The sequence below is a fragment of the Tympanuchus pallidicinctus genome, unplaced genomic scaffold, assembly GCF_026119805.1.
Source record: "Tympanuchus pallidicinctus isolate F22 unplaced genomic scaffold, pur_lepc_1.0 scaffold1, whole genome shotgun sequence".
In the NCBI taxonomy this organism is placed as follows: Eukaryota; Metazoa; Chordata; class Aves; order Galliformes; family Phasianidae; genus Tympanuchus; species Tympanuchus pallidicinctus.
In genome coordinates this window covers 69,250,272-69,381,330 of record NW_026294618.1, presented here as the reverse complement: position 1 = coordinate 69,381,330, position 131,059 = coordinate 69,250,272, and the positions used below count along the sequence as shown (strand labels likewise).

Below are 131,059 nucleotides of genomic sequence, written 5' to 3'. Positions count from 1 at the left end.
CCTAAGTCTCTTTAGCCAGGCACATTTTTAAACGGATTCTCTTACAAAGTAACATCTACAGCGAGATATGCTTGACTCCTCTAATACTGATTGACGTATTTGTCTCTACACACCTGCTTTTAGCGACAGAGAAAAGATTTTTATTCTCTATGAGAAGTTATATTCAAACAGTAGAACAATCCTCCATTTGCAACATAAATAAAAAGGACTTTGTGAATGACTGGCCAGCGATAAGTGGCACGGGGACAAGAAGTCCCATTGTGCGATCGCAGAAGGCACTGAAGACAAGACAAACCTATTTACATATGAAAACTCAGACCTTAAGCAAATCCTGCAGAAGAGGACATGAGGCAAGATAAACGAAATACGTAAAACAGATGGGAGAATTTCTTCCCCCACCGCCCCAGAGATTACCACAAGTTTCCACCACACTATTTATCGTGAAAGCATCAGTCAAAAAGAGTAAGAGCAAGATACTAGCAAAGATTCTCTTTGATATTAAGCAGAAGAAAGGAAGAATATCGGGACTCAGAATGTAGGTGTCCTGCATTCAGAAGACGAAAAGGTAACAAATAATAACAGGGTTTTGATATTCTTGTACTATGAGAAGTGAAATGTCCTTCCTAACAGTCTATTATTTTTTTCTGCTAATTCTGATAAAAAGGCCTTCGCCAGTACCAAACAAGTGTTTAAATCTTTAGGTTATTTACTCTTTGTGGAATGTAAAAGACAAAAATAGTTTTATTCCAGGACATGAATAGCCCATGGTACATTGTTAGTAACACGGGTTATACACGTGGTCCTATCTAAATTTTTTGCTTTTCTTATTCAAAACTTTGCCTCAATTCTTATAAGTTCATCTCTGTATGCAGTGCTTGAACTTTCCAGTCTCTTACACAGGCAGAACAATCTTGTAAGCAGTGGGGCTTTCAGTACAAATAGTGCTACAGATTGTTGTTAAATTCCAGATTCAGTTGAACTGAAGACACGACAAAGGGTTGAGTTCAGAGGAAAAAAAAAGAAATAACAAAACTGCTTGTACCTACAGGTGCTTTTGTAAGTGAAGTGATGACCTTACCATGTTGCCCTTTTGCAAATGATTTAAAAGGTTCTGCTGGTTGAGGAGTCAGAACAGTTTAAGCTATAGCTGGTAGGATGCAGACAGGCAACTTCATTGTTTGTGACAGTGGTTGGTATCCTGAGCCAAAAAGAGCTCTAAAACTATTACTCATGTGTCTAGCCAGATAATCACAGGGAAGTTTCTGACCCATGGAAGAAATGCTTGAGATTTCTAAAAGAGAATATTTAGCACTGTGAGAAGGATTGAACTACTTCTGCTACCACAAATGTAAGGCAGCAGTTTGGCACACGTTTGAACTCTACACACTGATAATTCCCAACAGCAACCAATGTAGTCTGCTCCAGTCACACGTTTTAACTTCTGATAATCCACAGTCTGTAAGAGATTTCTCTTCTGATTTACATTGAGGAATTCTCAAAAATTGCATTATCTTCAAGACATTATTTTAATAATGTTGCAGCATTAATGTGTTTAAAACCCTGGCAAAAAATCACTGGAAGTAGTCACGAGCCTGTGTATTTCAAGAGGAAATAGTTTTGTCTCTTTAAATTACATACCAATGTTATCTGAAAAATGTAAATTCTGTTGCTGAAAGCACATTCCTCTGAAATCAGATGCGGGCTTGATTACCCAATGCTGTTTGTTTCCACATCCATCTAATGAATTTTCCTGAATAGAAAGCATGAAAGGAAGAAATAAATAAATAAATAAATAGCAGCAACACATTTGTGCAGTAGATGTTCATCCCCCTCCAAAATTACCCTTTCATTTAAAAACAAATGGCCAAATTCACTGCTGGCCCTCTGAAGAGACAACTTTCTACAGTAATATTGGCTCTTTCTTATGAAGCTTAATTGCCTTGCAAGCAGCAGGCGCCAGTCCAGCACAAATCAAGACTCACCTACAGTTTAATCAATTACATCTGCCCTTGAGCAAATCTACATTGTGAGCTATGTCTGCTCTTCCAGACAATCTGATTTTGGGATAGCTTCTCACTGTGTACAAACCATGTATACAGATTTCACAGATTATTTTAACCTTAGAATACCAAAGAAGGCAGCCCTTTGCAACAGACCCTCCGTGCTTGCAGAGCTGATTATGGAATTAGAATAGCCAGAAAGCCAGTCAGAACAGCTTGGTAGAGAGCCTTACCACTTAGCAGATGGAGCCTTAAAACTTCAGAAAATGTTAAAATCAATATCAGAATACTTTTGAAATAAGACAGAGCTCTAGTTTATATTAATATTAATTATTAATTTTTTAAGAAAAAGTTATTTCCTTACATCATGCAGTGTTATTAAATTTAATAGATTCAGATAAACCAGCAAATATACATCTGAGGAGTTGTTTTCTTAGAAAGTGCATTTAGTAAATGGAAAGGAATACGAACCTGAAACTAATGTGGAGATGTATTCTTTACAGGCAGGCCTCAATAAAACAGGAGTAAGTTCTTTCCAAATGGCTCAAAGGCACAAAGCTGTAGACTGGGGAAGAAAACAGCCCTGATGATGGGACTCCTTCTGGCAGGTACACCTGTTAATCCACCCATTTCACATTTCTGACTAGAAATCAGCTGAATGACAGAATGAGGAAATTTGTTTCCCTTGCTGACAGAACAATCAGAACAATCTAATTCCATAAATAAAACTAATGGTTTTAGCTAGACAGCAATGGAAATAAAATGCTTTATTTTCAGGTAAGAAAAACTATGCATCTGTAATAAATAACTTCAACATTAGAAATCCATGACAAGGAGTGTACGCCCAGATTTTAAAACCTGTTGGAAAATGACAAGAAAAATTCCCCAAGTGAGCAGCAAAGCTAGTGAAACCAACTTGTGTCTGAGCATCTCCTTCCAGACCTCACTTACTTGTCCTCCAAAAGCACTGACATTCCTCACCATAACACTCACACTTCCAACATCCCATTTAGTCCAAAAAACAATATCCAAAGCCTCCCCTAAGCCTTTTCTCCCATGCAACATACCCAGTTCTCACACTTGCCAACATATACGCTGCAGTCTCCCACCTTCCCACACCACCCACATGTATTTAGTCTTGGCAGACAGAACTAGGAAAGATGCAGCAGGCACCCAGGCTGCTGTAGAGCTCCAGGCAACCACCCAGTTTGTGCTTTCTGGCTGCTGATGACCATACAGAAAGGAAAACATGAATTTCACCTGTGATTCTGGCAGCCAAAGCAGCACTAAGTCTTTCTTCTACCAGTGGCTATTTTTCACAAGGTTTGCAAAAACAGACAAACTTTGCGACTTCTATCACATCAAATTTAGTTAGTAGCAAAAAGACTGACAGCAGGTGCTTGGACAGTCATTATGTTAGCTGTGTTTCTTGAGGAACTAGATTAAACGCAAGGCAAAGTCTCAGCTTAGTAAATAAACACTACTTGATGAACTTATTCACACAGATTCTGGGGTTTTTGCTACTCTGTTGGATTTAAAACTGCAAACAATCATTTTAAGGAAATACAAACTTTTTTTTTTAAATTAACTTATTTTAAAAACCTGTGGAAAATAATCTGGTTACCTATATTAGAAACTAAATTATTATTTGAAATTCTGATCATTATCATTCCCCCAGTCTTTCAATGTCACGTGACCAAATCTTGCTTTAAAACTTTATCTTTTGAAAGCAAACTGAAAGATGACTCCATGCCATCTGCAAACAGAGAGTACAACTCTGTTTCACCTTTACTTAAAAACTTTCTGTGAAGCAATATTAATCATTTGTAAATGATAATCAAATGATTATCTATGGCAAATTTCATCACATTACCTTTGAAAATACTTGCACTGCCTGTTTGAATACTTCTCCTATGTCAGCATAGGTTGCTGGAGATTGCATGCAGCAGCAGTTCTGATTTCAGGAAAAGGCCCCTGATTCCAGCTCCATCCTGCTAAAATCTATAGAACTGGCAGAGAATTCCCCAGGAACTGAAGTTGGACCTCAATGCCATCTCTTATAGCTGTCAAATACATCAGCCATCCTTTTTATTTTATGACACTTGAGTTCTTGAGTAGAGCACTATCTCATGATTCTTCTCTGTTTGCAGACTCTGAACATTGCAAAACTAGACTGTGATTTAATTCTGACCATACGACTGCAGTTGTCATAGCAATAAAATGAAGGTACATTGTCAAAAAGCCTTCAAACAGCTGACACAGACCTGGTAATTCCGTTTCTAATCCTTTTACCCCACATGTAGACACTCTAGAAGAAGACTGGTGAAGATCTCGCAACAGTTAATCACCTTCTCAACCACTTTACTAAGTTTTCTATTGCTGAGCTGCAGGATGTTTTTCCTGTTTTCTTGCCAGCCTTCTCCAAACTAGCATGGGCTAAGCTGACTGTGTGGCCTAGGAGTTGCATGCTATCACTTGGTAATATACCCTGTGTCTGAATAGGATGAAAAAGTCTTTTATCACATTTTTGGAAGTATCTGTGAAGCTTTCCTTTGGCTGAGGGCTCCCATCTACCACACAGCTCCTGTCTGCTTTCCGTAGTAATGACATGGTTTAGTGGGGAAATATTGGCAATAGATGAACGGTTCGACTAGATGATCCTGGAGGTCTTTTCCAACCTTTTCCAATCTTTCCAACCAATTCTCTGATTATCACCAGGTATGCCTGCATCCAGCACAGCTAGGACTGGTGGGAGAGCATGCATTTGCCATGTCATGGTGAGATACACAGCTGTGACAAAGGAGGGAGACTGAAGATGCAAGAGGTACGTTCTTAGTCATCTTTAGAGTTCACTGTACATTGCAGATTCAGTGACTGTGTAGCTGACTAAACATTAACACTCATTCACTTTACTTTAAGGGAGATGCTGTGAAAGTGAGTCAGTCAAGGATCCTGTAATATGTACTTACTGACACGTAATTCATTTTCATTGTTTTAACTAGCTGCCCTCCCCATTTTATGACTGCAGTAGTATGCTAACCTTGGACTCTTTTCTGGAGAAAACTGCTGAAAAGCCTCTAGTCTTTACAGAAAACAAAGTGAAATCAGTTGTGTTGTTTCCAGTTTTATTCATTCTTGCTAGCACACAGAGAAATTATAGTAAAATAGGCAATCCAGGAGGCTCCTGGAATGTACTGAGGACAACTTTCTGAGCCCAGTAATAGACAACTCCTCCAGGGGAGACCAATGCAATGCTGGACTTGTTGCTCACCAGCATGAGTGAACTGATTGATGACAGCAGGATTGGAAGCTGCCTGCACTGTAGTGACCATGCAGTGGTGGAATTCACGCTCTTGAGGGATACTGGACAGGCAGACAAAGAACAAAATCAGAAAGCTTATTTTTAGGAAAGCCAACTCCCAGCTCTTCAGGGAGTCAGTCAACAAAACCCCCTGGGAATCTGTCTTCAAGGACAAGGGAGCAGAGCAGAGCCAGCAGATCTTTAAGGAAGCTGTCCTTAAGGCACAAGAACTCTATATCCCTAGATGCAAGAAATTGGGAAAAAAGGCAAGAGACCAGCATGGCTGAACCAGGACCTGCTGGCCAAACTGGAGAGTAAGAAGAAAATGTATACGTGTAAACTGGGGCTATGGAAGAAAAGTGGGAAAAAGCATTGTTATGTGGCTTGGACTGAAAGCAGCAGGCTTGTGTAGTAACACAGCTTGTTTGATCATGCATATAACCAAACTCTGACTTGAAGCTGCATGTAACAATTACTCAAAGTCAACTTACTCAGTATTTAAGCTATACTTTCCCACCAGGTATCTCTGTTTTGAAAGAATCTCCCTACCTCATGTTGTTAGAATGTGGTGAAGAGACAACTCAGTAACTGAAACAACAGACATGGAACTATGCTTCTGGAACAACTGTTTATTGACTTAAATTTATTATTTTTTTAAAAAACTTCTCACTAGCCAGCCAGCCATCACTGGGTTTAAATCTGACTTAGGAATAAGGACCACAACTTCCCTCCTATGCAAGGTGGTCTTGAAAGGGACACAGTTCTAAAAACCTTAGCAAGTCCTAATAGTCCATCCTTCTTCCAGTACAAACAGCATTGTGGAGTAATTCCTTGAGACATTTACGTTTCTCTTGGTACATGCCACATTTCCTAGCTCACAAACATGCTGCATTAAAAAGCACAAATGATTTCCATTGCTAACTTTAAGCTTCATTTAAGAGAAAACTTTACGAATTTTGCTTAAGTCTGTTCTCACCATTGGGGCTGCATAAGCATCTATAAAACAACATTTGATTCCTGCAGAGGCAGGATTTTCTATGCTTAATTCAAAGAAATCTTCTGGGGTGCTGGATGTATTGAAATGACAAATTAACACACACAAACACGAAGAAGCTCTGCTAAACACCGTGCTTTTTATTTTTCAAGAAAAAGCAAGAAAATAGCAGTATTTCAACAGACTAGAAAAAGCCTCATATAAATACCAAAAGCACAGCAAATTATATTCAAAGCTGATACATTCCTAGGTCAAAGCATCAAGTTGCATGCACACGTATGCGTGTACATATACACAACGCATACATGCACATAACAGTTTAAATACAGATGTAGCCATTTGGATTATTTGCATCTGACTTATTTATTTTAGTTTTGTGTGAGAGAAGTAATTAGACCAGAATTAACAAAAAGAATTCCAGCAATTTTCACAGACTAGTTAAAGAGCTTAAACACATACACAATTACAGCACAGTCTTTACTCTTGTGGCCATTAAGTTCCACTGAAATAAACCAGTTTTAGAGAGAATGCACAAAAACTCCACCCTGAAGGTCTCCTTGCTTTTATCACTGCAACATCCTAGCATTTGCTAAAAAACTAAGAGAATAGCTACTCCAGAAATTGATTTTGAATTCATTCTGTAAACTGTATGCATGCCAGACGTAAACCATGCAAAAACCCCTTGAGCTTTAAGCCCTTATTATTAGCTTGTGTCATGAGTCAGGCACTGTGATTTACAGCATTTTTAAAATGAAAGTTAAATGAAAATCATGTTTTGAGCTGGTTTTTACTTAAAACAGAAATGAGGGAAGAGCAAGATAGTTGGCAACTCATGTATTCCACACTAATTAAGTGTTACAGGTACATGCTATGAAATTTTAAAAAGAAAATTGAGTGCTTTAAGTTCTGAAAACAAAAATAAGTTATACTTCAAAGAGCAAGTCAGTATAAAAAGTTTTAACGTATGCAAAGTATGTGCTCAAAATATTTATTTTGTGTTTTTAAAAAGAGCTGTAATCTACCTTACAGAAACAAAGTTCACCCAATACAAAATATTGCAATTTGTCCCATTTTGTCATATGAGAGGTCTCCTTCATATGATCCAGAACACTTGCACAAGAGTTCACGTTATTCCAAGCCACACAGTGGCAGACAGACTACGTTTGATTCTCTGCTTTTACTCCACAGTACAGTAAAAGCTAAGCAAACCATTTCAGAACAGAGTTTAGCAGGTCAAAGAACTGTTTTGCAAGAAATCCAGACAACTGTATAAAAGTTAATGCCAAATGGCAGTACCAAGAAAGTGAATTAGATCAACAGAAAAAAACTGCTGATAGCATTCAGTATCACATGTACAGCTTGTAAGCTGGGTGTAAGGAAGTCAAAATTAGCTTAAGAAAAAAAAATTAAACTGTGTAAACAATCCACCCAGTACAAAACTGGATGCAGCTGATAAGAGCAGAACTAGCTTAGTAGAGCTGAGGATGTGCGTGCATCCAGATGCCTCTTCAAACTGCATTTATCAATACTGTTTCAAAACAAAATCACCTATAGCTATTTACGCCACAGCGGAGGCTTCCCCCACCCCAAGGAGTTACTACAGATCAGGAAGTCATTACTGTCTTCTATGATTAAAATTCCAGTTATAAGCTATCAGTGTTTGTAAGCTGAAAACACCCACCTTGCAAATTACATTGAAAACCCTTGTCAAACATGTTTGAGGACTCTCTAGAAGTTACAGTACAGCACTTTCGTCAAGTGGTATTTGCATGAGTAACTTGTGCTGACAGCATGTTAGAGTAAGTGAATTGAATGCAAGTTAGGATAGCTGGGTGCTCCTCCTCAAGAAGAGATCCATCTGCAGAGATTCCAGTCATTCTTAGTGACTTAGTGTACGCAGCGGGAGTAGGACCAAAGAATTAAACCAGCCTTCTTATTTCTAGAAATATTCCTCCTCTTCATCAAAAAAGCCATTTTCCAGAGCATACGTGCAGTCTGCGTTAGAGTCAGCTTGGCAGGCACCTTTATATTCTTGAATGGATTCATACAGGGAGTACAGCTGACACAGAAGTGACATATCTAGCTGCCGAAGGCCAACCTGATGGGGAAGGAGTGGAAGAGAAATCAAAATAATAATATTACAAGTGTGATTTTATTTGCAACATAATGCTTTCACAGGCAACAATGTAGAAGGCATACTTTTCTGATATCACTGCATGTCTTTCACAGATCTCGTCTTGATTAGAACTGCCCAAATAAAAAAAAAGTGCAAGTGCAGCTCTGACTGGTTTTTCGCTTCATGGCTGAGTATCTCTGCTCAGTTTTCTGTTCTATATTGACATACACAGGCAGCTGGCTTCTCTGCCTTTACACAGCTAACCACATCTGACACAATACCACATGCCACCTGAAGGCAGCAAAACTAAAGCTGAATGAGATAAGGGCGTGCATTACAGTCTGCAAACCTTCAAACATTTTTACATGCTACTCAAGATTCCTTTTGGTAGTCCTGGAGTTTTACATGCATTGGCCTGATTTGTCGTCAAGACCTTAGTATTTCGGGACCTCTAAACTCCTAAGATATTAGGTCCAAGTCTAGTTAAAGACTTGGAACAACACTGAAGTTACCCTGTAGCCTACATCTTTATTTCAGGCACAAAAATGGGTAACTTACATTGAACACTAAATGAAGCTGGTCATTTAGCTTGAAGTGGTTTCCCTCTGTGGTAACAAAATGAAGAATTTCTTTGACGTTGCCACCTATCCAGGTGAGATCACATTAAATCTGAGTTTTCTCTTACAGTAAATTAAAGCTTCTGCCCAATGTAACCTTTTTAAGTACCTATTATGCCTGATTTTTAGTGTTAAGCTGACTGGCTATACCTAGCAAGCTTCAGTCTTTCAGCAGGTTCTGCTGTAATTCACATTTGAAAATGGGGGGGAGGGAAGGTTGTATTTTACACAGAATGAGAACTCCTACCTCAAAAACTTTTCCTTACATATTGAAACTCTAAGAACTGGTGCATTCAGCACACAAGCAAACCACAAGAAGTTAGACGAAGATCTTTCTTTGGCATTCCTGAGGTCCCTCCTGGCCTGCCCTACCCTAAGAGCTCCTTTATCTAAAGATGGGAGGAGGAAAAACAAGCATCACAGGGCACATCACTCCACCATAGAAAAACAAGATACAGTGTCTTTCAGAGCCAAGCTCTATTACCTAGTCAGGTCAAGAAGCAGAGACATGATCATGCCTCCTACAGACCAGGATATCAATACTTCTGCCTCTTAGGCAGAGACAGGATGAAGTATGAAACGTTATACTGAGTTCCCAGCAGATTACAGATGTGCCTTTCAGTACCCTCAGAGCTTCTGCTGCTCTTCTTCCTCAACTTATTTTCTATTTACTGAAGACAACTGCTTTCTCTTTGCTGCAGAGTGAACACTCCGCAGCAAACCAAGCAAGCAGAATTCACTGAAGAGTGCCTGCTAGCCTTCAAGTATTCTGTGACAGGAGATCAGCAATTGGACCAAAAGGGCTGCACAGAGGCAAACAAAAGTAAGTATATGCACCATATCCAGACCCATTCTACTTAAGTCATACTTGAGGTAATTTCATCAGACACATTAAGCTAATGAATGTTTACCTGCCCAAGAATAAAGTCTGAAGATCAGCCTTTATGGCTGGCAGCTAATGAAGTTTGGCTTGTTCCATCTAAACAAACTGCTCATCTCAAGTAAGAAAGAATTCTGTGAAGCTAGACTTAATACTGTTACATGTAAACATGAGAAAGATTAGGGAATCTTGCATCAGCACTAACTGTCTGAAAGACAAGACTGGTGAAGAATTATTCAGAGTGATTAGGAGAACAGGGAATGAACTGAGCAGGAAAATTCGGTATGGAGACAGAAGAGATTCCAGATGAGAGATCTTTGTCTTCAAAGGAGCGCACAAAAATTTGCAACAGCTTTCCTGTCTCTGCTCAGTGCAGCACTTTAGTGCATTGAGTGACAGTCTGTTCTGCACTTAGCTGTAATCTCCAAGCTAGACACTGATCAGCAGAATCAGTTTAGCAAGTCCTAGCACCAACTAGTTATATGTAATATGTCTGTAGCTGTCACCAGTGTCAATCAAACAAGAACAGCAGATCTATTGAGAAAACTACAGCCTCTAGCTCTTCACAACCTTCAAGTATGATTCTGACTGTATCAAAAGCCTGAATAAACATCCAAGCTTGCTAGCAGAAGCATAATGTTCTTAATCCCAACTCATCTACATTTGACTCTAGAGATTCCTCTCATAGCACCTACGAGGCTTACATACTGTGCACCCCCAAGCTATCAACATTTCTCTTCAAGATCAAAGTTCTGAGATGAATTTTTCCGTGATGCCCTTCCTCAGCTAGCATCTAAGTTCACCACTCTCCTCATCAAAAAGCCAGTGCAGAACATCTTGCAGGGAAAGATGCTTCCTCATTCACTACTGAAACTCTGAAGTGAGCTCACTGCTCAGCTGTAATGTTATCTTTGATTGGTGAAAGGAAGAATGTTCAAAACAGATAACAATGCGCTATTATCCCCATGATGAAAGGCAGCTATCAGTATGTGAGGGTACAGTCAGTTTGCACAGGCTACAGAGGAGCACACCTGGAACTCAGGGGACTGTTGCTTCAAAGTCTTTGGTATGCTTGTGATAAAACACTTCTGAAGGAAAAAAAAAAAATAATCAAATCAGCATCAAGGATAACAGATTATCAAAGGGGAATTCCAGTGCCAAATGACTTTAACAAGCATCTCATTTGATTTCCCATTAGGAAAAGTAAATAAGATTTTTATAGGATCTAGCTTTGCTTTTCCAGAAAAGATAAAGACAACAAAGTTCATATCCTCGGGTCCCTTTACACTACCATAAAAGAAAATCCCTGCAGTGGATGGGCACTTGTGCTTCCCATCCTTTGGGGCAAAATGAGGATATAAGGCCATTTTGAGTATTGGAATTATTTGCTGAAGTAGTTGTGACAGACTAAGCGTTCACCACACTGTGCATTCCTCTTAAAGCCGCAGAAGGGTCTTTCAACAGTTTTTTTTAGTTCCAATACCTTCCCACCATGGTAGAAGAAGCCTTAGGACGGGCAGGTTTGCAGCAACATTGTTTCAGAACACGAAGCGTGTAACGCTGAAGTGGTTCATTAGTCATTGGGAGCGCATCTGGCATCAGCAGAACACCAACACCCACACGGGTGCTGAACGCAAAGGTGTGCCAGACCGCCCCGAGGAGCTGTGCTAATAACGCTGCGGTACAGAACCAAAACAAGGTCTTGAGGAAAGTTGCACCCAAGCGTCCTTCACCCGAGCTAAATGAATCAGTGCTCATTTTTCTTTTAGAGGACAGCGTTCCGAGATGGGTGGCACGTTCAGACGGCTGTCACCGAACAAGGCGTTCATTGAGCAGCTCCGCATTCTGAGAGCGTGGAAAATAACCACTGCGCCCTTCAGCTCCCCGTGGTATTTTTACCGAAGGGCCCACGGCATTTCTCCGAACGACCGCCCCGAGCCCAGGCTGCAGCCGCCGAGTTCCTTGGGGCCGCCCCAGCCCGCGGCCCGCGCCCACCTCCCCGCGGGCCCTATAGCCGCCATACAAAGGCCGCTGGCTTCGCCCTCCGCTCGGCGGCTCCGCACCTCCCGGTGCGCCCTTCCGCCCTGCCGCTGAGCGGCGGCACCCCCCGCCGCGCCGAGTCCCGCCCGCCACGTCCGCCGTCCCCGCCCGCCTCGCCCCGGGGGCTACGCGCCGCCGTCCGCGCGGCCGGCCTCCCCGCGTCCCATCGCCGCTCACCATCTCCTTGCGGAGCAGAGCCAGCGCCGCGTCCAGGTTGGGAGGCTTGGGGGGCCGCGGCGACCCCCGGCCGCCGCCGCTCAGCTCGTCCTGGATGCGGGACTTCTGCGCGTAGAGCCGCTCCAGGTCCCGCCAGCGCCCGCCCTGGCCGCCGCCGCCGGAGGAGGAGGAGTTGAGCAGCCCGCTCAAGCTCTTGGGCAGCGGCGGCAGCCCCGAGCCGCCGCCGGGCCCCAGCAGCCCCGGCCCGCTCATGCTGCGGCGGCGGCGAGCGTCGGAAAGAGCCGCGTCGGCCGCGCTGCGGGAGGCGCCGCCCGGAGCCCGCCCCGCCTACGGGCCGCGGAGGGGAGCGGGGCGCCGCGCGGGGCTGCGGAGGGGCCGCGGGGCGGGGCGGGGGCGGGCGGAGCGCAGGTGCTCGCGCCGGGCCCCGGGCTTTGTCTGCGGCGGGGCCGGGCCTTGCCCGGGAGGGATGGCCCTGCGCCGCCCGCCTGCCGCTTGCCTGCCCGCCGCCCGCCCTCGCACGCAGCGGTCGTGTGCCAGTTGCGAGCGCGGGCTGTGCGCCCTTTGTTTCCCATTATTATCTTTGCCGTTGCGTAAGTGGGTGTTTCGGAGCAGATGGCTAGAGGTGGGGTCCTATCGCCGCAACCTCGGTTGGTTTGTGCAGGTTTCTGTTGGAGAAGTAACGAGATACGGTGGTTTTTAACATTAGAGTTAGGGCTTCGCGTCGTTTCTGGCTTTGTTTACAGCCTTCGCGTGGCTTTTTCGTGATTTCAGTCTCATCAGACTCGCTGGCAATTATCTTAAACCAGCTTACATCTGAGGAACCTTTCCCCACTCTTTATTTGTATCTACTCACTACTACAGGGATTGGTACGTAAGATGATATGCTCTGCATCTCAATGCTTTGTAAATTAGAGTCAAGAAGATTTTTTTTTTTTCCATTTCTAGAGATCTGACTTCTGCTGAGATTAAATGTGAGAAATTAAGTAGTGTTATTAGCTTTTATAACACTAAATGCATTTCAAACCATTCCTTCTGTAGATTTAAAATATCAAGAAAACCCTTGTCTTTCAGGGCCAAGAGTGTCTGACAGCAAAAAATACTGATTCAGTTTGCCCCCCGCTATCTTTTTGCTTATTATAAGCAAACAGTGTTCATTTGTTTGCTTTTCTTCCTAGCTCTCCTCCCATTCTTTTTTTTTTTTTTTTTTTTTCCCAAATGACAGCTGCTTGGGAAAGCTTATGGGCATGCTTATTTCACCCAGACTAGTGTATCATCATTGTTTTTTCAGCTTGCCTGACCCCATTGAATTATTAGTGCATCTTTTCTCACCTGTCATCCAAAATCCAGGAAGAAAACTCCCTAACCCCAATGCGGTGTTAGAAAGCTGCATTCCTTTCTTCCTCTTGATACACACCAGCCAACTTGACAGGTTCTGCATTTAAGCAGTTCAGGTATACATTGGCATATATATTCACTCTTTTCCAAGAGCTCATTAATATGTGCTAATATCTTTCCGGGAATGAGTAGGGGCTTATGGTGGTCTTAGACCACTTACTTTCTCCTCATTTTTCCACCATCAGCTTCATCATGGTGACTTTTAGCTGACCTTTAGCTGTTTTTAGGGTATTAGGTTTGAATGTTGGTGATAATGGCAGCTGGACTCTTTTGCAGTTATGTTTTTTTGCTGTTTTGTGTAACAAACTTTCTTGTGTTGTATGTCTTTCCCAGACTTTGTTGTTTCCCAGGGCTGAGCTACAGAAATGTGTTACTCAGCTGTCATTTGTTACAGACACTTCCTTAAAAAATGAGAACATCTTACGAATACATGTAGTTTACCTCATAAAGAATTAGGAAGTGCTACAGTAGGGGTGCCATTTCCTTATGCAAATTCATTACTGTGTATTTTATATTACATATACTTATGTGATTTTTTTCCCTTTCCTCATTCATTACAGTACACAACAACTAAGTATCATTCACGCCTCATTTACTAATGCTCCTCTTTCCAAATGTGATGATCTGTATTCATTACTGAGTATATTGAACTGAAAAATGAAAACAGTCTTTTCTGTGTTGCTATTCCCTGTAATAACTACAAATGTTAGTGAATTCTTTATGATTCCCCTGTGATAGAAGATGGTATCCTCCATACTGTAGATAGGGAGCCAAGACTCAGAGAGCAAAAGGTAGGTCATGGTAAAAAATGTCTACTCAATTCTAAGTGTCTACTTAGGGGTAATTTTCCTTAAAACAGAAAGCTTTCTGCAACAGTTTAATGTGTAGAAACCTCCCATCAGTACCTCTAGTTGAATGTTCAGCCAGCCAACAGAGCTGGCAGAAGGGCATGAGCCTCGACTTCAAGCTGCCCTGTGCAGAGCAGCACCTTTTCTCAAAGGCAACTTGGTTAGTGATTTGAAGTAAGACACCAGACTTTGCAGTGGTGTGGCTAACATCACATTTTGTCCACTCTGCTGCAGGGATATCTAAAACTTGCCAGACAAGATGAACTGGAGCTCATCTGTCACTGCCATCGGCGTTTTCTAGAACTATTTGTGTTTGCAAGATGTTTCTCGTTAGGTCAACTCACAGACATGGCTGCTTGCAAATAACAGGTCAGGATCCTAATATCACAATTAGGTGTATGGAAGACAAATTAACAATTAGTGGCACATGGTACACTCTTCCATTTCCTCTTGAAGTCAGAATGTCTGAAAGTATTCTATTTTTCATGAGGCATCTGGTTTTCATCACTAATGTGGAGGAAGAGAGATCATGCTGTTCTGTGATGCTCCAAGAATGCTGTAAAATGTGGCTTTCTGGGTAAGGGGAATTCAGAAGATTCTGGCATAACTGGTGCACAATACATGACTCCAAATCCAACCAATTTTCAGCCAATGATCATTCAACTCTTAGGCACCATCAGACCAGATCAAAAAGGGTTTTTAAATAAAATTGTCAGGAGTCCCAAGAAGAATCAGAGAAGCTAAATGAAGTGACTGGTACGTAGAAATGTGTGTATGAATAACAACTTCTCCAATGAAGGCATATTCCAGTCAGCAGTAATGTTCATGTAGATAAGTTTTTCCTTTTTGTTCATGTATCATAGAATCATGTAATCATTTGAGTTTGAAGAGAACTTTAAAAGTCTCCTAGTTCAAATGCTCTGCAGAGAACAGGGACATCTGCAGCTAGGTCAGGTTGCTCAGAGCCCTGCCCAGCCTGTCCTTGAATGTTTCCAGGTATAGGGCATCCACCACCTCTCTGGGCAACTTGTTCCAGTGCCTCACTAAATGGCAGCTAATCTATCCTGAGCTCTGTTCCCTCTCTCCTTTTCACAATGAAGATTATACAGATTTCTTAAATAATTTATGCACTGTAGAAAGCAGTGATAAGCAGTACTGAAATCTGAAGAGCATGGTGGCAAACAACCAGTTGCATTTCTGCAATCACTACGAGTAATTCCTCTGTCTCAAGGATTTTTTTTTACATTGTAATCCATTACCAAATGCTATGGGATTGTGTTGTGGAAAGAAAAATAATCAAATTCCATTCTTTTATAGCAGAAATTCTGGTTTAGGATTATGTAAGGATCATGCTCAGGATAAAGAAAGACTTGATCTGATAGTGATATTGATGGGAATTAAGATAACCACCATTTTATTTTCATGGTAGTGTTGAAGTTTGTCTTGTTCATGTTTCTGCTTAACCTTGGCTCATACTATCAATCTTCTCCACAGTACATCACTCTGTGCTCTGCAACATTGGTTTTAAAATCTCCTCGCTCTGTCCCCTCACTTTATTAAATTAGATGTAACAGCGTCAGTCTTTTCTTCTTACCTCTCCAGTCTCATGAATTCTTTCCAACTGCATTAATTCTAGCAGAAAAGATTTGTCTCTTAGGCTACACCAGCTTCATACTGTTTCCACATCCTCATCCTCAGAATTTCTGATGCAGTTAGCAAAGAGAGTATTTCATATGGATGTTTAAAGCAAATCCAAAATGAAATGAGAAACAATGGTGTGTTGTAGGAATTAATTACTGCAGTGCTATTTGAAAATTCATGGCAGTGAAAGATCACAACAGAGTTTTATGGGATAGTTATGTCATAATCTGGCCTCGTGTCCACGGCTCTCAATGGTGCTGAACATCTTCCCTTAGTCTCCTTCTGTGTCAAAAATATAAAAGAAACTAAGGATTTCAAAGTGCATTTTTATTCTCCCCCACCTACTTTCTTTGAGCTCAGTGTAGTTCTGATAAGCTTTGGGCTAAATCATTTGCCTCTTCAAAATGATGGCTTGAGGGGGCCCTTATTGCTACTCTGCTGTGCATTCAGTCTGTTAGCCCCGCTACAAAAGATTGCTTTCTCCAAGCATACAGACACAACTTACAGTAACAGCTTTCCGGAATCTGATTACCAAAAGTAGATAGCCAAGGGATCAGAGCTACAGGCTTTAAAGGTATTTGTCCTATTATCCCAGTGACACTGAGCAGACTCTTTCCTTCAAGTGAGATCTGCTTTGGGGTCAAACCTGGTGGATGCTGTTTAAGCTGTGCCAAGGTCATCTGAGGTAAAAGCAGCGGATGGCCTAAATACTAGGGCAAAATTGCAGGGCAGAAATGAAGTGCTGCTGATGTGCAGAAGTAGCAAGAATGATTGGGGTTTACAGATTGCAGAATACTGCAGATTCCCATTGTCTTATCTGCATTTTTGAGTGGGGAGTAGTAACCAATGTTTTTTTTTTCAAAAGAATTCAAAATGTTCAGGTATAAGCAAACATGGAGTTAACTATCATGTTCAACTAATGTTAATAAAGAGATCATATCTCTTGCTTATTTGTTCTTCATTCTTCGAAACACAAAAATCTGGTAGACAGCACATTTCCATAAGAGAGATGCAGATTGCACTGTTCAGAAGATAATTTTTTCTCTTTAGCTGTGAATGGGTATTACACTTGCTCATAAAGAGGTGTGATTTTATAGTGAGATGTAACTGTGCTCCTGAAAAATGACCTTCCTCTTCCACAGATGCAGTTAGACAGATTTGTGCTGAATAACAAAACGCATAACTGAAACCACAATAAAAAAATGTAATCATCTCCTCCAGTTAAGGTAGGCCTAATCCTGCTGTCACGTGGCACATCAGGCCTGCACTAGGCTACAGCCGCCGGCTGTGTGCAGGCCTCAGAAGGGAGAGTGAGGAGCTGATGGCAGCTCATCCTCCCGGCAGCTCAGGCTGCATGGAGCTGGCGAGGCTGAAGCACACAGCCCAGAACAAAACCCTGCTGCTGAGTGGTGGACGGGCTGAAGTCTGCATGTATCCTCAAGTGTCCTTCTGTGCACCCGGGGCATTGTAACTATTACTGAAATTGAGCCACCTCCGAGGCAGGATGAGGGCAATAACTTAGCAGTGCACAGCATTCTTTGTAAGTAGTTTAAAGGAGAAAAGTACTCTTTGTAATTGAAAGTTCATTTAGGTAGATAGAATGTAATTATCTGGCACAGTTAGAGGAGCAAGGCTATTGTGAGTCTCTGATGAAAAATGTCATCTGGTTATTTAATGGCCAACAAGCGATTAGAATTTTTGTTTCATACTTCATACAGGAACAGCACATTCAGCAGCCTGGTGACCCCTCAATTCAATGCAGGGCACTGAGCAATTACTGACTCAGAGGCAGATGTTCCTCTGGCTGAGCTGTGATCATTGCTTTTTGCAGCACTCCGCTATGTGGCAACAAGGCTGAGCCTTATTTAGTATAGGAAATTGGCTTTTATAATGTTATAGGTAAAGGTATAACTCTAAAATACAACCAGGATTTTAAACTGAAGTATATTCCATACAGCAAACATAAAGCTTGGAAATAGCTTCCTGGCTTAAGTACCTGTGATACCAGATTTTTACCTGAGGCAAACCTGTCAGAGAAATGCCATCAAAGCAGTTCACATTTCAAAACCAATTCACCTCTCTTTTTCCCCCCCTTTTGCTATTCAAAGTGTGCCTCTCAGGCCCTTCCAACGGACTGGCTGCTTCTCTGACTCTATCCAACAACTTCATCTGAATGCACCAGGAAGGAGCTCTCGTGCTCCACAGCACAACCCTTCTTGGTTTATTGAGTGCAGGCAGGTGTCACTGTCCCAGACATGTTCCTGTCTACAAACATCCACAGTGCTGAGGCTTCCAGGGGCTTAGATAATTTCACCCTTGTGAACTCTTCTGGCTTCCTTTGCTTCTCAGAGTTGTCCTTCCTTGTCAGAAACACTGGGGAAGAACAGTAGTGGCAACAGGCAGAGTTGGTGAGATGTTTTGGAGTGCAGTCATTCTTGCTGATACCTCAGGCAGCTGTGCTGTTGTTGGAGACAACCCAATGTGCAGCAGGATCAAACCACATGATAATTCAATAATTTCCTTCTTACGTTACAACAAGGTGCTATCTGAACATCTCACAGAGCCTTAAAAAATAAAATAAAAAAATAAAATAAAAAAACATCCACTGTATATGTTAAGGTTGCAAAAGGAAACAAAAAACTAGAACATAACAAAAGATAAAAACCTCTCCAGAAGGAAATGTGATAACAAACATATACAAAGGAGGGAAGCTGTGGAAACCAGACGTCTGTGCTGGAAATGCAATCAGATCAAGCCAATCACTGCAGCACTGATTAGTCACTGGCAGGAGCAAACAGGTGTACAAACAAGTTAGAAGGCAGGAGCATAGATTTTTGAAGTATTTTGGCAAGACTGGCAAAATACGAATAATTCTGTCAGGGCAGATATGGACTTAAAGAGTCTTTGTCTTTCTTTGCTAAATTGGCCAAGGAAGACTGAAGCCTACAGATATTGCATGAATAGGAATCATCAAAAACACGATTGCTATCAATGACAGCTCCTGCCATAAAAACAAGTTTCTGATGAGGAGACATTGAGCAGGTTCATGGCTTCATAGATTTCATGTTTATTTATTTCTGCATCAGTAGCTAGTAACTTTGTACTGATGTATTATTGTTTTAGAGAGAAATTCATTTTAAAATTTCATTTTAGGGCTCAACAATGAAGCATGGTTTTTATATCACAAAAGAGCACTAATGAGGCAGACGTGCTGAAAATCTTTTACAGCTCTTGAGTTCACAGGTCTGAGAGGCAAAAGGAGAAATGTGCCTTCCCACCGACCTTTCTTTCTCAGTTTCTTTCTATCCTGTGACAGAATACAAACAACATAATTTTACAAGGCCACAAAATCACTACAATGTGAGAAATACGGTGTGGAATGCAGGGCATACATGCTTTGATTTCACCATTTCATTTTTATGTGGTCACTTTTTGGAGTACAATTGATTTTTAATTACGAGTTTCCAGAACTTTTTGGAATACCAGTGACCTGAAATAACTTTAATATACCTCATAATTTTTGCCAATTTTCAACTGTAAGCAAAAAATAGGAAGATCTAGCTCTTTTATGTTTCAAAAGTTATGAAAGTGTTCAGAATAGAATTAGCATTATTCTGTCAGTGCTGTGAGAGCAGCTATGTGCATCCTGAGGCACTTGCTCCTTTGATGAAGTTGTTTATATTTACAATCTCTGTTCTTGCTGAATCATTCTTTGCTGTCATACTGCTTTGAGACAGCAAGGGAGATCAGATGATAATTTTATATAACTTTGGTGAACTGTTACAGATCAGAAGAAAAACACGTAATAACTTCTAAATACCATGATTTTTTAATAATTTCATAACTTAAATTTCTAAAGGAATTAGCTGAATTGGTTGCAGAACAGCCCTCCATCACATTTGAAAAGTTGTGGCTGCCAGGCAAAGTCTTTGGTGACTAGAAAATTGAAACATTACTCTCATATTCAAGAAAGAAAGAAAGACCCAGGGAACTACAGGCCAGTGAGCCTCACCTCTGTGCCTGGAAAGATCATGGAGCAGATCCTCCTGGAAGAGATGTTAAGGCAAATGAGGGATGAGCATATGATTTGAGACAGCCAGCACAGCTTTACCAAGAGAATGTTGTACCTCGCCAATCTGGTGGCCACCTATGATAGAGTGATGTGAGCGACTGATGGGCAACTGATGTCATCGACCTGCATTTGAGTGGGGCCTTTGTCATGGTCTCACATTATATCATTTTCTTTAAATTGGGGAGGCACAGATTTAAAGGGTGTGCTATTAGTTGGATAAAAAATTGATTGGATTTTCGCAGCTGGAGAATGTCAATGGCTCTATGTCCAAGTGAAGGCCAGTCATGAGTGGTGTTCCCCATGGGTCCATCATGGAACCTGTGCTCTTTCAATATCTTTATCGCTGGCAGTAGGATTGAGTGTACCCTCAGCAAGTTAGCTGCTGACACCAAGCTGAGTTATAAGTAGCACTCTCAGCAGTGAGAGGGATCTGGACACACTCTAACTTCCATGCTAGGAAGGTTGAAACTAAATGATCTTTGAAGTTCCCTCCAACCTAAGCCATTCTATGATTAAATGATTAAATACATTTCTGTCTGTTCTAGACTTGTTTCTGAAAATGAACCACTTGTGAATCTCATTCATTTGATGAAACATCAGCATAACCATAGTTAGTTAAAACTGAAAGAAGTGTGCAATTTAAAATAATTTCCAAGACTTTGCTACTATTTTTGGAGACTTCTGGCATTCCTAAGGCAAGCCACACAGAGTCTGATCCAAACCTTGTTAAAGCCAGTGACAACTTCTCCGCTGACTTCAGTTATAGAGGGAGCAAAGAGATGGTGGCAGAGCTGGAATAATCTCCCCATAGAGGCCCTACGCATGTTCTGCTCATTATGCATTTTTTCCCCAACCTCAAAGTTAAGCTTATGCAGGCTTTTAATGAAGGCAGTGTCCTGATTCTGCCCTCTGCATGTGGGTGCATTTCACTGTGGGGCAGGCAGAAGGGTTGTTTAGTGTTGTGTGGAAAGGGAGTGGACAGGTGATTTGGGACAGGGCTGAGGATGCCCAGCGGAAATGCTGATTGCACAAGGCATAGCTCATTCTCTAACTGGTGCTGTTTAATAGCTGGGCAACCTCTGAACAATCCTCTCAGAAGGATTATGCAGCTGAGGCATTCCAAAGTATTGAAATACTGTAACTGAAAGCAGGGGAAATATCAGCCTGCTATACCTGCTCTCTTTCAGTCTGTTTGGACAAATGTTCTCAGTTTTTCAAAACCAGACTTATAAATACACTACAGAGGCTGAGTGTAGCTGTTGCAGATACACTATTGTTATTTTTCTTAGAGTCATAGTAACTTGAGCTGTGAACATGCTGTATATCAAGTAGCATGTGGTCTTCTGGAAAAGAACAGGTAGAAAATGTCAAATAGACCACAGTACCAGCAATAGCATCTGAATTACAGATGTTTACAGTGCATAAACACAGCATAGAGACGAACTGGTACACATGGAGGATTTTTTAACCCAGCAGTGAATGCCATTGTATTGCTAAGGGAGGCAGGGCCTCTTTAGCATCTCATCCTGAATTCTACATATTCCTGAGCCATATCTCAGACCATTCTTGGGAAAAATGAGCTTTTGAGGATCAGCACAAACCTGCAACATATCAGTGTGAGATATGTGCATGCAGCCTTGATGTGTTTGGGATTCCTTCTTCATCTCTGGAATAAACAAAGGCAGATGGAGCTGAACAGAGTTGGTCACACTGAGCACTGTGTGACCATTCCCTCAACCATTAATCCCTGATCTTAAAAAGTAACTGAATGTCTACAGTGTCTGAATGTTATGTTTCAGATGTAATTCAATCAGTTTGCTATGTTGCCCTCTTACCTTGACCTAACAGAGCTGAGAGCTGAATAACAGGTCACATGAATAGAGAACAAGAAGAGAAGGGATTTTGTTGAACTAAATGTTGGTGGAGATGTTTTATCACATTCCACATGTATCCACTGAAACGTTTGTTGTTGTTTAGCTGAGGGCAGACACTTGCAAACGGCAAGTGTTCCTACTCATAGTATCAGTGATATGAGATGAGCTGAAGGATTGCAGTGACCATGCCCTAGGCTGCCGTTATAGATAGCATCACTGCTACTCTGCCAGACTCCCAACTGTGCACATAATCTGTCTTGAGCACAGTCCTGACTGGTTTTCAAGCTATTACTCCTTGCTGATACAACTGAGTGCACCTCAACCTTTCTCAGTTTTAATCTTCTTCAGCTTTTCTTCTTTTTTCTTGTTTTTTTTTTTTTTCTTTTTAATTGACATACTGCAATATCTTTAACACTGCAGACTGGTTTGAAACAATCCCTCCTTTTCCTCAAAACTTCTCCCAGAAGCATTAAGTGTGCTGCCATATCCATTTGACCATCAGCGCTGTGGGAATATATAGCAGGTTGCATAATGCAGTTCTCTAAATCAACTTGAGCAGATGGAAAGGCAAATAGCTTGAGCCAGCAAAGTGCAACTCCCCTTGGGCACTTCTCAGATGGCAGTGGAAGTGCAGACCAGCAGTGTCCTGCTGTCTTAATTTTGTCCTCTCAGGTGACAGAGCCAGCCAAGCCTGAAGAAAGCTTTATCCCTCTCTGGCTTTTCCTCTCTTCCCAGTCTACAGCACTGCACAACTACATTCTTTTAAATATTACTTGTATGCTATTTTTTTCCCAGTCACCATGCATTGCTTCATTTTGACTGGTATTTAGGTGAAAAAAAAAAAAAAAGGATAAATAAATAACAAGCCACTCAATTAAACACACAAGTGAAATGTAAACAAGAACAACGTAGGTTCAAAGATGACTAAAAATAGTGCTATTAGTACATCTTTTCATACTTCATGCTCATGAAGTAGGGAGCTCAGAGCTGTAAGAGAAGATTAGACCTTGTTTTTTCCTGTTGTTCATTTATCAAGAAGCTAGCACCACAACTGATTAATTGGTCAGAACCGAAACATAAATATCAGAGGAAGGAAGCAGTACCAATCCAGGCTAAGCACATCACTGAACAAAACTCTATTGAAGTCATACTGGAATAAATTTCTGTTCAGCTGTCATCATGTTTCTGGAGGAGAAGCAAATGGTTATATAAAAACAGTAGAAAAATCTAATTAGAACAATGTGGTAATGGGCCTGTGGAGAAAACAAGCTGCATGTAAATACCATTGAAACTGAGTCCATTGACTGAACAGGAGTTTTCACCTGCCAAATAAATTGCATATATGAATGTCAGCAGTGGTATCATGTGCCTTTGTAGACTGGGTGAGCTAGTCAGAGAAGAAGGGTGTAGGTGCTGTGCATTCACACTGCCTCACACTACAAGGCAGGAGATGTTGAGGCTGTTTCACATCCTTTGCTCAGACAGAGCCATGAATGACACCTAAGAACCTGTCTGAGGACTGTAATATGACAGACCATTCTCTTGTCCCAGCTTTAGTAAGACAGAAGCCGTATCTGACCACTTTGTCTTCTCAAGCTTCACCCAAGGATTGAACTCATTTCCATCCCACTTTTCTCATATAATTTATTTATGCGAGTGGCTGGGAAATTGCTAACTACTTCAAGATTTTAGGATTTACAGAAAGACTACAGCCTTGTCTGCAATGATATTCCCTTATGAATGTCCTCTGCAACTTAAACTACGCTAGACCTACTTTGAGATGACTGCAATATGGGTCAAAACACTAAGAAAACTGCAGAGGGTTGAGGATGTGAGACTTTATAGTCTAAGGACAAGCACTGAGAGAGCCCAGAGTGTCAAGGTGCCGAGACAGACTTCAGTCTTTCTAAGCTTCCTTGGTTCTGATTGCCTACATATGCAACAGCTGGGTTAACTTTGAATTTCTGTACTCTAATTCCTCCCTGCCTTCTGTTTTTGCTGTGAGGTTTCCAAAGTTTTATACTACCCTGTTCTGCCTTGTCTTTGCATCTTCACCCAGTGCTGTGTATTTCCATGGCACTCCTGAAACTCCTTTAAATGAGTCATTCTGGATCATTTTGCTGTATTTGCTTGTCTTGCAAAGGTTGAATATATTTATCCCTGTCTTTGTGAAGCCTCGGTGTAATGTGAAGCACCAGGGGAGCCATTCTGGCTTTTATTTTCTCTGTGGGAGTCCATGCTCAGTTTATCATCTTTGCAGGATGCCATGTGAACATCAGAGTTCATAACAGACACGGGAGGCTTTAAGGGGCTATCGCTATCGGTGCAGGTAGAACCTATGCATATTTCATCAGTTTGGCAGGGGTTTCTGCAAGTCTTGTGATCTTTGCAGGGTTCCTTATGGGAAATGCAATGAGGAGAGTATCAGGAGGGGTTGGAAAATGAAAAACATAAGGACAGCTTTGTGCTGATTTTGTTGGTGGTGGAAAAGAGAGAAAGGCATTGAAAAAGAAGTAGTGAAGAAGAGATAAGAAGAACCTCTTCTGAGGGTAAGGATTCTACAAAGAAGAAGGAGCTGTGCTCAAAGAACACTGGGGCTTTGGCTGGAGCAACAAAATGGGGAAGAACAAGGAAACGTCAAGTGCTTGTTGAGGGAATATTGCCCCAGTAGCAGGGTGAGGTGTGTGGCAACTGATAATGAGAGAGAGGTAAGAAAGAAAGATGTGCCAAATGAAAATGAAAACTTTGCTGGTGCTGAGAAAATAGGATGCTCAAAACAATTATTAAATAAGGTCAGCAAGACAGAAAGAAGCCAAAAGAAGGGGAAGAAAAAAAAAAAAGAAAAATAAGAACAGTTATGCTGAAACACTCAGAGGAGAGAATGCACTCTGATTCCCCTATTTCTTCCCAAATTTCAGTAAAAATACATAGTGAAGAGCTTTTATTTTTTTCACTCACATCTCTTTGTATCTTTGCACATACATTTCCCATAGTTACCCAAGTCTACATAACTTCCTTGGCACCATCCTGGAGTGTTCCCTCAGAGGCTATGGCAGGATGCAGCTGCCAGAGCCCTGTGATGGCTCACACTGTGAGCAGTCTGTGCCGGGCACAGACTGACAGACATCTCTGGCACTATGATACTAACATGAAAAGTTCCATGAAGCATTCTAATCAAAGGTAAGGCTGACACATGCTCCAGCTGCAGATTTGCCAATTTGCTTTGAAACTGTGAGAAGAAGAAGGTTTTCAACACTTTACTGTGCTGCTAAGCAGGCGGGCAAACAGGAGTGACAGGGAGCTGTGGGAGCTGCATCTATACTTCTGGCTGGACCTCTGGCTTATGAGACCAAAAGAATCACCTCTGTCACTGACAGCTGGCTGGGGCCTGCAAACCATGTGCCTGGAGGTAATAGGCTGTGGCTATACAGTGGACTCGGTGAAGACATCTTCTGTGTCATGCTTTGGTCAGGCCAATGCAACAGACAGGCCTTGAGAGACAAGTCACAGTTCTGTTTTGTTCACTGGGTGTTTGTCAGGAGGAACATGGAACGATTGGATAGACAGGCTTTATTAGATTGTTTTTTCTGGGAAATGCTGTGTCTTCTGTCTGTGAAAAGGAATACATTTGGAGATGTTATTATACTATCTATGTGTAGTAGGTCTGAAGATTCTTGTAGACGATGCACCTTATCTGTCCATAAAATGAGTGAGTAGGTACATGTTGGTACTGCACAAACCCAGCATCTGTGTCAAGAGCTCAGCTCTCCATTGACAAGCAAAGCACAGCTGATATTTGCACAGGTCTTTGCAGAAGCTCCTCACACAATATTACATAGATTGGAGAAAGCAGTCTCTGGAGAAACAGATTCCTCAGGGATTACTTTGTGACAAGACTTCAGTACATGTCAGGGAGCAATGTGAAGTGTCTGTAGCCAACATTCAGAAAACATGAGCAGCTCTGTTGCCCAAGGCACTGCAGTCACAAGCGGGCAGCCCGCCTCTGTGCAGCTGGGTGGGAGGGGGGAGAGAGAGTCGAAGGCAAACCCTGACATTTGGAAATTAGTCAGCTGCTCCCTGTCACTCCTGCTTGCCCGCCTGCTTGGCAGCACAGTAAAGTGGTGAAAACCTTCTCACAGTTTCGAAGCAAATTGGCAGATCTGCAGCTGGAGCATGTGTCAGCCTTACCTTCTACCAGAATGCTTCATGGAACTTTTCATGTTAGTATCATAAAAAATAACAGCCTGTCTTATCATTTAGCCCCACTTTTCCCTGTCTTGCTCCCTCCCCCAAGGAGCCTCCAGCACCTTTGCTGATGGGGAGGCAGATTCAATCACACATCTCACCAACCACACACGTGGACATCCTGGGGCTTTTACTTACCTCCACTGGCACAGTCCCACCCCAGAATTCTCTTAGGCACCCAAATGATTTTAAGGACAAACCAATTCCCACCCTACAATTAATGTCATATCCCTATATAGTCCAAACAAGAACTCAGGACTTGGTCTTCTCCAAGTTGTTGCCTATCTCCATCAAATGCTACATTTGCAAAAATACTCAGATAATCCATTCCTTCTCTATCCCTGTCCCACTCCATTCTTTTCCCAGTATCACAAGTAGCTCAGGATCTCATCTTCAACTCAGGTCCCTTTCCCACAAAGGGCACAAATCCTCAAGCAGGAGGAAGCTGCTGCTGAGAGATGAAGAAATGCTGAGAAGCCCTATTCACATGAGGTGGACAAGGCTCTTCATGGCTCTCCGTATGCTTTCAGTTGTGTTTCTTGTCAGTCTTGCAGCTCTCAGGAGTAAGTGAGAAAATGCTTTTTTCATCTTATTTAGTTCAGGCAACCAGATAGTCAGGCCATGCAGATAAAAGTCTGATGTCACCACAGTCAAACTGCACAAAGCCAGAGACTGACTGTGAGAGAGACATCAGACAGCTTTGTGCTATGGCTAATGCTGGAAAATAGGCTTTTGCCATTGTTGTATTCTAAGTGTTGGGCTTTGACAAATGCATCTTTCAACTTTCCATTTCTTCTTTCTTCAACAGAGCTCTCTCTCAATAAGTCAAATAAATTCTCTTTGGGAGCTGCGTTTCTGTATTGAGATAATTGGAACTTAAATTATTCCTATAAACTGTTAGACAGTGCATTATCAATCCTGTCTGTCAGAAAGATTACTTCTACTGTAAAAGGAAGACTATTGTCTCAGGAGAGGTTTGCAAGAGAAGCAACAGATAGAGAGAGATATAATGCTTTATATTAGAGCAAATGACACACTTGAAGAAAGGCCTTTACATCAAGAGCTGTCCATTTTCTCCAATTCCACAAGTTCTTCTAATAAAAAACACTGCTTCTCCCTGCTAACCTTACGTTGCCTACAGCATCTGTGCTTTGATCAGGGTCTGATGCTTGCTTCACTCATCTCCCAGGACATTTTCTTGTTTTAATCACCACTGGCCACCTCTTTTGTTATCAAAGGAGTTCCTTTTGCTAGCTTTTGATATGGAGAATGCATTACTCTGTAATCAAAGTGATGTTAACTCATCCCTGAGCATCTGGAAAGAAACCTTGAGCAGCAGTTATTGGCTAAATGTAAAATACATATTTATTAACAGCTGTGCAGCCTGAGCTCTGTGTGTGTGTATAGCTTATACAGATAGCCTGTATGCATATGGTTCATAACATTTTATTTTTATTGCTGGAATATGAAGGCAGCTTCTTTTCTACATTCCAGATTCAAGGCATAATATCTTTACTTTTTAAATACAGATGTAAAATTCTGAATTTTAAATGTAGGAGAAAGTTTGATTTTGAAGTTTGAATTTCTTATTCTATTCAACTGAATGGTATTGCAACATCTTGAAAGCATACTTTAATACTTCCAGAGATGTTGTGAATATTGTTGTAGGTATTAGTAGTGGACTGACAAATAGCACAGTCAAGGTAAATGAAAGAAGCAAGTAGAAGAAAAAGATCATCCTGGTCTCTGTTGGTCACCTTAACAGCCTTTTCCAGGATTCCTGTGACCCAATTCCTGCCCACCTTCTCTGGATTGTGGTGAGGCTACAAAATCAAGTTGAAAAATGCTCAGAACTGACAAATAGGTATTTCTTATGTAAACATACTCACATAAAGAAGGTACACACGATATAAAACAAAACAAATTACTACCAAATTGAGACCTGCATAGTCTCAGATAATGGCTTCAGTGACGATGCTACCACAAGGGCTGCTCAAAAAGTAATACCTTCTCTTTCATGATGTCAGCCCATGACATCAGAGGTGGATGTTGGTGATAACTCACTAGAAGTTGAATCTTTCCAGCAATATTCTGTTACATGTTGTTGCTGTGTGACCGATGGCAGCAGAGGGGCATTCTGACACAAGGGAGTCTGACATGGCAGTGCAGATGAAGCACAGGTGTGTCACTGAATTCCTCCATGTGGAAAAAATGGCACCCAGTAACATTGATCAATGCTTGCTGAATGTTTATGGAAACCAAACAGCAGATGTGAGCACAGTGAGGCGCTGGATGGTGCGTTGCAGCAGTGGCGGCAGTGGGTCACCTCCACTGGTACATATATCTATGAGCACAGAATTCAGGCTCTTGTTCATTGCTGGTGAAAATGCACAGCTTATTGTGGTGACTATGCTGAAAAATAGTGTTTTGTAGCTGAGAATTTTCTCTATCCAACGGTGTTATTGTGCCCTTTGTATCTATTACTGCTCCTGGGCTCATGCCCAGGCACACAGCAGGGCCAAGTAGACCTGCACCCTCACATACTCCTGGGCATGAGACCTGAGGGGTGCTGCAGACACAGTACATGGACTATTTCAGTGTGTTTAAGGCATGGCCCTTCTTTGCTCAGCCTTGAGGGATGAGAGCCATTTAAGCTCAAACCTGCTACCCCGAATAAACATACATATATGCATATGTACATATGCATATACATACATACATACTGCTACCCCATGTATACACAGAAATGGCTATGAGCAAGGCCAGAAACAGTACCAACTGGTGTTTTGAGAAAAGAATAACACACCCTACTCCTCTAATACTCATAGCATCTCTCCAGCTCCCAGCTGGGGCTGTCGCTGTCACCTCAGCAGGCAGTCCGAGGGGGAGCACTGGGGCGACCCTGAGTCTGATGGCTGGTGTGGGGTTGACCTCGTCCTCTGGGCTCCCTCTGCTGTCGGTGAGAGGCATGGGCCGAAGGTATATTATACATTATACATGTATTTACATATTATACTATATACATTTATAAATGTACCTATAGAAACGTACAAATATCTGCAGGGCAACCAAGGTACCTATGTGAGTACTGACACCCTTACCACAAGCTACAGCTGGTGAAATGCATCCCACCCTCCACAAAGACCTCCAACTTGCTAGTCTGTGCTGTGTGCACATCACAAATGGGAAGAAAAAACAAACAACCAAACAAAAAAACCAAACTAAATCAAAATGAAACATAACAACATTCAAATAGGAAGAATTCCAATTATTACAAGCAAATGTAAATCACTGTACTGCCCTCATACAAAACATTTCCTGTGCTGCTAAATGAGCCGCTGCAAACATTTTCATATTCCACTGAATTATGTTACTCAGCAACTACTGTGGTGGTTCAGCAGTGAGCAGGGCAAATTGCATTTTCCTAGCATAAAAATAATGAAAGAAAATGGAAAGAAGGAGAAGGAGGAAGGAAATGATGAAACTGGTGCCAGAACAGGAAGGAAATGAGGAGCAAATGGGAGCTCAGTGTTCTGAAAAGGTTAAGCTGCAGGCAGAACACCTGGAAAGGGATCAGGGGTCACCATCCTATGAGGAGATCAAGTGGTGAAGCAAAGCAGAATAATTATAAAGAAGGAGCTTGAGAGGGACAGGTTCGAACAGCACATTGTACTGCCAAGGCAGAGATGTGTTGGGCTGGTGACAAAGGGTTGTGGGGCAATCCCAATCTTCTGACCAACTGGGTGATTATAGAAAGATGCCAACACGTTGAAAAGACATGACTTCTGCTTGCATTTAAGGCTAGTTGGGGAAATAGCTCAAGAGAAAACTAAAAAAACCCAAGCACCTATGACTGGCAGCTCTGCCAGTCAGTCTCCCTTCCACAGCCAGATGACAGAGTGCCTGCACACAGTGGAGCTGATTTTTGCAGGAGCTGATGCTGCACAGATATGTGCTCATCTGCATGAAGGGAGTCTTGCACTTATAGGATACTCAGATATAGCTGCCTGCTAAACTGGGACTTCTTTTAGCTCTAGCACCTGCCTTAACTATTTTTACTTTCTCCTCATATTCTCTTTAGGATTTTTTTTTCTGTTTTGTTATGCTCTTATTTTGTATTTTTCCCTCAGTATCCATTACTGCTGCTGTTAAAACAAAGCAGACCAGGTTCATCTTTGGGCTGCTGGCTGCAGCCTTTTGTATCTTCTTCCTTTAGAAATGAATTGCTAAAAATGAAATCATTTGGTAAAAGGATAAGTGAAAGAATGGGCTGGGGTTCTTATTTTCTTAGGGTAACATGAAAACACATATGTTTTATTTTGTTTAAATTAAGGCTCTAATCATATACCCACTGCCAAAGCTGTTATGTTTCTTAAAGTGGCCTCTTTATTTCCTGCACATTTCTCTTTGTGTGTGGAGCTTTTTCTTTCTGTTAAATTGTATATCCATAGAGAATTTTGGGGCACTCAGCCAGTCAATCCAATTTGGAGCTGGATAGTGGCTGTTGTGGGCTAAGTCTCTTATCTGTCCCCTTCAGCTGTTACATTTCTCTGCTATTCACAGAAACACAAAATTAAAAGTGGGATCAACTCAGAGGCAAGAGCCCAGCAAGACACGTGGGAGGAACAAGTTAAGGGGGGAGATCCTGACTAATCTCTCTGCAACTGGACTAATGTGCTGGCATTTGTTTTTAAATATGCATGCCATAGATTCAGTACTTCACAAATATCAGCATTTCATTTATCTTTGTGGGTAACACAGCAAGTATGTGAAGAAAACTGAAATCAGGTTGGAAACAATTTTATTTATTTATTTATAAGGTTGGAAACAATTTTATTTATTTATTTGTTTGTTTCTTTATTTTTTGGAAGAAGGATTTATGGGATTCTTTGTTACCACATCCTGTGGGCTGAGAGAATCGTTGAACTAGAGGAATGAATAGGGTCCTGAAAACAGCTTAGCCGTTCTTATAGGGCTAAAGAAGAAGCAGAAAGAGGAACTGGTTGGAACATATGCTTGATTTTGAGCATGCTCCATGTGATGTGCTCACTATGGTGAAAATGCAGATCATGCTATTGAAATCAGCTGTTACAATAGCATAAAATCAATGTAAATAAGAATTTAAATATGAGGGACCAGACCTTCTGGTGTGCTTCAGAGCTATCTTTTCATCTTCTGACTCTGGACTGAAGAAGGCCCTGCTTTTCTTCTAGCCTAGTGCTTCCCAATAACATGAATGACAACAGCTTCTACATCCATCTGTGGCCAGATTGCAGGAAATGCAAAGGGATCACTCATACTGAAAAGGGAAGCAGCATCTCTGCTTATTTAATAATGCTAAAAGACACTATCATAGATGAAAGGAAAACATAGCAAAGGGGAAGAAAGAACAAAGGTAGGAATAAGCTGCTTTTCAAATCAGAAAATATAATGCCAAATGAAGCAATAAAACCTGACACAGCGCAATTGATCTGGTTGGCCTCCACCTCTTCCCTCCTGCAGAGTACCTCAGCCAGCTGCTAAGGGAAAGGGATGTGCCAATCTCAAGCAGATGAGGCACTGGACTGTTGAAGAAAAGGTATGCAGGGTTCATAGTTTACAGACCCTATCTCCCCACCTGACTGATACTGAAATCTCAGACAGACAAGCTACTCTGTTCCTTGTACCATGCTCAGTGCTGCTGCAGGGACTGAACTGCTTTCCCCTTCCTGTCCCTGGAGAGGCACCAGCACTTTCATTCAGGAATGCTGGAAAGCAGCCTTTTTGGGGTGGGTTAGTTCTTGTGAGAACAGGTGGTGTGGTTGTGGCACAAAGGCACCTCCCTTCACAGCTGTGGTATGGATTTACACCAAATTACAATGCCCATGTGGCAACTGTGGGTAAGATGTGAGTCCTAGTTGAGCCTGGTTCTGTGCTCATGCAAGGTCTTCTCTATCTTGAGTCTATGGTATGTAATTATTTATGAATTCTTATTTGTTTATCAGAAAACAGGCTAGGAGAGAAGAGGAAGCCTAAGGTAACTCTTGCTTCTGCAGCCTGCTCTGAATGTACTCAACCTAGGCCTCACTTGTGATTATCTCCTACAAATCCTCCTAGTAATCCTGCTTTCTTGACTCTTGCACTTTCTTTCTCTGTGCATCTTCTAAGCCTAGAGGTCCCTTCCACCCTGTGATTTTCAGTGCTTCTGAATGATGCTGCAGAGTGTACAGGAGGCTTTGGTCAAACCCACTAGAACTTCACAGAAGTCTTGTCCTGATAACTATAGCCAACAAATTGCACAGGTCTCCAGGCCTTTCTCCGATTTCAGGAGGCCTTGTGGTAGGTTCTGATCTCTAAAACAAATAGAAATAGAATAGAAATAGAATAGAATACAAAAACAAAGTCTATCTGCTAGGGTATTTATAGATCCTTTAATGGTTCAGGGAAATTTCCTCAGTATCTGTTATCTTTTGCTGAACAATGATAACATTTTCTGTCTTCTCTCATGTTTAGCAGAGCTGGAGAAAAGCTACTTAGACTTGTCTTCTTGATAAAAGACCTTTCTCAGGTAGTCACAAAGCAATCAGCTACCTAGTTCAGTGCATAGAATATTGTCTGCTCTTTCAGGGACAAAAATTCACTACCTCATTTCTGTATTTTCTTTATGTGTGGAGAGATTGCCACACGGTGGCAATTTACATCCGCTTTATGACAGGATGCATAAATGTCTAGCCTGGTTTCATTTTCAAGGCTTTTTCCAAGGTGTTTTTCAAGCCTATCTTGTGTGTCTTAGGAAATGTTACCACTTCAGTGTTAAGATAATTCACTTTTTTTTTTTTTTTTTTTTTGGTCAAAGGCATTTGTCCATCTTCTCTCACTCTTGCCTCCTCTTATGCTTTGAATATCGTCATTTTATCCTACCTCCTCCCAGTCTACCTGCCAAAAGCAAATGTAAGAACAGGTTTGGATTTTACATACTCCTTAGCTATCTTTTTAGGAAGCCTGACAGACAAATTTCTTCTCTTTCTAGTGGTGTGACCAGAGGGGCAGCAGAGCAGGGAGGCAGGGCAGGACCAGGGCTGAGTTATGACTGACTGCAGGTCTGTGTGCAAGACAGCTTTCTGTAGCCTCCTCCTCAAGTGAGCATGGTGAGTGCAAGTTTGTGAGCTGAGTGCAGTAGGCTCGTGTGCTATGGCACAGGGATCCCCAGTGTTCCCTGATCAGACCGTTTGTTTGGTCCTGGTGATCGTGAAACACACAGAGGTTTTTTGAATTCAGAGATGCTGCTGGAGGGTACAAATTGGAGAGACATGATCTGATCTGACATAATACCTACTGAAACACAATAATCTCTCTAAGAAGTTGGCACACTAACTCAAAAAAAAACAAAAACAAAAACAAACAAAAAAAACACCCAACAACAACAACAAAAAAGAACAGCAAATGTTATAATAGCTCTCTATAATAATCATATTATGAAGGTGCTGATGATAGTTCCGTAGTCAATTGTGATCTACAGTAGGTTTAAAGCAGGGCACAATTTCTTGCTCTCCAATACATATGCGGATGCATGGTCCACTGTTCCCTTCTCACCTTTTCAGAGTTCTGAGTTCTGAATTTTAATAGTAGGAAAGGCTCTTGCTCCTGAAACAGCAGCAAAAGGAGGATTCCTCACGTGGCAGAAAAGCCAAAATATGCCTAGAGTTATTCTGGAGGCTTTCAGTCTGAAGGATTTTTATAATGCCACAGAAACATGAGATTTATAATCAAGACTCTTGTAAAAAAAATAAGATTAATGCCTTTGATGAAAGAAAATCACAAAGAAAGCATAGATACTTACTAAAAGTTCCTCAAATGGAGCACTTACTGATATTTGTGTCAACCTATTTTTTTTTTGTCTATATGTTTAAAGCAATGCTTTTCTCTATATAAAGTTTAATTCACAGATTGCTAGAGCAGTCCTAGGAGTGCATTTGTCAATAAATGTTTAGGATCAAACATTAAGTTCTGCCACTTAACCATAATAATGAACATATACTAAGCAGACAGTCTGAATAAATTTCCACCCTATAGAATTGTCCTCTGTTGTGAATTATATTTTTTCCTGGTGGATTTAATCCTCTGACAGAGAAAATTCAATATGTAGATGCATTTATGTTACAGATAGTCTCCTGCTAGCCAACAGATAAGCTTGCTATCAGCAGCCGTGCTTTTGTGACACACTTCTGGGCTGCTGCCAAACTCTGCCTTCTCTCATGAACAAATCAATGTGCAAACATTTAAAAACCCTAAATAACATAATAGATACTTGAATGCAAGCTGAAAGGAAAAGAACTTTCAAAACTGTTGCACTGAAATGATGTAGCTAATGCAAATCTCTAAAAACAAGGAAATAAGGGAGAACAGTAGCACACAGCTACCATTTCCAGAGCTGCCCTGCCTCACAGACTCCACACATCAGCTTTTCCTCTAATCCCCAGTGCAGCAATCTCCTGTGCCACTGCCACATCACCCCCTAAACAGAGCACACAGCACCAGTGATGCTGGAAACAGGACTCTGGGTAAAGACTGTGTGGTGTGTTGTTTGTTATAAGAGCAGTGCAAAGATGTAACGTGTATCTGTATTCACTGTTTAGAGCTCTCACCTGTTTTGTCCTCTCTGGTTTTTGTGAACTCTCTCTCTCTGTAGTTCTTACTGCAATGACACAGGCAGCTATAGAGGAAAGATCCTTTTTTTTCCCCTCTGCTACCTCTCAAGCTACAAGATGCATGCTTTGAGTGATGCCTGTTAGTGGGAGCGGTGCTGGAGCGCTGGGATCAGAGAGCTCCCCAGGGGTGGGCAGACAGCTGTGGTAAAAGAAGAGAGCTGAAGAAAGCAAAGTGACCTCAGTGGGCAGCTTTTGAGGAAAAAGGCTGAGGGAAAAAATAAGGGAAAACTAATTGGGAAGAGGTTAATATGTGAGGGCAGGAAAAAATATAAAATAAAAAAATAGAAGAAATGAAAAACATGGAAAAAAAAAAAAAAACCAGAGAAGCAGAATTAAAAAGTATAAACAATAAAACAAGAGAAGCAAAAAGATGAATCACATCTCTGTCCTTACTGAGAGTCTGCTTTTTTTTTTTTTTTTTTATTTTTTTTTTTTTTTTTTGGTAAGTGTATTTATAAACTTCATTAGCTTTTTTTTTTTATTATTTTTTTTTTCTGGCTGGAGGATATAAAAGATGCTAATGAGTTCTTATGCAGGGTAAATAGTTTAAGGGGATGATATTAGTGATACTGAAGTATTAAAATAAAGATCAAAGCAATGACTGCCAGAATAGGGTTTCTAGGCTATCCTATACAGTTACACTCCAAGAGATTAAAGACTCATTTGAACATGAAAAGAGGAAAAATTATCGGGTTCATAGCCACTATAAGAATGGCTGGGTTACAAAACATGATAAAGGCCCGATTCTATCAGGCTGAACAGAGCTTTAGGAGTAACTCCATCGACATCAGTGGGGCCTCCTCAGTAGGATCTGTTTCTCGGCAAAATGAAGGGTGACCCCAAATGAACCAGTGGGGTCTGTAGAGAGCACTCAAGCTTGGTGACAAACTTCAGTACTTATCTCAGTTTCTGTTCTGGCCTCCGGAGAAAGAGATTTGACAGGAGTGCACTGGACCGCACTGGGCAGCTCTTCTTTCTCTCAAAGCCAAATCTCTCTTGGGTGTAAAAGTTTATGGCAAGTTTATGAAGTAGGTGAAAAAAGATCTTGAATGTCATAGAAGTCACAACACAGGACAGAGAAAGCCAGGTAAAATTTTTGTCTCTGTTGCAAAGATCATAAGTTACGGACATGTGCTCTTAGACCACATCAAGCTTTTAGAGAGGAGGAGAAAAGCTCAGGTTGGCTGATCATAATGGCACTTCAAAGATGTTGTACTTCTTGCCATTTCCCTCTGTAGACAAGGGAAAACAGTACTACATTGTAGTGCAAACCATAATGTTTGAGATGGAAATCCAAAATTCGCTGGGTTTCAACTCCAGAACTTGTCAGCCATAGCTAAAAAGCCACTGTAAATGTGTACTCTTAGGGTCTGGTGTTTGTACCTATTCATTTTCATCCCTTCCTGTCTGATATATCCAGCTCTGTTTATATGTCTCAGATCTGCTATTACCAATATGTGCTTATGATCACTGGCAAAAGATTTGTAAAAATGAAGCAAAAGTCCAAAGGAAAAATGCTTATAATGCCTTCCTAATTACCTTAGGATTATGGCTTCCAACATATACTTGCACACTGTGATTTGCATTCACCTGTACATACGCAAGAAATCTTTATTATGTATCACTCCCACTGCTGACAGATGATAAAGTAGAGAATAGAGGTTACAAAGGTAACAGCACTCCACCCACAGTTTTTTCTTGAGATACAGTAACGTAAGGTATTTTTGAAATAAATAGTATTTCATAACCTTTCTTGTACTGCCAAGGCTTCCAGGTGGAGGCAACCCAAACACAGACCTTCTCTCAGCTTTGAGTCTTGGCACAGAGGTCACATGAAATAAAAACATTCCTGGGCAGCAGACAGGCGGTTTTATATGGGTCATTGCTTTTGATTTTTATGTGCCAGGGGACAAACCTGCCTCTCTCGACCCTACACTAAGGAACACAAAGCTTTAACCCATTTGGGACTTTCTTTTCCTTTAGCTTGTCATGAGGATGTCTAGGCAAGTTGCAAGTAGGAGAATTGCTGAGAGGAAACAATGAAAACAAAATGGAAGCTTTAATATATTCATGCTCTCTGTCCCCATCCCTCCTTTTCTATGCATCAACAGTTTAATAACCTTGCAAAAACAAACCGGAAACTAGAAGACCCTTTCCTACCCAGTGTCACAAAATGCACATCGTGGGCTAAGAAGTGTTATGAAGAGGGGTGATTTTTAAAAATGTTTATTTTTCCATCTGACATGAGTTAGGACTGCATCTTAAAAGCTGCTCTGACACAATAAGCTTGTATTTAGAAGTAAAAGAAAAAAATCTGCTTATGAAGCTCAAGTTAAAACAGACGTGGCATTTAAATGAGATACATGAGCAGAAAAAAAAAGAAAAGAAAAAGAAAGCAGTGAAATAACTTGTATAATCTCTTCACTATGAAAATAAACCACTGTTACATCCACGCTCTTCTTATGTAGGGTAAACAAAACAGATGGGGGATTTCCCACTGCTGGTTGCTTGCTCCTGAAAATAACTATCCTCAGTTTACAAACTTTCAGCTGTCATCCCCCGTTTATTTCTCCAGCAGTTTCTGTTGTGTTTATACAGTGACGACAGAGGTGATGCCGCACGTCTCCCTGCTGCTTACCCCTTTGCCCCGTGTAGCCAGAGAATTCCATGCCGGGATTCCCTTTAACTCTCTTCCATTCTTCGTTCAGTGCCTGACGTTTTGTGCGTCCTTGTCACGCTCAAGTAGGCACGGGTGAAAGATAAACACGCTTGGTTCATTAGTGGGAGATTCCTCCTTTCTGCTTTCCTTGGGGCGGGGAGAAAAGGCTCCTACGGATAGCGGAACCCCGCCTGCGTTCATCCCGTTGCCTAAACAATGGGTTTACTTGAACGTATAAAGACATCGCCGTAGAGAGATCCTTTAAAAAATGTTTTTGCTGTCCTCAGCCGTAGGGCGAGCGATCCCTCATTTGCTGGAGAGGGCTCCCTCCGCCCCTTCCTCCTGCTGCCCCCGCCTCCCGTGCCCATATATCACTACTCCCGGCACGACCACGCACCCTGCCCAGCGCTCCACCCGCCCGCCCGAGCGGGGAAGCGGGGCCGGAGCTTCCCCTCGCCCCGGGCACCGCCAGCTCCCGGACAGCGCCCGCACCCCGCCGGCTCCGCTGCGGCCCGGAGCTGTCCGCGCCCGCCGGGTGCTGAACCTCCCGCAGGCGCCGCGGGGGATGGAGGCGCCCGGCGGCCACGACCCCGCGCCGCCCGCCTGAGCCCGAGCCCGCGCACGCGAAACCGCGGCCATGGAAGAGGAGCTGAAGTGTCCGGTGTGCGGCTCGCTCTTCCGCGAGCCCATCATCCTGCCCTGCTCGCACAATGTCTGCCTGCCCTGTGCCCGCACCATCGCCGTGCAGACCCCGGAGAACGAGCAGCACCTGCCTGCCCTGCTCCAGCCGCGGGGCTCCGCGCCGCCCGCGACCGCCGCGGCCGCGCCGGGGCCCGGCTTGGGGCCGGGGCCGCCCGCCTCGCTGGACTCGGAGTGCGCGGCGGGCGGCGGCGTAGACCACGCGGACAAGCTGAGCTTGCACAGCGAAACTGACAGCGGCTACGGCTCCTACACCCCCAGCCTGAAGTCTCCCAACGGCGTGCGGGTGCTGCCGCTGGTGCCCGCACCCCCCGGGGCGACGGCGTCTCAGAGGGGCGCCGGCCCCGCCGGCTCGTCCCTCACCTGCCCGCAGTGCCACCGGAGCGCCTCCCTGGACCAGCGCGGCCTCCGCGGCTTCCAGCGCAACCGGCTGCTGGAGGCCATCGTGCAGCGCTACCAGCAGGGCCGCGCCGCCGCCGCCGCCGCCAAGTGCCAGCTGTGCGACCGCAGCCCTCCCGAGCCGGCGGCCGTGCTGTGCGAGCAGTGCGACGTGCTGTACTGCGCCGCCTGCCAGCTCCGCTGCCACCCTGCCCGCGGACCCTTCGCCAAGCACCGTCTGGTACCGCCGCCCGGGACCCCGGGCCCACCCGGAGGGGGCGACGGCGGCGGGAAGGGGGCGGGCGGCGGGCGTAAACTGCCGACGTGCGCCGAGCACGACCTGGAGAACTACAGCATGTACTGCGTGAGCTGCCGCAGCCCCGTGTGTTACCAGTGCCTGGAGGACGGCAGGCACGGCAAGCACGAGGTCAAGGCCCTGGGCGCCGTGTGGAAGCAGCACAAGGTAAGCACGAAGCACGTGCCGATGGCAAGCAGGAGCTGGGGGGCCAGCAGGACTTTGTCTCCCCACTGTCGGTTCAGAACTTCTGTGTCCATCAACATCCCAGGTGTTTTCTTCCTTGCACGGCACTCTTTGCTCTTCAATGCTCTCTCCAATCCACAGTCTCTGCTCAGAGTCTTGTGGTGTTGCACAAACTCCTGCTGCTGCCTTCCCTTACCTTGGCCAGGCTGAACCAGGCCTGGACGGGCATCTGGCTTTAGCTAGCCTTGCTGCGCTCTGGACCATCCCATGCAGGCCTGTGGGCAGCAGGAGGAGGAGGGGTGGCCTTTCTTTCATTTCTCACACCCCTTTCACCTTAACAGGAGCTGCCACAGATGTTTTTCACCATGACTTCTTATCCACCTGTCAATGAGGGAGAGTAACCCTCAGCCACCCAAAGTTTTTAGGTGGAAGGCATGACAGGAGCTGTCAAGAGATGTCATTTTGTCTTCTGTGCCTCAGAAAGATCTTCAACTCTCCTCAGTTCTCAAAGCATCATAGAAACGCAGAGCATCCTGAGCTGGCAGGGACCCACCAGGATCACTGAGCCCAGCTTCTGGCTCCACACAGCACCACCCAAAATCCAAACCCTGTATCTGTGAGTGTTGTCCAAACACTCCTTGAACTCCAGTGCTTGGGTCTGTGACCATTGCCTTGGGCAGCCCATTCCATGCCCACTGCCCTTTGGTGAAGAACCTTCACCAAAGAGGCCAGAAGGGATGGTTGGAGGGACCTTCATGACATGAGTAGACAACAATAGAGTGGGCTCTGGGGACAGGTGCAGCTTTACCAGATTCCCACTACATTGCACTCTGGCTTGCTCTTCCCTTCCCTGGTGCTTTGTAGTTCTGGAGGCCCCCGGGGACATGTCAGAGGCAGCCACTGCACAGCACAGGCAGCAGTTTTTGTAGATCTGCTGGATCATGTGACAATGCCTACCATGCAAAAGTCTTTGCAGCCATTTGAATAAAGAGCAAAACGTGACCATAACAGTTTAAGAAGTATGTGATGTTAGCTCATTCTTATTAAGAATGATGGACCCTCTAAAATGATTTGTTACGACAGATGCACATACAGAGGGGAATATACATCTTCAGTGCTGACAGTGGTACTTTGGAGCTTCCAGATAGAGGGAAAAGGCTTTTCCCACAGGTCATGTAAAGAACACTTGGCTAGCTTTGCTGGCCACAGGATTCCCTTCCTCTCCTGCAGTTAGCACCATAGGAAACCCAGAGAAATTCTCTTATCCAGGGAGAACCACGGGTGGGGACAAAGGCAAGAATGGTCTCTTTGTTCTCCAGCCATAGAGTGGGAGAGCACAAGCCTAAGACTTTCAGTAAGAGAAAATTTTGACTTTTGATTTTAAGAATTCCCAAAAGAGGCTTGGAGTGAGCATGATAGTTTGTGGATCTGAGAATCCTTCAGTATGCATGCCAGAGTTTGCATGCTCTTTGCCAAAGGCTCTGCCAGCTCCTCCCTAATGTGACTGTAGGGGAGTTGTTCTCTTGGTGCAGAAGGAACAGATCATCACTACTGCTAACGGCAGGATCTAGGTCTCTACAGAATTACTCAAATGAGCAGTGACTGAGCTCACTGTTGAAACATGGTTAATGTTCTCTGTGCTGTGAGAGACTAGCTTGTGTTGTGTTACAATTTACTTTAAGATTGGTTGAAGCCTTTCTGAACAGTGTGATAAACTTTGGTGTAGTCAGTGTGTGCTGACAGTCATTTTCCTGTTTTCCTGTTGTTGAAAAAATGAACAAGAGCTTGTTGGTTTGTCCACATTTTTTTTTTCTGGAAGTACCTTATCACAAAATGTGATTCCTCTTGATTTATAGACTCGTGGTGGAAGATCTAGTGGAAGCTTAAATAAGCTTCAGAATTAACTGATTTGGGGACTCTGACATTGAGCTCTTGTAGCTACTACTTTTCCTAGAACAATATACTTGGCAGAAAATAAACGTAGTGGAATCATAGACAAATAGCCTAAATCATCAGCTCACATTCATTTGGATAAATTGCTCTAGAATTAGATACTTATAATAATAGTTCTCACATACAGCAATTTCTACTGGTTTATTACCTGAAGCGACTTCGGCCAAGCCATAAGTTACTCATACTGAAGTATTACTGCATGCGGTAAGCCAAATGGAATTCAAGCAGTGTGTGTTCTCCCCAGATAGCCTGGCAGAGGTGGTAGAGCAGCAGGTAGAAGGGATTCTCCATGAGCCTGCTCAGGTGGCAGGTCAGCACCTGTTCCCCACCAGCTGATAAGCACCTGCTTATCTTATCCTAAGGGAAGGGGCAGCATTCTTCCCCTGTAAAGAGTTCCACTGCCATGCCCCCTCCTCTCACACCTCACAGTTCCATCCCACAACAGAAAATTAAAAACTAACAATTTTCGTTCTTCTGGCCCTAGAATTGTTTTTCAAATATCACTGCCCATCTTCTCCTTCAGGATCCATTTTCATTCCATTTGTGTATTGTCCTTCTCTTCAAATTGTTTGACTTCCCCTTTGCTTGAGTCTTACACAGGGAAGAAAGCTACACACAGTAGAAAACTACAGACTTTTTGGTGTGATGTCTCAGACCATGCAGTGAGAAGGGCATTTACTCCCAGCTGTGCCAATGGCTTGATGGCTGTGCAAGAATTTTAGGCCTTTGTTAATGGTACAGGTTTGCCCGTTGACCTGCTATATGTTTTTCAGTAAAATAAGAAATGGTGGAAAATATAAACAGGGCCACAACTGCATAAATCAGCTGTAAATCCACTGACATAGATGGTCATTGTTACACTCGATTACACTACTTGCCTATCTGGACCAACAACTTTTGGTTATTAAGTAAAACTTTGAAATCTACGGCCAGAGAAGTTGGTTTAGGTCTTCACAGAAAGAAGAGATATAAGTTCGTAGGCCTTTTGACCTATGGATGTGAAAACAGATGGTGCATACTTTTCACAATCTGCACACTGGTGTTATATGTACAAAATGCCAAAAGAAACTTCACCTGGACAGGTGTGTGAAAGGCAGGCAGGCAGCTGAAGGCAAGTGTTGGAGTCTGCATGCCTGCTTTGATTTGCTGGTAAGAAGGAGTTGTGTTCCCAAGAACACGAGGGCTCTTTCAGCTTGCAGCACCAGGATAAGCTTGTCTAATCAATAGCTAATCTGCTGCTGAAGAGAGATGAAGGGAAAACAAGTTAAATGAGCATGAACTGCTCGGTTGAAAGAGGGCATTGGCATTATCTGGTTCATTTTCTAAAATCAAAGGAAGCATCAGTCTTCTGTGCCTATCTGGATTTAATTACTCACCCTCATTATCTCTCTGTTCCTGTCTTTGATAGAAGCAGGAACCTTGTCCACCTCCAGAATCTTTGCTTTTTTTCTTGAAAAACTAGTATTGAAGTAAAGATAACTGTAGAATACTGCTTGTCAGGAGTCATTAATTGTTGTAGTCAGTGGAGCTCGTAACATTTCAGTTTGGCTTCAAGTGAATATTCAGCAGCATGCGAGATCACTCTGAGTGTGCAGGGCATTTTTTATGGTTTGGTTGGTTTACTGAGGGCTTAGTCATGTAGTTCTGTTTGGTTTTAATGGGAAGTGCATGACTAGATTTCACTGCTTTGTAAGGTATCTTTTACAAATGCTTAGAAAAACAGGGCTATTACCTCTAAGTGGGTTTCATAAATAGAGATCTGATCTTCTCCCTGGTTCCACACTGTCGTCGTATTAATGCAACCACAGTTTTTAATGAGCACAGAAATTCACTTTAGAGTCATCTGATCAATGATGTTGTCAAATTTCTATTCCAGTCTCTTGGAATGGTAGAATGCCAGGAGGCGGACATTACTGCACCAGTTGATAGTAGTGCATGTTGGTTAAAATTCATTGGTGTGATTTTGGATTTTTACCTGATGACCATCTGTAACTTTTGTCACTTTTCTGTCACTTTTCTGTAACTGTCACTTTTCTGGTGAAATGCACCTCGATTTGAGAGTAAGGGCTGATGTGGGAGAAGTGTAAACTTTACTTTTGTTGGGACCAATCCTTGAAACACTGGTATGTTTTTGTTGGGCCAGTCACTAACAGAGCACATGGTGCTTATGTGCCCTCTTTTTTTCTTCTACATCTCCACTACTTTGTCACATGCAAGTTCCACCTTGTCATACGTCAACTGGACAAACCAAAGTCCTTGTGGGTGGAATGGGAAGTGCAGTCAGCAAGGGTGGGCTTTAAACTATGGAAAACACATCAACCCAGAGAAAGAAGATCCAAGTCCTGATCACTTGTGCTGGAGGAGAACAGGACCCTTTTAAGGAATTATTGTTTGTTTTTGTGGCCTCAGATAGCTTTCATAGCAAACAGAATTGCTTTACAGTTTTATGATGTAGCAGAAGTTTATGCAAGAGCCTATTAAATGTTCAAGCATCTAGCACTGTGATTGTTGTACTCCCCACTACATTTGTTACAAATTAGTTGTAGTAAAGCATATTTCATTTTCAAATATAGCACTAATGGAATGCCTACTAGTGGGCATAAAGAGGAAGGTCTGTGTGAATATGAGGGGAAAAAAATACAAATATGACTTCATTCTTTATAAATCAGTTCTGCTTCCAGTAAGGTGTGCTAGTGCCCCCTGCCCACACGTCACTGTAGGGCTGTGACCTCAGAGATGGGGCACGCAGTGCACACAAGGAGGTGCTGGTCCTGCTCCTTTTTGCCCTGAGCACCCAAGTGAGTCCAAGGAGAGACTGTCTAAGGGCATTCGGGTGGGAAATAAGCCCCAAACTTTGCATGCATGAGGAATTGATCTGTGCCCTTTTCAGAAGTGGAACAATTTACTCTCCTTCAGGAAAAAGGTGGAAGCAGGGAATGAGTGGTGACTTGTGGATTACAGTTGGGTCTCCTGTAAGAAATTCTCATAGCTTTTGTGCCTTCCTATGCTCTGTCTCCAGGCACCCTCTACTCCTATGGAGTCAAGAGACTGCAACCTTTTGGAAACCTGACTTTAGCAAGGAGGCTTCATTTTCTGTTTCTTTATGTCAGTTGAATGTCTGTTTGATGAGGATAATACTTGGGCATTGGCAGTCTGATAAATAGCCATTGTGGCAAAGAAGCAGACCCATGAAAAGAGAATCTAACCAGTAGGACTTGGCATAGGAGCCCACAGCCCAGCATTAGGTGCATGCCCTGTGAGAAAGGTTGAGCATGACAGCAAAAAACATCACCAATGTCAGTCAGATTGGGGTCCATCCCATCCCTCCATGTTATGCTGGCAGATACCTAATGCTGGATTTGGACTGGCCACAGGCTGACAGATGGAAAAGCATGGTTTCTGTAGTCTCAGTCAAAGAAACTGTGCAACGACTGCACCTTCAGGTTCCTCCTTCTTTCTCCAGACCCTGAAAGTCCTTCAAGAAGCTGCTTGTTCACTGTAAAGATCTCAGTTGCAAGCTAAGCAACAGGAAGCTGGGTCTTCAGTATGGGCTTACAACAAATAAACTCCTCGTCCCTCACCTGCCAAGAGCAAGGGGAAGAGGTTGTTTTAGCTATTCCAGAAATACTCACCCATTTGTTGGATTGGAGCACGGAAAATTGAAGCCCTAAAAGGACATAACAGTGAAATCTAAAAACGCAGATTTATCTCTACAGTCATAGGTTTAGTAGAATGTACAATGCTTATAAAGATTTCAGGCTTTGATGAAGAGAAGCACTATTTTGGAAAGCACTTGAGAATTTCACATCACGACAGATGTATCTGTGTAAGACTATTATTTCCTTATATATGTGGGTAGTAGTCTTGTAAAAAAGTATTTTGACTTACAGAATCACTGCAATAACGGGGAATGTGCAGACACAATACTTAACTGCCCCCACATGCATATTTTTCCTTTATTAAATCTTACTACAATTAAAATCTTAACTCTTCTAGCACAAGCAGCCTGCATGTATAAGAATATGTGTGACAGCAAGTAAGCCTTTTAGCTCATTGTTACTTGTTAAAAGCAAGGATTAGTAAGAAACATATTTACATTTTATCTCCAATTTTTCCTTTTATTGTTTTGTTGTTTGTTTTTTTTCTTTTCTCTTGCAGGCACAACTGTCTCAGGCTTTAAATGGTGTTTCAGATAAAGCAAAGGAAGCTAAAGAATTTTTGGTTCAGCTGAAAAATTTATTGCAGCAGATACAGGTAACTGTAGAATGTTGGCTGTTTTGATTATATGTAATCAATAGAACTGAGTGAATAATTTATCTGATGGCTTTGTTTCCTTTACTGTTCTTCTATTTCCTGGAATCATCTAACCTTTCTTGGGTATAAGCATGCTAGGCAAAATTACTCATCAAATAATGCCTATGAGCCTGTTTTAGCTTCTGGATTGCTGTTTATTGCAAGAAGCTGATACTCAGTACTGGACACCAGAGCTGAGTCGATTTGCATTTGATTGAACCCCTCGGCCATGCTTTCAGCATCCTTCCTGCTGGCTCTTCCTTGAATTGGACATTTAGGATAAATTTTCCTTTTTACCCACTCAGAATTTATTAATCGTTTTTCATCTAGCATTTTTTAAAAATGTACCTGTTGCTGGATAAAATCCAGTCAGCCTGTTTATTAGACGGTTTGTAGGAAGTCAAAAAAGAGGAAAGAAACACATGCTGCTAAGTCAATTTGATTGTTTATCAAAGGAGAAGTATTTCCATGCACGCAATTGCGCAGCTTGAACAGTCAGAACAGGGCTCACGGTGAGTGCAGTAATTGAGGGCACAAACCCCAAAGGAAGCAAGTTCTGTTTCCAACCAGATTTGCACTCTAATCAGTGCTGGAGGTCATATGGTCCTCAACTCCCTTCTTGCCATGCAGAGTGGGGCTGCAGACGTGCTGCTGTGCTCTTGAGCTTTGTGGTGTCTGGAAGGAGATACTTCCTATCTGCAGTCACATTGTCTGCTCTACAATATGCATGCTCTTCTTTCATCAACAAGCAAGTCTTATTTCTGTTGCTAACAGAAAGCCAAAGCAGAATTTCAACAATCTGCGTTTGGTTTAGGATTAAATCATTTCAAAAATGTCGCTTAACACTGCAAATTATGGATTTGTACTGCAAGTGCTGCCAAAGCTCTCAGATTGCCACAGAGCGGTACAATCACACACCCTCTCTGCCTTCTGCAGCATGGTGGGGAAGAGAACAAAGAAAGATGAAGAACCTGGTAAAAAAAGGGCACATCTAGCTGAAAGAAACCAGTGTGAAGACACTGGGTGGTGCCTGTAACGTGCTGTGTTTTGAATACATTGAGGTTTTTCTCAGCTGACCTTTGCTATCTGAAAGTTAAACAGCCCATCTAGCCTAGTCACCTGGGCTTCTTTCATTGTCCAGGAAGGATTGACACCTCTAAGCGTACCGGCAGCTTCCTGTGCATACTGGCAGCTATTTTGGGGCTGCAATAACTCATCTAAAGCTTGTTGCCACTCTTTCCTTGATTCACCTAGCTCCATTAAATATTTTTTCCCCCTCTTAAAACCCAAAGGTGGTCTATTATGACTATTTATGACTACGATGTAAAATCTCTTAATGTGTTTCAATAAAATCACTGGCAAATTGTGTGCAAAGCAGCACACAAAGCTGCATATGTATGCCCAAGTGAAACAAGACTAGGGTGTTACTCTGGGTGCTAGGTGACAATCACTCACACTGTCTGGCTCCTGTGGAGCTCCTTGGCATCATTTTGTCTCATGAGAAATTGCACTCTTTCCAGGTGAAGGAATTGGTACAGGGATTGTTCCCATTGGGCAGATTCAGTGCAGTCACTTTGTTTAGGGGAAGGGTTTTAGAAATGTCATGAGCTGATCTGTACCTTTTGGCTGTTGGACCAAAGAGTAGTTCTTGGATTGTTTTTTTTTGTTTGTTTGTTTTTGTTTTGTTTTTTTTTATTTTGGCACAGGGACAGATAAACATTTATACATGTAGATTCATACCCAGAACCATATATCTCAGGTTATCTCTATATATCTGCAGGTTATTTCTAATAGGTGCTTTCTGGTGGTCACCTCACGCATACATACAGACACTTACCCCTCAGCAAAAATGCCTTATAAATTAATTTTTACACAAAGGAATGAGCCACACGTACATTTTATTATCTTGTTTCAGTGCATTCCAAGCCACTTAGCCATCCGCACTCTTTATCTCCTCACTGTGAATGTCAGAGCTATGAGGAGCAGAGCTTTTGTCTTCCCCGGGGCAGATTGCAAATTCATAATCTCTTTTTCCTTTTTCCTGTTTTGCAGAGCCATTGCTTTCTCCTCTTCTTCCTTCCCTTCACCTTTTTGAGGTCACTTCTACATCTGATAGTCTCTTTTTACAAACTTCCTGTTCCTCATCACCCCTCTTATTTCCTTGCTCCTCCCTAATGCTCTCATTATCTGATTTTCACATTTTCCCATCTGCTGTAACAATTTCATCCTTTCTCACTTGGAAGAGGCATATTGCCAAACACCCTGTTTAATGTGTGAGCAGAAAATTAAGAGAAAAATGGTGCACCACCGCCATGTACAGACTCACGCTACATACGAAAACAGCACATCAAGAGAAGCTTGATAGAAAGAAGCTTAAGAGAGAATCAGGTGTGATAAAAGCTGAGGAGGGAAAGATACAAACAGGAGGTGTCTAGGATAAACTTGTATACAGTAACCAAGCTAGCTGGTGTCTCTCCTCAATCCCTTCTTGCTGGCAAAGGAGTAGAAAAGAGCGGCATAAACAAAAGAGTTGAGAAACAGTAACGAATTAGAGATGTGTGATGGCTTTCCATTGACATGCTTCTCCTTAAGCAGATGTTTAAAGTCTTTTTTTTTCTTTTTTTTTTTTTTTTTTTTCCCATGATTTGGGAACTGGGAGTAAAGCTGATAGGACAGCAGAGCATCTTGTGGTAATAGGACCTTGAAAACTTTTTCCTGATTTCCTCACCGGCAGACGAAGTGAGGGAGAGCTTTCCTTCAAATGGGTGCTGCAGCACCAGTTCCACAAGCAGGGAAAGTTATCACCTGCAAGCAGAAGTCGTTTTTGTATCATTCACCCAGATTTCTTCAGCTGTACTGGGAGTTGGTGGTAGCACAGTTTGTTCCTCATTTACCCTATAGAAGTTGATGGAGGGCTGAGTGATAGCCAGGCTTTGTAGGGGGTACAAGTTGTGCACCACACTTGCTGACCTCTGCCCAGCAGGGTTTTACCACAGTGTCAACAAAAGACTGTGAGTACTAGCTAGTGATTTCAAAGGAGCTACAGTGGGTTAATTATGCAGAGTGGGACAGACTCCTCTTATGTATGAGTGTGCAGTAGGTTTTGATTTTATGTTATGGTGTACTACATCTGCAGTCTGAAAAGTGCCAGTAAATCAAGGTTTTCATAGAAGCCCACTTTGCAGCATGGCATCTTCCTGTTTCATCTTATAGCATGCAGCTATTAATGACACAGCAGTAATGAAATCAGAAAGGCAATAGGAATGAGAAAGCCTTGAAAGGATATCTCTGAATGGAAAAAAACAGGTAAGAATAAACAATAGTGTAGCTATAAAGCATGTTTTCTTTCATGAATATGACTCTTCTTCTAGGAGAATGGATTGGATTACGAAGCCTGTCTTGTTGCTCAGTGTGATGCCTTGGTTGATGCATTAACGCGACAAAAGGCCAAACTGCTCACAAAAGTGACCAAGGAACGTGAGCACAAACTAAAGGTAAGTGCAGCTCTCAACAGCTGTAAGTATTCCGCTCAGTGTGGCTGTTGATACCTGGTATTACTGTGCATTTTGCCAAGTCCCCAGCCCTTTACACAGTGCAAATTCCTAACGATCCAATCCTGAAGTTCTTCAGCAGGTTCTGTTCAGCAGTTTGGTAGAAATGTGCTTGTACACTTAACATTAGGCATGTGTGGATCCTTCCAATGGCAAAAAACACTTCTGCTCAGGTATAACCTTGGGGATTTTGGTGTCTCTTCAAATCTTTAAAATTCAAGCAAGCCTCCAGATGCCCATGTGCAACTTAGAAGATATTAAAGAAACACTGTAAAGGAAGGAAAAGAAAGCTACAACTGGATGAACAAAGTGGAAGTGAAAAAATGGATAAGTTTCTTGAAATGTGGAACTGTATAAGTGATTCTGAAGTATTACAGTGTGGGTAACATTAATAGTATCTAAGACAGGAGGAGATATAAAAGTGAAAAACAACATGAAAAGCAATGAATAAAATCAACCTGAGATCAGCGTTTGGAAATCTCCATGCTTAACAAGAGCCAACAATAAGGAGATGATTCTAACAGTATTGCTTATCCCACTGTTTGTTCCTGTTATCCTGGGGTAACTGAAGAGTTGTGCTACTGAACGCAATGCTACTAGGCCTAATTTACAGCAGAATAAAGTCCAAAATCTGAAAAAAAAGAAAAAAAAAAAGAGATGCCTTTTAAAATTCTTAATTCTAGCAGTGCATCCTTAAGCTGAACAGGATTGATGATGAATTGTGAAGAGAACAGTAGAGTATAATCTGCAGTTATCCTCTGTAATATTTGTCTTTTAAGGCAAAGATTTTTCAAAAGCTCAAATTTTTAGTGAAAGCGCAATTGTAAATGTGAATATTGCAAATGCAAAAATATGTTATGTGCTCCTTCTGCCCCCAGCAAACCTGAGCTTTGAGCAATTAATCTGCTCTGAAAATTGAGATTCCCCGTGCGCAACATTTTGCCAAACTAATTATCGGTATTTACAATACAGAGCAAGCGAGCGTAGCTGATGGAGTTGTGGCAATGGCCATATGGCAGCTAAATTAAGCACTGCTTTTACACGCTCTCCCATTTGTTGCCTCTTGTGAAATAATTTTATACATTTCACTGTAAGCTGAAGCAATTATCAGAACTGTGCTGATGCCTGTTCTCCAGGTTGTTTGGGACCAGATAAACCACTGTACGCTGAAGCTACGTCAGTCAACAGGGCTTATGGAGTACTGCCTAGAAGTTATCAAAGAAAATGATCCCTCTGGGTTTTTACAGGTATTTTCCTTTTGGGTGAACTGGGGTAAAAAAGATCTAAGATAAAAACATTTAACATGCAAATATAGAAGTATACAGCTTTGCTAATTAGCGTCTTCCCCTTCTAAGACAAATTCCTGCTGATAATGTCTATAAGACCTAGCCAAAAATCATGCCAATTACAATTTGAATATCATTAAACCTTATGGTTTCACTCCATCCTTTCTGCAACAGACAACTTATTGGAAGCTTGTGCTAAGGTCTGAAGAGTTTTTAAATGTGTAGAAGCTCCCTTGGAGTCTGCCTCTGTAAATATATTGAGAGAGATTTTATGATTGGATCCCGTGTAAGCCTACAGCAAGGAAGATTGACAGGTATCTCTTTGCTGTCTGACTCCCTCTGGCTCATTTGCAGGAGCTGTGCAACCCAGGTCCCAGGGAGGAAGCAGGATGAGTCTTTCATAGTTATCGTCACTGAGACGAGGGAGAAGATGGGGCAAGTCATGAAAGGGTCAATTGATGAGAAAAAACACGTGTTTTGTTATCCAATCAATTACTTGGCCTAACTAATTGCATTTTATTAACTATTTTCCTTAATTATTATTTTGCCATATTAGTTTTATTGCCTTATTAATTGCCTAAGAAGAAATGGCTCCAAAGAAAATGGCCGATATGTGACTGTCAGCCAAATGGGGCATGCCACACACATGAATGCATGAATGCAAGGCCTCTCACAGTATCCCTGAAAAACAGAATGAGAATTATCCAACATAAACCCATTAGCACTCCAGATTGATGGTTACTGTCACATCTGGTCTCAAACAAGAGTTAAGACTGTGTGATGTATATTAATCCCAGAGACTGTACAGCATTTTAGCAGGCTGTCAATTGGATACTACAGGACAAATGTAGCCTTTAGGTCTAACAAACATGCTTAGGTACTTCAGATGCTTTGTTTACCACTTAGCTTACTTTTTCTATAACCTTTGGGTCTTCATTCTTGGCACTCACCTTTCATATAAAAATGTACTTTTTTTTTTTTTTCTTCTTTTTTCCTGTTCATTTTTTCTGGTTTATCTGACAATAATTTCAAGGTAACCAGCAAACACTGAAGTACTGCATTACTCAGAGCAACTGCTCCTGCAGACAGGATATAGAAACACAGCCAAGAGACCCAGCAGCCCTGTAAGTGACTCCAGGGTTACAGGAAGGCTCCTCCTTACCACACAGAGTGGCTGGGACTTTCTGGTACAGTAGTCCAGACAGAAGGATCTTCCAGTGACAGTAGTGAGGAAGGATATCTGAACTCCTACAATAAAGCAAAACCCACTCTGACCTATCCAGAAAAATTTTACTCTCTTTGATTGACAGGAATGTCACTCAAAAGGATTACAGGTACTCAAATGGCATAACTGAATTCAAGGAGGTTGAGTTCATTGATTTGTGTGGAGACAAGATCTCACTTACAGAGGACATTGTGATCATCTTATTCTGACTTGTGGCCTAAGTGACTATAGGCTGAGCAAGAACGAAGATTTAAACACAAAACTGTTTTTGATGTAATGATAGTGAGTCCATCGTGTTCTTAGGAAATCTGTGTGACAACCTATCTCCCTTATTGTGAGAAATAAACACCTTCTTTCCCATTTGATTTTTGTATTTCTTTCAACTGAATCATCTCTGCTAAATGGAGAGAACCTCTGACATGTCAGCCTCTCTTTAAGCAACTGGCTGTTTGAACAGGAGAGCAAAGCCATACAGTGCAGATCAGAGAACAGAATTCTGAAGTGACGAGGCATTCAGAGATGTGATCTATAACAGTACTAATGGCCTTTACAAATGCAGTTTTTATTTTTGTACTCTAAGATGAGAATGTTTTTTGAAAGGAGGAGACCAAAGGATATAACATAAATGGAACTCCCTTCAAAATTACAGGATCCCATCTCAACTCTCATGCTGTCGTACTCCTGTTTCTTTTGTGCTGCATCTCACAGCTGTTCTGTCACTTCTCATGTCTTCTGATGTGCTTCTGCATCCGTAGTTTCATCAAAAGCTTGATGGTCTCTTTCAGATTTCAGATGCTTTAATCAAACGTGTCCAGGTATCTCAGGAACAGTGGGTCAAAGGAGCCTTGGAGCCAAAAGTGTCTGCTGAGTTTGACCTGACGCTGGATAGTGAACCCTTACTGCAAGCCATTCATCAGCTGGATTTTATCCAGATGAAATGTAGGGGTGAGCTCTTCTGATTTTTATTTTTTTATTTTTTTTCATGCCAGTGTTGAAATTGTGCTGGGGAGAAGGGAGGTGCAGAGGAAGGAAAGAGAAATGGCTTGAGATTTCTGGGTGTTTTTAAAAAGTTTTCAAGCAAATTCAGGTAATTGGGTATTTCCTAAAATGGTGTACTCACCTGGTATGCAGTGACCTTGACAAGTGATGCCAGGGCTAGTTAAATATTTGAAGAGATAACAGAAAGTCCTACTGTGAAAAATTTATCTTTGATTAAGAAGAATCTAGATGCGTGAAACTTTACTCCATTTTACAGCATTCAGTAGGTTGAACACAGCTAATTGAAATGCTGGTCATCCCCATCTGATCAGGAACAGTTAAAGTAGTAAATAAATATTTCCCTCAGCACACGTATGCTGGAATAGGGAAATAAGCACTATAGGGAAATAAGCCCTATAAACCCATGTATGAAAACTGTGTCATGATTAAAATAAAACTGGGAGACAGAAGGAAGGTAGTCCAATTGCTAAACTGTTCCTCGATTCCAGGTGTCAGAGTCATCCTGAGGGACACAGAAAAAGGAAAAGGAGGTAAAGGAAATTATTTAAAAGCAGAAGCTGATAAACAGCAGATGCTAAGGGCAAAAAAATATATATTAACAATCACATGCTTGTAATGTACTTGGTTTATACAGAGTAGATTAGCGAGATACATAGACTATCTAGATGTTAAACCCATTGTGATCCCTGGGAATCATGCCATGATCTTCACTCTGTGGTGATTCAAGCCTTAGTTATGTGAGTAGATGATAGAGTAGAGGCTTTCAGAAGTTAATGAATAAGTTAAGGGCATTCATGTTGTGATGTTGGATGTGGTGTTTTGTATATCAGCTTTTGCTATTCTTGTTGTTTTTTTCTCAAAATAAGTATAAGGATTTGTGTTCAGTTTATCTGTTCTCTCTGGGCCTAATTCTGGACACGTGATACTCAAGATGGAGTAATTAGGGTGGATCACTTGGCCGGTGAATGTATGGAGAAACAATGGGTAAACAGTTAAAGGCCACAGTCTGCTCACTAGGAGTGGCCTGCACCTCCACAGAAACAGCCTGTGCTAAAGAAGTTTGTCAAAAACTGTCTGAGAGTTGCTCCTCTGAAAAGCAGACGAGAGACTGAGTAATACTGATAAAACTTCCCCAAATACTCTCTGCATTTATCTGTTTAAATCAGTTTATATCTAATGCTGGCCATATTTATTATTAAATATATTTAATACTAATCTTGCACCACTCTCCCTCCCAAACATATAAAGAATTTAGCTAAACTATCCACTTAAGTTGCTAATTAACCACAGGTCACTTGAGGTGAGAACAGCTTAGGAATTTGGCTTTTGGATGTTCATCTGTCAGTAAGCTGGAGGACTTAGAGATTTTAACTGAGCCAGATTCGCTGGAGCTCTATGAGAGCTGCTGCAGTCTGTTGACATCCTCATTTGATGTAGAATCACAGTTAAGCTCTCGCACAGAGCTAGACGTAGCCTGAGATGCAGAGGACAGGACTGGACAGCTTCTGCTCAAACCTGCAGAGAGGTTACAGACCAGGTTGAGTATTGCTCCCCAGTGGCACTTAAAGAGTTAGGCCTCAGAAAGGGCTTTTCCTGGGGCTATCTTGGCAATGACCAGGGAATACGCTTCATGTCCCACCAGTTTTGTCACAAGCTGGTGCACATGAAGGCCAAGCCTGGCTGCAGATACTGCAAACAGCAGTGGAAATGCCATTTATAGAATCATAGAAACAGAATCATTTGAGTTGGAAAAGACCTTTAAAAGTCATCTAGACCAACTCCCCTGCAAGGAGCAGGTACATATGCAGCTAGGTCAGGTTGCTTAGAGCCCCCTCCAGCCTGACCTTGAATGTCTTCAAGGAGAGGGCTCCCTCTACCTCTCTGGGCAACCTGTTCCAGTGCCTCATCATCCTTATCATAAAAAAAAGTCTTCCTTATGTACAATCTAAATCTCTCCTCTTTTATTTTAAAACCATTTCCCCTAGTCCTATCACAACAGACACTACTAAAGACTCTGTCCCCTTCTTCTTTATAATCTCCTCTTTAGATACTGAAAATCTGCTATGATGTTTCCCTAGAACTTTCTCTTCTCCAGGTTGAACAGCTGCAGCTTTCTCACCCTGTTCTAGTAGAAGAGGTGTTCTGTTTCTTGGATCGTTTTTGTGGCCTTGCTCTGAAGGCACTCCATCAGGTTCACATCTCTCCTGTATTGAGGACTCCACATCTGGATGCAGTACTCCAGATGAGGTCTCACCAGTGCAGAGTAGAGTGGCAAGATCTCCCTTACCCTACTGGACACACTTCTTTTGATGCAGCCCAGGAGATATGGTTGGCTTTCTGGGCTACGAGGGCACATTGCTGGATCATGTCCAGTTTGCCATCCACCAGTACTTTCACATCCTTTTTGGCAGGGCTGTGTTCTATCCTTCTGTTCCCCAGCTTGTACTGGTAGTGGTGGTTGCCATCACCCAAGGCCTTACGCTTGGATTTGTTGAACCATCTAAGCCCACTGCTTGAGCCTCTCTAGGTCCCTCTGGATGACACACCACAAAGCTTGGTGTCATCTCTCACATCTTTGTGCCATTTTTCCTTTACCATTGCTGCAGAGGCATAAGGGACTGTGTTATTTCCTTTTGCACCTCCATGTCCCTGAGCAGGACAAGCCACTGACTAGTCCAGAGCCAACATCCATAGGTACCAAGGACAATTTAGTACATATGGATGTATTTATATTTTCCAGCTTATGACTAGAAATCTATTTGAATTACTCAGTCTGATGTGTTGGCATTTTTGTCTCTGAAATTTACATCCATTGGCATCCTTTTGGACATATGTACCTCTATGGACATCAACCAATGTTGTGTTATCTTCTTATGCATTAGTGGTCTTGCATCTCAAAATACAGGTAATACAAAGGAAGCATTGGAGTAGAGGGGGATTCTCCACTAGGAGAATCACTTTGCAGTGAGAAGAGCTGGTGTTGCAGGGTGCTGCAGCAAAATCACTGGGACTTCTGAGCCTCCAGCTTCACACACAAAAAGATCTGTCTCTTCACCTCTGCTCCTCCTTCTCCAATCTTACCTACTCCAATCTTAGCACACCCACGTGTCATCACTCTTTGCCAAACACTTGGTGGTGAGTGGGGAGTGTTATAAACACGCTGTACAGATTGATCTGTCAAGAGTAGATGCACTACAGACATCAGAGAACATCTGTAAAGGGATTTTGGGGAGAGCCAAATAGAACAAGGTCAGTGCAGCTTTCCCAGCTGCAGGATGTTTCATGACAAATGCTTTGTGAACCAAGGTCAGTAATAGTGTTATTGATGCTTAGTGCATGACTGAATTTCTAAAATTTTTTTCAATCTCTGGCCTCATTCAACCTCAGTGCACTTGCATGGATCATTTAGAATGAAAGCTTGCTTGTAAGTAAACATTGATTCACTGTGTTGAACAAAGAAGAATGAAAATGAGAACAAATCACATTAGATTTGCTCTGATGACTTGTTGATGTACCTTACTGGTGGACGCTGTAAGCCCACATCTAAAGCCAATCTCAGCAAATAAAGATCAGGGAGTGTTTTGTTTTTTTCTTTTTACAAAAAACAAAAGCAATTCAGTACCAGATTAGATGTGCAGGGGCCAGAAATGTGATAGATGCAGAAGTGATGCTCAAGCAATCAGATTGACCAAAATATCTCACTGAGTGCTTTGGTAAGAGTACCACAGTCCCCAGGCTGGCTGACCTGCTGAGACACACGAATGGCTCTACTATTTGCTGGTTTGCTGATCTTTCTGAGATCTTCTTCCTCTGTCTGAGTGTTTTTCTCTTTCTTGCTTTTTCTCAGTGCCTTGGCACGTAATTCCTCTTTCTTCAATGAGCGACACATTGTGTACCAGGCATTTTCTCAGTTCAAGCTATAAACAAAGGCAAATAATATGTGTTCCTCATTTTCTTTGTTCAAATAGCTGGAATGGCCATGCAATCTTGATTTGTTGCAAAAGGGAGACTAGGTATAACATAGGAAAGAACATTACTACCCTTTGCTTATCTGCGCCACCTCCGAGCAGTCAGTTGCATACTCATTGTCAGGAACGGCTCCTTCGCTCTTCCACAAAACAGTCCCTGACAACTCCTCAGAGACATCTTCAGCTTCTGCTTCTCCAGCCACTAGTTGCACAGCTCTGATAATAAAACAGTAATGCTTCATACTAGGTTTTATCTCTGGCTCTGCTTATTCTGCATCACAAACAGGTCTTTGCCTCTGGTCTTTCCTTCTCTCTTGATGACACTGTTTTTAGTGCTCTTGCTACAACTCAGGGTATTCTAAGGGTCTCACTCTCCCACTGCATTCGTGTTCTTAAAACTCAATCTGGGAAGGCAGAGGGTATCATTGCACTACTTGCTTTGTCAAGATGACAAATAATAAAGTCTTAGAACAGCCCTATTCTATTATGAAGCGAGATCAACTTCACAAAGCAATGTGTTTTGGGTTGACACAAGGCACATTTTTTAGCTAAGCATGACCTCTGTGAAGCACTTTCAAAATAGCAGGATGTTATTCAAGCTCATTAATAGGTCTTGCTGTGCCAAAGTAGTATCATTTCTCCCTTTATATTTTTAATCTTTTCCTTCAAAAACTCTCTAGGGGACTTTTAAGTTGAGCAATAAATGGGACAGTGCTGTTATTTAACATCTGAGACAACTTCTTTTCTGGTAGTTAACCTATATTTGTCTTGTCTTTGTGCCATCCCATGGCTTTTTACTCTGAAGTGTATCCCAGCGTCCCAGTTATTCAACACCTTCCACATTTTCTATGACTTTCACAAGTGTTCACCCTCTTTCCTCCCTGAGGAAGTCTGAGGTCAGGGTAAACCTCTGCCCATCTGTGTCCGGCTGCAGCAGGAGGGAGACAAGAGGGCAAGCATGGCAAGTCTAATCCAGCAAAGCTGAACACCTGCTCTGTGGGATTTTTTTACCCATGGACCTCTGAGTGGCTGTACAGCTCAGAAATTGTGGTGGTTTTGTAATTTACAAGCTTCAAGAATGAGTTTTTCATTTAGTTCTGCCAGAGGAAGATTTGGAAGTTGGAGGGACCCAGTCAATGTCTCTTGAGAGTTAGTTAGCCATCTAGCTAACCATTTAAATGGTTAGTTAATCAGCCTTTATCTCTGAATTCGTTGCCCTCCATTTTTTGGCTCCCACAATGCCACATTTATGTTACCTCATAGTGCCTTCCAGAGAAAAATCTGAACTTTTCATGTGTAAAAAACAAGTAGATGTTTATTTATTATACTCTTTGAATCATTCTTGAAGACCAAGAAAAAGCAACAAGATGGGGGTCTTTTTTGCCTTTTTTTTTTTCCTTCTCTTTCTGCAGAAAATTCTTCAAGAGCTGGTTTATAGAGCTCCTTTGTAACACACGACGCTCATTCTGTTGGGCTACCAAACTCCTAGGTTCTCTGCAGTGATGGGTAATGCCAGAGGGTAACTTCTGTATTATTTATCACTAGTGGAATGTTGATTTTTTGCCCCAGTTCCAATGTGGGGGTGAAGCGTTAGACCCTTGACGCAATAAGGGGCATTTTCCCTATTTTTCCACAATGTTTGTTACATGAAGAGCGAGCAAACCTTTTTTTTACACTCAGGGGTTAAATGGGATGAAAGGAACTGCTCAAGGGCTTAGCTCTCATGCAGGCAGAGGAGGAAAATAAACTAGAGGCTCCAAGTGGAGTATATAAAAGAAGAGCAAATTGACATAGTTAAGAGCTCAGTCAATGAATGCTCAGAGCACTCAGCTTCGTGTGAGACGTCATGCAGCTCTGAAGAAATGATCTTAGCACTGAAATTCAGCCTTGGGCAGAAGAACAGACAGGGTTTGTATGTCACGTTTATCCCACTTATCCTGTGTGATTTCAATCGTGCACAAGACATGTGCCAAATCTCTCTAAGAGATGGAAATTTCTCATTATAATTTCCAGCAAGGCATGAACAGGGAGGCTTTAGGTGTGCATAGTGGGGAAAGTGTGGTGGAGGCCTCATTCCTCACAGGGGCACGGCTGAATGTTATATTCTGTTTACTTTTATTTTGAAATGCTTCTCCACAGTCCCTTGGTGCTTTTCCTATGCCAGTCAGTAAAAAAACATCTCTGTAGGTAACACTGCAGCTGTAATTTCTGAAAGGACAGAGCTACAAGCAGTCTCCTGTGATACAGATGTTCCTTTTGCCAGCTGAACTTAGAGAGTTAGATAAACATTGCAACTGGAATTATTTCCAAATATGTTTGAATTTACATATTTCAACCAAATGGTTTGTCTAGCTAAATAATGACATTTTGTTATTTATTTTTTACTGGGTTTTGTTTCAAGGGCTCTCTTCAAGGGTCGGACTAGATCAAAGATCCCTTCCAACCCAAATCATTCTATAATAACATTGACTCCAATGAAGGGAAAGAAATGAGTGATTGTGGTCCTCCTCCCGGCACAGACCGAGGATCTAGGACAGAGCTACACTAATCTGTACCCAGTTCCTGTTACAGTGCCACCCGTCCCACTACTGCAACTGGAGAAGTGTTGCACCAGAAACAACAGTGTGACATTGGCCTGGAGGATGCCACCTTTGAGCCACAACCCAGTGGAGGGTTATATCCTGGAACTTGACGATGGAGATGGTGGCCAATTTCGAGTGAGAATTTAATTCAGCATTTATTTGTATTTCTTTGTATATAAGTTTCCTCAGGAAATAGATTCATGTCTGAGAGGAGGGTGAGAGGAGCCAGGGAAGGTACAATTTATCAAAGCATCCCTGCTTCTGTCAAATAGATGTAGAAAGCCTTGGTTGTGGTTTCTGCTCATTAGAAGTCCCGGCTGTGATAGGAAGCTTGGTTGAAATTTTTCCTGGGTACTGGCAAAGAGGCCTTGTGGATTTGAAAGAGAATTTCAAGTCACTGCCATATCTACTGCATGTCCCTCCTGGAGAACGCCCCTACAGAAAATCCCATACCAGCCTGTAAGATCTGAAAGTGGCTCATGCCACATATCAAAGATTTTTTTGTAGTCCTTCCTCTTGTCTGTCCACAGTGGCCTCTTCTGACAGATGAGATTCTTGGTCTGGAAGTGCAACTCAGTTTTTCCTATTTTTCTGAGTTAAATTGGCTTCCTGTGTAAAAAAATATAGGTTTGCTAAATATTTTTTCTGGAAGGGAGACAAGGCTGGGGGAAGTGTTTCTCAGGTATGCTGCAGAGGCATTGGTAAGTATGGGAGGACACCCCAAGTGCCATTCTCCCAGAACTCTGGTGTGATTCCATGACTGCTTGCTTATGCCTGAGGGTACTGAATACTTCCAGTCTCCCATCCTCTCCCTCTACATCCCAAAAAACAAACCACAGAAATAATTCAAACAGCTTTCTGCCAGCCATGTCCTGCTGGAAGCAGTGGTCTGCAGTGCTGTGGCTTGCTGCTGCTGTTCATGCTTCTGTTACTTCAAGACCATGCTAAACCAATGCCATCCCTAGAGGCTAGTGCCTTGAAATCATTACTGCAGAGCACATCTGCTCTCTTCACAAATGGGAAATCATGCCAAACCATGGGATGTGATTTGTCCAGGAGCTGTAAACTGGCTTCCCACTTGAACCCTGAAGGTTACTAAAGGTGAAAGTGACCTGGAACTGGCCTGCCTGACCTCCCTCAGTTGCCTTCCTGTGCCAGACTGCTATATCCACAGCCAGCAGAGACACCTCATTTGGATGCTCCTCATTAGAAAAAACAGCAGTGTTGGTACTGCATTTTGAGTAGTATGCAGTGTTTCTGGAATTTCTTGATTCCTTGGTCCAAGAACCATTTGGCATATATTTGAAGAGGCTGGTCTCTTCCACTGGAGATGTGAAAAGGTTCCTTTGTTCAAGAGCTGCTGACACAGTCAGTAGGTAAGAGTGGCATAATGAATGAGGTGTTAGGGGTGATGTGTGGCACATTCCAGCTTCACAGATAAAACATTTCTAGTATTATTGACATCTAAATAAATACTTGTGAAATAATTTCAGCCTGCTGCCTAAACACAATTGTTTCCTTTTCTCTCATATTCTATTACTTTGTTTGATTTTCCAATAAACGTGAGGTTTCTAGGCTACTTACAGTCATCACAAACTATCATCTGGCTGATCCTGTTCATTATTTTGCCTAGCATTTCCTCCTCCTGCAATATTTCACTTTACACCAATGCTTGCTCTTTAACAAATCCTTGCAGACTCTTACTGCATCTCTGCTGTCTAATTGCTGTTTCATCAGGTGATGCATGTGGTCCTAACCTTTAGGAGGCTGGCTTCTTCTGGCCCTGTCTTAGCGGGTTTCAGAATCATGTATTAATGCAGGCATGAGGAAGCCTTTCCAACAGAATGAAACTGTACTTACTTTTTTTTTAATTCCTCCTTTCCCTGTTTTTATGGTCCTATATAAATATTAAGAAGGGCTATGGTGGTTAAGGTTCTGGGACTACTCTCCAAAACAGTTTTGGAGTAAATGTTTTGGAGTAAAAGTTATGGGCAAATAGGATTAAAAATATATATATATATCTTTATATTCCCTTTAGGTGCTGTACCTTCTCAGCTTTACCTTCACCTTAGTGTCTCCACTGCTGACCTTACCTCTTGTCTTCACTTCTGTAGCTGTTCATGTTATAACAGCATGCACTCTGCATTCTCTGAAGCCATCATAAGCTATTTACTAATGATTCATGTTTACAAATCTTAATGTGATTATGAGGCAGAAAGGAACAGTTGTGTTTTTTGTTTTGTTTTGTTTTGTTTTTGTGTGTGTGTGTTTAGGAAGTATACGTTGGCAAGGAGACTCTCTGCACTATCGATGGCCTTCATTTCAACAGCACCTATAATGCAAGAGTCAAAGCTTTTAACTCATCTGGAGTTGGTCCATACAGCAAGACAGTTATTTTACAGACATCAGATGGTGAGTTTGATGTTGAATCCAACCTGCATGCGAATGACTGATGCTGTCAAGTGTCAGTGCCAATACCACAAACAGCTGTGGGTGTATTCTGATGTATTCTGGTGGCTTCTGTGGTGCACTTGGGCTGCACTGAGCCTGCCATTTCTGGGGGAATAACCTAGACCTAAATCCAGTAATGATAATAGTCAAGTAGCCCGTTTCTTTAAACCTTAGGGAATTTTCCATTGTAGGTAACACTTCAGGTTTCAAATAAATGCAATTTTACTTTTGGGGTCTAATTAAGTTTTTTATTTGTTTTAGCATATGGAGGCCATTAGGCACTGGATATTTATATGCCACTCCGCCTCCACTCCTCCATGAATTTTTGGATTTTTTTCCTCACTTACTGCTTCAATTTCACAGCAAGGTTTGATAAGACAGAGATGGGAATTCATGCTTGTTCCTCTGTAATTATAGTTGACATCCATGCGGGCATTACAGAAGTTCATCTTCAGTAATGATACCGTAATGAATTGGGAAGTACGTGCTGTCCTTACATGCACTTTTATGCTGTTGCCAAAATAGGCCAGTATAAAACTTTTATACTTTAAGTGCTTTTTCTGGTTGGATTTCTTTTTCCCCCCTTTGATAAACTGATGAAATTTGTCCTAACCACTGTGGATACATCGGTCCTCCTTTTCCATTAGAGGCAATCCTGAACAATTCACATCTGCAAATGGCTTTGTTTCTTCAATGACTTTCTTCTTACTATGTGAGAACAGAAAGTCACTCTCCTTAAAAACCTACACTCTGATATGCAGGCACAGATGACACAAGACACATGAGTAATTTACACTTCACAGCACCTTCAAGATGAATGGACTGAAAGGCAACTTTCAGTTATTACTGGGCTATGCAGATTGCATGAAGCATTCTTTCCTTTCTCTCTCATTCACCAAAGGGCAGTCTGAGCTGGGTCACAGTGCAGAGCAATCTTGTGTAACTGCCTTTTTTAACAAGGAAGAACTCCTTGTTATTCGAGAGTGCCATGGGATCTTTAGGAAGTCTCAGTCTCATTGTCCTAGTGGAAATAAAGTGGCTGATGGGTAGTGGCAGCCCACTCTGCTGTAATCTTGCCTCTCCTTTTCCCTCACACAGTGGCATGGTTCACTTTCGACCCCTCCTCAGCTCACAGGGACATTGTGCTGTCGAACGACAACCAGACCGCCACCTGCAGCAGTTACGATGACCGCGTTGTCCTTGGCACGGCCGCCTTCTCCAAGGGCGTGCATTACTGGGAACTGCACGTGGATCGGTATGACAACCATCCTGATCCAGCCTTTGGCATTGCCAGGATTAATGTTGTCAAGGACATGATGCTAGGCAAGGATGACAAGGCGTGGGCTATGTACGTTGACAACAACCGCAGCTGGTTCATGCACTGCAATTCTCACACCAACCGGTAAGCACTGTCTGCATGTTTCTCTCCTTACTGATTGCTTTTGTTGCTTGTCATCAGAAGAAGGGATCTCAGTAAGCTGTAGTCCATCTCCTTGCCAAATAGAGTTATTTTATTCCTAACAGAAGTCTGCATCACTTGTTCTTACAAATCACCAGTGATGGCAATGGCATCTTCTCCCCTAGCAATCTGTATCTGTGTACATTATCCTCTCTTAGCAGGTTTTTCCTGAGATCTGAACTGAATCTCCCCTGCTTTGTTTAAGCCCACAGTTGCATGTCTCACCCTCAGTGTCGATAGATAGGAGTGCCATGCAGTCATAGATGCAGGATTTATTTCACTGCTGGAAGAACGCAGGGGGAAATGTGATCCATTCTGTTCTTTAGGAAGACCTTTGGCTACAGGGTCATTAGGCAAACTCACTGGTGATTGCTTGGCCAAAATGTAGGTGTTTGTGAGTCCTGAAAGCTGACTAAGTGCTGTGCTGTAGGCCACGACTGAGTGTGATGTGGACAATAGGGCTGTGAGGGCAAATTGTCTGCCTCCCTCGACTGAGTCATTGTGTTCAAAACCTTTGGAAGATGTCTCAACCATGACAACCATGACAACCATGACAACAAAGGAGGATGTGGGGATACCCCCAAACCATAGTTACCAAACCCCATTTTCTCTCCTGACTAAAAGAGAGGATCTGCATGCTCCATACAACAGAATGGTGGGGATAGATCTAGCTGAAGGTGGTTCCAGGGCTGAATCCCCCAGGGACATTGCACATTAGCATGGATTTAGTGTTGTGCTGACATGGAGGCATGGCTCTTAGAACTTGCAGTAGCTAACTCTGTGAAGTGCTGATTGTTTTCCTTGATGGGATGCTGCCCCATGTAGAGGAGATACAATCAGCTTCACATGAGGGCCCCTGGGGTACCACCAGTGCAAGAATGCACTGCTCACTCTGTGCCCAGAGGGAGGGTCAGGCCACAGTTGAGTCAGCTGTGTATTACAGGGACGGAAGCCCTTGAGAAGATCTCAGCTAAAGGCTGAGATTCAGGATCCTAAATCCTGTGTGTATTTTGGAACAGTGTCTTTGTGTACCTACTTTACCACGATGGGAGATGGATGTACAAAGTGACTGACCGGGGATATACAGCAGGTCTTTGGCAGACTGGGAATCAGTTTTGGTTTAGTTTTCCAATGAATGTCTCTGCAAGTTTTCCATACTCATGAGCTCAGACATTGTTTCTGTTATATCACATAATTAAAAGGGAAGTCTGCAGTGTTTTTTAAAATGCTCAAATGCTTGTGTTATCTTCTTAGAGAGAGAAGTTCATGCCAGTATTCATGGCATCCTAAAGCTGCTTGTAATGTCTCCTGTTGAATAGTCACTCATACTCGAAAACATACTTGTATTTTAAGTGAGTAAGAGAGTAATTTCTGTTTGAAGTAATTGGAAGAACCTTGTAGCTGGACCCAAAGCTATCTGAAGTAAAGGTGAATATTTTCATTGGCCCCAAAGGCCTTAGATAATGTCCTAAGTAAATATGGAAACCATGTCCTGAGCAAACGTAGAGTAAAATAACATCAGAATAACGAATGTGTCCAAAGCTTCTCTGTTCCTTTAATATCTTGATTTGATTTGATTTAGGGTGGAAGTAATGTTAAGCTGTGTTAATTTTAATGCTCTATGAAACAGCTTATGCTTTCTGGAAAAAAGCTGGCAAACACTGTGTGTGCTGCTGTCCCAGAAACCTATTTTTTTTATTTGGTCACAGATGTGCTCCTTCCCACAAGCAACACATGAGCCAAGCAAAATCTTTCCTTCTGAGAAGCACAAACAGTGGAAATACTTTGAATTTCCAATCTTAAATCTCTCCTGCTTAAACAGGAGAGCAGAGTACTTTCTGTTGACAACAGCTTCCCTGTTTTTACTGGGGAAAGCCCAAAGATTTTGCAGGCATATCCAAGGAATGGGCAGACCAATGAAATATTCTTTCAAGTGAAATACACTGACAAAGGGCATGTAGTCTCATGGAATCACATGCGCTTCAATGAAATTAGGTCTAAGCATTATATTTTTAACTGTGGCAGTCAAGTAGGTCAGTTTTTTAACTCGTTAGCTGTGGTAGTCTTGTGAAAACAGTTGTTGCTGCCTCGCCATTTTCCCACTGGAGACAAGGGCGTGAGAACACACTGTCACAGTTCAAAGAAAATTTCTCGCCAACTTCTAACCTCTCAGATGCTCCTGTATTGGAGACTATATCTTAGTAATCATATCATCCATTCAAATCTGCTCAAAGTTAAATTAGAGTGATAAATTAATGAATGGCTTCAGGGATAAACTGAGGTGGAGCTTGAAAGACCTAGGCATTGGGCCTGCCAGGTTTAGAGCACTTTCCTGTTCTTTTCACTCACAATATGCACCATGAGACCTGTCTACATCCTTAAAAACTGACAGGCTGGGCCTGTCTTCAGCAATGCTAGAAAAAAAGGCATGAACAAATGAATCTAATGCTATCAAACCCAGAGAGACCTTTGAAAATAGGTTGAGCAAACACCAGTTTAGAAGACAGCTCAGGGACGTAGCCCTATGAGGCACCTTGAAGTCTTGTTGTTCCTGGAAGTAACCAGCTCACACCAGAGACCTGTGCCCATTGCTCAGAGGCACTCATGGCAGTACTTGTTCCTCATAATGTTCTCAAAAGCAGGAGTACCCTGTGCTGTAGGCAATAGTCCAGCCACTGCATTGCTGCATGAAGAAAGTGATTGAAATCACACTGGAATGTTTTATATTTTATGCTGGAAGACATGGAAAGTCAAAATCGTGGAGGTCTCAAGGCCAAGTTCTCATCAAACGAAAATGTTACAATTGACTGAAAAAGACTGTTCTTGACAGTAGATGCAGCAAAGTTCCTGCAAAGCTCACTATATAAATGCTGCTAGTGCAGAGTTAAACTAATTCTTCAGCATATTAAACAGTGCTTATATATTAAGATTGATTTTTTCAGTGATAGTGAAACTTACTGCTCTTCTTAATTCCCCAAACCATTTCAGTCCAGCTTTGCAAACTGCCCAAAATGCTGCTGAAACCATCCTGGGAAGGTGAGACTCCACTGCAAGAGTCAGTTGCACTTTTCAGGGCAGCCAAATTGGTGTATCCATACTCAGACCTTTCAGCCTTCCACACAGTGTCAGAGTCAGCACTGAGCCTTGTGCACAGAGATGAATGTTTGTCAGACTGTGTGAAAAGCTGTGTGAGAACTGGGATTTACTTGGAATAATGAAAGAGTGGCGCGTGTCTTCAAAAATGGATCGTCATTGAACAAGCACTGTAGCAGGTGGCTGTGCTTTCCCTTTACACAGCCTGCAGGCTGTCAGGAGCCTATAGCACAATGACCATTATCAGTTTAAAAAGGCATTGCAGAAAGGACTCAGCTCTTGGAGGTGCTGACACAGGCTGGGCCGTGTGCCCTGCCAGCAGCAGCTCCTCTCCAGCACAGCATTCCCTGTGGACTGCAGAGAAGTCACTCAATGTCACTGTGTACCACACGGCTAATTAGCCCACTAGAAGCAAATTAGTTTATTATATTGGAAAGAGCATCATCATCTCAAAAAGGCAAAGCTGTTTCCCCAAGAGAATCAATGCCATTTAGAAAGATGTCGTAAAATCTGGTTTAAAACACTGCTTGATATAAAACGTGGTGCACTACAATCAGAGCTGTTCCCCACTGGAGAAAAAAATAATGTAACCCACACGTAGGTAGTTCTGAATTGTGGTGCTGCCACCTCCCACAGAACCATTATGAATTTTATGATTGAGTGCATTCAATACAAACATCCTATATACTAAGATCCTGAGGATGGGCAAACGTCCTAACTTTTGTTGGAAAATAGTATGTTTACAGTTGTGGAGAGGAGCACAAAAACAGGCGTATTAATGCTTAGAGTACCAGGAATAAATTTAAGGGAGCTCAGAACTGCATAGTTATACGTCTTACGTATCTGAAAACTTAACTGGTGATTCTCAACTGTTTTGTTATTGTGTGAAGAGCTTTAAATGGAGATGTCAGCACACTATTGCCGTCACTATCATGGATAAAGCTCCTGTTATCTTTAAAGGAAATATCATGTGCCACATTTAGTTTGAAGGAAACCCGTTTATGACACCTAGTGGACACGATGAAAATGTCTTACCCTGCACCATGTTTCTAGTTGTATTTGAATTTTTTTTATATATATGCCAACTCTTACAATAAATCTTTTGTTAAAACTGCATTTATCTTGTGAATTTCATGTGCCCAGGGCAGCTTGTGATAGAAAAGACAGTCACTTCCTTTCTTGATACAAATGATTTGAAATCTGATTTAGCCTGAACAAATTGTGTCAGGCTGTAAATCCATCGCATAGCCCCTGTGACATTAGTGAAGCAGTGGTGCCTGTGGCCAATCTGCATATGTAGCAGATTTCTTGCTCAACGCTCTTTAAAGCACTATTGGATTTGACTAACCCCCGAATCAAAGTGCATTAGTGTCAAATCGTTCATGCATGTAATGGCTGGGTCTGCCCTGGCAAGATCTGACACCATGGTAGCTCTCAGCAGCTGCTCCTGACACAGCCAATTAGCACCAGTGTTAATAGCTGTGCCCCAGCTCTTGAAGGAGCTTGGTCATGGACCTGTGCTTGTCCCTAATCTGCCCTACCTTCCCTTCCTCCCCAAAACCAGTGCCTATGGACCTATGTGGGCCCCCCAGACCCTGGAAAATCAGGTCCCCTTAGAGACTGCCAAGATAAGCTTCTAGCTGCCAGCAGGTAGAGTGATTCAAATGAGTGCCAAGGACACAAGCGTTCTGCTTTTACATTTTCTGCTGTGCAACAGTATTCTACAGCAGGGGCACTCTCAGGAGCTCTGCCTCCAGAAGTCCTGCCTTGCACACTGAGCAATGGACTGATCTACTCACTTGCCCATTTCTTGTCAGCCTAGGGGATTTGGGCGCCATTATCATCTCTTAGCTTACAGCTGGAGGAGAGATGGACCTCATTTCTCTTTATGACACCCCTTTTAAGCTCTGATGAACATCTCTTTTGGGTAAAGGTGTGGCATGGTCACAGTCAAAGTGCAGTGGGGATAAGCACTGTGCTGTGCTGCTCCATTCTTCCCTTGTTTTTTGAGACTGCATGTCTTAGAGGGAACAGCAGTGGTACAGCACTCTGTCTACATTAAACCTCTTTGTGTGCATTTGTACTTCAGGACAGAAGGAGGAGTTTCCAAAGGTGCCACTGTTGGTGTCCTCCTGGATCTAAATAAGCACAGCCTGACTTTCTACATAAATGGGCAGCAACAAGGGCCTCCAGCTTTTGAAAACATAGAGGGTGTCTTCATGCCTGCACTAAGCCTCAACCGAAACGTTCAGGTAAGTCTTCTATAGTTCAGTGCAACCTAATCTGTTCAGGTAAAGGGGGCTATGTGCCCCTGGCCATTTCTGCTGTGACTGATAGCATCATAGGCAGGTAGTCAGTGTGGATATTGGCTCTTTCCTTGTCAGACATCCAGGCTACTAATGCTTTCTTGAAAACTGATTTCAGCCTTCTGTCTTGCCTCACAGATGCAAAGGGTAGTGTTATAAAAACAAGTCAACATGCCTGCATGCCTTCATCATTCTGCTGCAATGCTCCACTTAGAAAGCAGCAGTGCTAAGGCTTCCTCTGCCAGTTTGACAAAAACAACACAAGGATGTGAATTCTTCTTAGATCTTACATTGAGAGATAATTAGCATTGGCAACAGACAGAAATCCAGCAGCATAGCAGTTAGTTGAGCAAAGTCAGCATAGGTCAGGGGGTTAGTCCAGCAGAGAAGGCTCAGTCAGCACATCACTGGTGAAGTTCAGAGACTGCTCTGTTCTCAAGAGGATCTCCTCTTGGAGAAACACTTCAAATATTATGCTTTTTTAACTTCAAAACCACGTCATATGGCTGAAACAGGAGGTAATGCAACAAGAGGTGTAGCATTGAGGGATATGGTTAGTGGGTATGGAGGGGGTGGGCTGACAGTTGGAGTGGATGATCTTAATGGTCTTTTCCAACATTTATTGTTCTATGGAGAGCCAGAGCCTTTACCTGTGGAAAGAGCCAGAAGCCTGAAGACGGTGGCATCTAAATCTTTCAGGAAAGTTTCTAGTTTTACTGTATTTGATGCACAAAAGTAGAAGACACAGGCACTTCCCTGCTATTTTCAATAATGGTTTTCAATTGCAGCTTGCCTTTAATACCTACATCTTGTAAGCAGCTGGCAAAAGTTCTTTCTACGACCAAAATAAAGCAAGGCATGGCCAACAAGGTGTGAGAGGGAAGCTATGAATTTGACTTGCTGTTGAATGGTGCTCTGAAATGTCTGTGTGGGAACTCTGAACTTGCAGAAATATTGTCATGTTGTAGAAGGAACTGTGCTCTGCCCTGCCAGAACAAGGAAGAAAGGATTTTTTTTTATATATTCAGTACATTGTTTCAACAGTGTCATTGTTTTCCTGAACTACTCTAGAGTCCCTCACACAAAAATTCTGACCACCTTGGGCTTGGGAGTACTGTTGGAATTCTAGAAATAGTGGCTTACTTTAGGAAGAACTGTTGGCACTTGGCTTCTAGGCCCCAAGGTGCTCAGCACAGACGGGTTCCTGGTAATTTTAGGGGCTCAGTATCATCCCATAAATATAGTTAACTACTTAATCTTGGATCAGAAGCTCCACAGCCCCACTCTTGTCATTTGCTTATTCTGGGCCTTCACAAATGCTTTCTGCTAGAGATGTTCCAGTTTTGATAGTTGGTGTTATTTCTTTTTTATGTAGGTGACACTGCACACAGGACTGGAGGTTCCCCAATGTGTAAAGCAGCCAAAGTTGCCCAGCAACTAATGACACTCCTGCCTGACCCTGTGCTGGATTCTGTAAGCTGTCTCAGTGTGATTTGGCACATTTCAGTAAGTCAGTAAAAAAGCACTCTCTTCCCTAATGTGGAATGTTCTACACCATTGCTCACTGAGCACTCTGCTGGTTACAACTAGCCCACTCCATCTTTAGTTTAACAAGCCATAGCAAGCATACCCACAGAACTGGCACTGGATTACAGATGGGTACCTGAACATATCTGCACTGCACTCATGTGCTCACACACACATACACATGTATGTATTTATAAGGTGAGAAGTTAAATGAGTTTATTTTCTCTCTTGTGGCTGGGATTTGTGCTCAAAAGATATTGTGCATGCTGGAAAACACAGGCAAGACCAGGACTGGGGAACAATGGCTGCTGGAACAATTTACCAGTTGGTGAACGAGATTCCTTTGCCACCTGCAGTCCTTAATTGAAGACAGCATGTGTTCTGGCAGCTGAAGTGGAAGCTGTGTGCTCAGTTAAAGAATTCACAGGCAAGATTCTGTTATCTGTTACATCCAGGGGCTCAAATAACACTTAACTATTCCTTCTGGCTCCAAATCGCCATAAGCTCTGCACTACATTCCCCTCCAGTTCAGTGGCAGAACTTGCACTTATCTTCAACAAGAACAAGAACAGTTTCCAGATGCTGTTGTGTAATAGTTGTGCTTATTTGAGCTTACAGCATGGTATGTGCAGAATTCAGATATGAAAAGTGGAGAGGAAAATATTTCTGATACATTTTCATGTATCTTACTTAACTGTGACTGTGTGGACTACTCATAGAGAAAATCCATTGATGATTATCAGCACATCACTTGAAAAATGAAGCAAGAGGAATCTTTTTTAGTTTAACTAATAAGAGTTTTATTTAAATATGGTACGTGCAAAGTATCCCACATAGAGAAATACTGCTTTCCAGCCTTTATCCCAGTAAGTCCTACACGGCTGTAGTTCCAATGTAGCTTTGAGATCAGAAGCCTTAATTTTCTATTAGATTATGATCATGTAACTAATGTCTTGGTCTCCATGAAGCATTTAAACAGGAGAGATTTATGAGATTAATGCTAAATCAATTTTTAAGAATTTTTCTGGAATGGGACATAAATCCTTTCAAGACTTGGATGTATCTTGCATCTCCCATGAAAGCAAGAGGCCGTGTCAGGTCCTGTCCATGACAACATGAATCTGACCACCACGGAAGTTCCCAGCACAGAACAGAGCTCTCACCTGTACTCTGGTGTCCAAAAACACATTGATTTATGTGTGTTTCTTTTCTTCTGAAACAAGTTAACATATGCAACTGTGTGTATAGAGGTGATGCATAAGAACAAGATGCAGCAGACTGTGTGTGTCCATGACATTCTGGGCTTTGTTATTTCAATCCTACGTAAGCGTGGTGATATCCAACATGAAAAGCACCAACTCTTACATCCTAGTGATGTACTAAACCCTCTGTTTAATTCTTCTTGTACAGATTTTCCTACCCAAGCATACATATACGCACATGCATATTGTTCTCAGCCAAGCAGGTATGAAGCCTGAAAAAGTGTGCTCTAATACCAATGCAGCTTACTGCCTCACATTATGCTATGGCCACAGGATCGTCAGCTCAGGCCTCTCTCAGAGCAGCCAGCTGCAGGTGTGCATTCAGTCTCAGACACATGGCTCAGGTGGCACAGAGGGCTGCACTGAGACACAGCAGCCAGCACCTCACTGGCAGCATCCTCTTTGCAGCCACTGCAGAGAGGGACAGGCAACCCATCCTGCAGTAGTTACAGGCAATTTCACAGGTGAATCACAGCCTGTCACCAGTGCCCATACCTGGCTGATATCTCATGGCCACCTCTCCTGCAGAACAGCTGTGCACCTCTAGTAATGTCAAGACTGAAATAGGAAACAAAACCAACAGCAGGAAAATATAACCTTAGCTGTTAAGTGGGAAAGCAACTGTACAACTATACTTTCTTCACTCTGACGTGGATTGTATTAGTAAAGTTTTAGACATAACTGTGCTGCACTCATCTTCATTTCTTAGAAAATAGCGAAAACCAACTGAGTTTTAATTTTCAGTTTCATTTAATGCCATGTGAACTCATGCACGATTTTCTAATTTAGTGGGTCTGCTTTAACCTACCTCAGCTCAAATGCTCCTGGACCCCAGACTTCTTCCTGAGTGTGCTCATTGCAAACCTGTCTTCAGTGAACACAAGAGCTGTAATCACAGCATTGGCTTCAAGTATTGCCAGTCAGAGCAGTGTGTGGGAATACTGTACGTAGGCTTCACATAGATTTTTATATTGGGAAACATCCTGTGATAATTTTAATAGACACTCCCCTTTCACTTTTCTTATTAAAAGCAACCAGGTGTTGTTTGCTTTGGGACTGAACCTCTGTCTTCACTACCAAATTCTGTGAAAGAAATTCAAATGAATTTAGGTCTTTCCACTCTTCACCCACCACCAGGCATTTAAAATTAATTCAGAATGGGTTTTAGAAGTGTTTGCAGTACTTGGTTTTGGTTATCATAGATGCTTTGGTATCGGTTCCTAGTGTTGTACCTTGGGGAGAATGCAGCGAGTGATACAGGTTACTGTGTTTTAATGCAAACAAGGACAGTAGGTGGGGACATACTTCAGATCTGTAGAGAAGCATAGAGAAGCTCATTTATTATTCTAACACCTGTACAGATACGTGTGAGGTACAGAATAAGTAACTGCCATTATAGTCTCTTTGTAACCTAGTGGAGATGCAAATAAAATAAAAGGAATACAGTTAAAAGTAGGTATCCTGCATTAGCAACACCAGGTCTGAATCTAAACAAAATTGACTATATGTTGGTTGTGTACACATTCAAGGACTTGGATTTGGCATGATCCATAGCAATAAGCCAAGTAACCCCATAGAGCACAGTCTCATGACTTCAGCTGGATCAGTTTTAGTAGTAGTGTAACAGAGTAAATGCTTAAGTAGTTAGAATTCTGCTAGGAAACCTGTTACTCTATGTGTACTTTTGCAGAGCATCCAGGTGGCAGCAGAACTTTACATAAACCACTCTAAACATAGACCAGAGCAGAACTTTCCTTTTGCAGAATATCATTGGGTGGGGAGAAGTGTGGCACTTACTTTCACCTCTCTGCTCAGGCTGGAGATAGCTTGTTTCTCTGCAAGTTAACTCTCCCATTTGGTTATAAGCCCAGCTGTCTGCATGTTCTTCATCTACAGCATCACTTTTGCCAGCTTTTGTTTCCTCCAAATCTCTTCTTTGGAAGGGAGCCAGCCTTTAGTAGTATGTTCCTTGCAGAAATTGTGTTACTAACTATTCAGACTGCTTCCCAGGCACCTAGGTAAGCACAGAGATGCCTTTCATGGGACGTATCTGCCCCTGGAGCATAGGCTGATCCTTGTAAACAGGAGAATAGAGCCTTCTGAGCTGGGATGAATCTTGCCCCACGTAGCGCAGAGTCCACGTGAGGCACCTGTAAACCTAATGTTTAAAAAAGTCTTGTTCTACTAAGCACAATGAAGCTTGACTTCTGCATATGTCAGTTTGGAGCATCTGCATCTTTCTAAGTAAGTACAGTAAGCAAGCTATCTATCCTGCAGGACAATGAGGGATGCTTAGTTTTCATCTATCCATGTGAACCCAAATATCATCCTTTGTGAATCCTTGTCCCAGCTCTTTCCTCTGCAAATTTCCCTATTGAGTTCAGTGGGACCAAATAGAAGAACTGTGCCATCAGGGGTATTGTCAGACTCCCGGGGCGTGCAGTGCTGTACCATTGCCTACACTCGTGTTTCCCTCATCAACACAAATAAACTACCACAAAGATATTTTTACAGAGAAGTAATGTCAATATGGGCACAGGCCTAGGTGACACTCCCTTACTTCTTCTGAGGTTGGAAGGTGTGCACTGTAAAACAAATGTCAGTGAGGATAGTAGGAAACTGTGATGTATCTTTAATTTGGAAAGCAATTTGGCTTCTAAAACAAAGACGACAGGGAGACAGCTCAGTCATGTCCCATACTTGCTACATAGTTGAGACACAGTGAAATACATTGGACTAAAATGAAAAAAAAAAAAAAAAAAAAAAACAAAAAAAAAGCACAAGGTTACATATACGAGAACTTAAGAGGAAAAGTATCAAATGTGATTTATTATATGCATAACGTTCCATTGTGTTGTAAATAAAGCCATTAAAGTGTATTGCTGTAGTTTGTTCTTGGCTGGTGGTAGAGTTCTGTCATAGTGCTGTAGAAGTCTGTTTTTCTAATTTTTCTTTTCTTCAAAGTGTAATTAGTAAAGTTGGCAGAGAGCACCCAGTCCTCTACTTTCCTAGTTGTTCTAGAGCAAAAAGAAATGTGATATGCAGTTTTTGTTCTCCTTTCTTACATGATAATATTTATAAAAGAGGTAAGAATGAGAAGGTCAAGGCTAAGCTGCCACTACCACCACATGAAAAAACACTGTCTGTGATTGCCAATGAGGTGGTGCATTCTGGACCATAAATAAGACAACCTGTCCCTGTTAGAAGGGATGAAGAGCACAGCAACCTGCTAACAGCCATCGAGTACATCTTCTGTTCACAAAGGGAATGACAAGGAAATAGAGTTGTTAAACCTAATCTCAGGCTTCACCAGCTTTGTAGCATTCTGCTTAAATAGCATAGGAAACAATTAACCTTTGAACCAGGCAAAATAATAGGAAAACCCAAGTATCTTGGCTAGCTCAGCTTTGCAAACGAGATTACAGTTACAAGTCCACCAACAGGTTATTGCAACAAATGCATCACAAATGCAAACGGCACCTGTCACCAACAATTACCAAACAAAGATCATCTTAGTAACTTCTCATTTTTGAGGGTTTTTTTTCTTTTTTCTCCTCCTTTTTCTTTGAAGCAAGCTGCTTGTAGTTTTTACTGACAACATTTCTGGTGATTATCTTGTAGTACTGAATACTGCGCACATGCAGGTGGCTGGAGTGGCAGCTTGAAGCACAAACCCATCATGGTTAAGAAGCACTCAGTCTTCTTATGTGCAGAAGCCCATATGCAAGCCACACAAACTAAATGTGTGGGGCTTCTGCAGCTTTGCACAATACAGGAGACAGATGTGCACTGACTGCAGTAGGTACTCAGCACCACGTTCCCCTTCTGCCAAGCAACCTTCCTTTTGTTCTGTTTGTTATTGGAAGCAAATACAAGCAGAATATCACTTTTTCCCCCCAATTGGAAGATTTCTATTATTTTTCCTTAAATCAGTAGATATAAATATTTATGGATCCGGATTGCATCCTTTCATCATGATTGCTGATACCACCTCCCTTAAATGTTGTCAATAAAAACACTGACCTTTCTAGGTAGCATGGTGAGAAGATATTATGTGATGAATATTAAAATAAATGCATGAGGTAAAACTGCTGTTATTTCTGATTGTTATATGAAGCATGAATAACACTGATTTAAATGTTGGCAACCAAAAAACGTGCAAAGGAATAAGATAACGGTGTTCACTTCTGGTTAAGTGAAAGACGAGAAGTTGTTTCTGTTTTCTTTTAACCACGATGTTCTTTTCTTCAGCATCATCTCCCACAGCTTATATGAATTTGGAACTGGTGAAATATACATCTCTTCTGTATGTGTCTGTCACCAGATCGAGAGGAAAATATAAACTTTTTATAATTTTGTATCTGTAGCAAAGTTTGTATTTTTTGAATTGGAAACAAACTGCTTTTTGTCTTTTGGTCTGACTAAAACTTTGTGTATTATTATTATTACTCTTTTGGAAAAACCTGACGTATGAGTTTATGCCATTTTACAATTTCTAAATAAATTCTTAAAACATTGCCAACAAATCCAACATCAGTACCTTGTTCGTTATTACTGAGTAAGCTGTCTTGTGTGGATGGGGCACTCGTGCAGGACACGTGCCAAACTGCTGATACCTACTTCATTACCACAGCCAAGAGCAATTCAGAGAAAGCCAGTCTCTTACTCAGATAAACCATCCATGTCTCACCTTTACACATATGCCAGATTCAAACACCTCTCTCTCAGCACCGCTGTATTAGCTCTGACTCGCGTGTTCCTTAGGGTCATGAGGTAGGAATACAAGACAGAAAAGGTAAAACTTCATAACAGTTTAAAATTACATGTACTGCTGATGCTGCAAACCATCATCAAGCAGATGCCTCGAGAGGCTCCAAAAAAAGCGCATTTAAGCTAAGCAACCCAATGAATGCCTGTTAATAAAGAAGAAAGCACAGTAATACACTGGGAGCAGTGCTAGGGAAAGAACAGAGGCCCATCCAAACCAAACAAATGACAGTAAGCAAAGATAAGCATACAAAAACATCATCCATCATGGTGATAGGGTGTTTTTAAGCAAGAGACAACTTGGCATCAGCTCCTTCACTGCATAGACTTCTATTGGGAGGAGAAAATAAATAAATAAATAAATAAAATCAATGGCTTCAGCATATGGGGAAACAGTAATAAAGCTTAGCACAGTTAGAGGCATGAGAAAACACAGATAGGAAACATTTAAAGATATCTCCTTTTCTCCCTCATTCTGCTACTTGACTGCAGACAGGACGCAAAAATAAATGGTCCCTGCTTCCCCTTACCTATAATGAATCAGTTATTCTGTCAGTACTGGTTTCATGCATCAGCATATGTCTCCAAAACAACTGTTTGCTGGTTGAACACACACTTTCACACTCTGTTAATTAATAACACATTCTAGTTCAGAGAAACAGTAAATGCATAAATGTTTCTCAACGGTTGTTAGCCAAATTGCAGTCATTATAATTTTTGTTAGTCATGATAATTTTTGCTAATGTGTCCAGTTACAAAACTGGGCTAAAGCTATCATATTTTACTGAGAACATGATCCTGCAAGTATGTAGCATGGCTAACTGAAATCACCTCAATGATTTGATCTTAAAAAGACACACCACCACATAACAAAAAAACATACACACCAACATTATAGGTGTGAGAAACTGTAGCTTCTTGAATAAGCTTTTAATTTTTCCAAGTTTTTTGTTTCACTGTCAAATTAGCATTCCAATTTTCTTCTTTTTATTTTAAGAACTGAATTTCATTCAACTCTAACTCTTTTTCTGGTCTTTTAAAACTTGACACAAGGACTGCAAAATTCAGACGCTTCCTTTAGACCAAGTTTCACTCCCAAAAACATTTTGGCAGTTGTAGAGGTGGGAAAAGAACTTAACCCTTTAAATTACCTAGGCTGAGTGAGGATGAACTCCCACTGCACATAATACCCAAATCCAGATGAACAGAATTTCATGTAGAAGAGAGCATTAAAAATAAACAAACACCAAACTCAAGGATCAACCAGGAATTAAAAGATACAGGTTATTCCATAACATCCAAAGCTCATCTATTGCCTCAGCAAGTTTTGATGCTCTCTACACAATTGGGCTTGGTGATTACACCGTCACATGCAATCATGATTTGACATTTCTTAAGTCTGCATATTCAGTAACTAGTTAGGATTGTTAATTCCAGTGCGAATTTGCAACCAATGCTGATTAAGCAATTACAAAGTGTGATAACAGCGTTTAGCAATCCAGCTTAGAGCCATGTGGGAAGAGCGTGCAGAAACACTCCCTTCCTCTTTTTACCTCACTGTTTTCCTCTGGGCTCCCTCCCTTTGAGTCCTCAAACTGTATTGGCACAGTGCTTCTCCAAGACTTGAAAGTAAGGTGAAAGGTACAGGGGAAAGATCGTGTGAGAAAGTATTCCATCCTGTGCTGTAGTTCCCCCACATCAAGATAATTTCTTATCCTGGGAAGGGAGCAGCTTCTGGTGTTGCTGTTCTCATTGCTAGCTGCAAGCTGGCTCAGACTTCACTGTTCACTGAGGTTAGAGATCAGCTTATTCAGGTTCCCACTAGGCTGCTAGGAAGCATGTTTTCAAATCCTCATAGGTAAGCTGAATTTCACTTGTACATATAAAGAAGCATCTCCAATAATGGCTATTTTCTTTCTCATGTATATCTGCTTCACTGCCACAACTACTCAATAACCTTAAATATAAAAAAAACAAAGCATGAACTTCTTTCCTTTGTTTTTATCAGTAGGTTAACTGTTAAATGACAAACAAGTTAACCATGAACAATGTGTAGCTACTGGATGTCTGTACCTCATCTGGCATTCAGCTCAGGTCTTGAACGTTGCCTGTTTTTTATACTGTCTTACAACATGATCACCCCAAAACAATAATCTGAAACTACTTATTTGGTGTTCTCTGTAGATATACAAGTTCAGCCTCCACCTCTTACCTTCAGAAGAATCTCATTTTTCATTCTTGAGAAGATAATTCTGAAATCTTAAAAGGCTTTGCTGGGCATGAAAACTGTTTTGTAGTTCCACTCTCCACTAACAACTCAGATAAACACAGAAAAGATGTATGCCTGATATAGAACACCTACTTCAGGTTAAGAGAAAATAAGGTACAGCTTTTGCCATATTTCTTCCAGATGAAAGCAAAGAGATATACATTTTAATATATAATTCACTAGGTGGATTAATTTTTCACTTAGCACCAATAAGTTAATTCTAGAAAGTAAAGCACTTTCTTTAGCACATATAAAAACAACCCATGTAACCTTCTTAATTATCAAAAAGTCTTTCTTTTATTTATAACATGGTAAATTGTCATATTCTCCCAAGAATAGGAGATAGAAAACCCTGCAAGAAAAAATAAGGTAAATGAATTAGGACATGGTGGCAGGGCAAGGCTTATGTAAGTCTCTTCTGGTGGCAACAGGAGTTCTGTTTTAATGCTTTTCATCCATTTCATTTGGTATCATAAGTTCATTTGATAACTTTAGTTGATTTAATTTTCTTTATGTCACCGCTTTGCAGAATCAAGGTCCCATCTCTGAATTTTCCAACTTGTCCCGCAGGCCAAATGCTGGGCACTGATCTCTTCCTTTTGGCCTTTCTGAAATAGTAACAAAGGAAAACGAATCAAGAGAAACACCAGAAACTCATTAAAACATTCAATACATTGAAAACTATCACCTATTTATGCAGTCAGCATTCATATTATGGAATACCAAATTACAGCATGTATTGGTCCCAGAACATTTATTACCTGTGTTACTGGTCAAAACTTGCAGCACATTACAGAATGAACTACATTAAAAGAAATATTTGAAAACAAAGATTTTCAGATAAAGAAGATAAAGAGTCTCACATTTCAGCCTGCCTGCTACACTATAATTAAGAATGTCACTGTACTTTTCAAGCCTCTATTTGCTGTACCTTGTTGTTTTGCAAAAGTTGTTTCTCAGGGCAAATGCTCTGAGCAAATGTCACATCCTGGCTCCCCACACAGGGATTTCCATCCATCCTAGCTGTCATCTTAAACACGCCAGGGCAGAACTGACATCTTTTCACTGAGGCTGCATAACTAAAGCCTCAGAAACTGCTAAACATGGAACAAGGTCACCATTTTGTAACGAGAATTCTGCAGTTTGAAAAATTCACAAATGGTATTAAATTGTTACGCATGGTTACGTAGGGATAATACACCAGCAAGACTATATCAAAGAAACATAACAGCATTCAAAATTTCTCACCTCTCCTTCAAGTCTTTCTTCTTCTTCTTCTTCAGAGAATCACCTTTTTGTACCTGTGTTTAAAGATGCCTATTTTAATGGCAAAGGGACAGGTTTTTTTGGCTAACCACCTCCCCAAACACACAACATCCAGTTGTTTTTGCTTCACTGAACCAGATGTATGAAAACAGGTTGGGATACCTTTTGATAGGATAAATGATGCAATGCCTCACAGGGCACTATGCCCAGAGCTCTTCCTGTCACCTTGTGGAAAGCACAGTCCACCCACGACCAAAATGCTACCCCTGCCACGTAAGGGCACACAAATCCAGCCACACAAGGGGTACAAGATAGATCCTTGAGTCAAAAGATCTACTTAGTAGCAGGCAAGTACATCTAGCTGCCTGACTGAGCACACTGTCAGATGACAGGGTTTGCCAGTGTTTGGTCATAAGCTGGGTGTGCTTTAAGCCACGTGATAAAGGAGAAATAGGTCCCCTGAAAAAGAAGGTGGCAAAAGACAAGTTGGTGGAGCAGAAACCTGCCTGGCAGCCTGCTCCCACCTACAGCACAGGCAGGGAACAGGCTTGGGGCCAGATGGACCATGCTAGAGGATGGATGCAACACAAACCTCACCCTCGCTTTAAATAATGAGCAAGATCCTAGATGGAATTGCACTGATATAAAACCAGCTGAACATCTGGCTTCCCGTGGTTAGATAAAATGCAACAAACATTAATTGGAGACCAATTTTTTTTTTTTCCCTTGGAAAAAAAAAAAAAACAAAACCAAAACACAGAAAAACTGCTTATTTTGCATCATCAATCTACCATCCTCCACAGATAGGGCACTGAAACCCACCACAGCACAGTTTGAATTCTGTACCCTTCCTACTGCACATGACAAGCTCTGACTGGTGAGATGAGTTGTGCTGGAGTCAAGCTCACCTCATGAGAGCAGCAGGTGTCAAACTCAGGCACTCCTCCTGTGCCTGAGGCATTATTGGGCTTTTGGGCTAGATCTTACATGTTGACTTTTTATAGACAAAATGTCACACAAACCTGTCCCTTATCATCATCCTTTGTTGTTTTCTTCACCTTCATTTTCTCCTGGTATTTCTTGTAGTTGATGTGTTCCTTTTTGGGAGGCTGGAATAAAGATTGGGAGTGATACCTCTGCTGAAATTTTCAAATAGATTCAGAAATATTCACATACTTGCATGGAAATTATTGTTCAGGTGGTGGGTAAGCAGAAGTAATAGTTTATTTTCCTTAGGATGAGAAGAAAGGGACTTAAGGACTGTAAAGCAGATACATGATAAAAATGTATTTCTTGGTGGGAAAGATGTTTATATTGTGTAACAGATCTACAAGGTTTCCAAAATAACACCATACCTGGAAAGTTCATACCCTCCTCCCATCATCAAAGAAGACTTAGAAAAACTACGTTTTCCCCCTTTTATACTGCTGGTGATAAATAAAACTGAAAAATTCTTAATTGTCAAATCACTGGGAAAATGGATCTTTATAAAAGCAAGTCTATCCTCTTAGCTGTTCAGTTTTGAAAGGTCTGTAAAAAAATCAGTAAATGTTGTTTTCCACCCCAATCAGTCCGATTTCACCTAAATATCTCTGAGAACACAAAAATATTAATTTTCCAGATGTTTACAGAAAACTGACCAGACTGGACAGAAAATGTAAAAGTAAACATGAGGTGAAAGAAGGGGTGGAGAATGGCATCTTGTGTTTGAAAGAAGTGATACCAAAACCTCACAGTGTTTCTTACACTTTCCCTGCATTGTAACAGTTGGGTCACCTCCCAGCACAAAATGAGCAAGAATTACCTTGGCTCCCAGCATGATTGCACGTTCCCGTTCCCATAGACGCTGCTCCTGCTTCTCATAGCCAGTGATTCCAAACCTGTGCACTTCCAAACGAGCCTAAAACATCACAGAAAATTGCGAGCATTTTGCAGTTGTCCAGTCTGTTGTAAAATAACCCTTGACAGACCACAACGAAGTCATATTCCCAGAGACACCTTAGCTAATATCTGAATTCAGTATGCTATAAAATAATGGAAATGGAGTTTTGTACTGTACTGCAGAACAGATGACCACTGTTCATCTAATCCCTGGACAGTGAGGACTAACAGAGGGTCAGTAACTGTTTCTGTTCATTTCACATAAAACTGGATACGTGGGAAGGAGGTGCTTTGCAGAAAAGTGAGTTGTGTTGTGCTGTACACACCAAAGCAATACGACATGCTACTCACAAGATCTAGCATTTACAGAGCATTCCAATTCCTTGGCTGTAAAGCCATTAACTAGTGAGAAGCACTTTTTTTTTTTCTTTCCCCATACAAGATCAAAAATTCGTAACTAACAACATAGGCCTAAAATACCATATGCAACACATTATGGGTAATAACATAGCTTTACACAGCTAACATGCAGTGAACTTCCTTGATTTATCAGTGAAAGATCAGAAAGAAAAGCCAAGGAGCCACAGTATGTTCTCTAACTCGCTCCTCCTCCAGCACAGCACATTACACCAAAATTACACATTAGGAAATCCTCACCTGCAAAAGACAAACTTTTCCAGCAATGCTTCTCAGTAATTTCACTGCAGCTTTCCCAAGCATATAAATACATGCACACCTGCACAATGAAGCACTGAGATTAGGTAGGTGCTAGTGACTTACTTTTTCGAAGTTAAATTCTTGCTTGTTCACATTTTTCTTTTCAGCCACTGTTCTGGTCTGTGAAGAAAACAAAACATTTAATTGAATTTTATCTGGGTGTCCTGGTGGACAACAGGTTGGCCATGAGCCAGCAGCCTCGTGGCCAAAAAGGCCAATGGCATCCTGGGATGCATTAAAAAGAGTGTGGCCAGCAGGTTGAGGGAGGTGATCCTCCCCCTCTACTCTGCCCTGGTGAGGCCTCATCTGGAGTATTGTGTCCAGTTCTGGGCTCCCCAGTACAAAAAAGACAGGGATCTCTTGGAAAGAGTCCAGCAGAGGGCCACAAAGATGGTGAAGGGCCTGGAGCATCTCTCCTATGAAGAAAGGCTGAGTGATCTGGGTCTGTTCAGCCTTGAGAAAAGAAGACTGACAGTGCACCTGATCCAGGTCTACAAATATCTAAGGTGTGGGGGGCAGAATGGCGAGGCTGGACCCTTTTCAGCAGTGTGTGGAGACAGGACAAGGGGAAATGGCCAGAAACTGCAGCAAGTTCTGGAGAACAGGAGAACAGGAAGTTCTGCACAAATGTGCACAAGAACTTCTTTACAGTGAGGTGACGAAGCACTGGAACAGGCTGCCCAGGGAGGTCATGGAATCTCCTTCTCTGGAGATGTTCAAGACCCACCTGGGCACCTACTTGTGCAACCTGGCGTAAAGAACCTGCTTTGGCAGGGGGGTTGGACTTGATGATCTCTGGAGATCCTTTCCAACCCCTACAGTTCTGTGATTCTGTGAATATAATAAATAAACCCAATTTGAAAGCAGTGAAATGCTAAAATGGGTGGTAAGGAAGAGTACTAAACCTTCCAGACACATGTTTTTCCAGCTTTCTCTTTTAATAAGTCAAGGTAAGAGGGTGTCAGTAGCATTTTAAATATGAATATAAGGTCGTATTGGAACGGCCTTGTAAAATTTACAGGGTGCCATTATATCACAGAACATACATAGCTTTGTCCTGCACTTCATTGTCTACATAATTAGCTAATGCTTTCCAAGAGTTCCATAATTCAGACAAAAAAACAGACAAAATAATAAATTCAATTAATTTTTATAATTTCAAATTTAAACAACGTTTTTAAAGGTGCCAACGTTTTAAAAAGTGCTATGCATCATGCATACTTCCATTTCAAAATCTCTCCTAAAACTGCTAAAGCAGGATACAATGTGAACTTGAAGTTATTTTGCTTTGGACTTGGAGAAAGGTAACTTTGTGTACTGACAGCTGGTGGCAACACTCAGTACAAAGTTTCTTTTGCTCTCTAGAATATTTAGTCACTTTAGTCCAGCAATGGACTCAGGCTACATCAAAGCACAGCTTCCCTCCGCATACAACAAAGCCAGATGTCTTCTCGCTCTGCAAAGCTGCATGTAGTCTGGCAATCTATATCGTAATGAAAACTGGTTGCCTACAGAACATTTCATTAACAGGCCTAACAGGTCTGCTTTTACAGGCAGAAAAACATACAAACAAAAAAAGTATAAGAAAATGAAAATCTGGAACAGTTTTTGGAGGAAATCATACTGGAAAAAGCACATGCATGTGCACACACACACACACACACACACAAAAAAAAAAAAAAAAAGAAAAGAAAAAAAAAAAAGAAAAAAAAGAAAAAAAAGAAAAGAGTTCAACCAACTGCTCAATTCACTCTCTAGAGATTACCAGTCCCACGTCAAGCTTCCATAGTGGTGAGCCTCATCAAACGCCCATTAGAACTTATTTTAGAACTGGGCTTCTGATGTTACGGCTATAAGTGCAAATTAAGGCAAACTGCCAGAGAAACACTACAATGCTGAGCCATGGTAGACTTCTACCCACTGTGGAAGGCATGGTAACTTCCAGCCAGGCACATAGAATCATAGAATTGCTCATATTGGAAAAGACCTTCAAGATCACCTTTCTCTTCATGCTCTGGCTTTTGGTAGTGTAAGGACGCTGGGTGCCCATAAACCAATCAGGAGCCTGAGACCTAATGCCTACAAGACACTCCCTCCATAAGATACCCAGCACAAGCCCCCCAAGGTGCTCCTTGCTTGTCGGTGACCTTCAGGCCCATCACACTCACGAGGTGAGGGCAACACATGAAACATTGAGGCAGAGGAACAGTTAAGAGGCTTTTCTGCCTGTTTTATTTGTAGGACACTGCTAGAGGCTAAGCCTTGTGTTTGGCTTGAAGTAATAAACATATTTATGTAAAAGCATAGCCACTGGCAAGCTGGTGAACTAGCAAGCTGGGTGTTTACGTTTTGTACTGCATTGGCAGCCACATGGATGGGTTTATTTATGTCGCTGGGATTTACTTTTCTGTTTCCAATGCAAAATACTTAATCAGAGATCTTTTGAAATCAGAAGAAAAAGCCATTGGTCATAGAATCCCAATTGTTGGAAAAGGCCACTAAGACACCTAGCCCAACCACCAACCCATGCCCACCATGATCACTAACCATATTTCTCAGTGCCACAGCTACATGTTTCCTCAATACCTCTAAGGATGGTGACTCTATCACCTCCCTGGGTAGCCCCTTTCAGTGCCTCACTGCTCTTTCTGAGTGGAAAATTTTCCTAATATCTGACCTGAACCTCCTCTGGCATAATCATTACCTCTCAGACTGCACTTACCCCTGTTTAACCTGCCAGCAGGGCTGGCTGTCATTAGCTGGGTATCCGTGGAGGGGTCTGGGACTTGTAGGCACCTGTACTGGTGGAGGGGAGATGCTTGGAGCAGGAGTTACTGCGTTATGATGGCAGAGGGCAGAGACAACAAAACCAGGCAAGCACCTAGGGATCTTGCTTGCTTTCTGCTGTACCCACAAAGGCGCATCCCTGTCCCTCAATGTAAAGTCTCTGGCGTGGCTTTAGGGGGAGGGCAAAAAAAAAAAATAAATAAATAAATCTGTGCTATAAAGAACTTTCACCACCCACGCTCCTGTTTAAAGCAGGGCAGCACATTTTTGTCGGTAGCTGAGGTTTTCTCGTTTTGCAGCAGCACCAACAGAGCAGGGCAGTTTTGGGACGGAGCCCCCAGCCCGGAGGGTCCCCCGCCTCGGCTCTACCTGGGTGCCGCCGCCGGGCGCCGCCGGAGAGGAGTCGGGCCGCGCCTTCCTCTTCCTCGCGTGGAACACCACCACCTCCACCTGGGCGGGGGGCGGCGCGCCGTGGTGCGGCGGCGGCGGGGCGGTGCGGCACATCTCCTCCCGCAGCCCTCCGAAGAAGCCGCGGGCGCCGCGCCTCCCTCTCTCCTCCCCGCCAGCATCGCTCGGGGCTGTAGGCTGCGCTTCCCGGCTCTCCTCCTCTTCCTCCTCCGCCGCCGCCTCGCTAGCATCGCCGTCCCCCGCCGAGCCCCGGACGCCAGGCTCGTCACCTGCGCGGCAGAACACGTGCGCGGGTCAACTTCGCGTCGCAGCGAGCGGCCCTCCCTCCCGCGGCCCCTTTTCCAGCAGCCCTCCCTCCCGCAAATCTCCTTTCGGCTCCGCTCACCCACCCAAGTCGTAGAGAGCGCCGAGCACCGCCTCCAGCCGCCGGCAGGGCTCCCGCGACCCCATGGCGCTCAGAGCGGAAGGCCGCTTGAGCCCGAGCGGCTCCCGTCGCCCCTAAGATGGCGCCGCCTACGGCGCTGTGCCCCCGCCCTCCCCCGCGCCCGCCTCAGCGCGCCGGGCAGCCGGGCCGGGGCGGCGCGGGGCCATGGGCGCCGCAGCGAAGGGCGCCGCAGCGACGGGGTAGGGCGGCCGAGCAGGGCGCGGCGAGGCGCGGCGGCGCTCGCAGAGCCATGGCGGCGGCGGTAGCGACGGCGGCCGGGCGGGCGCGGCGAGGGACGCCCATGTTCTCGGTAGGCGGCGTGGGGAGAGGGGCCGCCGCCTGCACGGGCCGCATTCGATCTGAAGTGGGGCTCGGGCGGGGCCTGCGGGCGGGCAGCAGATGCCGGGCAGGGCTGGAGGGAAGGCCTGCGGCTGTCCCCGGGTTCGGCTGTCGGAGCGTTTGGGCAGCAGCGTGCATCCGCTGGCGAGTTTTCGGCTGAAGTGGCTGTTGAGAGCTGTCACATGGATGGGTTTGACAGAGCGGGCTGCCCCGTGTTGTGTCACTGAAAGTGAGTTCGCCGTCCTCGTTTTTCCCTGAGATGTGGGGTGTTAAACCTGTCCTCTCGCTAGGATTGGGGCGAAGGGTTGAAAAGAGGGATATGGCTCGTAGTTCCAGCTCGGGTTCTTGAACGGCACTGCTGTATTTCCCTGGCGCTGTGCCGCTGTCCCCGGTGCACCCAAGTGCGCTCCTGTTGTGTTCTGAGGATCGTGGAAAGCTGCGGCATCCCCACTCTGCTCCGTGCTTTAGCCGTGTGGGAATAACCGCGTACAGAAGCGAGCTCTCTGGTTCCAGGGTTCTCAGCTGCGTATCCTCTAAGTGTGTCTCTGCCAGCCTGCAGGTGAATCCAAGCAGCAGTTTGTCTGTGCGGTGCGAGAGGAGCATTTCTTTCCACTCCCTCCGTGCCGCGTTAGACCGGGACATGAAAGCATGGAAGGGTAGCAGTTGTAGATCAAATCTGGAAATGTGAAATCAACGGAAGTGGCAGACAGGTGACTTCTCCATTAGCTGTGGCTTTGTACAGCCTCTGTCATCCACGACGTGCTCTTGAGTTAATGGCTGCAGAAGCACAGCTGCTGCTGATGTGGCTGATGCTACCAGAGCTGAGTTTCTCTTCTCTTTTCTTCCAAAAGTGGTTTGTTTTCTTCTGTTTTATTTGTATTTAGAAAGGTTGCTACAAGGTATCAAGGCCACAGATGATTGACACAAACTATCTCCAGACTCCTTGTCAGCTTATGGCTACCCTGGCACTTGTGTGACATCAGCTAGGTGAAAGCTGTGGAAGAAGAAAGATTGAAAACTTTAATTCTGCACTACATAGGAAAAAAAGATAATAAAGCTTTTAAATGGATGTGGGCCTACATTTAATATAGCATGTATGAGCTTAAACCTATGACTTTTTAAAAAGTCTGTGTAGAGGGTGGTTTTGCAATTACTGTGGGACAGCTCTCTGAACTATGATACTGGAGAGAAAAGTGAGATGAACTACCAAGTACTGATATAGTAAATATAGATGGTACCAAAACCTGGCTGTAGTGTATGGGGGAAAATATAACAGTGTCGGGCGTTGTAGTAGGGGTTTGTGTTCTCTGATAAAATGAAATTGGCTCTTGATTCATTTGGGGTTTTGAAGGGCTTTTTTTTTTTTTTTTTTTTTTCCTGTGGTTCTTAAGTGGAGATGTTCCTGATTTGTGGTGCTTTGTTTTGTTTTTCCAAAATGTCTTGTAGCAACAAATGGTTGGGAGATGAACTGTGTGCTGTGCTCACTCCAAATGTCAGCTGCTTTTGACAGTGTTGCTGATGTAGCTACACTGAGTACAGTGAAAGCTGACTCCCTCTCCCAGGGCTGAAAACCTAGCTGCTGCTGCTGAGTGTTTTGCTTATCCGTTTCTGGTGGATGTTTGCTGGCCAAGCCTTTGTCTTGGGGTCAGGGAAGGTTGCTGTAACAGCCTGGGAGGCAATGCCTTTCATCCTTCACTTTTTTTCCTCCCAGTTTTTTTTTTTTTTTTTTTTCTTTAGCATCTTCTTCTAATAAATACTCTTAATCCTAACTGTTACCTTTATATTTATGTTCCACTGAGTTTTGCTTGTCTGGTGAATATTGCTGCTATTTTGAGGTTTGGAAGGACACAATATGAGTTCTAGAAAGACTGAAGGGTCATTCACATAGACTGTGCTGTGACAGAATATAAGAGGAGTCATCCCTCTCTAACACAGACCATGCCTGCTGTCTGGGGGAGAAGAGTTTTGTGAAAGAGATTTCTGCAGTAGGATGGATCCACAACTAGTTCTAGATGCTTTCTTGCTTAACAGTGACGTTGGTTGTTCAGAGACTGTGCTCTCTTTATAACTGTACTGTGCACCGTGTTGCATTCTGATCCTCACATGGCTGGTACTTTGCTTTTTGTTTTGTTCCTACCTGGCTATGCTTTCTGTACCTTTGTATCCAAGCTTGGTGAAAGCCAGAAGAGATCACCAAGGTCACAGGTGCAGCTTAAAGCAGCAGGGATACTACTGTCTTTTGTTGATGACTGTGTTCTTATAATGTTGTTCCTGTTATTGTTTTCATGCAGCTATAAGAGGAGAGATCAAAGCTGCTAATACCTATTAATCATGAAGAGACTGGAGGCGAGGCATTTTAGCTTTAAAGCCAAGGTGTTCCCTAAACCTCTTCCTGTTGGGCAGAATTAAGCAATGTGACATATGGTGATCTGGAGACCTTTGCAGTTGGAAATGTTTGTTGCTTTTGTTTTGGTTCAGTTATTTATTTTTTTAAGTTTCTAATTGCTGCATTGTTCCAAGCAGTGCATTGTTCATGTGCTCAGAGTATGGAATGCAGACACTACAGAAATATGAAAAGAAGAAAAAAAGAAAAAGTAAAGCAACCAAACGGTGCAAAAGTTTTGCATGTAATGTATTACTACTGCATCCAAGCAGATCACTGAATCACCCCAAATGGTGTCTCATTCTTTATTTGTATGTTCCTAGCAGAAAGAGCTCATATCAAAGAAAAGAGATGAGTTTGAAGATATCTTGGAGGAAAGACGGTTGTCCAGTGACTTGAGATATGCAATGAAATGTTATACGCCTGTGATCTATAAAGGACTTTCACCTTGCAAGCCAAATGCTATTAAAAGTGTTGTTCTCCAATCAGAGCAGGTTCAATATGTTATCAAGCAGGTGAGTCTGAACGCTGAGCTGTTAAACAAACTAAATTGAACACAGACAAATTGTGTGTGGCAACAGGAAAAAAGAAATATTGCTGGCCTTGTCAAACCCCATAGGTGTAGTTTGGTAGGCGGTCCATTAAATCAGTAACTTGAGAGCCACTCTCTTCTGGCAGGAAAGACAAGTACTGTTTTACCACAGGGTTGCCATTAAAGCTGTTAGGTATCTGGTTTATATTGCAGTGTTTTGATTTTGCTTATTTGACACTTCACCATCCAACTTAACCAGCGTGCTTGACTGTTTCTGTCCCTTTCTCCACTGTCCTTGACACAGAGCAGCATTATGAAAGACACACTCTGCTTAGTAGACACTTCTGTACTTTGAGGATGTCTTGTAGCAATTTTACAGGCTAGCGAGTTTATGATGGTGTTTATGATGGAATCATGAGTGCTACGTTCCCTAAAATGAAAGTTTGATTTCACACAGTTCTTTGAAGTAGAAATAGTAAGATGTGTCCGCATCTTTGTTTTAAGATGAGGGGCACCTGCTACGTTGTATTGAATGAAATATTTTATATTCAATTGACTCATATTTGGAAATGGCTGGAATAAGGAATACTTAGCAGAATTACCCATTTTCAGTATTAAACAAATAAATAAATTTCAGGCTAGCAAATGCAGGTATGAGATATTTCAGTTAGTTCAGAGTGGGTGGCTGCATGTTATTTCTATTTTTAAATGGTCAGTGTCAGGTATGATACATCAAAGCTTGCTATGAGGTTACAAACTGAAGCATGACCTACATGTTTCAGTCTTACTGCTATCAGGAATTGCTAAGTAATATTTAATACAAAAAAAAATGAAACCTTTCAATTTGGAAACATTAAAGCATTATCTGAAAGAAAATATTTTGCATGGCGTTTGTCAGGAAGATGCTCGTATGATGTTTTCTTCTTAAGTACTGTTTTTCTGATGGAAAATGATTTTGATAGAAATTTGTCAGGTGAGTGTGAAGTGGTTGAAGGAGGTTTGCAGTCTTGCCATTGCAGCGTGCTCCTCAGCTCCAAGCTAGAGATTACTGCAAGTATTGCTGGCCTCCAAATTGAGCCATGCTGCTTAGGAAGCTTTTTATTCAGTCGTTCTTCCTCTTTCTTCCTGTTTGATGTTCAGTAAAAGGCACGTTCCTCATTTCATAACAGCAAAAGATGAACTTTTCAGTTAAATATTTATTTAAAAGGGAATGTAAACTTCTCTTAAATAAATAGATGATTTTTAAGTCTGTTTAAAAAAAAACAAAACAAACACTTCAAAATGGAATGTGCATAAGAACAGGAAAAAAACCCAACACATTGATATGCAAAGCTGGTAGAGACAGTGCTTTGTTTGCATTTCAGCTAGCCATTGCCAGAGCAATAAATGAAGTTCTTTGGTTAAGTCTTAAAGTCCAACCCAAATGCACTTCTGAGATCTACTGGAGTATTTCTGCAAGCTTAAGTTTCATTTTACTAATTAAAGAAAACTGCACACAACCATCTTCAGACCAATAATCTAGGAAATATTCTTAGAATTTAAACCTTCTCTGAAGTTGCTACAGGCTAAAATATTCAGATAGTATGTTTTCGAGGAAGAAAAGTTGCTACTCAGCCTCTGTTGACAGCTCAGCTTTAACGTGGCTTTCTCATGCTGTTTGACACTGAACAGATTCTGTAAGATTAGATGTATGCCTATCAGATAAAACTCTAGAATTACTGCTGCTGTAACTATTGTGGCACACTGAATAGTGTGTGTGGGCAAGGAGAAGGGGGCAACATCTGATTGTTCTTTTGTTTGCTTCATTTCTCTTTAGTTAGCAAAAGAAATGGGAGAATCGCCTGATATTATTCAAGAAGAAGCCATGGAAATCCTGGATGAGATGGGTCACAGTATGCAATTAGGAACTGTCAGATTTTTTGCCTTTACTCTGAGCAAAATATTTAAACAGCTATTCCAGAGAGTTTGTGTGAATGAAGAAGGAATGCAGAGAGTGAGTACTGTTCAAAAAAACAAAACCTGTAGTATTTTCCTACTGATACTTAGGCAGAGGCTCCAATCTTCACTTCTAGGAAAGAATACAAACGATACACGTCTTTTAAAAAGACTGCATTTGTGTTTATTGCTCTTTTCTTAGTAAAGAGGAGAAAAGTCAGATGATGTGTATTTGAGGCAAACAGTCAGAAAAATATTTCAAATTCTTCTGATGGTAAGGAGACATTTTATATAAAGCTTGCATCTTTTGCAAATTATGGAGGCCTTCACTTGAGATGTATTTGGCAATAAGGAATAATATTTCTAAGGTTTTAAAATACATATTATTCATGCTATGCACTTTGATGCTGAGAAAGAACATCCCTCATGCAATGATGTGGCCCTGTCTTTTGAGTCCTGTGGTGCCTTTAAACAACAGGGTTCTATTCTGGAAAATATTACTCCACATTTCCCATGGTTCCGTGTTGAAAAAGATATAAAGTGAACAAAGGAACTATACTCAACAAATGAGCTTCTATTCTTCTTAAGCTGTGTGAAGATCTGCATCTGCAAGTTTCAACAGCAATTCTGTAAATACTGGAACAATATAGTTTGTTCTTATTTCTTTTTCCAGTTGCAACGTGCCATTCAAGAGCACCCAGTTGTACTGCTGCCCAGTCACCGAAGCTATGTAGACTTCTTGATGCTGTCTTATTTGCTATATACGTATGACTTGGCTTTGCCTGTCATTGCTGCAGGAATAGGCAAGTATGTTCTTTTAATGGTGTTTTCAGGATTCGGAGAACCAGTAGCAAGGATCAGGTAGCTGCTACTATAAGTAGTTATTTAATTTCTGTTGCGAATACTCTTTGTTAAAATGTCTTTGGATTAGATGTTTGCATAGTCATGCCCCCTCCTCTGTGCTGAGTCCAATCCAAAGTGATTTTTTTTCGTAGCAAGTTCATCCAGAAGTACCTCACCTGTAACCCAAGGCTGGGAAAAGATAGATGTTGTGAAGCAGACTTCTCTATTGTTTTCTTTGCCTGGATACAGACAAAAGCTTGGCCAAGAGTTACTATGTACACAGAACCTTTTGTGACACTTGATACAGCTTTAAGTGCCGTCACAGTAGCCTGATATGAAGTGCCAATTATCTCTTGCTAGTTGGTGGTGTGACTGATTCCTTGAAACTGATTGGTGGCATCAGGATTAGAGGCTGCCTGAACTGTAGTGACCTTGCAGTGATGGAGTTCACTCTTGAGAGATATTGGACAGGCAGAGAATAAAATCAGGAAGCTTAATTTTAGGAAAGCCAGCTTTCAGCTCTTCATGAGTTAGTCAATAAAACCCCCTGGAGATATGTCCTCAGGGACAAGGGAGCAGAGCAGAGCTGGCAGATTTTTCAGGAAGCTTTCCTTAGGGCAGGAGAGCTCTCCTCAAGGTGGAGGAAGTCTGGAAAGGAAGGCGAAAGACTGGCATGGCTGAACCAGGACCTGCAGGTCAAACTGGAGAGCAAGAAGAAAATGCACAGTGGAATCAAGGATAGGTAACTTGAGAGGACTGTAGTGGTGCTGCTGGGCTGTGTAGGGATGGGTTTGGGATAGCCGAGGCCCAACTAAAATTGGATTTGGCAAGGGGTACGAAGAAGGATAAGAAAGACTTCTATGGGTACATCAACCAGAAAAGGAAAGTTCAGGAGGGTGTAACCCTTCTTGTGAGCAATACAGACAGGCTTGTAACAGCAGGCAAGGATAAGACTGAGGTACTCAAAACTTTTTTTGCTTCAGTCTTTGCTTGATACTGTTCTGCACACAGCAGTTGAGTGGCTGGTTCAGAAGGTGGGAACTGGGAGAGTGATGCCTCTCCAACCGTAAGAGAAGGTCAGGTTTATGGCATGGACCTGAGGACACCTGAACATCCATAAGTCTATGGGTCCTGATGAGATGCATCCCAGAGTCCTGAGGGAATTAGCTGATGTAGTTGCCAAGCCACTCTCAATGATGTTTGAAAAGTCATGGCAATCAGGAGAAGTCTCTGGTGACTGGAGGAAAGGCCATGTCACATTCATTTTTAAGATGGGTAGAAAGAATGACAGAGGGAACTACCAATCTGTCACCTCATCTTTGTGCTGGGGAAGGTCACGGAACAGATTCTCCTAGAAGCTATGCTGAGGCACAGGGAAGAGAGGGAGGTGACATGGGATAACTAGCATGGCTTCACCAAGGACAGGTCCTGCCTGACCAACCTTGTTGTGTTTTATGATAGTGTAGCTGCATAGTGCACAAGGGAAGCCAATGATGTCATCTGTCAGGACTTCAGTAAGGCCTTAGACATAATCCCCTATAACATCCTTCTCTCCAAATTAGAAATATATGGATTTGATGGTTGGACTGCTTTGTGGTTGGATAGATGGTTATCAGATCATACCCAGAGAGTAGTGATCAGTGTCTGAATGTCCAGGTGGAGATCAGTGACAAGTGGTGTTCACTGGGGGTCAGTACTGGAACTAGTGCTCCTTAACATCTTCATCAGTGACATCAGCAGTGGGACTGAGTGCACCCTCAGCAAGTTTGTAGATGACATCAACCTGTGTGGTGCCGTCAACACATCTGAAGGATGGGAAGCCATCCAAAGAGACCTAGACAGGCATGAGCAATGGGCCCAGGTGAATCTCCTGAGGTTCAACAGATCCAAGTGCAAGGTCTGTCACCCAGGTTGTGGCAACCTCTGCTATCAATACAAGCTGGGGGATGTAAGAGTGGAGTGCAGCCCTGCCAAAAACAACTTGGCAGTGGTGGATGGCAAGCTGAATATGAGCCCAGAAAACCAACCGTATCCTGGGCTGCATCAAAAGAAGCATGGTCAGCAGGTCAAATGAGGTGATCCAGCCCCCTCTACTCTGTGCTGGTGAGGCTTCATCTGGAGTACTGTGTCCAGATGTGGACTCTTTGGTACAGGAGAGACATAGGCCTGTTAGAGCACCTTCAGAGGAGGGCCACAAAAATGATCCAAGAGATAAAACACCTCTCCTACAAGGACAGACTGAGAGACTGGGGATGTTCAGCCTGGACAAGTGAAGGCTCCAGGGAGACCTGAGAGTGGCCTTTCAATATCTAAAAAGGGGCTATAAAAGAGGAGACAGACTCTTTAGTGGAGTGCAGAGCTGGTGGAATAGTGTGGGCGTGAGGCACATGAAAAGATGCTTTTGAGCCCCAGTTCCTGGTGTGGCAGTGTGCAGTGGGGAAAAGTGTTGATCATGGCAGCTGCATCCTGGCTGGGGGATTGATTGGGCAGTAGGAAGATGGAGGTAAAGGAGAGGATGGAGTCTGTTCTGTGGTGAGGGAGGAAGGGTAGTAGTAGAATAAGGGAAAAAAAGTCAAAGCTCTTACAGCAGCTATTGTTGGCCAGGGTCTAATTTCCTTTTATCTTTTTTCTTCATATCTAGTGACTGAATATCCATTCTCAAATGTTTTACTGATTGAGGTAACAGGAAAGCTGAAGCAGCAAATGGCCAGTTGCTATGTGGACTCATTTTAAATACTTCCCCTAAATATTTGTTACTGCTGAGCACTTCCTGGTTTTAACGATCCAAGCATCGAGGGATTGCTTGAAACTAGAAAATTATCAAAAATTTTGTCTGGCTTATGCTACCATTCCCAAATTGATGAGTTGGGCTCTTATATGATATACCGTAACGTAATTGGTTAGTTTATTGCTGGGGTTAATGTGTGTCTTCTGAGATGCTTTCAGTGGTAACTGATCTTTCTGGAGATGAGTGAGACAAAGTACTTGAAAAAAAATAATCCTCATTATGGCTGACATCTAGATGTCTGAATTATAAAAATAAATTGATATGAATGCTATTTACTTACATATATATACATACATATATATATAATTGAAAGCTTATCATAACCTACCAGTCATGTCTTGCAAGCATTGCAAGCAACAACGGAATCCTTGAGAGAGATCTCTGTTATTGTGGTAATTAAATGAGTTTATTACAGAACGTAGTTGGTTCTGCTGGCAGATATTATTAAATTCTCTGTGTGTGGATTTGATTTCTGTTTGATTGTATTTCAGATTTCCTAGGAATGAAGATAGTTGGTGAGCTGCTACGAAGAGCAGGTGCCTTTTTTATGCGACGTTCTTTCGGTGGCAACAGGCTCTATTGGGCAGTTTTTGCTGAATACGTAAAAACTATGTTAAGGGTAAATACATTATTGAGCTCTCAAAATGTACATTTAAGAAATACTCTATTGCAATGATTCACTTAAAATAAGTGTGACATCGTGGGCATAAAATTGAAGTCTTTGCTGATGAAGAAGATGCATTTTACCTCATGGTTAATGCTGGTGAAGAGCATGCATGTGCTGTTACTGCAGTTCAGCAGTGGGCAGTTAACAAATTGCTGCTCATCAGTTGCTTTGGATTGTGTACCCATATCACATGACAGACAAAATGTTTTTGTTAATTAAACTACATAGTTTGGCAAATACAATAGATGAATACAGATTTGAAATGATTGAGGTTATAGGTGGCATGACTTCCATTAAAAAAAAGCTGCTTATGTTTTAAGTACTCTAAATTATTTGCAGGCAGTAAGGAAGAAATGTTTTCGTTTTTCTGACCAGCTTTTTGTTTGTTTTACTTTTGAAGAATGGCTATGCCCCAATTGAGTTTTTTCTTGAAGGAACTAGAAGCCGCACTGCTAAGACTCTGACTCCAAAGTTTGGTAAGTTTCTTAAAAACTTGGAACCTTTTATGGTGATCAGTGTTTTCATTAGTGGCTGTGTTCTTAAGTTCGTCAGGCAGGAAGAGGTGTTGAAGTGGTGGGAAACTGGTGAGGTCTGTGAGCAATGGAAAATACTACAGTTGAAGTTCCAAAGTTATATAAAGAAGATCAATACGTGTCTCTTGCATTCTGTTTTCTCTTCAGTTGTGTACTTAATTGCGTAATTCTTCCTGCTTTTCTTTCTGGAAAACAGGCATTCCCTTACCACCTCAGAAAAACTGTAGGTTAACTCTTTGTAAAAGTCATAGAGAATCTTTAGAAAGAGATGTGCAAGAGCAGAGCAGTACTTTTGAAAAGAGCACAGATAGCTGTGCAAATCTATTGCTTACGTTCACCTTCTGTTTTAAAGCTTGGACAGTGTCTTCCACATCTGCTTGCTCAAAGAGGACAAAAACGATGCGCTTTAGTACATTGTTTAGTACATACATTTTAGTAGTTTCTAAAATATAAGTGTATCTTTTTCAAAGTGAAATTGCTGTTGCTCTTCTTTCCTCGAAAAAGACAAGGAACTCACTTTTTTTTTTTTTTTTTTTTTTTAAATATAATTTGCAGGTCTTCTCAGCATTGTGATGGAACCATTTTTAAAACGTGAAGTCTTTGACACGTACCTTGTTCCCATCAGCATCAGCTATGAGAGGATATTAGAAGAATCTCTTTATGCATATGAACTCTTAGGAGTCCCAAAGCCCAAAGAATCTACATCTGTATGTCAGTTCCTTAAGAACAGAACATAAGTGGTTGTATATGCATCATGTAGCTCTAAAAATTTGCTTTTTACTCTTTCTGTTTCCTTAGGGGTTGTTAAAGGCCAGAAGAATCCTCAGTGACAATTTTGGTACCATACACATCTATGTTGGCCAGCCGGTATCACTTCGAACATTGGCTTCTGGGAGAATCAATCTATGCCCATATAATTTAGTACCCAGGTACCAAATATTGTTATGGTTTATGCAGGAAAGCACTTGTTTAATTCTCAAAAATATTGAAATAATTAAGTAGCTCTCTGTTTTACTTCTGTTTCACTTTCTCACCTCCCCATCATCTTCAGTGAAGATGTTCTGTCTGAGCGCAGGGTTATCATGCAGAGACTGGCTGTCTCTGAAACAAGTTGTTAATTCCATTGCTTTGTTTTAGGGGGAGGATATCCTATTTCAAAAGTTTATTGTGATATATGACCTAGGCAAAGCTCTATTTTCTGAGGATTCAGTAGTTCTGTTACACAGAAACTCCCCTTTCTTTCCCTTCTGGCTTATTACAAGCACTTATGTGATCGTGTAGTAAGGAAGATGGAGCTATGACTGGATGTGGTGATTGTGTAATTTGATACATAAGATGTAGTTCTTTAGTTTGTTTATTTTGAGGATAGCAAGTGTACAACATCAATACAAAGTTCTGATTCAAATGTTGTTGTGAATCTACTGATGTTTTGCTCTGTACTACATAGTGCAAAGAACTGCCCTGCAGATGTTAGGATCTGGGAGCGATACATAAGAGAAATAAGGAAGAGTGTGATGTATATTCTAGATGTTGAAGCTTTTTAACCTTGAACTGCACTGTTTTGTGGTTGTTTTGTTTTGTTTTTTTTTTCAGGCATCTTCCACAAAAGCCAACTGAAGATATTCAAGAATTTGTCAGTGATGTAGCTTATAAAATGGAACTTCTGCAAATAGAAAACATGGTTTTGAGCCCGTGGGTGCTAGTTGCTGCTGTTCTGCTCCAGAATTTGCCTGCCATGGATTTTGAACTTCTAATAGAGAAGACTGTGTGGCTCAAAGGCTTAACTCAGACTTTTGGAGGATTCATTGAGTGGCCTGGTATGCATTGAAAGTGTTATTTCTATTCCTTTTGTTGTTTGTGAAGGATAGATAATATTTTCCTGAAAGCAGTGTATGGTGACAACGTTACAGATTGTTTTCATAGGTGCTGAGTGCTGCTAAAATGGATTTTAGCATAAGCCAAAAATGACACAAATGTATATGGGGCTTTGTCTTGGGCTGTAGAATATGCTACCTTGAAAGACAGTTAGACTGATGCAAGGGAGGTATCTTACTGTTATTTCCATAACTATGGAATAAGGGGGAAATTGTAAGCTGTTTATATTAAGCACCAAGGTTTGCCTAGTATTGTTCTGAACCCTATATGATTCACAGGCAGTTACCTGTTCTGCAAGGGTAACTGAGTAAAATGCAACATTTGTGGCATGACACTGACTAAGAGTTGATACTGTGACAAAGAATTAGCCTGAACAAACATGGGACATAAATAAAATCCAAACTTTCTTCTTCCTTTTCTGAACAACTGTTTTAAACATCTCTCTGTGAGCCAAAGTGTGACGCAGATGATGTGGAGCCTCAGGACATAAGTGAGAAAGTCAGCAAAGAAAATGTGATGCAAATACATTCACCTTTTCCATTTTCAGTATATTTCAACTATGGATCTTTGCTTCTGTAGTCATAATCAAGGATTCCTCTCAGTATTAGATAGAGAAATAAGAGCACACCAGAGTAATAACAGAACTCTGACATTTCTGCAAAAATAGCATTTCTCCTTTCAGGGATCTTCATTGTAGTGAATACAAATGAAGTCTGCTCCTGCCAGACTGTGAAAGGAAGAATTTCATGGTGATGTTAAAACACTACTCAGAATCCGATTGCACAGTAAAGCAAAAAAACATGCTGAGTTCATGTTTGCTTATTTATTTTATTTTATTAGCAACAATGAATAAGCTTTTGCTTTAGTAGAGTTTGGTGTAGTCAGGGAATGGAAAATGGGCAAGGCATTGAAATACAGACAATAATTGTGAAGATTTTATTTGAGTGTGCTGGCCATGCAGTAGGTATTCATTTGTGTCGAAACAGGATTTGCTATGTGTGTGGGTTGGCTTTTCTTTGGCAATAATTTGAAAGAATAAATGTTTTAAAAGGTTAATTTGAAGGCATCACTAAGACAAGCAAGTGCATGCATCCAGTCCATTCTTCCATCTCCAGACAGCCAGCTGTTTCTCCTCATATAATGAGGGCTGGTTGTTACAGACAGAATATTTCTTTATATGTTGCAATATATTAAAAATGGGAGCTGCAAAATAACTCAGTCACACCTCTGGTTCTTATTATGCTGAGAGTCTTGTGAAAATGATGGCAAAGCTGGAATACACTAGCCGAAGGAATGAATAAGGTGCAAGGAGGTTCCACATGAAGGGCAGTGGGAAAGAATTTGAAATACATATTTTTGTGACAGATGGCATTGATTTGATATGCCTGTATTGCTGTGATGGTGTAAACTGTATTTTTGTGTTCATTTTAGTTTTTATTATTTCTTTACTTTCCAAATGCTTTGCATTCAATGGAAGTCATGTTTAAAGAAGATAGTTTAAAAACAGAAGTGTATTTCAAGACTTGAGATGCTGTTCTCTGTCTGTGATGTGTTACTCTGTCAAAAGGAAGTCCTACCAAAGTATTGCAAAGCTCATATCTGCTTTTGAAGGACTTTATTCCTTAAAAAGAAATGAGAAAACCATGAAATCCACAGAGTTCCTTGCTTAAGGCATCTTAAAAGAATTTTAATAGAACTTGGGTTTAAATACCAACTTTTCTCTTTGAGCAAGTTTGTCATGTAATGACACTTATGTTAGGATTTTTTGAACTTAAATTGGTATGAGGAATGCCTTGTATAAGAAAACTGTGGAAAGACTTGATAAAGACTTGTTCATCTGATTGAAAACTTATGGTGCTAGAAATGCCTAAACAGAAGTATTTCTCTAAGGATGAATGTATCCATCAGACAGTTCTAGCCTTTTAGTTGGAGGCTCAGAATCTTTGCTCCAGAGACAAAGGAATTTCATTTTAATGTTAGAAAGTGGAAGAATTCAAAGAGTTCTAATTACAGAACTATCTGAAATTTATTCTCTCCATTGCATACGATGCCTAGGCTGAGAGCGTTTTTCTAACTGAGTGATGTCACAGTTGTCCTCTGTGATAAAGCTTAATGAAATACCGGTGCCTTTTAGGCAGTTTCAACAGAGGTATGTTCCCTGTTGTGTTTTCCTGATAGATAATCTGTGTGCCAAAAAAGCAGTTATGTCAGGCCTCACCCTGCACTCCAACATTGCGCGCCTCGTCGATGGCCACGTGGTCCTCAATGACAAAGGAGTAGAAGATGGAGCCGTAGGGGAAGTAGTCTTTAAGAAGGCTTTGGTCATCCTCATGTGTAGTACCTACAGAAACCAGTTACTGAATGTGTTTGTACGTCCATCTCTGGTGGCACTCGCCTTGCAAATGACACGCAGCTTCAGGAAAGGTACGTTTGGGTAGCATGGGGAGCCCAGCGCCTTCGCTCCCTGCTCTGCCATCGGCAGGAGGAGCAGGAGGTTCCCGTGGCTGATAGGGGGAGGTACTTGAGAAAGTTATGCCAGGACTCTGAATAAGGTCTCATGGCATAAAGCGAATGTGTTGAGGGAACAGTGGTATTCTGCTTGACTTTCTTGTTTGTTTACCCCCTGACACGTTTGAAAGTAGGAATATTCTGCTGAGAGAGCAGAGTTATGATGAGATGATCCCCATTCTGGTTTACACTGTTCTTCAATCCAGAAGCAATTGGGTTTAGAAGTTAAGTGTCTGGGAGTGTTTGGGTTTCTTCCCTTGCAGTATGCATTCTGAAACTCCCATAGGGTGAAAGGGCCCTAAAAACACCAAACATCAACCTTCATATTTCACCTGTTGAAGAGAGCTATGTTGGGAAGTCTCTCCTGCTTTTATAGCAAGGCTTCATTTCATGGTTGTAATACAGTGGTTTATTTGCTTGTTTTGTTCATGTTCAGCAGGCCTGCTTTTTAGATTACAATGTCACGTATGGTGCAGCCAGTTCTCCATCTTTCTTCTCAGTACTCTTCCTGAAGTGTTCCAGTGTTTTCTAGAACTTGTATCATTATGTAATATTTCAAAACATATACCTTGACTTTGTGCAGCATCTGATTATATGGTATTTAATGCATGTTCTGGGAATCTACAGTCCCCTATTACTTCCTTTTAATAACAACTGAATTGAGTACTTACTGTTCCACTGTGATGCTTTCAGTTGTACATATACGTAGTGCTCTGAATGACCAGTCCAAATTTTATCTAAGGTGGGTATTGCCTCTAAAATAAGGTTTAAATGACTTTTCAATGGCATGTTTTTAATTACATTTTTAAACAACAGTGTATCTTTTTTCTTTTTTTTTCCCAGAGGAAGTCTACAGCAGCTTCAGCTTCTTGAGGGATATTTTCTCTGATGAGTTCATCTTCTTTCCTGGTATTTCATTGAAGGTAAAAACATCCCTTCTGGAGAAATAATAATAATAGCACAGACAACTAAAATGGCATCTGATTTTGGATCTCACCTTAATGTGTGCTTTATGATAAATACCTGCAGAGATAATTGCTTGACCTGTAAGAGGAAGAGCTTAAAAGAAAGTCAGAGCATAGGTATTCATTTGGTTAGTTGCAAATTATTGTCTGAATCCACCAGGTTGCCACTCCTCCCCTCCCTTCCAAGAACCAAAATGCCCAAAAAAAGGCAGTCCACAGAACCAGAACATTAACTCTTTAACTCCCACTGCTTTATATGATGTTATGATGTGGAATATCATCAACAGAAATCACAAAACCACGATAGCTGGGCCTGGTGCACCCCAGGCTATAGTTGGCTTTTTGGGCTTCCAGGGCACACTGCTGGTTTGTGTTTTATTTGCTGTCAGCTAGAGCCCCCAGATCTCTTTCTGCAGGGCTGCTTTCCATGTGCTCAATGCCCCAACTGCATACATATTTTCAGGGTTGCCCATCTCAACTGTAGAACCCAGCACTTGCTCTTGTTAAACTTCATATGGTTGGTGATTGTCAGCCCTCCAATTTGTAGATCTCTCTGTAAGGCCTCTCTACTCTACTGAAAGAGTTGACAACTCCTCCCAATTTAGTACTGTTTTTAAGCTTCGTTAATGAACCTTCAAGTCCTACATTGATGAAAGCACTGAAGAGGGCTGTCCCTAAAACAGAGCCCTGCAGAACCCTACCAGTAACTGATATGATGCCATTTAGTGATGCAACTTGCTATAAATAGTGTCTTGCTGTTGTTTTTGTTATGGTGGGTTGGTTGGTTTGTTTTTGGATAAAGCTCTCTGCACTTGTTTAGATGCAGTAACAATTCAGTTGTGCTTCTGTCTTCCAGGATTTTGAGGAAGGATGTTTTCTTCTCACAAAATGTGATGCGATTCAAACAACTCAACAGGAAATCTACCCTACTGACAAAGGAAATGTTGTAGTATCTTTCTTGTCAGCTATGTTCAGACCATTTGTGGAAGGCTATCAGGTACGATGTTTTTCAGAAACTGTGGGGGTTTTTTTATCCTGAGTTTTGTAGGAAAACTACAAGTGCAGTGATACTTGTGCACTAAATGGCTGGGGAGTGGAAGAATGGAGAAACAGTAGTAATGTGCCCATTCTTCAGAAGCCTGATTACAACTTTGGCTGAGGATTTTCAAAATGAATAAAACAATAAACAATCTTGTAATCTAATAAGCTATTGTGGGTTTACAAGCTTCAAAGGGAGTGTGCTGCTGTGGCAGGCTCCATTGCTCTTTCTTACTGGGAGTTCTTACTTCATTCCTTTTGTGGGCTGTCCTGCTTGGTTCAGAAATGAGTTTGTATATGACAGGTTCTTATCTCTTTAAATTCTTTTCCCTAAGATTTTAATACAGCTAAATGCTTGCATTCCTGTGACAAGTAATGTATACATAAAGAAGAGGAGACTAAAATCTCTGATATATTATCAGTGTAATTCTGAGAGGAATGCAGTCGTATGAAACCTAGTAGAGGAGGGAACTGTTAGTGCTCTGGTGTCTGACTTAGGCTGATTGGTACTGACTTGTGTGGTTTTTCCCATCTGCAAAACAGATAACACTCTAATAAAATTATACTGCTTCAGATTGCAAGAACAGAAACATTGAATTAATGTCCAAGATAACTATTACAGTAATACTGAATCTTATTTTAATATCTCACACTTGTTAAACAGTAATAAGAATTTCAGGTGTGCTATTTAATAATACCTTGTAAGTTCCTCTGCTAACTTTTCAAAGTGTAACAATATTACGACTTTGTAAGGACATGTTTGTTTGTACTTAAAAACCAATTGACAATCACAAGGAAGTGCTAATGTTTTTTTCTTTAAATCTTAGTTAATTTTCAGATATCTATCAAAGGAAACAAAAGAAGCCTTTACTGAGAAGCAGTTTATACCTGGAGTCCGCAACTTTGTTTTTCAACTCCTTGAGAAGGGTACTGTGGCTGTAATGCAGTGTTATTTTACAAGTGTGACCTGTTATTGGGCAGTGATAAAACTTTTAATTGTGTTTCTGCTTTTTTTGTAGGGACTACGCAGTGTTACGAGGCGCTGTCCTCTGACATGCAGAAAAATGCCTTAGCAGCTCTTGTGCAATTAGGTGCAGTGAAGAAGAAGAAAATGTGAGTCAAATTGGCTCTGTGGTATATAAAAGACAAAGTGTGGCCTTACTGGAAATTCTTAATGACTGAGCTATTAGTATTAAGCAGAACAAGAGCCATCCAATTTCTTGAATAGCAGCCAACTGAAGCATGATTTGGGTGTACTTGGGTTGCAGTGAAGGCCTAGGTACTTCTTTCTGTACAGGTTGTGGAAGCAGGATGCCACCCCTCAGAGTGCAAATGCTCCATGGGTCCAGCAACAGAATTTAATAACCCATTAGTGGGCTTCTTCTGACTCTCCTTTCTGTGCTTTTTGGTTTTCAAAGTTTCTGTCAGGGGCTTGATCTGCAAATAGAACAATCCTGCTTATTTTTAATGAAGGAATAGTTATTCTGTGTTTTATAATAAGACTCACCAGGCAGTGCAAGTAATAATTGGAAACACTTTTCAAATATTTTGATTTTCATTTTCAAATGTCACTGCGCTGGATGGATTTTTGATTCCTTTTCTTCCCCTTTTAAATAAATGGAACAAATTGAGTGCAACAGATTTTGAGATCAGCTGAAGATTTCAATATATGGTTTCAGGATAGAGTCTTGAAAATAGTATTATTAAAAACAAACAAGCAAATGTTCTTTTACTGCAGTTATCCTTAATGAAAACAGGAAGAGAGACATGGGGAATGTAACCATGAAGAAGGATAAAGAAACCAAAACAATCCTTGAGCGCAGTTTGTTTAAAAGTCTACCATGCCCTAACAATGAATAATTTTGCTGGCAGGATGAAAAATACAATTAATTTATGATTATTTTAGTCATTTCTAACAAATAAGAAATAATCATTGGAAAAAAAAACAGTTGTGTGGTTTTGTTTTTGAACCATAGGTCCAATGGATTCTCCTACAGTGTAAATCAGGAGGCTATCCATAAAATCCTGGATGTGTTTGGTAAGTGATGTCTGATTTGTTTGAAAAGCTTCTTGACTTGTACATGAATTTGGACAATGAGCATATGCTGGATCTAGCAATATTTCCAGCTGTTTCTTAACTATTTTTCCTAATAATTTCTCATGTTTATCTGTACAGAAATACAGGTGGTATTTTTTCGGTTCGGTTTTTTTTTTCTGCAATAGTACTTCCTGTGCAGCTTTCAACATCTGTTATAGCTCCATTAAGGTAGTAAAAGACCATTAAGGTTGGAAAAGACCCTTGAGATCAAGTGTAACCACTGGCCTAACCCCACCATGCCCTCTAACCGTGTCACTCAGTGCCACATCCACGTGGTTCTTGAGCACCTCCAGGGATGGTGACTCCACCAGCTGCTTGGGCAGCCCTTTGCAGAGCCTCACAGCTCTTCCTGAGAAGGACTTACTCCTAATATCCAGCCTTCTCTATTTGAAACATCACACATCCCAATGTCTGAAGAAAACAGACCAACGAATAGTTTTATTATAGTCTCTTGTTCTGAGCTTTTTGCTTTCCTTGCCAGATGCCAGAACACCTGTACAGAAGCCCATGGCTGCGCGGCTCTGAGTACCGAAGCTCCACCCGCCCGCTAAGGCAGCACCGACCGAGGCCGCATCCCCTCAGTGCGCCCAGAAGCCCTGCAGGAACGTGGGGCGGGCCGTAGGGAATGTGTGTGTGTGTGTGTGTGTGTGCTTCAGCGGGACTGCTTCGTGCTGCCACTGAGAGACGGTGCCGCTGAGGGTTGCAGTTGATTTGTATACTCACTGTGTTTTGTTGTTTTTTAAATTGATTAATTTTTTTTTTTTTTTTTTGGATACGTATTTAAAGAGATGTGCACGGTAATGGAGACTCGAATCCGTTTTCTAGACTTGTAACAAGGAACGTGACTGATTGCTTTCAACTATTTCGCTGACGTGCGGACTGTAACGGGGGCCTGAAGGCATTAACATTAAAACTAACGTTCACACACGTACTGTCGCCGTGTGACTGCGCGGAACAGACGCCGTGTTCTTAAGCGCCCGGCACCGCACCGCCGTTCGCGGCCGTAGGGCGGCGCGCGGCTCGCCTCACTTCCGGCGGTGGCGGCGGCATGGCGGGCGGCGTGGAGCTGGGCTTCGCCGAGGCGGTGGGCCCGGGAGCCGCCTGGCGGCTGCGCAGCGCCCACTTCCCCAGTAAGGTCGGGGGGCGGCCGGCGTGGCTGGGCGAGACCGGGCTGCCGGGTTCCCACGCGCTGCGCTGCGGCCGATGCTTGCAGCCCCGCGCCTTCCTGCTGCAGCTGTACGCTCCGCTGCCCGACCGCCCCGACGCCTTCCACCGCACTCTCTTCGTCTTCGCCTGCCGCGGCGCCGCCTGCTACCACCTGCCGGGCCCTGGGGGGCCGCTCTGCGGTGAGCCGGGGGCCGCGGGCGGGGAGAAGCGCCCGCTCCGCTCGCCGCCGCCGCCGCGCTCACCCGCCGCTTCTTCCCCGCAGCGTTCCGGAGCCAGCTGCCGCGCCGCAACGCCACCTACTCCGAAGAGCCGCCCTCCGAAGAGCCCCCGCCGCTCCCCGAGCCGGTCCCTCGGCGGCTTCGCAGCGGCGCCGCTCTGTGCCGCGTGTGCGGATGCCTGGGACCCCGCGCCTGCGGGCGCTGCCGCCGCGCCGCATACTGTGGCCCCGAGCACCAGGCGTTGGACTGGCGGCGCGGGCATCGCCGCTCCTGCGGGAGGGACGGGGACGCAGGTGGGGCCGGACCCGTACGGGGGGGCGCGTAAAGTTGGCAGCAGCCTTAACTGAGGGGCGGCCGTTGGTAACGAGTCGATCTGTGCGGTCAACGGGTCATACTTTTGAAACGTCTAACAGAAACAGTGAGAAGTAACAGCCCGTAATTAATACCATCGTTATAGAAGGCATATCAGATGCGTTTGTGACAGCTTTTCTACTCGTAGTACACAATGGATGAAAAACGGCACAGCCTGACATTAGTGTTTATGTTTGGTCTAGCAGTGATGTAACTTGTATCTGCCTTTGCGACGTTTGGGCTGTATTTTTGCTTCACAACACACTGTAGCAGCTACTTCTGGGAAGAAGAGCGTAAAATGTGAGCTGTCATTGTGAAGTTGTGTCTGTTTTTTGTTTTATAGATGCCACTGAGGACGCAGAGCCAGACCATAACGAATTCCTTTTTCCAGAATATGAAATTTTGATAGAACCTGAGGAACCAGAGTTTCCTGCTGACAGCACTGTGGATCCTGACGATGAGAAAGGTGCTGGGGATGCATCAAAGAAACTGGAAAAACAAGAGGAAAGCAGAATCACAAGCACTACAAGTAAGAAATACGTTAGCAGTGAAGCCTGTGTTACGTCTTTAAAACGTCAAATGCTGTAATTCTTAAGTGTTCTTTGTAAGCTACTGGTGACCAGAAGTTACAGCCACAGTTGTTCATGGTGCCTTTTAGTATACATCCCATAACAGAAGTTGCTTTTGTGGGAGAGGCTGAGCTGTGGCCACAGGAGCTGCTGGAGCAGCTGTTGCTGCAGTGAAGCATTGGACATTAGGGTGCATGCTGTACCCTGCTGTGCTTCCCTCAAGAAAGAAGAAACTTGAGTGAGATAAGAAGAGCCCTGAGCATCTGCCATCATACTTAACAAATCTCTTTGTCTGTGCCAGAATAACATCGTTCTGAAGTAATTTTAGTTGAATTAAAAAAAGTTGAAACACAGGCTCTTTCTGCCCAAAATCATTATTTGTAGTTACCTCACAGGCTTTGTACACACCCAGGGTGGAGAGTTTATAGCGTTTAAGGGGAAAGCAAGTGTGTTCCCAGCTGTCCTTTATGGTGTAAAGCTTCCCAGGGATTCTCCATGCTACACATTGATGTGAACATGGGAGGGCTGTGGCAGGGTTGTAACTCTTAGTGATTGAAACTGAAGTCTAGTCCCTGTGCAGTGTGGGTGGCCTTTTCCCAGTGTCACACTCTGCAGGTTGAATGCATTTAACCATCCCTTCTGGATTACCTCCTTCCCTTTCTATTGTTCACTACTGGCATCTATGGCTAAAATGCTACTAACTCTAATGAGTGGATGCATGCCAGAATCTTAGTATGCCCCAAAAAGAAAAAATAACGTCCTAAGAGTGATTTTTACTGGGATTGACTGAGAGTCAAATGCTCTTAGGGATGCAGTATTATTTTTAATTTTTGCTTTCTTGTGTTAACTTGTAATTCTTGTGTGTTTGTTTTCTTGCTTAGGTGACGCGTTAGATGAAGAGACATTGGAAGCAATGGCAAAACACGAGACTAAAGAAGACAAGATCTTCCAAACATTTAAAGATCGAATAACTGTTGAGCCAGAGCAGGTCAGAAGATAAAGCAGCCTTATAACTTGTACAGTGTTGTGCTCCTGTAAACTGTTTCACTTTCAATCCTTTCATTTCATTCATACAATTAGAAATGGTGATGGGAATGCCTCATCATCCTCTATGCATCTCAATTAAGCTTAATTTTCCATAGATTTCGGCTCATATAAAATGTTGACTATTTAAACAGTCCTGGAAGGACAAACTTTTCTATGAATATGACTTAAAGGAACAGACCTTTTTCTGCAGCCGTCTTAAAGCTGTGTCTACATCAGTAACTACCAGTTTTATAACACAGTGAAAGACAGCATTAACTTTAAACTGCTTAATTTCTGCTTTATTTTAGATAATTAGATACTGCCGAGGAGGAGAGGGACCAATCTGGGTATCAGGTGAAAATATTCCTGAAGAAAAAGATATCCCAAATTGCTTATGTGGTGCCAAAAGGGTATTTGAATTCCAGGTATGTAAATTAATTTAAAGATAATAGCATTAATAGAGTACAGATTTAATGGAATCTAATTGTGGGAGCATACACTTAGAGCAAAATAGTTGAAATTGCTACAGAATAACAGTGCTGACTTGTACAGAACCCATGTTTACTCTTTCAGGTGTTTTTTCCCTGTAGGACTTCTTTCACATACATGAGGTAGATCCCCATCTTGTTAATTTGCACCATGCATAAAATGGGGCAGTTGTGAATATGGAACTGACCCTTAAGTCATAGGAATCTGGTATTGTTTGTTCAAAAATACACCTTATAGAAGCATTTGAGATGTGAATTGGAAGTAAACTGAGCTGTAAGCATTCAGCTTACAATTCTGCATGCTAGAAGCACGTGTAGATTGAATACACTTCATGTGATGCAAAGATGAGCAATGTCATCATGGAGATAATAATTTGAAATGGAGAGTAGCTGCTAAATTTAACAATGCTCACCTACAGAATGACTAGACTTCAGTAGGGGCATGCCTTTGCTTCCCTTCGCCTCTAGTACACTGTTTCAGGAAGTGTAAACTGTTACTTAGTGGTTGTAACCTATGTTTTTCTGTGAAGATAATGCCACAGCTCCTGAACCACCTTAAGGTTGACAGCCTCGGGGAAAGCATCGACTGGGGAACACTGGTGGTGTACACGTGTGCTGAGAATTGCAGTGCAGAAAACAAGTATGCTGAGGAGTTCATATGGAAACAAGACTTCTCTGTAGACTCTACTGAATTTCCATTTAGTTCCTAAGTTGAATCATCTATATATCACACTTATCTTGTTCTTCAACGCATCTGCAGGAAACTGAACTAACATCAGTGATACCAGTCTAACAGTTGTCTTGTTGGGGATAGGAGCCCTCAGCAACTTCATTCTTATGCTCTTGAAGTTGGTAATAAAGCCAAATGCAATTCTTCATTGAATTTCACTTCAAATCTAAACTCTGAATGTTTATTTAAATAAAGATTAAATGCTTTTGGACTGGTGAAAGTATCTTTTTTGGCAACCGAATTTGAGAATCTTAGATGATTGCCTGTCAGAACTTTTGCTTTAAAAAATTGACAGTAATTCACAGAGAAAAGCAGATTGCTCAAAGCTCACTTGCATGCTGATGCTCAGCAAGTTACAGCAGTCATAGCTATGTTGAAGCAGCATAGCCTTTAAACAGGCAACTTAATTATGCTTTGCTCTTCCAAAAGGTACACCGGATCTCGAAAGGCAGTCGTTACGTGTTGATTAATGGTAATTCAGGATAAAATGTACAAATAATTGTTCTATTTGACTTAAAAACATTAACTGAGTTAAACTGGTTCTGCATTAGACTATTGCAGAAGCAGTTTAAACAAAGCCTGCCCTGGCAGAAGATGTTTATCATCTGTTATTTACTGTTCATAACAGCAGATTTTCAATCTGAACTGTTAACTCTGCCATCCACCTTCAGTGAAGTTTAAAAACAGGTGCCTTCTGTGGGGACTGTTCTGGTATTTGTCTGCTGTAGAACTGAGGGAAGAGCAAAAACATAACTGTAATACTTAAGTAACTGGGATGGTTGCTTAACTACTCCTGTGGATAAAACTGCATTTGCAATAAAGGAGAGGAGGTGGGTTGTTTCTACCTATAATACAGAATTTACTTAAGTTACTTATTCCCTTCTCCTGCTCAAGCCCTCCATGTCTGCTTACCAGTGATTCCACAAGTGATTTTATGAAAACACTAGAAGCCACTGCTTTTGTGTAGTTTAGATGCTGGGAATCCTCAACTGAGCAGGCAGAGAATACCTTAAGTAAATACCTTAAGTAAAGCTATTTACTCATCACCATACTTCTAAAAGGATCATTTCCTGGAATAGCACACACCATCTTAAGTCACTACAGCACAGCTTGGCTGATTGGAGTGAAAATCATATGATATATGGCTTAAAGTTTTCCTGCCATATTTAGCAGTTCTGCAGATGCTACAAAAGGATGATGGCAATACAGCTGAACATTGGACCAACTTACCTAAATACCACATCTGCTGTGTGCTGCGTCTCATTTAATTATGGAGCTCTGCCCAGCAGTATATCAACTTCCTGGTAAGATCAGTGAAACCAATTATTGAAAGACCTGTTGATAGTGGTGCATAGTGTGCACCACTATAAGCATTGGCAAAGATTAAGAATTAAGTTCACTCAGGATTTGCAAATGGTATGGTAGCAAAGCCAGCCATAACTACTTATCTGGAATGAAATATCATTTTAATTAAGAGACCGTGGTTACATGTGGGTTAGTTTTAGATAAAAGCTGTTTGAAAGAATGTGCAAGTCATAGAAAGGTTATTACTGAAAATGTACTGGAGAAAAAAGTTTATTTTTAGTTCTCAGCCCATTAAGCTTCAAGCACACTTCAAAGGGGAGATTATGTACATGCTGACTCTAGCTGGAAGGGCTTTGACATTTCATAGGAACACTAATATAGTGAGACTGTCATAGTTGGTAAAATACAAAAGTGATTTACAAGAAATATTAGAAGCTAAGCAAAAAATCGTTTGTTCCAGTTCACTCAAGTGTAGCTATGTAAGACTTGCATAAATCCCATCTGTTGAATGGGAGGCAGCACATACTTGAACACGAACTCCTGTAACCAGTCTTCTCTTTCCTGTTAGTGTACTGGAAGTAATCAGGCTGGATGATGCCAAGGATATGACTACTGGTAAGCAAGCCAGAGCACTGTTTAGATTTTCTCCAAATGAGAAGTCATTTACAGTAGTGCATGTGCTATTCAAAAGTCCAGATTAAATTAAAAAGAACTTCTCAATATATTTCACTTTACCAGCTGTGTAATTTTAAAACTCATTAAGACAGTTCCCATAATTGTATAAACAGGGTTTATTGTACATGTGGAGCTGAAGGAGAAAAGAGGAGGAATATATATATTATATATATATGTACAGTGAGCTGTTTTCATTAATAAATTTATTCTGCCTTGGTTAATACTGGAAAGAGGGAATGTGTCTGGCACCAAAGAAATTTAAAACTGAAGAAATTTAAAAGCTTAACTCTCAAAATTATAAAAACCACAGTCTTAATGGAGGGAAATTAAAACATATATACATGGCAACTTAAGTGGTTTATACACTGAGTGACACGGTCGCATTCATCTTTTAAACCAATTTATGAATTTTCTATTAACAGAACTGGCATTAAAACTATTTAAAAGCTAGAATATAAATAAAACTCGGAGGAACTGCTCCAAGAGCAGCCCAACAAAGCAACTCACAGTAACTCAGTAGACATAATCATCGATAAAACAATTCCCCTTGAGCATCAGGGAAATAGGCACTAACTGGGAAATAGTCCAAGTCTGGTGTTGCAGTTTCACTGAAGTCCATCTCGTTACTGCTGTGCCATATGCAATGCCTTTTAAAATGTACCCCCAGTTTCTCTGAAATATGTAGAAACTGTTACGTTGTCTTCCGGAAACCCTTTAAAATAGGATAGATGTTTTCAAATGCTTCGTAGATTTCTGCTCGAACTTTAGCACCTGCAACAAGAGAGAAATTGACTTAATTCCCTCTCTCTCCAGAGCCAAATGGTTTATTTTAATTTTTAGAACGTTTATTTGAATGCAGCTTTATATACATCCACCTCTATTTCTATATGTAATTCTTCCTTTAGATAGACATTTCCTATAAAACATACATTATCAGAATTAACAGAAGGCGAATAAAGTCCTGAGAGTTTGTTTCATTACCATCTTTGTGCTTCTGACATACTTCCAAATGAGATTTTCTAAACATACTTTCTCAGTACGCCCAACTGCAAAGCACAGCCTCATAGGATGTTTCTGCAGAAGGGCCTGAACAGCAGAGTTCTATTCAAGAATGCAATCATCTGGGAAAGCAAGGAAACTGCGACTGAAGCAGAGGCCATAGTGCAGGTATATGTTCCTTCTTTCATCTGTGAATTCTTTTTTTGGTTTTGTTTTTTTTTTTTTTTTTTTTTTCAATACAGTAAGGCTTAGCAGAGGGGAAAAGGAAAGGTGTAGGTGGAGTGCCTAAGGTTAAGGAAGCCCCAGAGCTTGGGTATCTCCCCTTCTTTGGCTGCTGCATCAAAGGAGAATGGCAGCAGCCTCCAGGCAAGCTGCCGTAACGCAGTGAGCTCAGTCGCACGACCCAGTGCACAGAAGCAGACTTTCAGATTTTGCTGAAAACATCACCTGAGCTCTTACTGGGCACCTGCCATTCTTCATTAGGATTCAAGATCGCTGCTTATAAGGTTTAACCAAATACATGTGGTTTGCTTTGTGCGTTCTCATCCACAAAACACTGTACTGTCTGTTCTTTCCCAGTACTGTCATTTCTAAAGAAGAGCAACTAATAAATTGCATACTTGTGGGACCATTGTTTCTAATGCAGTCTAAATGTAGCCTACTGGAATAAAATACTTGACTTACCAGTTAAAACCACTTTTCCAGAAACAAAAATAAGCAGAACAATTCTTGGCTTGATCATTCTGTAGATTAAGCCAGGAAACAATTCCGGCTCGTAGCTGTAAGAGAAGAGTCACAGTGTTTCAATGTGCCAACAAACAGATGTCCTAGCCCTTCATCTGCAGAACTGCAGAAACAGTGCAGATGTAGACAATTTGGGAAGAGTAGCAAAGAATTATTGCCCAATATCGACCCATGAAAATTACATCAGTTACCCCAGAGGCAGAGCTAGGATAGGAACGAAGATGCTGGCTCCTCTCTGGTTTAAGGAAACGATCCAAACAGACACCACTCTCTAAGCTAGTCACCACACAGCAAGAATGAAAGGTAAGCAAACCTTCATTTACCTGCTGAACTGCTGGTGTGTGAGTACCAATCCTTCTAATCTGATAGGAAATTTCACATCACAGCTGCCCACCATGTTCTGAATTTTAAAATCCAAAAATTTTGCAGGAAAACCCAGTTTCTGAACAACTCTTGCATACTTCCTTGCTGCCAGTCTGGACTGTTCTTCGCTGAAGGGAGAAAAGGATAGCCAGCTTATTTCCCCTGTTAAGCACGACTTCAAGCAAACAGCAGCAAGCCACAAATATTTAACTGGGAAAGAAATGTTGTGTGTGTTGCAGGAGAGGAGAGTTTCAAAATGCTTACATCCAAAATTAACAACTATTACTGGTTTGCAAACTTAGTTGGGGTGCTGAAGTCCTGAACACTTTAACACTGCATTCACTGTTTATGAAGCAGAGAACTCTACTCTGTAACTCCATGTATTTCCACACCCTTCAAATATGTACCTGACTCCCTCTGTAAAACATTAAAATTGTTACTTAGATTTTCAATCCCACTACTGCTACAATCTACAAACTCCTATAGGAGCCTGTAAACTGCCAAAATCCTCTGCTTGATGTGGCCCAGGTACTCAGACTCAGACCTGGGTTTAACACAACTGCACAGCCTTACTTGCTATTACAGAACTCAATTTGCTTCAGTTTTTTTTAAAACAGAGGAAGATCTGGTTCCTCCTGAGGCAGAATAAGACAACTTGAATTGTGAACATCACCAGGCAGAGGAAGCGTTTCCTGCACATCTTTATTCATCATTGATCATCAGAGGACTGGAGCATCTCCCCCACAAGGACAGGCTGAGAGAGCTGGAGATCTTCAGCCTGGAGAAGGCTCCAAGGAGACCTTATAGCAGCCTCTCAGCACCTGAAGGGGGCCTACAGGAAAGCTGGGGAGGGACTTTTTGTATGGGTATGTAGTGACAGGATGAGGAGAAATTACTTTAAAATGGAAGAGGGTAGATTTAGACTAGATATTAGGAAGAAATTATTTACTGTGAGAGTGGTGAAACACTGGAACAGGTTGCCCAGAGAGGCTGTGGATGCTCCCTCCCTGGAGACATTCAAGGCTTGGCTGGATGGGGCTTTGAGCAACCTGGACCAGAGGAAAGTGTCCCTGCCTATAGCAGGGCATTGGAACAGGATGATCTTCAAGGTCCCTTCCAGCCCAAATTATTCTATGATTCCATGATCTCTGCTCATTAGCTTATCCTTTCTGGATTCCTAAAGGACTTCTTCAGGTCACAATTTCTCTCCTGTTCATTGTAACTTCCTGCTCATGTTTAGTTTTTAATTCTCATGCCTCAATGATCCCCTTACAAACAGATCAGACTACAGGGACTGGAAACTTGGAGCTCTTGGCCCACTCAGATGAATGAAACAACTCAAACACCAAATTGCTCTTATCCTGCCATTGCCTCTACAGTTTAAACAGTTTCAGTGCATAGCCATTCTATGTCCGTGTGCATATACAACATATATATATAAAAGAAACAGTGTTTCTCAAGCATCAAGGTTTCAGAAGAAAAGATGACCTTGCTTAGTTTGCTCCTAACAGCTGAATGTACCTTTTTGCTCCTGTGCACACCATCTTTCCAGAGCTGAATATAAGCGCAGTAGTACGTGGTTCTCTTATTCTCATAATAACAGCAGCAAAACGCTGAAATGTAAGCATTGAAATTATTAACGAGACATGGATGTAATTACATTAAAACCAAGTTTGCATAATCTAAGTAGCCACTGCAAAGAAATAACTAGATTCAAATATACATACAGAACACTCTTCATTCAAGCATTTCAAGTAAGCTTTACTTAGTTTCAAACACACAGGTAGAGTTGAGCAGGAAGGATTTCTAGTACTGCACTCCTCTTTTACTAAGCTCGCCTCTGACTACCATGTGCATAACACAAATACTACTAACAGCTGCAACACAACCATAGCGACCATCTTAATACCAAATTTTCCTCCACATCTTGAAATTCAATCTGTTATAAGCAGGATAGAAGGTTATGCAAATATTTTATGGTCTACTTTGGCTGTGTACCTTAAGCATTCGGGTAGCATTAGAAAATTGTCAAACAGAACTGCTGGGAAGTCAGAAACCATATTCCATGTAAACTGAAGTTACCTTAACTACCTTAGTAGAATACACCTGTATTTATAAATTCTTAAACTCTCTGAAGCAACTGCAAACTGTTCTGGGCATCAGATGCAGAATCCCTTTTTTGTGCTATATTAAACTTGGACCAGTTCACTATACAGTCTCATACACTGTTCTGCTGACATAATGAAGGTAGTAGCATGAGTTACCCAGTAACACATTTGTCAAACTATGGCTTAAATAACAGCCAAGCAATGTCTTTGTTTCATAAAAGGATGTACTGACTATAAGTCAGGAGTGTGTTACATAACCCTTCTTTTCTCTCTGCTGTGGAAAAACAGCATTTCATATTGATCATTCTAGCCTACAAGTTTTACACAGCCACCTACCCTACCAAAAGAGCTACCATCGCCCGCTCAAATGTGAGCTGCACGAGCATCTTACTCACATGCAGTTGTTAACAGCATCACTGCTGTAACTGACACTAACAGTCAGTACTGAGGGAAAATGTGAAAGAACAGAGCTCAGAGGGGGAGCGAGGCCACAAAAACCCCGTAACTGCACTGCTGCCACAGGATTTCCAGGGCAGTAGTCAGAAGAATCTCTGGCACACACAGAATAACCAGGGCTATTACAGAGGCCAGAAATTGAATTCTCTCTTCCTTTCTTCTTGTTGGAAGATGGGGAACAAGACTTGAGCATCAGACATTTTGCAATAACACAAAAAAGGAACTTTGTGAGCAAAAGCAACAAGGGTGCCATATAAACAGTAATTCAGGACAGCTCTACAACAACAAAAACATTTTCCCAGTATATTACAGTAATTATTCACACTGTTCTTTCTAATGCTCCCAAATCACATCTTCACATAAAACACAGCTATATCAGTATAAGAATGCTTTTTACTGATTCAGAAAAGAAATCTTTAATGGACTTAGATAATTCTATTAACTCTACCATAAAACTGTTTCTGAATAAATGTTTTTCAATCTAGCTACTACAGCAAAGCACACTCCAAACCTATTCTGCTGACATACCTGTTACTGGATGCATTCTAACATGCTTCTCTTACCTTGGGATTATATTCAGCATTTCGGGCACGAAGAGCAATGGTTTTTAGGTCAAGTTTGCAACCCAGATTCACCGTGGACACAATATTCCTGAAAAAAGTTCAGAGAAATACATTTTAAAAAGTAAATTAAGGAATTAATGCATCTTATCCATATATAAATGCTTATTAGTTTCATTTTTTTAATTTGTTTAACCAAGCAAGCTTCAATGACATCTCTCATACAGACAGGAAACTCCTCTTTTAGGGCAGTACCTCCTAAGGCACGACTGCTGATTCCTCCTTTCCTGCCAACTATTATGAAATGAGTCCCTTGAGAAAAATATTTCAGTTGGGCAGGAAAAAAACTTTGAGGCTGTGCTGTGAGCACTCACCACAATCCAGGAAGCTGCTGTGAATGGGTGAAAATGTAGTAGCAATGATACTGTCCTTGGGATGCCCTTCAAGGAGGAAGATGTGATGCACGACTAAGTGAGAATGCCCTCACAGATAAACCCATTGCTAGGTGTTAGGAAAAAACAGTCTCCAGAAAGTTTAAGAAAAGTCCAAGGAAATTTTGCATTTAGTAATACTTGTTTACTTAGAAAACACTGAAATCTAAAGGTCTTCCATAGGTTTTAAAAAAATTTTAATATTGGAGACTATTCTTTTGGTGCAAAATTCACTTTCTTTAACACTTATTTCTCCTTGGGCCTTCCATAGATTATTTAAGTCTCTATAAAGCTACAGTTCAGTGAAAATGCTTTCATGCCTGAAACTCAAGAAGCTCTACGTTGTAGTAATTGACTAGAAAATGGAGCATGGAATATTAAAGACTACTCAGTACTAACTTCTAGACTATCAGCCAGTATCTTCCTCTCAACCCTTCCAATTCCATTACAGATGTTATAGTTCCTGTGGTCCGCTTTAATATCTCACTACCAAAATTCTCTGCACAGTGAGGTGGATCTACTCACTTTTTTGGTATAAGTTACAAATAAGTGTTTCAAGGCACGTGTATTTTGAAATACCAGATCAGCAACTCAGACAGATTCATAAGTAAAGCAAGACAAACTCCTACAGCACAGAGCTTTAGCACTGTATTGCTAAATGACAACATGATCATAGAATCATAGAATGGTCTGGGTTGAAAAGGATCACAATGATCATCTAGTTTCAACCCCCTGCTATGTGCAGGGTCACCAACCAGCAGACCAGGCTGCCCAGAGCCACATCCAGCCTGGCCTTGAATGACCCAGGGATGGGGCATCCACAGCCTCCTTGGGCAACCTGTTCCAGTGCGTCACCACCCTCTGTATGAAAAACTTCCTCCTACTACCTAACCTAAACCTGCCCTGTCTTATTTCCCCTTGTCCTATCACTATCCACCCTCATACAAATAAACATTCAAGACCACCTTTCCCATCAAAACATAGTACCCAATTCCTTATGCGGCTTTGCTCTTGGGTATTTCGAGTTAAAGCACATCCTGAGAGGTCATGCTATACTAGCACACAACACACTCACTGTAGCTGTGGCACTATCCCAGAGCTCTCAGATGCCGGTGTTGCAGGAGTTATAGGAGTCATCGGAGTCATTGGGGAGGGGTACAGAGGCGTGGTTCCCGGTAAAGGGGCTGTGGTAAGAGTCTGTGAGTGGAAGAGCTGGGGAGTTTGACCAGATGTTCCCTGTGTCGCTTGCTGTGATGTAGACTGCTGTGCTGCCTGTTGCTGCTGCTGCTGCCGCTGCTGTTCCTCAAGGATGGACAGACTGTTGGTGCTCTGGACAGGCTGTGGTGTCAGTCCTGTGCCGTACGGCATCATTGGGCTAAAAATTGGAATTCCAGGAGTCATTGCACCCTGCAGAAGAAAGCATGAAAAAGGAACCACAGATCCTTTGACTTAATCTCATTTTAAAGAGAAAAAGCTTGAAGTAGTCGTCTAAGAATAAATCATCTTAGTTGGTCACATCAAACCTGTGCCATGTTAGTAACCTGCTAAAAACAGAAAACCTTTGGAAGATTCAGTTCTTCCACAACCTCAATCAATCTGTCAATTCCAACACTGCTTGGCTCCAGTCAGTGATATCAGAATGTTTCCTACAATACTTGGAAAGCACATCTCAACTTTGACCCACAATTTCCACTTGCAATCATTAGAATGCAAATGCATTCCCAGCACAACTGTAGTCCATTACGTATAAGCCAATTTAAAGGATCCCAAAGCAACAAACAAAGTTAAAATGATAGAATGGCTTGAGTTGGAAGGGAATGCCCACCCAGTCCCACCCCTTGCCATGGGCAGGGCTACCACCCAGCAGCTCTGGCAGCGCAGGGCCCCTTCCAACCTGGCCTTGTGTGCCTCCAGGGATGGGGCATGCACAGCTTCTCTGGCCAGCCTGTGCCTGACTGCCCTCTGAGTGAAGAATTTTCTCCTAACATCTGATTTAAATTTCCCTCTTTTAGTTTAAAGCCATTCCCCATTGTCCTATTGCTATCAGACCATGTTAAAAAGTCAGCTCCCCTCCTACTTGTAAGTTCCCTTCAAGTGTTGGAAGGCTGCAATGAGGTCTCCCCTTCTTATTTCCAACATGTCAGTTATGTTTCAGCTTCAAGAAAACCATAAATGTATCAGTATATGTCTTAAACCTCTGGATATATAAATCAATGGTTTTTCAACTCTGCTTTTTACTAATTGTTCTACATGCAATATAATTTTTCATATCTGCAAACATACAAACAAAAAAGACACAAAGAAATTACATACAAGAAACAGAAAACATTTTCACAAAGAAATTCAGACTGCAGTTACATATTACATCATTCCTTTTTACCTGAGGGGAGGCTAAGCCTTGAGCGTAGGGTGGCAAGCTGTTGTTCTGATCCATGATTCTGGTTATTCTTTGGTGAGGCCAGAAATATTTCCTTCAATTAATTTAAATTACTTTAAAACCAAAAGGGTTTTTGATTCTCTAAAGCATTCCAGCAAAGCAGCTTTTTAGCCAAGCTGAAAGCGTCAGGAAAACATCAGCTCCAGAGAAAACGTATTGCAAGTCTAAAACACTAAACAGAGCCTGAAAAAAAAAAAAAAAAAAAAAGAAAAGTAATATATTGAGAATAACATTTAAACAAAAGCACACCTATCAGCTGGTATGTTAGATAAGAAACACCCACATACAAATATATGTGAGAACACGCATACGCACGCACACACCCATGCACCTTATATAAAGAAATCTCTTTCTACAGCACCTTACAGCCCTCTGGATGCCCCTGGTGAGCACCCACTGCATGTGAGCAGCCGCCTCCAGAACGACACCCTCCTTCACAAGCAGCTCTAGACCTTCATATGCTCACTGTACCATATGCTTCTCTTCATCTGAGAAAGCACTGATTTTCAGAACTGAATTCCACCAACTACTGATAGACAGGCCTAAAGCCACACATTGCTCACACATCTCCTCCTGGGCAGAGTTAAGGCCTGGCTTCCAAAAATGTTTTTTTCTGCTATGCGAAAAACACTGCTGGTCAGCTCAGCTTAGGAAGCCTCCTTCCATCTACTTCCATAAAGCAAAGCACTAATGCATTTTGAATTGCAGTGACGTACTTCACAAGGGGAAAAAGAGAAACTGAAAGCCAGTTTTATACACATGAAATGAACGCATGCTTTTGGGTATTGTTGTTTCACTTACTGTTCGTTTGTTGTTTTTTAAACAAAGACCATACCTCTACTGGCATGCTATGGAAAGAAACAACACAAATAGAGAATTGAAATGCTTTCATGGAATTGTAAGTGCTGGAAGTGACCTCCAGAGATCATCGAGCTCAACCCCCTGCTAAAGCAGGTTCCCTGCTGTAGAAAAGTGTCTGGGTAAACTCTGAGTACCTCCAGTGAAGGACACTCCACAGCCTCTCTGGGAAGCTTTGTCTTCCTCTATTTGTATGGAACTTCCTGTGTTGCACTTCGTGTCCAGTGCTCCTTGTTCTGCCTTGAACTGGAGACCCCAGAACTGGACACAGTGCTCTGGATATGGTTTCAGCAGGGCAGAGCAGAGTGGATCACACCCCTCGACCTGCTGGCCATGCTCTTTATGAGGCACCCCAGGATTCCACTGGCCTTCTGGGCCATAATGGCACACTGCTGGCTCACGGCCCACCTGCTGTCTGTAAAAATACTTAGGTCCTTCTCTACATAAATTCTTGTTATGAAATGCTATACCTTTTTAAACAAATACTTTGCCATTAGTTTATATAGCTTGTTTAACTCGACACTTACACAGAGAGCTTCAACGTCATTTTTAGGCAAACCATACGAAAATTTGAAGAAAGCCTGCCCAGCTTTTTCTTGTCTTTAAGGCCCAAGAGCTCAGAATCGCATTAACATAACACTATAGCCGAAACAGCATCCGCTGTTTTCCCCAAAGGCGCTTCCACGTTCCACGCCCTGGAAAGAGGTGGCCCCTCGGCCCAGCCGTTACCCAGCAGCAGCGGCAACCCATCCGCAGCCCGAACGCCGGGCATGCCGGGACGCGCCGCGCGGACAACACCTACATCCAACCCATCCGCAAACCCCCGCCTGCGGCCCGATCTCTCGGTCAAGGGTCGCGGTCCGCCCATCCGAGCCCCGGTACCGCGCCCACGTGCACGACAAGGAGCGATTATAGCTCGGGCCGCTCCTCCCGCCGCGCCCGTACCAAAGCGAAGGCCGCCGCCGCCTTCCCCGCCCGCCGTCACGTGGGGGAGGCGGTGACCGCCGCCCGCCGCCATCACGCCCCCGGCACCAACGGCCGTAGCGGGACGGCTCCCGGCGCGCCGTTCGGCCCGGGGCCATCACACGCCGCCCATCCCATCCCTTCCCTTCCCTTCCCTCCCCACTGTTCAGACCTGCCCGGAGGGCCCCGACCCTGCGACGGCGCCCACGGGGAGGCACGGATCGGGCTCGGCCCGACCGGCCTCTCCCGTCAGAACCGGCGCAGTCCACGCCATGGCGGGCCCGGGCCGGAGCGGGACACATAACAGTCGGTACCTGCCGCGTGCCGCGCCCGGCGACGCCACCACTGCCGCCGCACAGCCCCAGCGGGAGCCAAGCTGCGCCCCGCTCCCGCGCCGCCGGCGCGCGTCGATTGCGTCACTTCCAGCGCGCGTCCACCCCGCCCTCTCTACCGCCATCTTGAGTGAGGGCGGGGCGGGCGCACGTCCTGCTGCTACCCGCGGAGTATTGGCTCTACTGGCACCTCGTGCCGCGCCGTCTGGCACCGCGCTCATGGCGAGAGCCTCGCGTGCTTATCGTCCCTTCCTCCCGAGGTCTGGTCTGGCTCGTGCGGCTGTGCGGTCGCGACGGTGGGGCGTGGCACCTTCTGGGCAGATGAGACGAGGTGCCCGTGCCTCGTAGAGCGCCACCTCCTCGTTTCCGGTGCCGCCATTTTGCCGTGAGACAGCAGCGAGCAGGGCCGCAGGGATGCTGTCTGCCGCCGGATACGCAGAGCTGAGACCGGAGCCGGGCTGCGGGGTGGGCGCACCCGTGCAGTACCGCTTTTCGCCCTACACCTTCAACGGCGGGTGAGAGCCGCGGGCAGGGGTGGGGCGGGCTGAGGCTGAGCGGTGACTGGGCCGCGTCCTGCTCGTTGTCGTCTCGCTGGCCCCGTGTGAGGAAGCCTGTACCCTGGGCAGCGTCTGTCGGTAGAGTGGTGGAGGAGAGCCGGGCTTGGCTTCGTGCAGGGCTGCGTGTCCCGCTGATCGGTGTTTCTCTTCGCTTTCTGCTTTATTTCTGCTTTATTTCTGTGTGCTACTGGGGATTTTGTCACACTGCAGACCGCTGAACTCTTAAGGGTCAAAGCAAGTGCTTTCCCTTACCCCGGGGCTTGTTTCTTTATAGTGGCCAGAAAACGTGTCTAGTGGTGATTTGTTTTTAAGGCTGCAACTGAGCCATGAGCGACTTTGTCATAACTGTTACAGGTGGGTGATCTTTTGCAGATGCGCGCTCTGAATTGACAAGCATCTGGGCAGCTTGACGTTCTTTAGATTTATTTATTTTTTTTTCCTGATGACTAACTGCTTTATAAAGGACATCTCTTAGCTCCTTAGTGGTAGTGGCAGTGAAGCAATCACAGAGTAATTATTTGGAAATTAATAACGTAGGTTAACATTAAGTTACAAGAATGATGCTAATTCCATGGTAATGGTGCTAAGTGCTTGGCTGGAGTGTATTTGCTTGGAGAGCCAGCCAGTTTTCTTTATCAGACATCAGCAGCTTTCCTTGTCACACATCTAAAATGGGAGTCTGTTGTGTCTTGACCTTAATAAACTTCCGTATGGTTTGCAGTCATAGCAGAGAATCATGTACATTCTCTTTAGTGTGTCTAGCATCATTTTTCTTCCAATCTTGTTATGTGTAGTGAGAAACATCAAGGAATGTTGTAAGATTCATGACACAATGTGAGTGTAGATAGAGAACTTTTATCTTTTCATCACTTGTCTAAGAACCAAGTTGTGCCAAAAATTGTGATTGTCTGAATACTTTTCTTCAAGGACTGTGTTGGCGATTGCTGGAGAAGACTTTTGCATTGTTGCCTCTGACACACGACTGAGTGAAGGTTATGCAATTCACAGCCGGGACAGTCCAAAATGCTACAAACTGTAAGTTCGTACCTTATGAGAAGTGAAATGGAGTGATGACCCTGTGTATTGATAAGTGTGTTGCCTGAAGTTATCTATCATGCTCCTTATACAGGAAGAACTCTGAGGAGGAAAAAAAAGTAACAGAATTGGAGTTTTGGAATTATGATGACTTTTGTTGTAATGTGATGCTCTAAATGCAGTCAGATTTCTTATTGCATGCTGTTGGATGTTTTTAGCATGGTGCCAGACTTAACCTGTTACATAAGCTACGTGGTTTTTTGGCAGGATAATCAGAAGAACTTTTGTTTTAACTTGTGTAATAAGTAGTTCTGCTTTGTTAGGCCACAAGTTTGCTCACTGCTGTCAGTTTTTTGCTTATGACTTGTGATCACATAAACTTGTGTTTTACCTGGCTAACTCTATGCAGTATCTTTGACTCTGTTACCTTCCAAATGGAAATTGCTTTAGTACAATTAGTGCAGAGCTCATGATGGCTTTGGGTAATTGTGGTGACAGAAACTGAGATGATCTCAATTTAATTTGTTTTGAAGATGACTGCTGAGTGTTAAGCCTATAAACATATGTTGTTTTAACCTTGTAAACAGCTAAGCGCTATGCAGCTGTTTGCTCACTTCTACCCAAACCTTGCAGTGGGATGTGGAAGAGAGTTGGGGAAAAAAACAAGGTAAACCAATGGGCTGATGCCAAGATATCTTAATAGGTCAGGAAATGAAAGAAATAAGAATAGTAAAAGAATGTAAAGCACGAGGCAGTTGTTCTCTACCTGCTGACCAGTGCCCGGCCAGTTCCTGAGCAGCAGTTTCCTCTCCTCCCCTCAACTTTGGTTGACTGTCCCACTTTATTGTTCCAGATGATCCTGCATGGTATGGGACATCCCTTGGCAGGTTTGGATCAGCTGTCTTGGCCCTGTCATCTCCTAGCTTCCCTTGCACCTTCAGTCTCCATCACTGTCAGGGCAGTGTGAAAAACTGAAACATCCTTGGCTCTGTGCAGCGCTGCTCAGCAGCAGCCAAAACATCAATGTTACCAACAGTTCTCATCCTACATCCAAAGCACAGCACTGTAGCAGCTACTAGGAAGAAAGTTAGCTCTGTCCCAGCCAAAACCAGGATGATGTGTTAATGTTTGTAGACTCTCATAGAAATGTGGGTTCCTGTAGTTAGTCTTATTAAACGCTTGCTCTGAAACTGAGCAAAGAGCAAATATTGTATAACACATCAACAAATAACTGCTGTTATGCTGACAGAAAATATCACCTACAGAATAAGATTACCTCAGCAGATAAAAGCAGTCCCTGGCCAGATGGAATAAAACCGTATTGAATAGCATGATTCAGCTTGTTAATAGCTACGTTTAGGGGTGCTTGAAGAATTTTTTTATATTTTTTTTTTTCCCCAAAGCTTTGCTTTGGAAATCAGTGGGTTGAAGAGTGACATCTGTGTGATCGCGCACTTCATGAGTCCTTTCCAAGATGTAAGCTGCAGTTAGCTTTTATTTGCAGAATACCTGTTACTACTACATTTTAGACAACTGTTTCTGATAGTGTTTGAGAAGCTGGAAATATGTTTGATATTTTCATAACTTACTGTGTAAGAAAGTGATGTAGCTCATACTAAATCTGAAATCACAACAAAACTTTGTTTTACAGAACAGAGCATACAGTCATTGGATGCAGTGGCTTCCATGGTGACTGCCTTACACTTACTAAAATTATTGAAGCAAGATTAAAGGTAGCTAACTATCTTAATATATTTAGAAACATGTATATTTTTTGGTATCGCGTTTGAGACCTATTATAATTTTAAATATGCTTTTTGCTGTTTGTCATCAAGTGTTCATATTGTAACTGTAGCTGTATTGCTAGTGAAAGATCAAGCAGGATGAAATTGAGGCCGTGTTCTTGCCAAGTGTAACATCACAAGATTAAAAATTGAAGTGCTGAAGAGAGTAATGAGGCAACATCTGTTCTTTGCTAAGTCTCAGAAAAATATGAATTTTGGCATTACTGTTAGACCAGTGCTGTTGTTGTAATTATGTTAGTTAATGTTTGCTAAGCATTGTTCTCCTCAGTAATGATGTCACAGAAAATGTAATTTTGAGTATAAATTTGAGTGTGTGACTTTCCTGTTGGGCATGCTGTGCCATTTGCAGATGTACAAGCATTCCAATAACAAGACCATGACTACTGGAGCTATTGCAGCAATGCTGTCTACAATTTTGTATTCTCGACGTTTCTTTCCTTACTACGTTTACAACATAATTGGAGGACTTGATGAAGAGGGTAAGACTTGAAACAAATTTTATTTGTGCCTTTCAGTGTGGTAGGTTATGAAGTGTGAAGGTCAATGCTGGAGACAGGTTTTCCATGAAGACTTTTAAATGTTAACTAATCTCTAATGAAAATAATGACTTCTACAGAGGCGCTGTAAGTTTAATTCTCCTCTTCCAGGACTTTCTGTCTCCAGTGGTGTGGTTCAGCTGCTAAAATACTGTATTCTCTGACTTTGAGCAGGAGCTCAGAGGTGGTCTTAGATAATTTCAACCACTCCTCACAGTTTGCTGTTAAAACGAAGTTATAGTGCTTCCCCAGTCTTGCTGAGATGTCTGCAATATGTGGAGTGTGAGTCAGTCTGTCCTGCATAATGGGGAACGTCAGACTGAGGGCGCAGTAGCGTGTGATAAGAATGAGCGCACACGTTTGCACACGTGGGTTTGATTTGGGCTCAGTGAATTTGATTTGTTCTGATTTAATGTTATTCTCTGGATCTGTGCCAGAGCTGCTCAGCTACCAGTACTGTGTGGCCAAGTGTGCTGGCCAGCTTATCACCTCAGGTGCAGCCTGTCTGAACAGAGGGAATGAGTGTAGCCAGGCACTGCGTTTTCACCCGTATTCCCTTGTGAAACCCTGTAGATGCTACAGTGCACTTCTGATGCACTTCTGACTTTCTACGGTGCGTTTCTGATGCCAGCACAAGATAGCTTGCTTTGTGCAACCTGGCCTGACTCCAGAGGGAAGCACATAAGAGCCCAAAGCACCATCCCTGTTTACAGGAAGGCACTGCAGGGGCAACCAAGCACATGCTCTGGAAGCAGTTCCAAGAACTGTGCACTTTTGCTCACTAAACTTTCTGCTAGTTGTTTAAAAAAAAAAAAAAAAAAAAAAAAGTAGAGCTCTTTGTGCAGCACTGTGCTTTAACACGTTCTTCTGTTTTGATTATTCTTCATTAGGACTTCTTCTGTGGTAAGTACTGTAGAAAACATCTGCTAGAGTATGGGTATAGCTTAAATCATGCAGATAACCTTGCATATAGGAGGGCACCATAATCACAGTGAGCCTGCTGTGAAAAGTATTGTCTGAACACAGTGCAGTACTATTTTGTAAAGGTTTTTTAGGAGATTCCTTCCTGGTATTCTAGAAACTGCTTATGGACAGAATTGGTTTTTTAATGCAAATCTTTATCAGTATTAAGAGTCATTCTGGATTGCAATTACATACTACTTTTTTCTTTAAGGGAAGGGAGCAGTCTATAGCTTTGATCCAGTAGGCTCATACCAGAGAGACTCTTTCAAAGCAGGTGGATCAGCAAGTGCCATGCTGCAGCCTTTGCTTGATAACCAGGTAAAATAGTTCTTGTTTGTTCTTTGTGTTTTGTTTTAACAATCTCAGTGAAGATTTGCAATATTAAAATTGATGTGACCTCACTTTTGAGAGGTATTATTTGAGAGAAAGTTTGTGTATATTACAGGTAACATTGTCAATCCATACATTTAAAAATTGTGTGGTCCTACCTTCTCAGGAGGTCTGAAAATGTTGATTTCAGATTGTGTTAAGGTTGGACAGTGGTTACAGGAATTAAACATTTTAATTGAGAAATTGTTTCCCACAGAAACTGATTAGCTGACAAGGGAGGCAGAAAGATAATGTAAATGTTCCTAATACTTAGCATTAAATAATAATAAATTAAGAAGGCAGAATATATTGTATACTCCCAATTAGTTTGATCAATTAATGTATCACAGAACTGTAGGAGTTGGAAGGGACCAAACGAATCAAAGGATCAAACCGTATGGTTGTCTGAGATTCTAAAATTTTCTTCAAGTTGTGACTATTTTCATGACATTCTTTACATAACTGCTGGAAACTTATTTAATTAAATCTGGGAAAAAACTTGACTGACTTTATTGAAGCTCTTATTGGATGAGTAAAATCTTCACAGTTTTTTTTTTTTAACTAATTTTTTAGCTTTGATTCACTTTTAAGATTCATTAACTGTAGAGAATAAAACATCTTCTGTTGCAAGTTTTTATCATTTCTGAGTCTGAAGCACAGTAAGTGACCCTTTGCCCTCCTTTTTCATTTTGGACACTTAAGTAAGTCAGCAAGGATACACTAATAAAGCCCATCATGTTCCAGTATGAGCTGTTTTTAAGTTGTAGGTGCACTCGTGTGCAGTTTTGATACTGGTAACCCAGTGAGAAATTTCTGAAGAAATAGATGAGTGTCTCATATGTGCTGAATGTTAGTATGAGAGGCTATGCTTCACTTCAGTTGTTAGTGCTGGTAAAGTTCTGACCATGCAGCTATAAACTCTATGGAGAATTACTACTGCCAGCTCTGGATTTTAAAACAGGCTAATCATTTGTGTAAATCTGCTCATCTGGTGCACAGACTGAAAATGCCTTTGTGCTAGATGGAAGGTACTTCCTTTGAAATGCTTTATCTTTCCTTAGATTGGCTTCAAGAACATGCAGAATGTGGAGCATGTACCTCTGACCCTGGAGAAGGCTTTGCAGCTGGTTAAGGATGTCTTTATTTCTGCTGCTGAGAGAGATGTGTACACTGGTGATGCACTTAAGATTTGTGTTGTCACCAAAGATGGAATTAAAGAGGAAACCATCCAGTTAAGAAGAGACTAATTCAGTTTACATACAAACGTGTAATCTACGATGTACAATGTAACTCTAATGTGAAGATGTTTGTCTTATTAAAATTTTTCAAGAAGTTTGACTGTTGTAATTCTGAATATTTTCTTTTCCATGCTAGAAGTGGTAGTGGTATTTTTATGTGTATGTAGTTGTTATTTTTTTCTGTTTTTAGAAAACAGAGTAATTCATGATACGGGACAGGTAAGTGAGAATGTGGTGGAACATCCACCCAGCAGGTTGTCTAGGGCAATAATTCAGGCTGGCAGTGATTAAGTCACTGAGAGAAGCCTGGGAACTGGAGCAGTTAATGGGTGAAATGGGAGTACAGGTGGTGTTTTCCTCCAACCATTCAGTGTCAGGTTGTGATACTGAGAAGACCAGGAAAGTCCATCTGATGGACTAAGAGGCTAAGAGGCTGGTGTCACTGCAGGAATGTTATTTTTTCAACATGGGGTGAATGGCCTGATGGTGTCTCTCCCTAAGTCATGGGGGAAAAGGAACTTCCTTTAAACTAGGGTTGAAGGAGGAAGCAGGAGATAGTGAGCCTGCTCATGACAAGCTCCAGGATAGTATAGCTAAGAGGGAAGCAGTGAGGGAAAACCTCATATTTTTTCGCAGTCTTTTGGGAGGGCTTCTCTAAGAAGGTAATGCAGCTGAAGTGCCTCTATACCTATGCATGCAGTGTGGGAATTGGAAACTGTGGTATGTTTGGAAATCTATGATTTATTGCTATCCTTGAAGCGTGGTGAGATGATTCATGGAACTCCCATATTCAAGGAAAGGAGAAAGGAAGACCCAGGGAACTGCAAGCCAGTGAGCCTCACCTCTGTGCCTGGGAAGACTATGGAACAGATTCTCCTGGAAGAGATGTTAAGGCACAGGTGAGATGTGGAGGTAATCCAAGACAGCCAGCTCAGCTTCACTGAGAACAGATTGTGCCTCAGCAGTCTGATGGCCTTCTAAAAGGGTGGACAACCGATGGACATCTGATGTCATCTGCCTGGATTTCTGCAAGGCCTTTGATGTGTTCCTTCACCACGTTATGTCTAAATTGGAAAGAGACAGATGTGAAGATTGGGCTATTAAGTGGATAAAGAATTGGTTGGATTGTAGCCAGAGGATTAGTGTCAACTTCTGTGTTCAGGAGGCCGGTCACAAGTGGTGTCCTGTAGGGGTCCATCTTGGGACCCTTTTGTCAATGTCGCAGACAGTGGAATTGAGTGTACCCTCAGCAAGTTTGCTGCTGACACTAAGCTGAGTGGTGCAGTTGACGCAATAGAAGGGAGGGACAGCAGCCAGAGGGGTCTGGACACACTCAAAAAGTGGGCTCAGGAGAATCTAATGAGGTTTAACAAGGCAGAGTTCAAGGTGTTGCATTTGGTTTGAGGCAGTCCCCAGAGAGAACTCACTGAGAGCAGCCCTGCTGAGATGGACAAAAAGCTGGACTTGAGCCATGTGTGTGCTCTTGCAGCCTGGAAGGCCAACAGTATCCTAGGCTGCATCAAAAGAGGGGTGGCAAGGAGGGAGACAGAGGTGATTGTCCCTCTTTACCCTTGTGAAGCCCCATCTTGAGTATGTGTCCAAGCCTGGGGATCCCAGCACGGGAAGGATGGGATGTGGAGCTGTTGGAGGAGGTCCAGAGGAGGGCTATGAAAATGATCAGATGGCTGGAACACCTATGAAGAAAGGTTGAGACTATTCAGGCTGGAGAAGAGGAGGCTGCAGGGAGACCTCATTGCAGCTGTTCACTGCTTTAAGGGAGCTTCTAAACAGGAGCAGGACAAACTTATTACACTGTTTGATAGTGATAGGACCATGGGGAATGGCTTTAAACTAAAAGAGAGGAGATCTCAGTTGGATATTAGGAGGAAACTTTTTACTCAGAGGGTTGGTGACGTGCTGGCACAGGCTGCCCAGAGAACCTATGGATGTCCCATCTCTGGAGGCATTCGAGACCAGGCTGGACAGGACACTGGGCATCCTGAGCTAATAAGTGGCAACCCTGCCAACGGCAGAGTTGGAACTAGATTATCTTTAAGGCTCCCTCCAACCTAAGCCACTCTAAGGTTCTATGATACAATGCTGAGTGATGCTAAAGTTTCGTTGAAGTCATTTTGGTTCATCTCATCTTAATCTATTAATCTAATTACAATTTAATTAATTTAACGCTGTTATTAGTATTGTATCAACAAGCTTTTGTGATAACACTAACAGTTCAGCTTTGGTTTACTGAGAAAAGCATTAGCTGTGCTGCCGCTGCCTGAAACCACTTTCTCTGAAGAAGGAGGAAGGGCATTAAGTGGAACATTTCAGAGTTGAGTTCTGAATGCTGCTTCTTGGCTCACCTCCACAGGTTCATGTTCAGTTGATGTCCAAACTAGGAAGTATCTTCTGGCTGCCAATTGAAAATAAGTTTGTATGGAGATTCTTGGAAGCCTGTTAATGTTGAAAGTTTGGAGGGGGAGGGTGGGCTGTTTCCTACTATTGCTTTTGATTCTTGGGAAATTGCATCAAGCACAGACTGCTAGTTGGATTCCGGGAAATTGGCTTTAGTGCTTGGACCTTCAGAAAAGCAGGGATGTGTAATCGAGAGTAAAACTATCTTCTTTCTTACGGGAATCTTTTCAGATATGTAGCCACGCTGAGAGGGACATGCAGAGTATCTTTTTGCTTGAGGTTACATGCTTGGTCTTTATAAAAAGTAATTTTGCAGAAGTATGAGCCTGTAGCAAGTTTGTGACCTGTTTGGAGATGGCCAAACTGCTGTAATACAGCATTTCACATGTCATACATTTTTCCTATCTCTGGGAAACCTTCATGCGAGATGATAGTTTCAGGCTTGATAGGCAGTACCAAGGTAACTGCTTCAACCTCAGCAGTAAAACAGGTACTGTGTTTAATATGACTCTGGGAGTGGTTAGGAATTTTAGTGGGGGAACTTGAACAGCTGTTTCCTAATATCCCCATGGCCGCGTGGTGCCGCTGTTGGGCTGTGTAATTAGGGAACATCTAATCTCAAGGCAGATGAGCGAGAATGGAGCTCAGCGTCCCGAGTCTGAAGAACACAGACTGAAGTCACTTGATTATTCAAGTCAGAACTTCTAGGCACATTCAAGTATCTTACAGGGATGTTTACTATCACATGCTAAAGTCACATTAAATGTACACAGCTGTATTTATAGGCTGTTTCTTATTGAGCATCCAACAGCGTGGTAGTTCCAAGAAAGCAAAGAATATATATACTTAAAATTGCATATCAGCAATGCCAGATTAAATACACCCTATAAGATTTAATCAAAGTGCAGTCAAGCTCAGCTACCCTTGGAATTGCACAAGTATCTCACAATAGTTTAGTACAGAGTTGCTGAACTCTAATGAAAGTGAGTAGTATTTAAATTGCAGTGAGAAGCAGCGGATGGTAGCAAGTTGGCATGCCTGCCTTCTGGACAGCTCCAGCCAATATACAAGATTTAAGCAGTTATCAAGGAAGGGCAACAAACAAGAGGAGCTATGTAACTTAAACTTGAATGAATGTAAAGCTGTTAATGGATGACAAATGAGTAGGAGAAACACAAAACAATTTGAGCATTCGGGTTGTTTGCAGTCACAGAGGTACAATAGCAGGCACTGGGGTTGCAAGTTCCCTTGTTGCTGTGTGCCATTACTATCTGGTCAG

General features: G+C 42.2%; 7 protein-coding genes across 20 annotated transcripts; 4 read left to right on the top strand and 3 right to left on the bottom strand.

Moving 5' to 3' along the window:
- Window positions 1-6,415: 6,415 nt before the first annotated feature.
- On the bottom strand, window positions 6,416-12,436 carry FAM89A (family with sequence similarity 89 member A). The gene is made up of 2 exons (XM_052695216.1): window positions 12,126-12,436; window positions 6,416-8,393 (listed from the first exon to the last, which is right to left on the bottom strand). Exons 1-2 carry the CDS (start codon window positions 12,375-12,377, stop codon window positions 8,235-8,237), a joined length of 411 nt encoding a protein of 136 aa, XP_052551176.1. The 5' UTR covers window positions 12,378-12,436; the 3' UTR covers window positions 6,416-8,234.
- Window positions 12,437-38,183: 25,747 nt separating this feature from the next.
- Window positions 38,184-75,572, top strand: TRIM67 (tripartite motif containing 67). Of its 12 annotated transcripts, none has more exons than XM_052695047.1 (12): window positions 38,184-38,309; window positions 38,406-39,086; window positions 45,216-45,311; window positions 48,722-48,844; window positions 50,038-50,148; window positions 52,198-52,351; window positions 58,939-59,096; window positions 61,235-61,373; window positions 62,438-62,461; window positions 62,511-62,814; window positions 68,054-68,216; window positions 69,646-75,572. In XM_052695047.1, exons 1-12 carry the CDS (start codon window positions 38,184-38,186, stop codon window positions 69,709-69,711), a joined length of 2,145 nt encoding a protein of 714 aa, XP_052551007.1. In that variant the 3' UTR covers window positions 69,712-75,572. The 12 variants fall into 12 exon arrangements, with proteins under 12 accessions (XP_052551007.1, XP_052550978.1, XP_052551017.1 ...); XM_052695018.1 differs by having other exon boundaries at window positions 61,235-61,398; window positions 62,424-62,461; XM_052695057.1 differs by lacking the exon at window positions 62,438-62,461 and having other exon boundaries at window positions 48,725-48,844.
- A 2,794-nt stretch (window positions 75,573-78,366) lies between these two features.
- CUNH1orf131 (chromosome unknown C1orf131 homolog) lies at window positions 78,367-85,671 on the bottom strand. The gene is made up of 7 exons (XM_052695190.1): window positions 85,544-85,671; window positions 85,116-85,423; window positions 82,023-82,079; window positions 81,166-81,261; window positions 80,384-80,470; window positions 79,344-79,396; window positions 78,367-78,703 (listed from the first exon to the last, which is right to left on the bottom strand). The coding sequence occupies exons 1-7, from the start codon at window positions 85,602-85,604 to the stop codon at window positions 78,574-78,576; spliced, it is 792 nt and encodes a 263-aa protein (XP_052551150.1). The 5' UTR covers window positions 85,605-85,671; the 3' UTR covers window positions 78,367-78,573.
- On the top strand, window positions 85,643-105,009 carry GNPAT (glyceronephosphate O-acyltransferase). Of its 3 annotated transcripts, none has more exons than XM_052695124.1 (16): window positions 85,643-85,888; window positions 88,627-88,815; window positions 90,649-90,825; window positions 91,441-91,570; window positions 94,890-95,017; window positions 95,466-95,541; window positions 96,154-96,305; window positions 96,397-96,527; window positions 97,192-97,415; window positions 99,652-99,897; window positions 100,825-100,904; window positions 101,803-101,943; window positions 102,812-102,911; window positions 103,004-103,097; window positions 103,961-104,022; window positions 104,564-105,009. In XM_052695124.1, exons 1-16 carry the CDS (start codon window positions 85,658-85,660, stop codon window positions 104,605-104,607), a joined length of 2,205 nt encoding a protein of 734 aa, XP_052551084.1. In that variant the 5' UTR covers window positions 85,643-85,657; the 3' UTR covers window positions 104,608-105,009. The 3 variants fall into 3 exon arrangements, with proteins under 3 accessions (XP_052551084.1, XP_052551076.1, XP_052551093.1); XM_052695116.1 differs by having other exon boundaries at window positions 88,624-88,815; XM_052695133.1 differs by lacking the exon at window positions 85,643-85,888 and adding an exon at window positions 86,055-86,146.
- Window positions 105,010-105,095: 86 nt separating this feature from the next.
- On the top strand, window positions 105,096-108,842 carry PDCD2 (programmed cell death 2). The gene is made up of 6 exons (XM_052695144.1): window positions 105,096-105,428; window positions 105,512-105,760; window positions 106,162-106,347; window positions 107,269-107,375; window positions 107,722-107,838; window positions 108,432-108,842. Exons 1-6 carry the CDS (start codon window positions 105,131-105,133, stop codon window positions 108,609-108,611), a joined length of 1,137 nt encoding a protein of 378 aa, XP_052551104.1. The 5' UTR covers window positions 105,096-105,130; the 3' UTR covers window positions 108,612-108,842.
- Window positions 108,843-110,709: 1,867 nt separating this feature from the next.
- Window positions 110,710-120,978, bottom strand: TBP (TATA-box binding protein). The gene is made up of 8 exons (XM_052695159.1): window positions 120,845-120,978; window positions 118,653-118,892; window positions 117,348-117,679; window positions 115,845-115,932; window positions 114,239-114,330; window positions 112,678-112,845; window positions 112,295-112,389; window positions 110,710-111,382 (listed from the first exon to the last, which is right to left on the bottom strand). The coding sequence occupies exons 2-8, from the start codon at window positions 118,704-118,706 to the stop codon at window positions 111,303-111,305; spliced, it is 909 nt and encodes a 302-aa protein (XP_052551119.1). The 5' UTR covers window positions 118,707-118,892; window positions 120,845-120,978; the 3' UTR covers window positions 110,710-111,302.
- Window positions 120,979-121,048: 70 nt separating this feature from the next.
- On the top strand, window positions 121,049-127,465 carry PSMB1 (proteasome 20S subunit beta 1). The gene is made up of 6 exons (XM_052695205.1): window positions 121,049-121,377; window positions 122,347-122,454; window positions 124,106-124,187; window positions 124,609-124,738; window positions 125,970-126,076; window positions 127,189-127,465. The coding sequence occupies exons 1-6, from the start codon at window positions 121,277-121,279 to the stop codon at window positions 127,372-127,374; spliced, it is 714 nt and encodes a 237-aa protein (XP_052551165.1). The 5' UTR covers window positions 121,049-121,276; the 3' UTR covers window positions 127,375-127,465.
- Window positions 127,466-131,059: the final 3,594 nt, after the last annotated feature.

Coding starts and splice junctions, on each gene's coding strand:
- TRIM67 (XM_052695000.1), top strand. CDS start 38,184: ATGGAAGAGGAGCTGAAGTGTCCGGTGTGCGGCTCGCTCTTCCGCGAG. Junction 39,087..45,215: donor CCGTGTGGAAGCAGCACAAG/GTAAGCACGAAG, acceptor TTTCTCTTGCAG/GCACAACTGTCTCAGGCTTT. Junction 48,845..50,037: donor AACGTGAGCACAAACTAAAG/GTAAGTGCAGCT, acceptor CCTGTTCTCCAG/GTTGTTTGGGACCAGATAAA.
- PSMB1 (XM_052695205.1), top strand. CDS start 121,277: ATGCTGTCTGCCGCCGGATACGCAGAGCTGAGACCGGAGCCGGGCTGC. Junction 124,188..124,608: donor TTATTGAAGCAAGATTAAAG/GTAGCTAACTAT, acceptor TGCCATTTGCAG/ATGTACAAGCATTCCAATAA. Junction 126,077..127,188: donor AGCCTTTGCTTGATAACCAG/GTAAAATAGTTC, acceptor ATCTTTCCTTAG/ATTGGCTTCAAGAACATGCA.
- TBP (XM_052695159.1), bottom strand. CDS start 118,706: ATGGATCAGAACAACAGCTTGCCACCCTACGCTCAAGGCTTAGCCTCC. Junction 117,680..118,652: donor AAGGCTTAGCCTCCCCTCAG/GTAAAAAGGAAT, acceptor TTTCTTCTGCAG/GGTGCAATGACTCCTGGAAT. Junction 112,846..114,238: donor GTGTGCACAGGAGCAAAAAG/GTACATTCAGCT, acceptor TTCTCCCTTCAG/CGAAGAACAGTCCAGACTGG.
- FAM89A (XM_052695216.1), bottom strand. CDS start 12,377: ATGAGCGGGCCGGGGCTGCTGGGGCCCGGCGGCGGCTCGGGGCTGCCG. Junction 8,394..12,125: donor CTCTGCTCCGCAAGGAGATG/GTGAGCGGCGAT, acceptor CTTCCCCATCAG/GTTGGCCTTCGGCAGCTAGA.
- GNPAT (XM_052695116.1), top strand. CDS start 85,658: ATGGCGCCGCCTACGGCGCTGTGCCCCCGCCCTCCCCCGCGCCCGCCT. Junction 95,018..95,465: donor ACGTAAAAACTATGTTAAGG/GTAAATACATTA, acceptor TTACTTTTGAAG/AATGGCTATGCCCCAATTGA. Junction 101,944..102,811: donor CATTTGTGGAAGGCTATCAG/GTACGATGTTTT, acceptor TTTAAATCTTAG/TTAATTTTCAGATATCTATC.
- PDCD2 (XM_052695144.1), top strand. CDS start 105,131: ATGGCGGGCGGCGTGGAGCTGGGCTTCGCCGAGGCGGTGGGCCCGGGA. Junction 105,761..106,161: donor CGGGAGGGACGGGGACGCAG/GTGGGGCCGGAC, acceptor TTTGTTTTATAG/ATGCCACTGAGGACGCAGAG. Junction 107,376..107,721: donor TAACTGTTGAGCCAGAGCAG/GTCAGAAGATAA, acceptor GCTTTATTTTAG/ATAATTAGATACTGCCGAGG.
- CUNH1orf131 (XM_052695190.1), bottom strand. CDS start 85,604: ATGGGGTCGCGGGAGCCCTGCCGGCGGCTGGAGGCGGTGCTCGGCGCT. Junction 82,080..85,115: donor CGCCCGGCGGCGGCACCCAG/GTAGAGCCGAGG, acceptor TTTTCTTCACAG/ACCAGAACAGTGGCTGAAAA. Junction 78,704..79,343: donor AAGAAAGACTTGAAGGAGAG/GTGAGAAATTTT, acceptor TTACTATTTCAG/AAAGGCCAAAAGGAAGAGAT.